This window comes from Ranitomeya variabilis, chromosome 4 (assembly GCF_051348905.1).
Source record: "Ranitomeya variabilis isolate aRanVar5 chromosome 4, aRanVar5.hap1, whole genome shotgun sequence".
Taxonomy (NCBI): Eukaryota; Metazoa; Chordata; class Amphibia; order Anura; family Dendrobatidae; genus Ranitomeya; species Ranitomeya variabilis.
In genome coordinates, this window is record NC_135235.1 from 681,932,308 (window position 1) to 682,076,486 (window position 144,179).

General features: G+C 45.4%; 1 protein-coding gene across 1 annotated transcript; it reads left to right on the plus strand.

Moving 5' to 3' along the window:
- Nucleotides 1–1,896: 1,896 nt before the first annotated feature.
- Nucleotides 1,897–111,665, plus strand: LOC143766384 (uncharacterized). The gene is made up of 11 exons (XM_077254033.1): nt 1,897–1,956; nt 33,981–34,135; nt 34,265–34,444; nt 34,528–34,651; nt 35,134–35,231; nt 80,114–80,263; nt 80,393–80,572; nt 80,656–80,779; nt 80,863–80,960; nt 81,159–81,249; nt 110,579–111,665. Exons 2-11 carry the CDS (start codon nt 34,064–34,066, stop codon nt 111,514–111,516), a joined length of 2,055 nt encoding a protein of 684 aa, XP_077110148.1. The 5' UTR covers nt 1,897–1,956; nt 33,981–34,063; the 3' UTR covers nt 111,517–111,665.
- Nucleotides 111,666–144,179: the final 32,514 nt, after the last annotated feature.

Consider the following 144,179-nt stretch of genomic DNA (forward strand, 5'->3'; position numbering starts at 1 on the left):
GAGGGGCTGTTACCTCCCTGCTCCATACCTTTCCCACTGGCACTACCACCCCTTGCTCTTGCTCGCGTGTGCGTGCCTCACTCCCGACCTCAGAGAAAGTCATATCTAGCTTTACGCGCATGCGCTCTCGCAGGGCCTGTTTCACTAACACATCTCGCAAGCCTGTCACCAGTTGGTCTCGCAACACAACGTCAACTGACCCCACACCTACGCCGTCCTTCCGTATAATGGCAGTATGAATCTCCTGCAGTGCGTTCATATATTGCGTCACGGTCTCCCCCTCTCTTTGTACACGGCAGAACAGTCGCATGTGCAGCTCCCCTACGTCAGTGGGGTCCCCATGCGTCTCCTCAAGTATACGTAATACTTTGTCCAGGGTATCTCTCGCCTGGGGGGGTCTGAGCATAACAGAGTCCCGTGCATCCCCCTCTAGGGCCATCACAGCTATTTCCGCCTGCAGAGCCGGTGTCATAGGATACATCCGCATCATCCCTCGGATGCGCTCCGTCCAACCCCACAACATGACATTACTCCCTGAAAATCTTGGCAGGTTAGCTAACATGGCTCCCAGGGAGATGCTAGACCTGGGACCTCCATCAACTGCTTGGTCTGCCCCTTCCGCGCTACCGTGTGACATCCTGCCGACTACGCCAAGTGTAATAGAGTGCAGGGTTGCGTATGTCACCACGGAACAGACAGACCAACTGTTGAGGGGAATTTATTAACAGGAGTAGATTCTCCTCGCAGGGAGTAAACGGGGGGTTAATAGAGGTAAAACAATAGTAAACAGTTAAACGGAAACTAAAGGGTTAACGAGTGTTCTTGTAACTTATCAGTCCAGGGAGGTCCTGACTGAAGGGTCCTTATTCCAATGTGGGTACCGTCACCAGCAACACTTGAAGAGTCTGAAGTCTTTCCTGTCTTCTGAGAACTGGAGACTCCTGGAGACTCCGGGGTTAAACTTTTGCAGTCTGTTCTTCTCAAAGTGAAACTGGAACCAGGAAATAGCACCGTCTCCGTTGCTGCTGCAAGAGCCTCTGTGTACCAGGAAGACAGTCTCTCTGTAATAACGCTGTCACACACACACTGGGCAGTTACTTATCACACTCAGGGATCTTTGCTTGTCACTGCGGTCATCAGGGCAGCACGGTCACTGTCTCTGATTCAGAAGGCTTCCAAATCTACACCCCCACATCCAGCCTTCACTCTGGTGGGTATCTCAGCCTCAGTGCCCTCACGGGGAGCACTACTTTTAGGGGAGCACGGCGCTGCAGCCTGCCCTCTCTTTGGCGCGCTGCCTTCTCTCTGCTCTCCCTCTCTTTTCTGACCACTCCCCTCTCTTTTCCCAGCAGTCACCACGTCCCCTCTGTCCAGGGCAGAAAGTCTTCCCCCCAGCAACCCAGCTGTCTGGCTAAGTGGTTCCAGGCAAGGAGCAGGGAAAGCAACCTCCTTACACACCCACGGCTCCGTACACCTCGTACACACATGGCTCTGCTCCGTACACCTCGTACACACACGGCTCCGCTCCGTACACCTCGTACACACACGGCTCCGCTCCGTACACCTCGTACACACACGGCTCCGCTCTGTACACCTCGGACACACACGGCTCCACTCCGTACACCTCATATACACGCGGCCACGCTCTGTACACACACCGCTCCACTCCGTACACCTCGTACACACGCGGCTTCACTCCGTACATCTCGTATACACACGGCTCTGCTCTGTACACCTCGTACACTCACGGTTCTGCTACATCCACACTGTAAACCCCTCCTGACCCCACACATAAACTTCCCCTCATCCAGCACCATGACAACCAGCACAGCAGAGTCCTGCATACACTGAGGCCCCTGATCATGTGACCCCTGACTCCTCCCCTCCTGTGACCTCATCACAGGTCCTGTGCACACAGAGCAGCCATATATGTGGAGTGCGGCTCTGAGGGTGGAGGTAGGTGCTGGAGATTCCCCATCACTTAGCGGGGGTGGGACAGACATTAACCCCTTCAGTACTGAGGAGGCTCTTTTGGGTCCCCTGTGTGGTGTGTACAGTGACATAGCAGCTGCGGACAGAGGGGTCAGGCTGGTTACAGATACGCCGTCGTCTGTTGGAGCTTTCTGGTAAGCAGCGTTTCCCGTTTCCCCTCATATATGGAGATTTTGGGGTCTCCGCCCTTGAACAAGCAGTGTTCCCCATGTGACGGCTCCTGTCAGTGATTGACCTTGTGCTTTGTTTCTGCTCATAGTAAATACAGGTCGGAGCAGCAGACGCCTATAATGGGGGATGTGTCGCTTGGTAACGAGGGGGGAGACGTGGTAATGGAAACATTTCCCCCTTAGTTTCCTATAAGAATAGTGGCCCCAGTAACGCCGGGCTGAGCCGCGGACACACGACATTGCGCCGTTACATAATTTGTGGTGAAGGTTCCTCAGTAACATTATCGGAGCTCCTATCCTTATAGTGAGCCCCTGCGGGGACACCCAGGAGACCCCACAGAATTCAGAAACTCCAATGGGGACATTCCAGGTCTTCACTCCGCATGGCTGAAGCAATGGACGTGTACAGGTGCTTCTCACAAAATTAGAATATAATCAAAACGTGAATTTATTTCAGTTCTTCAATACAGAAAGTGAAACTCATATATAGTGATTACAAACGGAGTGATCTATTTCACATGTTTATTTCTGTTAATGTTGATGATTATGGTTACAGCCAATGAAAACCCAAAAGTTGTTATCTTAGTAAATTAGAATACTTTATAACACCAGCTTCAAAAATGATTTTAAAATCCGAAATGTTGGCCTTCTGAAATGTGTGTTCAGTAAATGTGCTCAATACTTGGTCGGGACTCCTTTGGCATCAATTACTGCATCAATGCAGCGTGGCATGGAGGCGATCAGCCTGTGGCCCTGCTGAGGTGTTATGGAAGCCCAGGTTGCTTTGATAGCAGTCTTCATCTCCTCTGCTTTGTTGGGTCTGGTGTTGTCTATTTCTGGGCTCCCTCTAGTGGTCACAAGCGGTACTGTGTAGTGTTGTCTTTCTGCAGGTTGGCTTCATCAGCTGGTTCGTTATCCTTGGTTGGTTTCCTATTTAGCTCACCTGGATACTCAGTTCCTTGCCTGCTATCAATGTATTCAGTGCTCTTCAGATTCCGTGTGTCTACCTTGCTCCCAGTCTCTCCAAGACAAGCTAAGTTTTTGTTTGATCATTTTTTGATTATCAGTGTTCATTATGTTTTTAGTCCAGCTCGCTAAAATGTGATTTCTTTGCTTGCTGGTTGCTCTAGGGGACTGAGTTTCTCCCCCCACACCGTTAGTTGGTGTGGGGGTTCTTGAAATCTCAGAGTGGATATTTTGTAAGGGTTTTTTACTGACCGCATAGATTCCCTTTTCTATTTTCTGCTATCTAGTATTAGTGGGCCTCATTTGCTTAATCTGCTTTCACCCCTGTGTATGTGCCTTCCTCTTACCTCACCGTTATTATTTGTTGGGGGCTTCTATATCTTTGGGGATTATTTCTCTGGAGGCAAGACAGGTCTTTCTTTCTCTCTTGGGGTAGTTAGTTCCTTAGGCTGGCTCGAGACGTCTAGGAATTCAGGCACGTTCACCGGCTACTTCTAGTGTGTTTGGTTAGGTTCAGATTTGCGGTCAGTCCAGCTTTCCACCTCCCTAGAGCTTGTCCTATGTTTGTTACTTAGCTGGAGTAATTTGTGATCCTCAACCACTAAGGATCATAACAGTATAACAGGCCTAAAGGTGTTTAATGCATCGCAGAAGTGGGATAAAAAGAAGACCTAAGTACATTTTTTTTTTTTTTTTTTCCTTCCTCCCGCTTTTCCTTTGCTGCAGTCTGTTTAGCTTCTTTCATCCCCTTGAACTCTGGGTGGTTTTGAGCTCTGCTGCAGACATGGATGTTCAGACTCTGACTTCTAGTGTGGATCATCTTGCTGCACGGGTGCAAAGTATTCAGGATTTTGTTATTCATAGCCCTATGTCAGAACCAAAGATACCCATTCCTGAGTTGTTTTCTGGAGATAGATCTAGGTTTCAGAATTTTAAGAATAATTGTAAGTTATTTCTATCTCTGAGACCTCGTTCCTCTGGTGATTCTGCTCGGCAAGTAAAGATTGTTATCTCCTTGTTACGTGGCGACCCTCAGGATTGGGCCTTCTCTCTGGCGCCAGGAGATCCTGCATTGCTTAATGTGGATGCGTTTTTTCTGGCTCTTGGACTGCTTTATGAGGAGCCTAATCTTGAGAATCAGGCAGAAAAAGCGTTGCTGGCCATTTCTCAAGGGCAGGATGAAGCAGAGGTGTATTGTCAAAAATGTTGGAAATGGTCAGTGCTTACTCAATGGAATGAGTGTGCCCTGGCTGCAAATTTCAGAGAAGGTCTTTCTGAAGCCATTAAGGATGTTATGGTGGGGTTCCCCACCCCTACAAGTCTGAGTGATTCTATGGCTTTAGCCATTCAGGTTGATCGGCGTTTGCGGGAGCGCAGATCTGCTCATCCTTTGGCAGTATTTTCTGAACAGAGACCTGTCTATGCAATGTGATCGAACTCTGACCAGAATTGAGCGACAAAGTCATAGACGTCAAAATGGGTTGTGCTTTTACTGTGGTGATTCTGCTCATGTTATCTCAGCATGCTCTAAACGCTTAAAAAAGGTCGCTAAACCTGTCACCATTGGTACTATACAGCCTAAGTTTATTTTGTCTGTTACTTTGATTTGTTCTTTGTCGTCCTACTCGGTTATGGCCTTTGTGGATTCGGGTGCTGCCCTGAATCTGATGGATTTGTCATTTGCCAGGCGCTGTGGTTTTGTCCTGGAGCCTTTGGAATTTCCTATTCCTCTGAGGGGAATTGATGCTACGCCATTGGCTGAGAATAAACCTCAGTATTGGACGCAAATGACCATGTGCATGACTCCCGTTCATCAGGAGGTGATTCGCTTTCTTGTTCTGCATAATTTACATGATGTTGTCGTTTTGGGTCTGCCATGGTTGCAGGCTCATAATCCAGTTTTAGATTGGAAAGCTATGTCTGTGTCTAGTTGGGGTTGTCAGGGAATTCATGGCGATACTCCATTGGTGTCTATTGCTTCTTCCACTCCTTCTGAGGTCCCTGAGTTTTTGTCTGACTACCAGGATGTATTTGATGAGCCCAGGTCCGGTGCCCTGCCCCCTCATAGGGATTGTGACTGTGCTATAAATTTAATTCCTGGTAGTAAATTCCCTAAGGGACGACTTTTTAATTTGTCTATACCAGAGCATGCCGCGATGCGGAGTTATATAAAGGAGTCTTTGGAGAAGGGACATATTCGCCCATCCTCTTCCCCTCTTGGTGCAGGATTTTTTTTTGTGGCCAAGAAGGACGGTTCTTTGAGACCGTGTATAGATTATCGCCTTCTGAATAAAATTACAGTCAAATTTCAGTATCCTTTGCCACTATTATCTGATTTGTTTGCTCGGATTAAGGGTGCCAGTTGGTTCACCAAGATAGATCTCCGTGGTGCGTATAATCTTGTGCGCATTAAGCAGGGAGATGAATGGAAAACAGCATTTAATACGCCCGAAGGCCATTTTGAGTACTTGGTGATGCCTTTTGGACTCTCTAATGCTCCTTCTGTGTTTCAGTCCTTCATGCATGACATTTTCCGTGAATATCTGGATAAATTTATGATTGTTTATCTGGATGACATTTTGGTCTTTTCTGATGATTGGGAGTCCCATGTGAAGCAGGTCAGGATGGTGTTTCAGGTCCTGCGTGCCAATGCTTTATTTGTGAAGGGCTCAAAATGCCTCTTCGGAGTACAGAAGGTCTCCTTTTTGGGTTTTATTTTTTCTCCTTCTGCTGTGGAGATGGACCCAGTCAAGGTCCAGGCTATTCATGACTGGACTCGGCCCACGTCTGTTAAGAGTCTTCAGAAGTTCTTGGGTTTTGCTAATTTTTACCGTCGTTTCATCGCTAATTTTTCTAGCGTGGTTAAACCTTTGACGGATTTGACCAGGAAGGGCTCTGATGTGACTAATTGGTCTCCTGCGGCCGTGGAGGCCTTTCGGGAGCTTAAGCACCGGTTTTCTTCAGCTCCAGTCTTATGTCAGCCAGATGTCTCTCTCCCCTTTCAGGTCGAGGTTGATGCTTCCGAGATTGGAGCAGGGGCTGTTTTGTCACAGAGAAGTTCTGAGGGCTCTGTGATGAAGCCGTGTGCTTTCTTTTCAAGAAAGTTTTCGCCTGCCGAGCGAAATTATGATGTTGGTAATCGGAAGTTGTTGGCTATGAAGTGGGCATTTGAGGAGTGGCGTCATTGGCTCGAGGGAGCTAGACATCGTGTGGTGGTCCTGACTGATCACAAAAATCTGATTTACCTCGAGTCGGCCAAGCGCCTTAATCCTAGACAGGCTCGTTGGTCGTTGTTTTTCTCCCGTTTCAACTTCGTGGTCTCATACCTGCCTGGTTCGAAGAACGTGAAAGCTGATGCACTTTCTAGGAGCTTTGTGCCTGACTCTCCGGGAGTTTCTGAGCCGGCTGGTATTCTTAGAGAGGGAGTGATTTTGTCTGCCATTTCTCCAGATTTGCGACGAGTGCTGCAGAAATTTCAGGCGGATAGACCGTTGTCCACCAGAGAGACTGTTTGTCCCGCATAGATGGACCAGCAGAGTTATTTCCGAGGTTCATTCTTCGGTGTTGGCGGGTCATCCTGGGATTTTTGGTACCAGAGATTTGGTGGCTAGGTCCTTCTGGTGGCCTTCCTTGTCGCGGGATGTGCGTTCCTTTGTGCAGTCTTGTGGGATTTGTGCTCGGGCTAAGCCTTGCTGTTCTCGTGCCAGCGGGTTGCTTTTGCCTTTGCCTGTCCCGAAAAGGCCTTGGACGCACATCTCCATGGATTTTATTTCGGATCTGCCAGTATCTCAGAGAATGTTTGTCATCTGGGTGGTGTGTGATCGTTTTTCCAAGATGGTCCATTTGGTGCCCTTGCCTAAGCTGCCTTCCTCCTCCGATTTGGTTCCTCTATTTTTTCAGAATGTGGTTCGCTTGCATGCATTCCTGAAAATATTGTGTCTGATAGAGGATCCCAGTTTGTGTCCAGGTTTTGGCGAACTTTTTGTGCTAAGATGGGCATTGATTTGTCTTTTTCGTCGGCCTTCCATCCTCAGACTAATGGCCAAACCGAGCGAACTAATCAGACGTTGGAGACTTATTTGAGATGTTTTGTTTCTGCTGATCAGGATGATTGGGTGACTTTTTTGCCATTGGCCGAGTTTGCCCTTAATAATCGGGCTAGTTCTGCTACCTTGGTTTTGCCTTTTTTCTGCAATTCTGGTTTCCATCCTCGTTTTTCCTCAGGTCAGGTTGAGTCTTCTGACTGTCCTGGGGTGGATTCTGTGGTGGATAGGTTGCAGCAGATTTGGAGCCATATGGTGGACAATCTGAAATTGTCACAGGAGAGGGCTCAGCGCTTTGCCAACCGCCGCCGCGGTGTGGGTCCCCGACTTCGTGTTGGGGATTTGGTGTGGCTGTCTTCTCGGTATGTTCCTATGAAGGTCTCGTCTCCTAAGTTTAAGCCTCGCTTCATCGGTCCTTATAAGATCTTGGAAATCCTTAACCCGGTGTCTTTTCGTTTGGATCTCCCGGCATCGTTTGCCATCCATAATGTGTTCCACAGGTCTTTGTTGCGGAGGTATGTGGTACCTGTGGTTCCTTCTGTTGAGCCTCCTGCTCCGGTGCTGGTTGAGGGCGAATTGGAGTACGTGGTGGAGAAGATTTTGGATTCTCGTATCTCTAGACGGAGACTTCAGTATCTGGTTAAGTGGATGGGCTATGGTCAGGAGGATAATTCCTGGGTTGTCGCCTCTGATGTTCATGCGGCCGATTTGGTTCGCGCCTTCCACGCAGCTCGTCCTGATCGCCCTGGGGGTCTTGATGAGGGTTCGGTGACCCCTCCTCAAGGGGGGGGTACTGTTGTGAACTCTATTTCTGGGCTCCCTCTAGTGGTCACAAGCGGTACTGTGTAGTGTTGTCTTTCTGCAGGTTGGCTTCATCAGCTGGTTCGTTATCCTTGGTTGGTTTTCTATTTAGCCCACCTGGATACTCAGTTCCTTGCCTGCTATCAATGTATTCAGTGCTCTTCAGATTCCGTGTGTCTACCTTGCTCCCAGTCTCTCCAAGACAAGCTAAGTTTTTGTTTGATCATTTTTTGATTATCAGTGTTCATTATGTTTTTAGTCCAGCTCGCTAAAATGTGATTTCTTTGCTTGCTGGTTGCTCTAGGGGACTGAGTTTCTCCCCCCACACCGTTAGTTGGTGTGGGGGTTCTTGAAATCTCAGAGTGGATATTTTGTAAGGGTTTTTTACTGACCGCATAGATTCCCTTTTCTATTTTCTGCTATCTAGTATTAGTGGGCCTCATTTGCTTAATCTGCTTTCACCCCTGTGTATGTGCCTTCCTCTTACCTCACCGTTATTATTTGTTGGGGGCTTCTATATCGTTGGGGATTATTTCTCTGGAGGCAAGAGAGGTCTTTCTTTCTCTCTTGGGGTAGTTAGTTCCTTAGGCTGGCTCGAGACGTCTAGGAATTCAGGCACGTTCACCGGCTACTTCTAGTGTGTTTGGTTAGGTTCAGATTTGCGGTCAGTCCAGCTTTCCACCTCCCTAGAGCTTGTCCTATGTTTGTTACTTAGCTGGAGTAATTTGTGATCCTCAACCACTAAGGATCATAACAGTCTGGTATCTCTCATCTTCCTCTTGACAATACCCCATAGATTCTCTATGGGGTTAAGGTCAGGTGAGTTTGCTGGCCAATCAAGCACAGTGATACTGTTGCTTTTAAACCAAGTATTGGTACTTTTGGCAGTATGGACAGATACCAAGTCCTGCTGGAGAATGAAATTTCCATCTGCAAAAAGTTTGTTGGCAGAGGAAAGCATGAAGTGCTCTAAAATTTCCTGGTAGACGGCTGTGCTGACTTTGGTCTTAATAAAACACAGTGGACCTACACCAGCAGATGACATGGCTCGCCAAACCATCACTGATTGTGGAGACTTCACACTAGACCTCAAGCAGCTTGGATTGTGGCCTCTCCACTCTTCCTCCAGACTCTGGGACCTTGATTTCCAAATAAAATGCAAAATTTACTTTCATCTGAAAACAACATCTTGGACCACTGAGCAACAGTCCAGTTCTTCTTATCCTTGGCCCAGGTAAGACGCCTCTGGCGTTGTCTATTGGTCATGAGTGGCCTGACACAAGGAATGCGACACTTGTAGCCCATGTCCTGGATACGTCTGTGTGTGGTGACTCTTGAAGCAATGACTCCAGCAGCAGTCCACTCCTTGTGAGTCTCCCCTAAATTTTTGAATGGCCTTTTCTTAACAATCCTTTCAAGGCTGCGGTTATCCAGGTTGCTTGTGCACCTTTTTCTACCTCACTTTTTCCTTCTACTCAACTTTCCATTAATATGCTTGGATACAGCACTCTGTGAACAGCTAGATTCTTCAGCAATGACCTTTTGTGACTTATCCTCCTTGTGGAGTGTGTCAATGACTGCCTTCTGGACATCTGTCAAGTCAGCAGTCTTCCCCATGATTGTGGAGCTGCTGAAACAGACTGAGGGACCTTTTAAAACGTTTAGGAAGCCTTTGCAGGTGTTTTATGTTAATTATTCTAATTTACTGAGATAATGACTTTTGGGGTTTCATTGGCTGTAAGCCATAATCATCAACATTAACAGAAATAAACACGTGAAATAGATCACTCTGTTTGTAACGGCTCTATATAATATATGAGTTTCACTTTTTGTATTGAAGAACTGAAATAAATTAACTTTTTGATGATATTCTAATTTTGTGAGAAGCACCTGTAGGTGACATTACTAATATTTGGGAGCACATAGGTGACATGACAAAAATATTTGTTATTTTATTTTTTTTTTCTTCTTGAGGTTGGGGACACAACGCAAGCTATTGCTGTGGGATCTGTGATTTGTATATACTTCACTGTGTGTAGGATAATAGAGTATAATAAAGTAGTTATGGATGTGACGTGACTAATTGTAGTGACTCTGGTTTCCCTATAGTGATGGATATTTCTGGTTGTTAAAACTGTGTTTTTTTTCCCTTGAAACCTTATTTAAACCCCTCTGATTAGTGTGATCATACATCATACAAGCCTCTGATGGCTCCGGTGATGCGCTGTACTACTGTAGTGCCGTGTATCATCACTGCCTGTCAGTGTAGTACTAACGGCCCCATACACATGAGATAAGTGTTGGCTGAACGGTCATTTGGCAGACGGCCATCTCTCCCGACTCCCCCATACACACAAATATTCCAGCTTTCCTGTGGTCTGTATGAGAGAGTCACCTCCAGACTCCTCTAGAGGAGGATTATCTACAGGAAGAACAAACAGATTAGTCTCTGAAATTCAGGATGCCAGATCCTTCTCTGCCCTGACATCATCTGTCGGGAGGCCCCCAAATACATTTTATAGTCGCCCAAACCCCCCCAAAATCAGTGCTTTCATGTAACTATAGTCTAATGTATATGGGGCGATATAATAACTTATTGGACGCTGCCTCTGGCCCGGCCTAATAGACCTTCGCACATTGCAGGCCCAGACACCATTATTAAGCAGTGTTGTAAGCTGGCACTGCTGGCATGGTGTTCAAGTAGGGTCAAAAAACAAATATTGTGATAAAAAAACTTGGCCCTCAACTTTTGAAGATTTGAGGTAATTTTAATGCTGTCAAAACTTTAGTACAGTATCCAAATGTTTCGGTCAAACAGTGACCTTCATCAGTGTACTAACAATAGAAAGAAAGAATGCAAACAAAATAAATAATGAAATCACACATAATAAAATAAAACCTACCAATATAGAGCATAAGAAAAAATATGTGATCTTGTAAGTCACACGGAGAGTGGTAATCGTTCAAAACCTGAAACATGTCAATAATAGAGTGATAATCATAGAACAATCCTCCATATTTATATCTGGAGAACACACGTTATTCTGAAGAGAAAGTAGTATAGTAAAGAACCTACCTGACGGCTGTTTGGTACGGTGTATTAAATAAGGGGAATGAGACCCCGTGTCTCTTTGTATACCGGTGTAAGTGGCGGATTGATTTTATTAGGAGTAATTATTCTGAGATACCCACCTATGATGTTAACATCATAGTTGGGTATCTCAGAATAATCACTCCTAATAAAATCAATGTGCCACTTACTGTGGAATCGTCTATGTCAGTATGTGACAGTCATATCGGCGAGGGGTGGGGATAACCTCCATGTGGTACCTATCACATAGGGAGGCTAAAATGGAAGTGAGGTAATCCAGAAGAGTCAGTGCGTTCTAATGGGCGGAAGCGCTCAGTTAGCGCGTTGCACTGGTATGGATTCGGCCGCATATGTGTTTCAGAGCCCAATTTGGATGCATGCCACTTGTCAGAAGGTGAGACTGGAGTTGTTTTCCTTAGAGAAGGGTGAAAAAAATCGGGTTACAGCCATGTTCTACTCGGTGGAGGTGTAGCAGTCGAGCAGGAGAGGTGGGAAAATATGGAGATGGGGAAATCCAGCGGGAAAAGGCCATGGAACAGGAGAGTTCATTCCATATAAGTGACTCTGTAAGAAGGAGGACATACAGAATTAGGAAATGCAATGAGCCAGATTCATCAAAAAGAAGAGGTAACATCCATACCTATAACATCATGACATAGGAATAAAAGAGTATGTATTGTGAATATACAGTATAATGGGTACAGAAACACATAATGGCAAATCATATTCCCTAGTCGAACCCTTAGGAGAAAGGGTTTGTAGCTTATGGATCCAAAATGCTTCCTTTTGTTTCAGGATGCGTATCTGATCACCCCCGCGTCTGGGGGGCCGGGTGCGTGCTTTATGCCATGAAATCTTAATTGTGAGACATTGTGCCCTGCAGAGATGAAATGGTGTTTGTGTTTCAAAATTCTATCTTTGACAGGTTGCGTATTTTCTCCTATATATAGTAGGCTGCACGGAATTTAATCAAATAAATCACAAAAGATGTGTAACAGCAAGGGCGGACACTGGCAGCTTGGCACCCTTGTGCAAGAAATGTGTCCGGGCCCCTTTCCTTTTATGGCGACAAAGCTATATATATATATATATATATATATATATATATATATATATATATATATATATATATATATATATATATATATATATATATATTGTAAGATGTAAGCTGAGGCTGGATATATAGATAAAGTAACAAAAATCTTTGTTGATCCAATAACCTAACTTAAATAGCATTGGCATACGGTAACTAGCCACGATACGTAACAAATCAAAATTACAATTACACGACAAAAAGGTTCATAAAGGGTAAGAAACCAGGCAGCACGAATAGAACTGAACCCCTAATGTTGGTGAATAACACAGCATATATTGCACTGAGCACAGAAATAATATTTAGAAATACGCATATCTCCAGGAGATGTGGGCTACATTCCTATACCAATTCTTGTGGATACAGCGACCTATACCCCTCTACATGCTCATAGCCTCCAGAGATTAAAGTGCCGCCCATAGTGCAAACAAGCTATTGCTTACACATGTGGGGAAGGGGGACAGTGAACAGTCGCGCGCACCAGAAGCCCCGACGCCTTTTTCGCATAGTGTTGCTTTCTCGGGGGGCTGTGTGTGGGGACAACCTATTCAATGTGTTACCGAGATGTCAGTACTTGTTAACTATATATATATATATATATATATATATATATATATATATATATATGTATATATATATATCTTGCTTCTCCCCTCTCCCCGTCTGCTTCTCACCTTTTATCTCTAACCTCCTCTTTCGGCCTCTCGCAGCATACTAACTCTCCAACGCATGAAGATGGAAACTCCCTTGACTTGGTCTTCTCCTGACTTTGCTCAGTGGATGATTTCACAAACACCCCTCTCCCGCTCTCTGACCACAACCTTCTTTCATTCTCTATCAAGAACTGCCATCCCACTCAGGTCACCCCCCCACTTTCCACACTTATAGAAACATACAGGCCATTAACACCCAGAAACTTATGAAGAACTTGCAGTCCTCATTGGCCCCAATCTCCTCCATCTCATGTCCTGATTCTGCTCTGAACCATTACAATGAAACCCTGCAAAGTGCCCTGAATGAAGCTGCTCCTCCTATACATAGAGCAACTCGACACAGACGGCGACAACCGTGGCACACGCTGCAAACACGTTTCCTGCAGCGGTACTCCAGGTGCGCCGAACGTCTGTGGAGAAAATCTAATCTACCCGAAGATTTCATCCATTATAAGTTCATGCTAAAAACATACAACTCTGCCCTTCACCTCTCCAAACAAACCTATTTCAACACCCTCATCGCCTCACTGTCCAATAACCCTAAACGTCTCTTCGACACTTTCCAGTCCCTACTCAACCCAAGAGAGCAGGCCCCAACCACAGATCTCCGCGCTGACGATCTGGCCAATTACTTCAAAGAAAAAATTGACCACATTCGACAGGAAATCATCTCCCAATCTCTTCATACCATGCACTGTCCTCCCTCCCCCACTGCATCTAGTTCACTCTCTGACTTTGAACCAGTTACTGAAGAAGAAGTAAGCAGGCTCCTTGCATCTTCTCACCCGACCACTTGCACCAGTGACCCCATTCCGTCACATCTCCTCCAGTCCCTTTCCCCGGCTGTCACCTCTCACCTAACAAAAATATTCAACCTTTCCCTCACTTCCGGTATTTTTCCCTCCTCATTTAAACATGCCATCATACATCCATTACTTAAAAAACCCTCCCTCGACCAAAATTGTGCCGCTAATTATAGACCTGTCTCTAATCTTCCCTTCATCTCTAAACTCCTGGAAGCCTGGTCCACTCCCGTCTTACCCGCTAGCTCTCAGATAACTCTCTTCTCGACCCTCTTCAATCTGGCTTCCGCTCTTTACACTGTACTGAAACTGCCCTCACTAAAGTCTCTAATGACCTACTAACAGCTAAATCTAATGGTCACTACTCCATGCTAATTCTTTTGGATCTCTCCGCAGCATTCGACACTGTGGATCATCAACTCCTCCTCACTATGCTCCGCTCCATCGGCATCAAGGACACCGTTCTCTCTTGGTTCTCCTCCTATCTCTCTGACCGATCCTTCACTGTATGTTTTGCTGGTTCCTCCTCCTCTCACCTTCCCCTTACTGTTGGGGTTCCTCAAGGATCAGTCCTAGGCCCCCTCCTCTTCTCTTTGTATACTGCCCCTATTGGACAAACAATCAGTAGATTTGGGTTCCAGTACCATCTCTATGCTGATGACACCCAATTGTACACCTCTTCTCCTGCTTTCACTCCGACCTTCTTAGAAAACACCAGTGATTGTCTTACCGCTGTCTCTAACATCATGTCCTCCCTCTATCTGAAACTGAACCTGTCAAAAACTGAACTCCTCGTGTTCTCTCCCTCTACTAACCTACCTTTGCCTGACATTGCCATCTCCGTGTGCGGTTCAATCATTACTCCCAAGCAACATGCCCGCTGCCTTGGGGTCATCCTTGATTCTGAGCTTTCATTCACCACCCACATCCGATCACTGGCTCGCTCTTCTTATCTGCATCTCAAAAACATTTCTAGAATTCGCCCTTTTCTTACTTTCGACTCTGCAAAAACTCTTACTGTCTCACTTATTCATTCTCGTCTGGACTATTGTAACTCTCTACTAATCGGCCTCCCTCTTACCAAACTCTCCCCGCTCCAATCTGTCCTGAATGCTGCTGCCAGGATCATATTCCTCACCAACCGTTACACCGATGCCTCTACCTTGTGCCAGTCTTTACACTGGCTACCCATCCACTCCAGAATCCAGTACAAAACTACTACCCTCATTAACAAAGCACTCCATGGCTCAGCACCACCCTACATCTCCTCTCTGGTCTCAGTCTACCACCCTACCCGTGCCCTCCGCTCCGCTAATGACCTCAGGTTAGCATCCTCAATAATCAGAACCTCCCATTCCCGTCTCCAAGACTTTACACGTGCTGCGCCGATTCCTGCGCCGTTAATACGATTAATCCCCACAGTTTTAAGCGTGCCCTAAAAACGCATTTGTTCAGACTGGCCTACCGCCTCAACGCATTAACCTAACTATCCCTGTGTGGCCTATTAAAGAAAAAAAAAAAAAAAACATTATCAGGTTCCTCGCATCATGTTCTCATACACTTTATGCAGTCAATAGCCTCTGTGTCTGTACTGCTACATACTTAGGCTGTTAACTGGTTCATGCAGCTTTACATGAACACCTGAGCCTTACACTATGGCTGGTCCAAATAACTAAAGCAATTGTTACCATCCACCTCTCGTGTCTCCCCTTTTCCTCATAGTTTGTAAGCTTGCGAGCAGGGCCCTCATTCCTCCTGGTATCTATTTTGAACTGTGATTTCTGTTATGCTGTAATGTCTATTGTCTGTACAAATCCCCTCTATAAGTTGTAAAGCGCTGCGGAATATGTTGGCGCTATATAAATAAAAATTATTATTATCTATATATATGAGGCATCGTGATTACTCGCTAATCCCACCCCCTGCACAGTAGCTCCGCCCCCCACCTCATCACCACACAGAATCCCGACCCCCACCCCATTACCACACACAATCCTGCCCCAACCACATTACCACACACAATCCTGCCCCCCCACCACATTACCACACACAATCCTGCCCCCCCACCACATTACCACACACAATCCCGCCCCCCACCACATCACCACACATAATCCCGCCCCCTCACCACATCACCACACATAATCCTGCCTCCCACCACATTACCACACATAATCCCGCCCCCCCACCACATTACCACGCATAATCCCGCCACCCACCACATTACCATAGATAATCCCGCCCCCACCACATTATCACACATAATCCTGCCCCCACCACATTACCACACATAATCCCACCCCTCCACCACATCACCACACATAATCCTGCCCCCCACCACCACATCACCATACATAATCCCGCCCCCCCACCACATTAACACACATAATCCCGCCCCCCCCACCACATTACCACACTACCACACATAATCCCGCCCCCACACCACATTACCACACATAATCCCACTCCCCACCACATCACCACACATAATCCCGCCCCCCCACCACATTACCACACATAATCCCGCCACCCACCACATTACCATAGATAATCCCGCCCCCCACCACATTATCACATAATCCTGTCCCCCACCACATTACCACACATAATCCCACCCCTCCACCACATCACCACACATAATCCTGCCCCCCCCACATCACCATACATAATCCCGCCCCCCCACCACATTAACACACATAATCCCGCCCCCACACCACATTACCACACATAATCCTGCCCCCCACCACATTACAACACGAAGCTCCATCCCCACACATTACCACACGAGGCTCCGTTCCCCTACATTACCACACGAGGCTCCGTCCCCACACAATACCACACGATGCTCCGTCCCCCCCACATTACCACACGAGGCTGCATCCCCACACATTACCACACGAGGCTGCGTCCCCACACATTACCACACGAGGCTGCATCCCCACACATTACCACACGAGGCTCCGTCCCCACACATTACCACACGAGGCTCCGTTCCCCTACATTACCACACAAGGCTCTGTCCCCGCACATTACCACACGATGCTCCGTCCCCCCACATTACCACATGAGGCTGCGTCCCCACATATTACCACACGAGGCTGCGTCCCCACGCATTACCACACGAGGCTGCATCCCCACACATTACCACACGAGGCTGCGTCCCCACACATTACCACACGAGGCTGCGTCCCCACACATTACCACACGAGGCTCCGTCCCCCCACATTACCACACGAGGCTCCGTCCCCCCACATTACCACACAAGGCTCCGTCCCCCCACATTACCACACGAGGCTCCGTCCCCCCACATTACCACACGAAGCTCCGTCCCCCCACATTACCACACGAGGCTCCGTTTCCCCACATTACCACACGAGGTTCTGCACCCACACATTACCACATGAGGCTCCGTCCCCACACATTACCACACGAGACTGCGTCCCCACACATTACCACACGAGGCTGCGTCCCCACACATTACCACACGAGGCTCCGTCCCCACACATTACCACGAGTCTCTGTCCCCCCACATTACCACACGAGGCTCTGTCCCCCCACATTACCACACGAGGCTCCATCCCCCCACATTACCACACGAGGCTCCGTTTCCCCACATTACCACACGAGGTTCTGTACCCACACATTACCACACAATGCTCCGTCCCCACACATTACCACACGAGGCTACGTCCTCACACATTACCACACGAGGCTGCGTCCCCACTCATTACCACACTAGGTTCGGTTCCCACACATTACCACACGAGGCTCTGTCCCCCTACATTACCACACGAGGCTCCATCCCCACACATTACCACACGAGGCTGCGTCCCCACACATTACCACACAAAGCTCCTCCCCCCACATTACCACACGAGGCTCCGTCCCCACACATTACCACACGAGGCTCCGTCCCCACACATTACCACACGAGGCTCCGTCCACACACATTACCACACGAGGCTCTGTCCCCACACATTACCACACGAGGCTCCGTCCCCACACATTACCACACGAGGCTCCGTCCCCACACATTACCACACGAGGCTCCGTCCCCACACATTACCACACGAGGCTCCTTCCACACACATTACCACACGAGGCTCTGTCCCCACACATTACCACACGAGGCTCCGTCCCCACACATTACCACACGCAACACTTCTTTTCTATGTAATTCAACCACTTCAGTCAAGGTAAATGTACATTTAATTGTATCACCAGCAGCGTTAATTAGATAGCAATGAGCATGCCGAGGGTTAGCTGGCTGGAAACAGCTAGTGTATATATATATATATATATATATATATATATATATATATATATATATATATATATATATATATATATATATATCTATCCACACACACACATACATGTGTATATATATATATATTACATAGTCTCCTTTATTATGTATATTGCCGTCCCTTATTATACAGTGCCCTCTCTTGTTATGTACAGCACTGACCCTTACATATTGGATTATATAGAGCCCTGTTTTATTACATACCATCCAGACTTGTTAGCTGTATAATGCAATGACTGCTGATGGAGCATGGGTAAGCTTCCTTTCTAATGGAGGAGCTGATGGACTGGTAGTCTGGTCACCGGCTCCTCCATCAGCAGTCATTTTATATCTAAAAAGAGAGGGGACTATGTAATAAAAGAGGGCACTGTGAATAACAAAATTAACAAGAATACACTATGTAAGAGACAGCACTGTACATAACAGCAGAGGAAGCTATATAATAAGGGATGGTGTGGATGGTGTCATACACTGCTCAAAAAAATAAAGGGAACACAACCCCTTTCTGACCTCGGATGGTATAGTTCGTCTGAGGTCAGATCCCCTGCTTTGATTCGGGCTCCGGTGGTGATCCCGCATCAAAGCAGGGACATGTCACCTGTTTTGAACCGCTGACATGTGCCCGCAATTGTGTCGGTTGGAATCGCGATTCACCCGCCGCTATTAACTAGATAAATGCGGCTGTCAAGCACTGACAGCTGCATTTAACTACCGCTTCCGTCCATCGGGCCGGAAATGAGCGCATCGCTGACCCCGTCACATGATCGGGGGTCAGCAAGGCGTCGGCATAACAACCAGAGGTCTCCTTGAGACCTCTGTGGTTGTTGATGCTGAATTGCTATGAGCGCCACCCTGTGGTCGGCACAGCAATGCAGGAATTCAGCTACATAGAGGCGATCTGATGATCACTGCTATGTAGCTGAGCCGATCTAGTTGTGCCACTGTCTAGCCTCCCAGGGAGGCTATTGAAGCATGGCAAAAGTAAAAAAAAATCTTTTAAAAACTTTGAAAAAAAAAAAAAAAAAAAAAAAAGTTTAATTCACCCCCCTTTCGCCCCATTCAAAATGAAACAATAAAAAAATCAAATATACACATATTTGGTATCACCGCGTTCAGAATCACCCGATCTATCAATAAAAGAAAGGATTAACCTGACCGCTAAACAGCGTAGTGAGAAAAAAAGTAGAAACGCCAGAATTACGTTTTTTTGGTCGCCTCGACATTGCATTAAAATGCAATAACGAGCGATCAAAAGATCATATCTGCACCAAAATGGTATAATTAAAAACGTAAGCTCGGCACGCAAAAAATAAGCCCTCACCCGACTCTAGATCATGAAAAATGGAGACGCTACAGGTATCGGAAAATTGGGCAATTTTTTTTAGCAAAGTTAGGAATTTTTTTTCACTACTTAAATGAAAAAGAACCTAGACATGTTTGGTGTCTATGAACTCGTAATGACCTGGAGAATCAAAATGCTCAGCTCAGTTTTAGCATTTAGTGAACCTAGCAAAAAAGCCAAACAAAAAACAAGTGTGGGAATGCACTTTATTTGCAATTTCACCACACTTGGATTTTTTTTCCCCTTTTCTAGTGCATGACATGCTAAAACCAATGATGTACAGCTTGTCCTCCAAAGAATAAGCCCTCACATGGCCATATTAACAGAAAAATAAAAAAGTTATGTCTGTGCATGGTGCTTGTGTGACGTGTCTGCATGGTGCTTGTGTGACGTGTGTGCATGGTGCTGTGTGATGTGTGTGCATGGTGCTTGTGTGACGTGTGTGCATGGTGCTGTGTGACGTGTGTGCATGGTGCTTGGGTGACGTGTGTGCATGGTGCTGTGTGACGTGTGTGCATGGTTCTTGTGTGACGTGTGTGCATGGTGCTGTGTGATGTGTGTGCATGGTGCTTGTGTGACGTGTGTGCATGGTGCTGTGTGACGTGTACATGTAAATGTACATTTAATTGTATCACCAGCAGCGTTAATTAGATAGCAATGAGCATGCCGAGGGTTAGCTGGCTGGAAACAGCTAGTGTATATATATATATATATATATATATATATATATATATATATATATATATATCTATCCACACACATACATGTGTATATATATATATTACATAGTCTCCTTTATTATGTATATTGCCGTCCCTTATTATACAGTGCCCTCTCTTGTTATGTACAGCACTGACCCTTACATATTGGATTATATAGAGCCCTGTTTTATTACATACCGTCCAGACTTGTTAGCTGTATAATGCAATGACTGCTGATGGAGCATGGGTAAGCTTCCTTTCTAATGGAGGAGCTGATGGACTGGTAGTCTGGTCACCGGCTCCTCCATCAGCAGTCATTTTATATCTAAAAAGAGAGGGGACTATGGTGCTGTGTGACGTGTGTGCATGGTGCTTGGGTGACGTGTGTGCATGGTGCTGTGTGACGTGTGTGCATGGTGCTTGTGTGACGTGTGTGCATGGTGCTGTGTGACGTGTGTGCATGGTGCTTGTGTGACGTGTGTGCATGGTGCTGTGTGACGTGTGTGCATGGTGCTGTGTGACGTGTGTGCATGGTGCTTGTGTGACGTGTGTGCATGGTGCTGTGTGACGTGTGTGCATGGTGCTTGGGTGACGTGTGTGCATGGTGCTGTGTGACGTGTGTGCATGGTGCTTGTGTGATGTGTGTGCATGGTGCTGTGTGACGTGTGTGCATGGTGCTGTGTGACGTGTGTTCAACAGACGGTGGCGGGCACCTGACCTAAAACCCCCAGGACGGGACCTGCATGTGGACAGTCATGTGGATGGATTCTGCCTCAGTGTAGGAGCGCTGTGATGGAGTAGGCCTGCGACGGGGACAAGGGGGCATCCTCCACATCTAGAGCAGTGTTTCCCAAACTCCAGTCATCGTGGTCCTGAACACATCATGTTTTTAGAATCTCCTTAGGATTTCACAGGAGACAGAACCTGCGGCCATTTCTGGTGCCTTAAAGGGACACTGTCACCCCCTCCAGCCGTTATAAACTAAAAGAGCCACCTTGTGCAGCAGTAATGCTGCAGTCTTACAAGGTGACTCTTTTAGTTTTTGTTGGTGTTATTCCCACAATAAAGGTATTTATAAAGTAGCTGAAATACCTAGCTTTGTACCTGGAGGCGGGTCTGAAGCCTCCTCTTTGAAGCGCCCAATCGCCGTCAGTCATCTCTTCTGTGTTGATTTTCGCTGCCCCCTCAGCGCTGTTAGTGTCTGAAATCCTGCGCTCTGCTCTTGCGCAGGCGCATAGAGCATTTGCCGTCCTAGCGCTGGTGCCGGGTTCCTTTCTGCGCCTGTGCGGGCAGTGCGGCCACCCTGTTACTGAATCCCGGGAAGGAGGGGAGCGAAAAACAAAAATACCCCGGGTCATGAAGGGGTTAAACAGAATATAACTCCAAGTAAATCAAACTTCTGTGAAACTAAACTGTCCACAGCAACACTGAATGACAATCAATATCACATGCTGTTGTGCAAATGGAATAGACAACAGATGGAAATTATTGGAAATTATCAAGACACACTCAATAAAGGAGTGGTTCTGCAGGTGGAGACCATAGACCACATCTCAGTACAAATGCTTTCTGGCTGATGTTTTGGACACTTTTGAATGTTGGTTCTGCTTTCACACTCGTGGTAGCATGAGGCGGACTCTACAACCCACACAAGTGGCTCAGGTAGTGCAGCTCATCCAGGATGGCACGTCAATGCGAGCTGTGGCAAGAAGGTTTGTTGTGTCTGTCAGCATAGTGTCCAGAGGCTAGAGGTGCTAGCAGGAGACAGGCCAGTACACCAAGATATGTGGAGGGGGCTGTAGGAGGGCAACAACCCAGCAGCAGGACCACTACCTCCGCCTTTGTGCAAGGAGGAACAGGAGGAGCACTGCCAGAGCCCTGCAAACTGACCTCCAGTAGGCCAAAAATGTGCATGTGACTGCACAAACGGTTATAAACCACCTCCATGAGGATGGTCTGAGTGCCCAACATCCACAGATGGGTGTTGTGCTCACAGCCCAACATCTTGCAGGACGCTTGGCATTTGTCTCAGAACACCAGGATTGGCAAATTCGCCACTGGCGCCCTGTGCTCTTCACAGATGAAAGCAGGTTCACACTGAGCACATGTGACAGACGTGACAGAGTCTGGAGACACCGTGGAGAGAAATCTGCTGCCTACAACATCCTTCAGCATGACCGGTTTGGCAGTGGGTCAGTAATGGTGTAGGGTGGCATTTCTTTGGAGGGCCGCACAGCCCTCCATGTGCTTGCCAGAGGTAGCCTGACTGCCATTAGGTACCGATATGAGATCCTCAGACCCCTTGGCAGACCATATGCTGGTTGGCACTGGATTCCTCCTAATGCAGAACAATGCTAGACCTCATGTGGCTGGAGTGTGTCAGCAGTTCCTGCAAGATGAAGGCATTGAAGCTATGGACTGGCCTGCCCGTTCCCCAGACCTGAATCCGATTGAACACATCTGGAACATCATGTCTCGCTCCATCCACCAACGTCACGTTGCACCACAGACTGTCCAGGAGTTGGTGGATGCTTTAGTCCAGGTCTGGGAGGAGATCCCTCAGGAGACCATCCTACACCTCATCAGGAGCATGCCCATGCATTGTATGGAGGTCATACAGGCACGTGTAGGCCACACACACGCTGCTGAACTTGTTTTGATACACTTCCACTGAAGTTGGATCAGCCTGTTATTTGATTTTCCACTTTGATTTTGCTTATCGTTCCAAATCCAGGCTTCTATTGGTTAATAAATTTGATTTCCATTGATTATTTTTGTGTGATTTTGTTGTTAGCACATTCAACTTTGTACAGAACAAAGTATTCAATGAGAATATTTTATTCAGATCTAGGATGTGTTATTTGAGTGTTCCCTTTATTTTTTTGAGCAGTGTATATAACTAAAGAGGATGATGCGTAATAAGGGACGGTGTTAAACATAATAAAAGAGGATACTATGTAACTAAGGATGGTGTTATACAGAATTAGTGAGTACACTATATACTAAGGGACTGTGTTAGACATAATAAGCGATAATGTCTTCCTCCACCTCCCCCTTTTCCTAAGTCCATTATAAGTTCCCCTTCTTCCCATCCCAATCTCCCATATGCCTCATTGTCCTCCCCACAGCATCCCATTAGTGTCCTCTCCCCCACCCCATCATTGTCCTCTTCACCTCCATCATGGCCTCTTCCCCCACCACTATCATTGCTTTCTCCCCGCCACCCCATCATTGCCCATTCCTCCACCTCCATCATTTCTTCCTCCCCAACCACCCCATCATTGTCTTTTCCCCCACCACTATCATTGCTTTCTCCCCGCCACCCCATCATTGCCCTTTCCACCACCTTCATCATTTCCTCCTCCCCCACCATCCCCTTCCTTGCCCATTCCACCACCTCCATCATTGTCTTTTCCACCACTACCATCATTGCATTTTCCCCTACCACCCCATCATTGTTCTTTCCACCACCTCTATCATTGCTTTTTCCCTTACCACCCCATCATTGCCCTCTCCATCACCTCCATCATTTCCCTTTCCACCACCTCCATCATTGCCTTCTCCACCACCACCCACATCATTGCCTCCTTCCCCACCGCTCCCCATCGTCTTTTCCACTACTACCATCATTGGCTTCTCCCCTACCTCCATCATTGCCTTCTCCACCACCTCCATCATTGCCTTCTCCCCCACCACCCCCCTCATTGCCCATTCCACCACCTCCATAATTTCCTTCACCCCCACCATCCCCATCATTGCCCTTTTCACCACCATTCTTGCCCATCCCACCACCTCCATCATTTCCTCCCCCACCCTCATTATTGCCCTTTCCAAATCCTCCATCATTGCCTTCTCCCCACCCCCATCATTGCCCTTTCCACCACCTCCATCATTGCCTTTTCACCTACCACCCCCATCATTGCCCATTCCACCACCTCCATAATTTCCTCCTCCCCCACCATCTCCTTCCTTGTCTATTCCACCACTTCCATCATTTCCTCCTCCACCATCCCCATCATTGACCTCTCCTCCACATACACACTATTCACCTCTCTGCACATTCCTCCGCAGTGCTATGCATGCACGCACACACGCGCGCACATACACACACCACCACTCATCTCTACAAACACACACACCACACGTACATACAACAAACACATTCACAGCACCTCTCACTGTGACATTATTCTAATAACTGCACCTTCATGGTGCTCAAAACCACATTCAAGATGTTTATTAACCCTTCAGGTGCTTCACAGGAATTTTTGGAATATTTATTTTACCGTATTTATTTACAGCGTAAGAGCAGCAGATGAATACTCCCATCCGTCCCTCCTGCTGTCACTGTTATTAGCAGCAGCAGGGGTAGGCTGATGGGAGTAATAGTCCCCTCATCCGCCGCCTGTTGTCTCTTTTATTACTTAAATGTAACTCTCATCATTCTCTCCTGCTTGTGCCGATCGGCGGCAGAGCAGGGGAGAATGATAAGAGCCGTGTTCAGCACCCAGCCCCGGGGAACAGCGCTTACTGTAACGTATCTTCCCTGGTGCCCATCCTTGTGGTACTGATGCGGCACATGCATGCCACACGTGTGCCGCAAGTATTACACACACAGACACAGACATCTCCGGTACTGGAAATATCAGGACATGTGAAAGAGGCCTTATAGCTGGTTTTTATGTTTGGCTGCTGTCACACACTAAAAAACGCTTTTTATTGCAAAAAATAGTTTTTGCATCACTACATTTTGAGAGCTATAATTTTTCCATATTTTGGCCCACAGAGTCCTGTGAGGTCTTGTTTTTTGTGGAACGAGTTGACGTTTTTATTGGTCCCATTTTCGGGCACATGACACGGAGGCTCAGTGGACAGCACTACAGCCTTGCAGCGCTGGGGTCCTGGGTTCAAATCCCACCAAGGACAACATCTGCAAGGAGTTTGTATGTTCTCCCCGTGTTTGCGTGGGTTTCCTCCAGTTTCCTCCCACATTCCAAAGACATACTGATAGGGAATTTAGATTGTGAGGCCCATTGGGGACAGCGCTGATAACGTGTGCAAACTGTAAAGCGATGCAGAATATGTTAGCGCTATATAAAAATAAAGATTGTTATTTTTTGATTGTTTTCTATTCTGATTTTTGGGAGGCAGAATGAACCAAAACCAGCAATTCAAGAATTTATTTTGGATGGAGAGATTATACCGTTCCATGTGTGGTACAGCGATACCTCAATTATATCTTTTTTTTTTATGTTTTGGAGCTTTTATACAATAGACACTTTTATATAAAAATAATTATTTTTGCATCACTTTATTCTGTGGATTTTTTTATTTTTCCTGTGATGGAGCTGTTTGAGGGCTTGTTTTTTGCGGAACAAGATGAAGTTTTCAGCGGTACAATTTTTATTTATATCTGTGTTTTTCATTGCGCGTTATTCCACTTTTTGTTTGGCGGTATGATGAAACCCCCGATCTTTTCTTTCATGAATTGAATACCAGCCTACTATATATAGGAGAAACTACTCAACCTGTCAAAGATAGAATTTCAAACACAAACACCATTTCATCTCTGCAGGGCACAATGTCTCACAAATAAGATTTCAGGTCATCGAGCACGTACCCCATGCCCCAGACTCGGGTTGATCGCGTACGCATCCTGGAATAAAAGGAAGCATTCTGGATCCATGAGCTACAAACCCTTTCTCCTAAGGGTTCGAATAGGGAATATGATTAACTTTATGATTTGCCATTGTGTTTCTGTACCCATTATACTGTATATTCACTATACATACTCTTTTATTCCTATGTTATGATGTTATAGGTATGGATGTATAGGATTTTACCCCTTCTGAGTTACCTCTATTCTTTGATGAATCTGGCTCATTGCATTTACTAATTCTGTATGTCATCCTTCTTACAGAGTTGCTTATATTGAAAGAAATCTCCTGTTCATGGCCTTTTCCCTCTGGATTTCCCCATCTCCATATTTTCCCACCTCTCCTGGTCGACTGACAGACCTCCACCGAATAGAACATGCCTGTAACCCGTCTTTTTCACCCTTCTCTAAGGAAAGCAACTCCGGTCTCACTTTCTGACAAGTGGCACGCATACCCGTGCAAAGCGCTAACTGAGCACTTCCGCCCACTGTAACGCACTGACAGATTACCTCACTTCTGTTTTAGCTTCCCTACGCGATACGTTCCACATGGAGGTTTTCCCTGCCGCTCGCCGATATAACTGTCACATCCTGACATACATGCGTCCACAACAAGCGGCGGATACCGCGTTAGACCACGCACCAGGCTCCAATCTACTAAAACCGGTATGTTCTGAACCTCTGACACCAGCACTACATCTTTAATGCGGACACGTCAGTTACTTACCTTATCGTTATATCACAGATACAACTTGTAACAGGGAGCACAGCGGATGCTCCATGGCACACAGCGCCTCTCTGAATTTAAAATCTCACAGAAAAACAATAATCAATGGAGTAAATAAAGCATTAGTTTCACAGAAACCCCCACATATATTAAAAATCTCTTTATTAACAATAAATTAAAAATCTAGTGTATACAAAACCATCACCAGATAAACGACACTTGAAAAATAGAAAAAGAACCTAGGGAGGTGCCTATCCCTATTACCTATCACTTGATCAAGTGATAGGTTATAGGAATAGGCACCTCCCTAGGTTCTTTTTCTATCTCTCTGAATTTAAGGTACGGACACACTTTTTTTTTTAAGATCACACAATCAACCTCAACTCATACCTCTGTCTTAGCCACATCGGTCACTCGCTCTATCTGTGCATTACAGATACAATTTACCATAGGAAATACGGCAGGTACCCCACTGCATACAGTGCCTCTCTGGCTTAAAGGTATGGTCATATTCCTTACCTAACATGTAATGACATCATATCATTAATTCTCTCTATATCGTAGACCACATCCTTTTTTCAAAAAACCCAAATGGTCACCAAATTCTGCGAAACCAGTAATAACATCATAGGTGGGTGTCTCAGAATAATTACTCCTAATAAAATCAATCCGCCACTTACACCGGTATACAAAGAGACACGGTGTCTCATTCCCCTTAATTAATACACCGTACCAAAGAGCAGTCGGGTAGGTTCTTTACCATACTACTTCCTCTTCAGAATAACGTGTTCTCCAGATATAAATATGGAGGATTATTTTATGTTTATCACTTTGTTATTGACATGTTTCAGGTTTTGAGGGATTACCACTCTCCGTGTGACTTACAAGATCACACATTTTTCTTATGCTCTTTATTGTTATGTTTTATTTTATTATGCGTGATTTCATTATTTATTTTGTTTGCGTTATTTCTTTCCATTGTTAGTACACTGATGAAGGTCACTGTTTGACCGAAACGTCTGGATACTGTACTACAGTTTTGACTGCATTAAAATTACCTCTGCATTAAAATTACCTCATATCTTCAAAAGTTGAGTGCCAAGTTTCTATATTATATACAGTATTATTAGGCATGTAAGTATCGTAGTAACTAGGCCGCCCCATACTATCAAGTACTTGGGAGCGGAGTGCATTTAGCTGAACTGTCTCACCTTCTTAGATGCCATGTTTGCAGCATGGGGTTAAAGGGAATCTGTCACCTACTTTTTCGTATATAAGCTGCGGCCACCGATAAGGCCCCGATGTAACCTGAAAGATAAGAAAAACAAGTTATATTATACTCACCTGAGGGGGCGGTCCGGTCCGATTGGCTTCGCGGTCAGGCTCCTCCCATCTTCATGCGATGACTTCCTCTTCTTTGCTTCCTGTCACGGCTCCTGCACAGGCGTACTGATTTTCCCTGTTGAGAGCAGAGTAAAGTACTGCAGTGCGCAGGCGCCGGTCTTCTCTGACCTTTCCCGGCACCTGCGCTCTGCAGTACTGCAGGGTTTTTGTTGCAGCCAGCCCCTGTGCCGTCCCTGCGGTGTACATCTATGTTCTGGGGCCCAAATGAGTTAATTTTTTTTGAGTATGACAAGTTAAAACATGTATTACTCATAATAGGACATTTTACTCCGGTAACAGTTTTTAATGTAAAGTATCCCTCCCCCCTTCCCTCCCTTAAAGATCATGCCGTAAGCAAACAAAATTCCTCACATTGTACACATAATCAAATAACGAATTATCACAACCCCTGGACACATCTTTTAGCATCACATCATTCCCACCGCACTAATTCCAGTCAATCCACGGTTGCCATAACTTGTGGAAAAGATCCAGCTTGTTTCTCTTGGTGTAGATGCTTTTTTCCAGAAGAAGTATATAGTCCTTTTGTGTAATAAAGTCTCTTCTAGTCAGAGGTTCCTCTCTAATCCAGAATTTTGTTATCAGTTTTCTTGTCGATTAATAACAATCGTGCAATTACTATTTTGGTTGAGTTGTCCATTATTATTTCTTCCACGTATCCCAATATGCATACCAATGGGTTTTTAGGGAGAGTGCACCTATACACCAATTCATTACGATTCAATACCACTATCCAGAAGAAAGACAGCCTAGCACAATGCCACAGCATGTGCAGTATACCTGCCTGGGATTGCGAGCACCTTGGGCAATCAGAGTTAGACCTCAGTCCAGCCTTGATTAATATTTCAAGGGTTCTATAGGCCCTATGAATTACAAATAGCTGCGATAACCTCCCGGGTTCACTCATAGAAATCTTTTTCACGTACTCCAAGATTGATTCCCATCTATCATCGTCAATTTCTCCCAGCTGAGCTTCCCATTTCCCTCTAGCCTTAATAGGATGTTTAATGAGAAAGGTAAATAGAAGATCCCCGTATACCTCCGAAATCGCCCCCCTCGTACCCGGATCTTTAAGGATAAATTCCAGCATAAGATCTACTTGCATCGCTATAAGCCTCTTTCTACCTTGTGTCTGGTATGCATGACGAATCCGGTTATATTGGTACAGCTCTGAACCCGGTAACTGAAATTCTTCCTGTAGCTTCTCAAACGGCTTAAGAGTACCCTGGCTAACTAACTGGCCTATCAGTCTAATACCTGCCTCCTTCCCGATCCGAAAGCCCTTCATTTGCCTAAATTCCTGCAAATATGTTTTGCCCCATATCGGATCAAACCTAGTAAACCCATTCACTCCCCTGATATGCTTCACTTTTTCCCAAACCTTGTAGATTAGGTTAATAATACAGTATTGAGAACCCGCCTTCATAAAATGACCTCCCTCCAAACTTTCACTCAGAGACCTCGTTTTTAGTAAGTACCTCAAGCTAATAGGAAAATGTCCCCCCCGTCTCCAACCCCCAGCCTTTAAGATGTTGACACTGTGCCGATAAGAAACATAACCAAGGATTAGGAGCGCCAAACCACCCTCCGTTTGGGCCTCTGTAGTATCTCCTGTTTGAACCTAGGGCTCTTTCCCCCCCAAATTAGTTCACCGAACAAGGATTTAATCCTACGAAACCTACACTGCGGGATCCAGACGGGAGAATTGTGCAGCACATAAAGCAGTTGCGGCATCACAAGAATTTTTAACAGATACACCCTGCCAACTACCGACAGGTATGATTTATTCCACTCTGAAATTTTTGTACGTATTTTTTGCAATAGCGGGTTTAAATTGAAATCCTCAAATCTTGTTAGAGGAAGGGCAACATGTATCCCCAAGTATTTAAATTTTTGAACCATTTTTAATTTTGTAGAAGTTTCCACCTCCCCTCGACCTTCATTATCCCCATCTATTGGCAGAACACATGATTTGTCCCAATTGATCGTAAGTCCCGAAAATTGCCCAAATTCCTCAATTAGAGCCACCGCACTACTCAGGGTCACCTCCGAATCCTCCAAGAAAAGCAAAATGTCATCAGCATATAAGGCCACTTTTTTCCCCTTCATTCCATAGACAAAACCCTTTATCTCTTGTGCTCCTCGTATTTTAGCCGCCAAAGGCTCCACAGCCAGAGCGAAAAGCAGCGGGGATAACGGACACCCCTGTCTAGTACCTCTAGACAATGAAAAGGCCTCTGACAATTTGTTGTTTACTCTAATTTTCGCCATTGGAGCGGAGTATAGCAGCCTCACCCAAGAGATAAATTTAGGCCCAAACCTCAGGCGTTCCAGCACCGACCACAAGTAAATCCACTCTACACAGTCAAAGGCTTTATGGGTATCCAAATACACCACTACTCTTTTACTTGCATTATTAGCTGGAATTTGCATATTTAGATATAGCCTCCTTAAATTGATTGCCGTAGATTTATTGGGCATAAAGCCAGATTGATCCGGATGAATCACCTTATCAATCACATGGGTCAGTCTGTTCGCCAAGGCTTTTGCCAATATCTTTATATCTGTCGTTGAAAGTGAAATTGGTCTATATGACTCTGGAAGCTGTGGATCCTTATCAGCCTTAGGGATGACCACTACAATGGCCTCTCTCATAGATGGAGGCAGCACCCCTCTCTCCAACGACTCATTAAAAACTCCTTCCATTTTAGTTATTAATTATGCATGAAGAATTTTATAAACCTCCGCCGGGATGCCGTCTGCCCCGGAGCCCTGCCCCCGCCATATCTGCCAGAGCCGCCTTCAATTCTTCCTCTCCAAGTGGCTTATCCATCCATTCACTATCTTCCTTGCTTAATCTGGGTAAATTAACCTCTTCCATATATTTATCTCTTCTTTTCCCTTTTGTACCCTAGAGGAATAGAGCTCACTATAAAATTTCCGGAAGACTTCTAAGATTTGTTCACCCTGAGTAACCACACTACCCCCCTCCGATTTTATGGCATATACATGAGAAGAATCCCGCTGCGCAAATGCCACCACTGATAGCAAATGCCCCACTTTCTCCCCCTCTGCATAAAATGTCTCCTTTTGAAATGCTCGCCTGCGCCGCCTTCATCCTACTTTGCGTATCCCTTGTGCGTTGGGAGCTTAGCGCTACCTCAGCTGCCTTCAACTTCTCCATCACCTCTTTATCTTTGTTTTTAGACCTATTCTTGTGCCTTGAAATATCTCGGAATAAAATCCCTCTCAGATACACCTTCATAGTATCCCAAACTACATGACTCGTTTATCCTAAAAAATTCCGCTAGTTCCTCCCCAATCTTTTCCATGTCCAAGAGCTGTAGCCAAAAAGGGTGAATTTTCCATCCCATCCCAACCCCCCCATCCCCGATCTACCAAATTTAATGACACAAATACTGGACTATGATCAGATAGGACCCTGGGCAAATACACTACCTCCTGCACTAAATCATCCATCCCTTCATTCCCCAAAGCAACATCAATATGAAACAGAGCCATACGTCGCCGAATAGCATGAGTAAATGCGTTTATCTACATTACGTACCTTCCTTAAATCTATCCATCCTATTTCCCTTAGATAATTACCAAAAGGCGTCACATTCCCTTCCCCTCCCATCAAAGCATGTCTCCCCTTATCCCAGTAGTCGTTAGCTATGTTATTCACATCTCCCATCATAAGCAAAGGTATTCTCACCCATCTACCTGATATTTCCAGAATCTCTTGTAACTTTTTCTTAGAATATGGCGGAGGAATATATAAAGACACTATACACATTAATCTATTAAACAACTTACATACTATAAACACATATTGACCATCTTTGTCTATTATAACCTTTATTTCTTCAAACGGAACGCTTGAATGTACCAGTATTGACACACCTCTGGCGTAGGTTGAGAACGTCGAGTGATACGCCTTTCTTACCCATCTCTTTTGCAACATATCCACTTTTTCCTCCACCAGGTGAGTTTCCTGAAGGCATATAACTGAGGGTCTCTGTTTCAGCAAATAATGGAATATTGCTGCACGCTTAGTAGCATTTGCAAGGCCCCTGACATTCCAACTTAAAATTTTTATTTCACTTCCCATTATGATTAATAAAGGCACCAATTTGAGTCAAGTCATACCCGCTATGGCCTCTCCCACCAACCCATATCGAATTAAAATGTCCGTTGCGCCGCTGAACACAACCACCTCAAAACAATTACATAACGAGTCATATCAAGGATAACCCATGACAGTCACTTTTTAGAAAATGGCTTAATAACATTCAGGGATTATAACTGTCCCAGGAACTCTCAACACCAGCTTCAGCTGGTCCACTCCGCTCCAATGTGCTTAGCATTAAGATCCAGCCTTTGTGTCGCCTCCTCCGGATTTTGAAAAAAATGCACCCGGTCCAAAGCCACCACCCCCTGAGTTTAGCCAGATAGATCATTGAGTAGCTCAAGCCCAGGTCTCGCAGTCTCCTCTTGACCTCCTCAAACTTCATCCTAAGCTTTTGGACCATTGTGGAATAGTCAGGGTAAATGGATATCCGGTTCCCATCAATAGTTAGGCCATCACAATTCCTGGCCTTCCTCAGCAGGATATCATGGTCACGATAGTTCAAAATCTTGGCCAGAATAGCTCTCGGGGGCGACCCCAGAGGTAGTGGTCTAGTAGGGACCCTCTGCGCTCTTTCACCCGCAAATAATTTGGTGAGGCTATCGCCTCCCACAGTATTTTTCAGCCATGGCTCAATATACTTAGTGGGATTACTCCCTTCCACTTTTTCTGGCACACCTATTATTCTTAAATTGTTCCTATGGGAACGGTTTTCAAGATCATCAGTCTTAAACTCCAACTCTGCAATCCGCTGGATGTACTTTTTTCCCTTTTTAACAGTTCATTAGCCTGATCTTCAACACTCCCCACACGCTCCTCCACCACCTCCACTCTCTTCTCAACTTTGCGCATAGCGGAGTTAAGTGACACCATCTCTTCCTTTAAATTATCCACACGTAGGTTGAGAGCAGCAAGAGCAGATTTACAGTACATCACCACTGAAAATATGTCTTTTAGCATCAGTTCCTCCATTGCAGCCATCTCCACATTCACAGACAAGTCAGCTTGTGGGGCTAGATCAGAAAATGATGTGGTTTCCTTCTCAGGCCCTGTATGGGCTCTCTCCAGGGACCCCCGCTCCACCATACTGCTCTGTGCACCGTCACCTCCATCCAGCAAATCCCCAGAGTCACTTATTCCTCCAGCTCCCTCACCATGCCTCTGAGTGCAGTTTCTCAGCCTCCTCCGACCGTGCAGATCTCTCCAGCTTGGCAATCACCTCCAACTTCTTGCGGTATTCGTCGCTTGCCTTTGCCGCCTCCTCTGCAGACTCGGCGCCAACTTGGATCCGCAAGCCTCCCGGCATTGCCGGCTCCTTCTGCTTCCTTCGCGTCATTCTGGAGCCTGGACGCCTCTCCACCGATCACCGCTAATTCCCCTCAGGTCTCCGGGCACTCCTGGGCGCTCTATAGGCATTCGGCGGCGCCTCCAAAATGTATTGTTGCAATAGGTGCAGCGGGAGAGATCCGGAACAAGTCCTCTCACATCGCGTGCTAGGCCACGCCCCCGGGATCAGATCATTTCTGTCCGCGATGTTTGTGGAAACAAAAACACTTTTATAAAAGCCTCAAACTTCTGTGTGTGAATCAGACATGAGATCTAACGTGATAGAAGATTACAATGCGGGGAAAACGGGAAACATTCATATAGACGGCGTGGAGTCAGTGATATATATTTCTAGAGCCGTAGTAGAAGATGAAGATGTCGTCCTCATCATGAAGTAGTTATTTCTCCTGTCACGTGTAATGAATATCTCCTGCAGTATTGGTAATGCCTATGCCAGTGTCGGTAAATGAGACGAGAATTAGCGTTATGGAAGATGAGTCTATGAGAAATGTATTCAGCTGCCGACTCCGAGGAAGAAACTGCTTGTTGTCTGTGGCCTAAATATATAGGTTTTATTAGTAGATGTAAAGAAGAGAACTAAATACTGTAGAATAATAAATCTCCTCATATGTTTCCCTCATTATCTCCAGTAATTGTATTATTACACAGGATTTTTATGATGTTACATCGGCTCATCTTCTCATTCAGGTCTCTAAAATATCTGATCCTCTTAGTGAAGATCTTCTACAAAAGAAAATACGGTATTCCTAATTTACCCATCAAGGCTGGATATGGACAGAGACAAGATGGCGGAGAGGATAATACACCTCACCCTAGAGATTCTCTTCCGTCTTACTAGAGAGGTGAGAGATTCTGATGACGTCACATTACATCTTTCTTATCTATGGGAATAACAGATGGACAGAACTGGAGAGGTGAGGACTCTGGAAATGTTTGTAGTGAGACTTATTATTGTGTCTTTCCATAACCAGGATTACACAGTAGTGAAGAAGACCTCCATTGAGCGCTGTCAGGACCCTGTGTCTAAGGGATGGGGAGGACCCCTGAGCCCAATCACGGGGCCTCCACCTCACCCCCTGATGCATGAGGACATCAATCACCAGAAGATCCTTGAACTAATCTACAGGATGATTGTGCTACTGACTGGAGAGGTAACACTGCTAGTAATGTTGGAACATTACACTGTAACACTATGAAAAGATCGATGGGATGACGATATCATTGTGTTTGTCAGGTTTCTATAAGGTGTCAGGATGTCGCTGTCTATTTCTCCATGGAGGAGTGGGAGTATTTAGAAGGACACAGAGATCTGTACAAGAACGTCAAGATGGAGGTTCCCCAGCCCCTCACATCACCAGGTAATAGACTGCCTATAATTGTGCCTATAATTATCTGTTTGTAAAGTATGAATTCAGTCCCTGTATGTGTTTCCAAAAAGAGAAATGATCCAGCTGGAGGTGGAGGCAGTTCAGACTTTGTGAGACTTTATTAGACAACTAAAGCGATAAATAGTTCTTCAAAAAGAAAAATGATCATAAGATCATGAGTAAGACTTCATAGTTGAAACGCGTTGATCCTCCTCACTGGTGTGCCAGGTGTTTGCTATGTAAAGATTTTTCTTTTTGAAGAACTATTTATCGCTTTAGTTGTCTAATAAAGTCTCACAAAGTCTGAACTGCCTCCACCTCCAGCTGGATCATTTCTCTTTTTGTCTTCATTTGCTGTGGGCGCTCACCCCGAACCGTGCTGGGCATTGGCAGGTCTGGGGATTTCATCTAAGACCGGTAAGCTGACTATATTCCTTTTTTCTTTTGTTATTCCCTGTATGTGTTTCCTCCAGTTCTCTCCAGTAAGATGACAGCACCAGAGAGATGTCCCCGTCCTCTTCTTCCACAGGACTGTAAACAAGAAGGTTCCAATGCTTCTCAGGATCATCAGGTAGATGTCGAAAAAGTGACATGAGATCTCCCCTATGATGTCTAGATGTTGTGAAGATCTTGTGCTCAGTCTTATTTTATTCTCCTGTATTGCCGTATTTTTCCGATTATAAGACACACTTTTTCCTCCCAAAATTCGGGGGGGGAAATGGGGGTGTGTCTTATAATGCAGATATACTTTACCAGCTGCCGTGGAGCTGGGTCCCAGGGTCACGGCTGGAGGAGGAAAGAGTGGAGCGTTGCTGCAGGCCGCAGAAGGTGTTTGTATGTGTGGCATGCCGCTGTGAGTGGTGTCCGGTGCTGTGGGTGGTGTCCGCTGCTGCTGGGGCTCTGCTGACATTTTGTGAAAGTCCAGAGCCCCCGCAGTTCCATGGTTTCCTATACGGTGGACTCCAGGAAAATGGCTGCCGGGGCCAGCACATGCGCACGTCAGGAAATATGAGTCATTTCATAATGTTCTAAGTCCACCACTGGCACTGCTTGATGCCCTACACCCAGTTGGCTTTTGCATTGTACTTCTGTATGTGAACCTGCAGAGACACCGCTGCAAAACTTCCAACTTTCTCTTCTTCTACACTGTGTAATTCTATCCACTCTTTCCCCTCCCTTCCTCCAGCAGCTGGTCTTTACCCAGATCAGTTCAAAGCGGATTCTCCCTCCAAAATTTAAAATTTCTTTTGCCTATTCAAACCTGAATTGAGTAACACACAATGATTATATAGAAAAAAAGAAAGTGAAAAAGCAGCATAAAAAATAATTACAGGGTTCAAAAGCTTCCCAGGCCTGTACCAATCCTAGTAAATATAACCACAAAAATTGGAAGCAACACACCATAGTAGAATCAATTCACGTGCAGTTTAATTGCCCATCTGGCGATGTTTCATTCCCAAAGAACAGGGGACTTGAAAAAGGTCCCCTGTTCTTTGGGACCGAAACATTGCCAGATTTGCAATTAAACTGCACGTGAATTGATTCTACTATGGTATGCTGCTTCCAATTTTTGTGGTTACACAATAATTATAGAGACAGGAAAAATATATTTCCAGAATCGGTAGAATTTAGGCTACACACAGCAACGTTTTGCAGCCTGGAAGCCCATGAGAAGCCAGAAAAATGGTTTCTGCCCCTGAGTGACACGCAGACGTGTCATGTTTGGTCTCAAACGAAAGATAATTTCGTAAGAGCAAATATAATACCCCTGTTATCACTCAGTGAGCTTCCCATCCAGAGTTATGGCAAGTAGAAGTTTTTAATAACTGTTCAAAAAGAGGTGTACATTTTCTAACTCAGCCCACCAAGTGAGGTCAGCAAGAGAAAAGCATAAAGCCCAGACGCTCAATCAGGGAGGTCAGATGCCTGGAGAGCCAGCTACACAATGCTGTGCTGAAAGACCCTTTGCCAATGGAAGGTTCTCCTCCCCTTTATCAAAAACTCGGCACTCAACTTGATATGATCGATAACACTATTTAATGTTGTTCACGAGGTAGTAAACAGAAAATGTTTCCGTCAAAATTAGACCTTCATCAGTTACTACAAATTACACAGGTCTGCAAAAAAATTTTTTCAAGAGCTGTTTTGGTTATTCCACGTAAGCTTTATGTTTTTTAAGTGCGCTGAATCCGAAAATGACCTCCGTTTTGTCATAGGACATCACGTTTTCTGACAATTTATCTAACTATGTTAAATAAGACAATACCTCAAAATAAATGAAAATAGACTCATAAAATTATTTTTTTATTACAAATGTTTCATGAAAATCATTTTTTAACTGCAATGAGCTCACTAACACGCACTAAAATCGATTCTTCTTCCCTGTGAGGATTCTCTTGGTACATTTACGCTTGTGAGTAGCATCTGGAATGTCTATCTGAAGCGTCCAACAGTAGTCTGCCATCATTGTAATGCTCCATCTTCCCTAGTATCTTCTTTCCATCTCTTTAATGTCCTGGTGGAATCATTCACCTTGCTCTTCACTCACAGCTCCCAAATTTTCAGGAAAGTTGTCAAGGTGGGAATGGAGGAAATGCACTTTTAAACTCATCAGGCAACCTAAAGCTTGAAATGCTTTCAGCATTCGTCCGACGATTTTTTTGTAGTAAGGGTCTTCGTTATTGCCTAAAAATTTCTCTACGACCTCTTTAAATGCAAACCACCCTTCTTTTTGAGGATGCGTAATGGTATTGATAAACTCTTGATCAGCTATAAGCCTTCTAATGTCTGGTCCGATGAACACACCTTCCTTCAATTTTGCCTCCGAGAGGCCTGGAAACTTGGTGACCAAGTATTTGAAGCATTCTCCATCTTTTGGAAGTGATTTTACGAATTGCTTCATCAATCCCAATTTTATGTGGAGAGGTGGTAGAAGAACTTTATGGGGAGGAACCAAAGTTTCTCGGAGGACATTTTTTTTCACCAACTGTGAGCACCCTCGGCTGCCAATTCTTCTTGGTCCAGTGATTTTGTCGGTCTCGACTCTCCCATAGACACAGAAAACAAGGGTATTTGGTATACCCAGCTTGTTGCCCGAGCAGCATGCACAAGACTTTTAAATCTCCGCACACTTGCCAACCGTGTGTTAGGGCTAGCGGAACGCACCGAGTAAATATAGATGTTTATTATTATTGGTGCTTTCGCAGCCCAGGGTCCACCGTGCAGGAGGAACCTGCTGCTAGTGAATGGTGGCACTATTTGTCGGTATAAGCTAACTCTGTTACTTCACAGAGTAGCCGTGAAAGGAAAGCACTGTACCCTGTTAGACTCACAGGAGCACAAGCTAACTGCCGAACTGATAGCAGTCAGTGGTCACGCAAGCACATAATCTCCTCACTGGAGGTCCCGGTATTCTAGGTGCTTATTTCAGCCGGGTCCCTAAATACAATCACACAATCTCCTCACCGGAGGAGTCGGTATTCTAGGGGCTTATTTCAGCCGGGTCCCTGAATACAATCACACATAACCACACTGGCGCAAAGCACATAACTTGGATTGATATTAGCGCATGGCCGTGTGGTCATGCAAAACTTTTATAGCTGCAGCAAGTACAGGACCTTCCCAGAAGGACCAATGGGAGGCTGCCACAGAAGTTGAGCACCTTCGGGACCTTCCTAGAGGACCAATAGGATTAGCTGCAGTATCTAAGCATGTGACCCTTGATCTCCAACGAGAGATCTTACCCTGGGCATGCTCAGAAGGGGAAAAGCAGGACTTGGTCCCAAAAACGTCTGCTCGCCACTGCCCAGTACTGGCTACAATGGCAGAAGCTGGAAAGGCAGCAGTAACCCTTTGCACAGAGTCAGACTGAGCGAGACACTGGGACCGACGTCTTCGCTGAGCAGACTTCACTGCGGCAGGAGAATGGGAGACCGCAGCGAAGATGGCCCGAGATTCCCCCTGTGCAGAGGTGGGAACTTAACCCCTAACATTACCCCCCTCCTAGGGCCCCCCTCCTTGGACCTCGCTACGCTCGAAGGCAGCAATGAGCTGCGGAGCCTGAATGTGCTCAGCAGGCTCCCAGGACCTGTCCTCAGGACCATAACCCTTCCAGTCCGCCAAATACATTTTTTTGCCAAGTACCACCTTGAACCCCAAAATAGTGTTCACCTCGTAATCGTCCAGAGACGAACCCGATGTCCCGGCAGATGACTCGGAAAACCGGGACACGTATACGGGTTTCAAGAGGGACACATGAAAGGTGTCGGTGATACCCAGGCGTGGCGGAAAGGCTAAATGGTAGACCACAGGGTTAACCTGTTCGAGGACCTTGAAAGGGCCCAAGTAGCGAGGTTCAAACTTAGTGGACTCAACTCGCAGCCTGATGTTACGGGCGGAGAGCCACACTAAGTCGCCAGGAGCAAAGGTCGGAGCGGGGCGCCGATGTGCATTGGCGGAGGACCTCATTCTCTCCTTGGAGGCCCGAATGGCATCCTGAGTGCGGTCCCAAATGTCCCATGCCTCCACAGCCCAGTCTGCCACCCTGGAGTAAGCAGAAGACGCGGGCACAGGTACCCGCCGATGCTGACCATAGTTAAGGAGGAATGGGGTCTGTCCAGTGGAGTCGGCTACGGCGTTGTTCAGCGCAAAGTCCGCCCACGATAGCAAGGATGCTCAGTCATCCTGCCTGGCTGAGACAAAATGTCGCAGATATGTGACCAAGGTCTGGTTGGCCCTCTCTACCAACCCATTTGTCTCAGGATGATATGCAGAAGAGAGATTCAACTCAATTCTGAGAAAATGACAAAGCTCTCTCCAGAGCCAAGACGCAAACTGGGGACCCCGGTCACTGACAATTTTGTGCGGCATACCGTGTAGGCGGAAGATGTGTTTTATAAACAACGCTGCCAAGGCCCATGCAGAAAGTAGCCGTGGAAGCGGCACCAAGTTCACCATTTTAGAAAAATGATCGGTGATAACCCAAATGATGGTACAGCCATGAGACTTGGGCAAGCCCACCACAAAGTCCATCCCGACCATCTCCCAGGACCTGTCTGCCACCGGCAAGGGATAGAGTAACCCAGCTGGCCATTGTCGAGGAGACTTATTTTTGGCGCAGGAGACACACGCCCGAATATAATCTCCGATGTCACGGACCATATGCGACCACAGTACGTCCTCGCCAGCAGCTCAGATGTCCTCTTTGTCCCAAAATGTCCACCCACCCTGGACGAATGAGCCCAAGAGAAAACCTCCGTTCTCAAATTAATAGGTACAAAAGTCTTGCCCGGAGGCACTGACTCTAGCAAAACCGTAGCTACGGTTCTTAGGCTCTCAGAAGGGACAATAAGCTGAGGCTCCCCTTCCTCCTCCTCAGAAGACACAACGGAGCGAGAGAGGGCGTCAGCACGAATGTTCTTCTCCCCAGCGAGATAATGGAGGGTGACATGGAACCGGGAGAAGAAAAAGGACCATCTGGCCTGACGAGAATTTAGCCGCTGGGCTGTTTGCAAATATACCAGATTTTTGTGGTCCGTGAAGACTTGAAAGGGAAAGCGAGCCCCCTCCAAAAGATGTCTCCCCCTCCAAAAGATGTCTCCGCTGGTGTGAAGGACTTGGAGAAGAAGAAGCAAGGATGCTTCCGACCTTGAGCATCCTTTTGGAAGAGGACTGCTCCTGCACCAACGGATGAGGCATCCACCTCCATTATAAACGGCTTATCAACATCGGGACGATGTAGGATGGGAGCGCTAGCAAAATGAGACTTAATAGAAGAGAAAGCCTTGGAGACCTCCTCAGACCACAATTTGGGATTTGCTCCCTTCTTGGTGAGGGCTACCAAGGAAGCTACCAAAGTTGAGAAGTGGGGAATGAACTGGCGATAGTAATTAATGAACCCCATAAAGCGCTGCACCGTTTTAAGAGAATGGGGTTCTTGCCAGTCCATCACAGCCTGTAGTTTGGCAGGATCCATAGCCAATCCCTGGGCGGAGATGATATAGCCCAGGAAAGGTAAAGACTCCTGCTCAAACATACACTTCTCCAACTTTGCATAGAGGGAATTTGCCCGTAAGACGTCGAAGACTCTGCCAACATCTCTCCGGTGGGAGTCAATATCTGGAGAGAAGATGAGAATATCATCCAGATAGACTACGACCGAGGTGGAGAGCATGTCCCAGAAGATATCATTAACAAAGTCTTGGAAAACGGCTGGGACATTACAGAGCCCAAGTGCATCACAAGATACTCATAGTGCCCATTCCTGGTATTAAAAGCCGTCTTCCATTCGTCCCCCTCACGGATGCGAATCAGGTTATAAGCACCCCGCAGATCTAATTTGGTAAATACCCTTGCTCCCTGTAGCCTATCAAAGAGCTCAGAAGTCAGGGGCAACGGGTACTTATTCTTAACGGTGATGGCGTTAAGACCCCTGTAATCTATGCATGGACGTAATTCTCCGTTCTTCTTCTACACGAAGAAGAACCCCGCCCCTGCAGGTTACACTGACTTCCTAATGAACCCTCTTGCCAAAGAGAGGGGATAGACCCGTGCCCGAGGAGGTTCTGCTCCAGGCATGAGATTGATAGGACAGTCATAGGGGCGGTGAGGCGGAAGGGTCTCCGCCTCCTTTCTGGAGAACAGGTCTGCATAGGACCAATCGCACTTGGGAAGGGAAGAAAGATCTGCGGGTATCTCGGTAGTGGAAACCTGAACGCACTCCCTCACACATCTGCCCTTACATAATTCACTCCAACCCAATATCCTCCCAGAGGTCCATTCAATATGTGGGGAGTGGAAACGGAGTCAGGGTATTCCCAGCAGAATCTCGTCCATTCCCTCGGGAAGGACAAGAAGGGAAATAATCTCCTGATGGGAAGGGGACATGGATAACGTGAAAGGGACAGTCTGGTGTGTGATTTGTGAACGAAGTGTCGACCCATTCACTACTCTAATAGTCTCCGGTTTGGTGAGCATCACCAGAGGTATTGCATGGTGCAGAGCAAAAGCAGAGGACATGAAATTCCCCTCTGCTCCAGAGTCCACACAAAGCTCGACTGTTAGAGTGGATGAGTCTAACATGATTGTCCCTTTAAAGGACAGCTTGGAGGAAAATGCTGCTGTGTCTAGTGAACGTCCTCCAATAGTTACTAGACGCAATCGTTTTCCCGACCGCCATGGACATTTATTGGCATAATGTCCTAGCTGTTGGCAATTTTTACAAACCACGGGTACTCGAGCGGTCCGAGACTTTGGTCCTGCTCGAGAAACCTCCATGGCCTCATGGGAGTCGGACGCCTGAACGGAAGATTCTAGAGGTCTGGCGAAGGTGGGAGCCAGCCGAAACCTCTGCCTACACTGGGTCCGCTCTAACCTCCGCTCGTTAAAATGGAGGTCGATGCGGGTAGATATTGTAATGAGCTCCTCCAGTGTGGCCGGAATCTCCCTGGTGGCCAAGGCGTCCTTCACATGGTCTGCCAGTCCTTTCCAGAACACCGGAATAAGGACTTTATCCGGCCACTCCAGCTCAAAGACCAGAGTCCGGAATTGGACGGCGAACTGGCTGACCATGGAGGAACCCTGTGTAATTGCCAACAATTGGAGCTCAGTATCGTGGGTGACACGAGGTACTAAAAATACATGTTTCAGAGGGTCCAGGAAGAGAGGAGCACTCTGCACCACACGATCATCACCCTCCCCCAGCGGCGTTGCCCACTCCAGCGCCATGCCCGACAAAAGGGATAAAATAAATCCCACTTTCGCCCGTTCCGTAGGAAAACATGCAGCCAGGAGCTCTAGATGTATAAAGCACTGACTCACGAATCCCCGACATAGCTTACTGTCACCAGCAAACTTGTCTGGAAGCGAGAGACGAGATAAAGTCGGAGCAGGGGTGGCTGAGGAAAAACTGGCTGCAGCTACACTCGCAGCTTGAACAGCGACTGCGGTAACATCCACAGCTGAGGTTGTGCGTTCTAGGGCCGGCAACCTACCCTCCAGCTGCTGAATGTACCGCTGTAGACACTGATCGTCCGCCATTTACTAGCCAGACCCTGGCGCTAGTATTCTGTTAGGGTTAGCGGAACGCACCGAGTAAATATAGATGTTTATTATTATTGGTGAGTTCGCTGTTGTGAATTCTGCTCTTGGGCTCCCTCCGGTGGTTATAAGTGGTAGCGCTGCTGTCTTTGGATCGCAGCATTCATCAGGTGTGTCCACTTATTGCAATTCTGACTGGGCTATTTAGTCTTGCTTGACCCTTTAGTTAGTGACAGTTGTCCATTGTTTCCTGGAGGATTCACTTCCCTGCCTGGTCTCTCTTGCTTGCTGTTCATTTCAACAAGATAAGTTCTGGCTTTGTTTTTTGCAGTCCACATGCTGTGGGCCTGATCGTTCAAGTTATTTTCCATGTTTTGTCTTGTCCAGCTTGGTCTGTATAAGGATTTGTTCAGCCAAGCTGGTGTCTCTGGAGATGCAGATATACCCTCCATGTCTTTAGTTAGATGTGGAGATTTTGTATTTTCTGTGGTGGATATTTTCTAGTGTTTTAATACTGACCGCATAGTACTCTGTCCTATCCTTTCTATTTAGCTAGAAGTGGCCTCCTTTGCTAAATTCTGATTTCAGTCTGCGTATGTTATTTCCCTCTCCTCTCACAGTCAATATTTGTGGGGGGCTGTCTATCCTTTGGGGATTTTCTCGGAGGCAAGATAGTTTTCCCTTTTCTATCTCTAGGGGTAATTAGTCCTCCGGCTGTGTCGAGATGTCTAGGGAGTGATAGGTACATTCCACGGCTACTTCTAGTTGCGGTGTTAAGTTCAGGGTCTGCGGTCAGTACAGGTACCACCTTCTCCAGAGTATGTCTCATGCTGCTCCTAGGCCACCAGATCATAACAGAGGTGCCTATGTCAGCTCTGACTATTGAGTCTCTGATGTTGGGGGCTCGTTTAAAGCAAGGTTAAAAATTGGGTGTTGGAATTTTGCCACATCAGGGTAAGCGGTGCATAATATGCCCCAATGTTTCTTAATGGTTTGGTGCATAACATATGAAAAGGGGTGATAGGTACAGCCAGACACCAACTGTGCAAGTTCTCCCACTTAAAAGATGAGAGAGGCCTGTAATTGACATCATAAGTAGACTACAACTATGAGAGACAAAATGGGAAAAAAAATCAATCTATTGTCTGATTTGGCAAGATTTATTTTGCAAATTATGGTGGAAAATAAGTATTTGGTCACCTAAAAACATGCAAGATTTCTGGCTCTCACAGACCTCTAACTTCTGTTTTAAGAGGCTCTTCTGTCCTCCACTCATTACCTGTAGTAATGGCACCTGTTTGAACTTATCAGTCTAAAAAAATATATATAAATAATAATAATAAAAGACACCTGTCTACAACTTTAAACAGTCACACTCCAAACTCCACTATGGTGAAGACAAATGAGCTGTCGAAGGACACCAGAAACAAAATCGTAGCCCTGCACCAGGCTGGGAAGACTGAATCTGCAATAGGCAAGCAGCTTGGTGTGGTTAAATCAACTTGGGAGCAATAATAAGAAAATGGAAGACATATAAGACCACTGATAATATCCCTCTATCTGGAGCTCCACACAAGATCTCACCCCGTGGGGTCAAAATGATCACAAAAACAGTGAGCAAAAATCCCAGAACCACACAGGGGGACCTAGTGAATGACCTGCATAGAGCTAGGACCACCGTAACAAAGGATACCATCAGTAATACACTACGCCGCCAGGGTCTCAGATCCTGCAGTGCCAGACGTGTCCCCCTGCTTAAGCCAGTACATGTCCGGACCTGTCTGAAGTTTGCTGGAGAGCATTTGGTTTATATAGAAGAGTATTGGGAGAATGTCAAATGGTCTGATGAAACCAAAGTAAAACTGTTTGGTAGAAATAAAACTCATCATGTTTGGAGGAGACAATGCTGAGTTGCATCCAAAGAACACCATACCTACTGTGAAGCATGGCGGTGGCAAAATCATACTTTGGAGCTGTTTCTCTGCAAAGTGACCAGGGTGACTGATCCGTGTACATGAAAGAATGAATGGGGCCATGTATCGTGAGATTTTGAGTGCAAACCTCCTTCCATCAGCAAGGGCATTGAAGATGAAATATGGATGGGTCTTTCAGCATAATAATGCTCCCAAGCTCACCCCCAGGGCAATGAAGAACTGGCTTCATAAGAACCATATAAAGGTCCTGGAGTGGCCTAGCCAGTCTCTAGATCTCAACCCCATAGAAAATCTTTGGAGGGATTTGAAAGTCTGTGTTGCCCAGCAACAGGCCCAAAACATCACTGCTCTAGAGGGGATCTGTCATGAATCCCCAATGGCTAGGGATAGCACAGGACAAGCAAAGTACAAATAAATAACGGACGAGCTCTAGGGTGATGGAACCTGGGCTGACCGCTGCCCTACGCCTGACAAACGCAACTAGAGATAGCCAGGGAGCGTGCCTACGTTGGTTCTAGACGCCACGCACCAGCCTAAGAGCTAACTAGTACTGCAGAGAAAATAAGACCTCACTTGCCTCCAGGGGAATGAACCCCAAAAGATATAGTTGCCCCCTCACATGTATTGACGGTGAAATGAGAGGAAGGCACACACATAGAGATGATATATATAGCTTTAGCAAATTGAGGCCCGCTGTAAACTAGAAAGCAGAAAGATACAAAAGGGGACTGAGCGGTCAGCAAAAAACCCTAATCAAAAAAACCATCCTGAGATTACAAGAACCCATGTGCCAACTCATGGCACATGGGGAGAACCTCAGTCCACTAGAGCTACCAGCTAGCATAGAGACATAATAAGCAAGCTGGACAAAAAACCAAACAACTGAAAATCAGCACTTAGCTTATCCTGAAAGATCTGGGAGCAGGTAGGCAGGAACCAAACAGAGCACATCTGAATACATTGATAGCCGGCCAGGGAATGACAGAAAGGCCAGGTAAAATAGGAAACACCCAGCCTCTGATGGACAGGTGGAAACCAAAGGCCGCAACCCACCAAAGTCACCCAGTACCAGCAGTAACCACCAGAGGGAGCCCACAAACAGAATCCACAACAGGCATCTGCATGGAGGAATGGGCCAACATACCACCAACAGTGTGTTCCAACCTTGTGAAGACTTACTGAAAACCTTTTGACCTCTGTCATGGCCAACAAAGGATGTATAACAAAATATTGAGATGAACTTTTGTTAATGACCAAATACTTATTTTCCACCATAATTTCCAAGTGCATTTTGCCATATCAGACAAGGTGATTTTCTGGATTTCTCATTTTGTCTCTCATATCTGTGGTCTACCTATGATGTCAATTACAGGCCTCTCTCATCTTTTTTAGGTGGGAAAACGTGCACAATTGATGGCTGACTAACTACTTTTTTTCCCCACTGTATGTTCAAATGATACACGATACAATCTTTTGAACACGTTAGAACTGTGATTTTGGAATTGATCTTTTGACAGATGGTAGATAAAAACTCTGAAAATGCATTAAGATATTCCTTTCAATTTGTTTGGTGTATAGGTCTGTGTATAGTGAACCATTTTGGTCTTTAAGGATCATAATGTCCAAGAAATTGACTTGATGTTCATCTCTAGTCATTGTGAAATTTAGGCCAGGCCAGAGTGTATTCAATTCATGAAAGAAACGATCGAGGGTTTCTGATGTACTGTTCCAAATGCAGAAAATGTTGTCTATGTACCTTTTCCAGACAATGACATGTGATTGAAATAGTGAGTTAGGATAGGCACATTTAGTCTCAAATTCTGCCATGTAGCAATTTGCATAATAAGGTGCTACATTTGAGCCCATTGGTGTTTCTTTAATTTCTAAGTAGAACAAGCCTTGGAATATAAAATGATTCTTTGTTGGGATTAAAGTGAGTAGTTCCAAGCATAAGCCTATTTTATTTGGATTCATCATTGATGATGTAAGAAGCTGTTGTGCACACTCTATGACGGACTGATGTGGAATAGAGGTGTAGAGATCCTTTACATCAAAGGAGACCTTCTTGGGTACTGAGCCCAAATCTTGGATAGTTCGTAGAAAATCTCCAGTGTCGAGTTTGAGCAAGGCAGTTTTTTGCATGAGTGGAGTGAGGATTTTATCAAGCAAGATCGATAATGGAGAAATTATGGATTCTTTGGAAGTGCATTTGAACAGCAAGGTGGCTTGCTGTTGACGGGAAATAGAGAGAAAAAAAATTCTATAAATCTTCAGCATAGCGAGTGTGAACGAGCTGAGTGTGACCTGAGTGTAAGTGTGAACGGCGGTAAGTGTGACTTGTGATTCAGTGACTTTGGAATCAGGGAGTTTCCAAGGGAGGAATTGCTGTCTGTATTTTATTAATACTTTGTATTTATTTTTTAGTTAACATTGGTGTGGTGCAATCCCCATTAGGAAATGTGCTCCACTATTGTTAATGCCATCCAGTGCACATCTTGCCACATGTATGCAGTCCTTGATCAGCCGGTTGAGGGTGCATACTGCTGTGCGAGATGTGAGCACGTTGTGCATTTGGAAACCCAGATTCTGAATCTAAATGTGCAGCTGGCAACACTGAGATCCATAGACAATATGGAGAGGAGTCTTCTGCTCACTGATCAGACGCTCAATGGGATAGATGGGGGGGGGATGGTAGGATGGAGCTGCAGGACAGTGAGGCAGTTAGCTGGGTGACAGTTAGGAAGCAGGGTAGAGGGAAGAGTGCCAGGGAGGCTAGTCCTAATCGGGCACACCCCAATAAGTTTGCTAAGTTGGCAGATGAGGGCGGTGCCAGTACAGGGGTAGCACTGCTGCAGCCAGGCATGACCTCTGAAAGACGGAGAAGTGACTGCTCCAGTAAGGAGGGAAATAGGAGAGCAGGGCAGGCCAGACAGGTGCTGGTAGTGGGGGACTCAATTATTAGGGGAACAGATAGGGCAATCTGTCACAAAGACAGGGATCGTCAAACGGTATGCTGCCTACCTGGCGCTCGAGTCAGACACATCGCTGATTGGGTGGAAAGATTACTGGGAGGGGCTGGTGAGGACCCAGCGGTTATGGTGCACATTGGCACAAATGACAAAGTTAGAGGTAGGTGGAAGGTCCTTAAAGATGATTTCAGGGAATTAGGCTGCAAGCTGAAAGCAAGGACCTCCAACGTGGTATTTTCCGAAATACTGCCTGTACCACGTGCCACTCCAGAGAGGCAACGGGAGATTAGGGAGGTTAATAAGTGGCTCAAGAATTGGTGTAGGAAGGAGGGGTTTGGGTTCCTGCAGAACTGGGCCGACTTCTCAGTGGGCTACAGGTTCTACGCTAAGGACGGGCTGCACCTCAATGGGGAAGGTGCAGCTGTGCTGGGGGAGAAAATGGCTAGAAGGTTGGAGGAGTGTTTAAACTAGGGATTGGGGGGGAGGGTATTCATTTTATAGGAGGGGAAGATAGTGCAGATAGAGACCTGGGCACAAATAAGGAAGTTGGGGGTGGCGGTGGCATGGGGGGTGGGGTTAGAACAGTTAATAATTTAAGAAAGAATAGAGGTACAGAGAGGAACATCAAGTGCATGTATACTAATGCCAGAAACCTTGCCAACAAAATGGACGAATTAGAATTAATGTTGTTGGAGCATAATTATGACATGGTGGGGATACCTGAAACATGGCTGGATGAGAGCCATGACTGGGCTGTTAACTTGCAGGGTTATAGCCTGTTCAGAAATGACCGTACAGATAAGCGAGGGGGTGGGGTGTGTCTATATGTAAAATCGTCCTTAAAACCCATCCGGCGTGATAATATAGGTGAATTTAATGAAAATGTAGAGTCCCTGTGGGTGGAGATAAGGGGAGGGGGAAAAAATAATAAACTACTGATAGGGGTTTGTTATAAATCTCCAAAAATAATGGAAGCAACAGAGAATATCCTTGTAAAGCAAATAGATGAAGCTGCGACTCAAGGAGAAGTCATTATTATGGGGGGACTTCAACTACCCTGAAATAGATTGGGGAACAGAAACCTGCAGTTCCAGCAAAGGTACCGTATATACTCGAGTATAAGCCGACCCGAGTATAAGCCGACCCCCCTAATTTTGCCACAAAAAACTGGGAACACTTATTGACTCGAGTATAAGCCTGGGTGGAAAATGCAGCAGCTACCGGTGAATTTCAAAACTAAAAATAGATGCTCCATACCATTGATTATTGCCCCATATATTATCCATATATAGCTGTGCCATATAGAATGCTCTGCACCGTTCATTATGGCCCCATAGATGCTCCATATAAAGCTGTGCCACATATACAATGCTCTGCACAGTTCATTATGGCCCTATAGATGCTCCATATAAAGCTGTGCCATATATGCTCTGCACCGTTCATTATGGCCCCATAGATGCTCCTTATAAAGCTGTGCCATATATGCTCTGCACCGTTCATTATGGCCCCATAGATGCTCCTTATAAAGCTGTGCCATATATGCTCTGCAGCGTTCAGTATGGCCCCATAGATGCTCATTATATAGCTGTGCCCTATATGCTCTGCAGCGTTCAGTATGGCCCCATAGATGCTCCTTATATAGCTGTGCCCTATATGCTCTGCACCGTTCATTATGGCCCCATAGATGCTCCTTATATAGCTGTGCCCTATATGCTCTGCAGCGTTCAGTATGGCCCTATAGATGCTCCTTATATAGCTGTGCCCTATATGCTCTGCACCGTTTAGTTTGGCCCCATAGATGCTCCTTATATAGCTGTGCCCTATATGCTCTGCAGCGTTCAGTTTGGCCCCATAGATGCTCCTTATATAGCTGTGCCCTATATGCTCTGCACCGTTCAGTTTGGCCCCATAGATGCTCCTTATAAATCTGTGCCCTATATGCTCTGCACTGTTCAGTTTGGCCCCATAGATGCTCCTTATATAGCTGTGCCCTATATGCTCTGCAGCGTTCAGTTTGGCCCCATAGATGCTCCTTATATAGCTGTGCCCTATATGCTCTGCACCGTTCAGTTTGGCCCCATAGATGCTCCTTATATAGCTGTGCCCTATATGCTCTGCACCGTTCAGTTTGGCCCCATAGATGCTCATTATAAAGCTGTGCCCTATATGCTCTGCAGCGTTCAGTTTGGCCCCATAGATGCTCCTTATATAGCTGTGCCCTATATGCTCTGCACCGTTCAGTTTAGCCCCATAGATGCTCATTATAAAGCTGTGCCCTATATGCTCTGCAGCGTTCAGTTTGGCCCCATAGATGCTCCTTATATAGCTGTGCCCTATATGCTCTGCACCGTTCAGTTTGGCCCCATAGATGCTCCTTATATAGCTGTGCCCTATATACTCTGCAGCGTTCAGTTTGGCCCCATAGATGCTCCTTATATAGCTGTGCCCTATATGCTCTGCAGCGTTCAGTTTGGCCCCATAGATGCTCCTTATATAGCTGTGCCCTATATGCTCTGCAGCGTTTAGTTTGGCCCCATAGATGCTCCTTATATAGCTTTGCCCTATATGCTCTGCAGCGTTCAGTTTGGCCCCATAGATGCTCCTTATAAATCTGTGCCCTATATGCTCTGCACTGTTCAGTTTGGCCCCATAGATGCTTCTTATATAGCTGTGCCCTATATGCTCTGCAGCGTTCAGTTTGGCCCCATAGATGCTCCTTATATAGCTGTGCCCTATATGCTCTGCACCGTTCAGTTTGGCCCCATAGATGCTCCTTATATAGCTGTGCCCTATATCCTCTGCAGCGTTCAGTTTGGCCCCATAGATGCTCCTTATATAGCTGTGCCCTATATGCTCTGCAGCGTTTAGTTTGGCCCCATAGATGCTCCTTATATAGCTGTGCCCTATATGCTCTGCAGCGTTCAGTTTGGCCCCATAGATGCTCCACATAAATCTGTGCCATATATAACGCTGGTGCTGCTGCTGCAATAAAAAAAAAACCACATACTCACCTCTCTTGCTTGCAGCTCCTCAGCGTCCGGTCCCGGCGTCTCTCTGCACTGACTGATCAGGCAGAGGGCGGCGCGCACACTATATGCGTCATCGCGCCCTCTGACCTGCACAGTCAGTGCGGAGAGACGCCGGGAAGACGGAGCGGCGCCCGGCGTGTGGATCGTGGACAGGTAAATATGCGATACTTACCTGCTCCCGGCGTCCCGCTCCTTCCCCCGGACAGCTGGTCTCCGGGTGCCGCAGCCTCTTCCTCTATCAGCGGTCACCGGCACCGCTGATTAGAGAAATGACTATGCGGCTCCACCCCTATGGGAGTGGAGTCCATATTCATAAGTTTAATGAGCGGTCCCACGTGACCGCTGTACAGGGGAAGAGCTGCGGCACCCGAAGACAGTGTGACGGGCAGGGGGAGCGTCAGGATCGCCGGGACTAGGTAAGTATGCCTCAGCGCCCTCTCCCCCGCACCCGCCGACCCTGCCACAGACCGTGACTCGAGTATAAGCCGAGAGGGGCACTTTCAGCCCAAAAATTTGGGCTGAACATCTCGGCTTATACTCGAGTATATACGGTAATCGGTTTTTGACAACTATGAGAGACAATTACCTTTCACAATTGGTTCAGGACCCAACAAGGAGGGGGGCACTGCTAGACCTAATATTAACCAACAGGCCAGACCGCATAGCAAATATAAGGGTTGGGGGTCACTTGGGGAATAGTGATCACAAAATAATAAGTTTTCATGTCTCCTTTAATAAGATGTGTAGTAGAGGGGTTACAAGGACACTAAACTTCAGGAGGGCAAATTTCCAACGGATGAGAGAGGATCTTGGTGCAATTAACTGGGACGATATCCTGAGACATAAAAGTAAACAAAGAAAATGGGAGACGTTTATTAGCATCCTGGATAGGACCTGTGCACAATATATACTGTATGGGAACAAACATACTAGAAATAGGAGGAAACCAATATGGCTAAATAGAGCTGTAAGGGGCGCAATAAGGGACAAAAAGAAAGCATTTAGAGAATTAAAGGAAGTAGGTAGTGAGGAGGCATTAAATAAATACAAAAAATTAAATAAATTCTGTAAAAAGCAAATCAAGGCAGCAAAGATTGAGACAGAGAGACTCATTGCCAGAGAGAGTAAAAATAATCCCAAAATATTCTTTAACTACATAAATAGTAAGAAACTAAAAAATGATAGTGTTGGACCCCTTAAAAATAGTCTGGGTGAAATAGTGGATGAGGATGAGGAAAAAGCCAATATGCTAAATGACTTTTTTTCATCAGTATTTACAAAAGAAAATCCCATGGCAGACAATATGATCTGTGATAACAAAAATTCCCCATTAAGTGTCACCTGCTTAACCCAGCAGGAAGTACGGCGGCATCTAAAAATCACTAAAATTGACAAATCTCCGGGCCCGGATGGGATACACCCCCGAGTACTGCAGGAACTAAGTACAGTCATTGACAGACCGTTATTTTTAATCTTTAAAGACTCCATAATAACAGGGTCTGTACCACAGGACTGGCGTATTGCAAATGTGGTGCCAATATTCAAAAAGGGGACAAAAACTGAACTCGGTAATTATAGGCCAGTAAGCTTAACCTCTACTGTGGGTAAAATCCTGGAGGGCACTCTAAGGGATGCTATACTGGAGTATCTGAAGAGGAATAACCTCATGACCCAGTATCAGCACGGGTTTACTAGGGACCGTTCCTGTCAGACTAATCTGATCAGTTTCTATATAGAGGTAAGTTCCGGACTGGACCAAGGGAGCCCAGTGGATGTAGTGTATATGGACTTTGCCACACAAAAGGTTGTTACATAAAATGAGAATAATGGGGATAGGGGAAAATATGTGTAAGTGGATTGAGAGCTGGCTCAGGGATAGGAAACAAAGGGTGGTTATTAATGGAGCACACTCGAACTGGGTCGCGGTTAGCAGTGGGGTACCACAGGGGTCAGTATTGGGCCCTCTTCTTTTTAACATATTTATTAATGACCTTGTAGGGGGCATACAGAGTAGAATTTCAATATTTGCAGATGACACTAAACTCTGCAGGGTAATCAATACAGGGGAGGACAATTTTATATTACAGGATGATTTATGTAAACTAGAAGCTTGGGCTGATAAGTGGCAAAGGAGCTTTAATGGGGATAAATGTAAGGTCATGCACTTGGGTAGAAGTAATAAGATGTATAACTATGTGCTTAATTCTAAAACTCTGGGTAAAACCGTCAATGAAAAAGACCTGGGAGTATGGGTGGATGACAAACTCATATTCAGTGGCCGGTGTCAGGCAGCTGCTACAAAGGCAAATAAAATAATGGGATGCATTAAAAGAGGCATAGATGCTCATGAGGAGAACATAATTTTACCTCTATACAAGTCACTAGTTCGACCACACTTAGAATACTGTGCACAGTTCTGGTCTCTGGTGTATAAGAAAGACGTAGCTGAACTGGAGCGGGTGCAGAGAAGAGCGACCAAGGTTATTAGAGGACGGGGGGTCTGCAATACCAAGATAGGTTATTACACTTGGGGCTATTTAGTTTGGAAAAACGAAGACTAAGGGGTGATCTTATTTTAATGTATAAATATATGAGAGGACAGTACAAAGACCTTTCTGATGATCTTTTTAATCATAGACCGGTGACAGGGACAAGGGGGCATCCTCTACGTCTGGAGGAAAAAAGGTTTAAGCATAATAACAGACGCGGGTTCTTTACTGTAAGAGCAGTGAGACTATGGAACTCTCTGCCGTATGATGTTGTAATGAGTGATTCATTACTTACATTTAAGAGGGGACTGGATGCCTTTCTGGAAAAATATAATGTTACAGGGTATATACACTAGATTCCTTGATAGGACGTTGATCCAGGGAACTAGTCTGACTGCCGTATGTGGGGTCGGGAAGGAATTTTTTTCCCCAAGGTGGAGCTTACTCTTTGCCACATGGGTTTTTTTTTGCCTTCCTCTGGATCAATATGTTAGGGCATGTTAGGCTATGGGTTGAACTAGGTGGACTTAACGTCTTCCTTCAACCTTAATAACTATGTATCTATGTAACCATGGTGGGTGTTGCGGACTCTTATGTATTTTTGACAGAATATAGAAAACTGGTATAATGGGATGGTTTTTCGTGAGGTATTAGCAGGTTTGTGAATTCAAGACACCCAGGTCGGTGAATCTTGTTATCACCTCTGTATTCAGGCCCTTAATGGGATGTGTTGGGTCCCTAGGTAATTTTGATATTCCTCCAGCTGTCTGTAGACCTCCAGTAAATAATCAGTTCGGTTCATGACCACTAGGGCGCCCCCTTTGTCAGCCAGTGTGATAAGATCTTTATCATTTTTTAATGACTCTAAGGGTATGTGCACACGTCCGGATTTCTTGCAGAAATTTCCTGAAGAAAACCGGAAATTTTCTGCAAGAAATCCGCAATTTTTTTTTGCGTTTTTTTTCCGTTTTTTTCGCGGTTTTTTTTTAGCATTCTGCAAGCGTAATTAGCTTGCAAAATGCTAAAGTTTTCCAAGCGATCTGTAGCATCGTTTGGAAAACTGACTGACAGGTTGGTCACACTTGTCAAACATACTGTTTGACAAGTGTGACCAACTTTTTACTATAGATGCTGCTTATGCAGCATCTATAGTAAAAGATAGAATGTTTAAAAATAATTAAAAAAAAAACAAAACCAGCCCCGTGCGGGAAGTAAGCAGATCAATGGACTCCTAGGTGTGCGGAATCCCCGCAATTCCGCATTTTTAATGAACATGTTGCTTTTTTTTCCGCGATGCGATTTTTTCGCGGAAAAAATCGCAACATTTGCACAAAAAATGCGGAATACACTGTAAATAATAGGAGGCATAGGTTAGCGTTTTTTTCGCGTTTTTATCACGTTTTTATAGCGAAAAAACGCGAAAAAAAAGCGAAAAATCCTGAACGTGTGCACATGGCCTAAGGCCTGTCCTTCTGTGGGGGTGAGATTAGATGGAAAGTGCAATTTACCCATATCAATGTCACGTCTGAGTTTCTGAAAAGATTTGTCAACGAAGCTGATGAATGTTTCTAATGCATGAGAGTTGTTAGGAGGTCTGTATGTACTTTTATTCCACAGGCCCAGACCAGCAACTGATAGTAGGTTGGGGTTTTCTGCCACACAAGGGGATGTGTCATGATTCCCCAATGGCATGGGAACATCAGAAACACAAAATAACAGACTAGCCCTCGGGTGATGGAAACTCAAGCTGACCGTGACCTAAATCTACCACACAACTAACAGTAGCCAGGAAGCATTCCTACGGCTGCCTAGATGCCATGCGCCAGCCGGAGAACTAACTACACCTGGAAGAGGAAGGAACAGACCTGGCTTACCTCTAGTGAAATTCCCCAAAGATGATAGTAGCCCCCACATATATTAACGGTGAGTTCAGAGGAAAAGACATACACAGTATGAAGGTAGATTTAGCAAAGCGAGGTCCACTTACTAGATAGAGGAAGGATACAAAAGAGGACTTCACGGTCAGCTGAAAAACCCTTTCAAAAACCCATCCTGAAATTACTTTAAGACTCCTGTGTCAACTCATGACACAGGAGTGGCAATTTCAGTCCACAAGAGCTTCCAGTAACAGGAAATGACAAACTGTAAACTGGACAAAAAATACAAAACAAAAAGGACAAGAGTCCACTTAGCTGATCAGCAGACTGGTAGCAGGAACATGCAACTGAAAGACTCAGGTTACAATGATGACCGGCAAGGAAGTGACTGGAGAGCAAGGCTAAATAGGGAACTCCCAAAACTGATGGAAGCAGGTGAGCTGAGGCAGAAAAGAACACACAAGTCTCCAGTACCACCAGCCACCACTAGGGGAGCCCAAAAAGCGGATCACAACAGTACCCCCCCCTTAAGGAGGGGGCACCGAACCCTCACAAGAACCGCCAGGGCGACCTGGATGAGCCCTATGAAAGGCACGAACCAAATCCGAGGCATGAACATCAGAGGCAGTTACCCAAGAATTAACTTCCTGACCATAGCCCTTCCATTTAACCAGATACTGGAGTCTCCGCCTGGAAATACGGGAGTCCAAGATCTTCTCTATAACGTACTCCAATTCACCCTCAACCAGCACAGGAGCAGGAGGCTCAGCAGAAGGAACCACCGGCACCTCGTATCTCCGCAACAACGACCGATGGAACACATTATGGATAGCGAAAGATGCCGGGAGGTCCAAACGAAAGGAAACAGGGTTAATAATCTCCAAAATCCTATAGGGACCGATGAACCGAGGCTTAAATTTAGGAGAAGAAACCCTCATTGGGACAAAACGGGAAGACAACCACACCAAGTCCCCAACACGAAGGCGAGGACCAACCCGACGCTGGCGGTTAGCAAACCGCTGAGTCCTCTCCTGGGACAAATTCAAATTGTCCACCACTTGTTCCCAAATCCGATACAACCGATCCACCACAGCATCTACTCCAGGACAATCCGAAGACTCCGCCTGACCAGAAGAAAAACGGGGATGAAACCCCGAATTGCAAAAGAAAGGGGAAACCAAAGTGGCCGAACTATCCCGATTATTAAGAGCAAACTCCGCCAACGGCAAAAAGGCAACCCAATCATCCTGATCCGCAGACACAAAACACCTCAAATACGTCTCCAAAGTCTGATTAGTTCACTCCGTCTGGCCATTAGTCTGAGGATGGAAGGCAGACGAAAAAGACAAATCAATGCCCAACCTGGCACAGAATGCCCGCCAAAATCTAGAAACGAACTGGGTACCCCTATCAGAAACGATATTTTCAGGAATACCATGCAAGCGAACCACATTTTGAAAAAACAAAGGAACCAACTCAGACGAGGAAGGCAACTTCGGCAATGGCACCAAATGAACCATCTTAGAAAAACGGTCACACACCACCCAGATAACAGACATCCTCTGAGAGACAGGAAGATCAGAAATAAAGTCCATCGAGATGTGCGTCCAAGGCCTCTTCGGAATAGGCAAGGGCAACAACAACCCGCTAGCCCTAGAACAACAAGGCTTGGCCCGAGCACACACATCACAAGACTGCACAAAAACACGCACATCTCGAGACAGAGATGGCCACCAGAAGGATCTAGCCACCAAATCCCTGGTACCAAAAATTCCAGGATGACCCGCCAGCGTAGAAGAATGAACCTCCGAGATGACTCTACTGGTCCAATCATCAGGAACAAACAGTCTACCAGGTGGACAGCGATCAGGTCTATCCGCCTGAAACTCTTGCAAAGCACGTCGCAGATCTGGGGAAATAGCGGATAATCTCACCCCATCCTTAAGGATACCTGTAGGTTCCGAATCACCAGGGGAATCAGGCTCAAAACTCCTAGAAAGGGCATCTGCCTTCACATTCTTAGAACCTGGTAGATATGAGACCACAAAATTAAACCGAGAGAAAAACAACGACCAGCGCGCCTGTCTAGGATTCAGGCGCCTGGCAGACTCAAGATAAATCAGATTCTTGTGATCAGTCAAAACCACCACCTGATGTCTAGCACCCTCAAGCCAATGACGCCACTCCTCAAATGCCCACTTCATGGCCAAAAGCTCCCGATTACCGACATCATAATTTCTTTCGGCGGCAGAAAATTTTCGAGAAAAGAACGCACAAGGTCTCATCACTGAGCAATCGGAACTTTTCTGCGACAAAACCGCCCCCGCTCCGATCTCGGAAGCATCGACCTCAACCTGAAAGGGGAGAGAGACATCAGGCTGGCGCAACACAGGGGCAGGCGAAAAGCGGCGCTTAAGTTCCCGAAAGGCCTCCACAGCAGCAGAGGACCAATTGGCAACATCAGCACCCTTCTTAGTCAAATCCGTAAGAGGCTTAGCAACACCAGAAAAACCAGTTATAAATCGACGATAAAAATTAGCAAAGCCCAAGAACTTCTGAAGACCCTTTAGAGAAGTAGGCTGCGTCCAGTCACAAATAGCCCGAACCTTGACAGGGTCCATCTCAACAGAAGAAGGGGAAAAAATGTACCCCAAAAAGGAAATCTTTTGAACCCCAAAAACACACTTAGAACCCTTTACACACAGAGAATTCTCCCGCAAGACCTGAAAAACCCTCCTAACCTGCTGAACATGAGACTCCCAGTCCTCAGAAAAAATCAAAATATCGTCCAAATACACAATCATAAATTTATCCAGATATTCACGGAAAATATCATGCATAAAGGACTGAAAAACTGAAGGTGCATTAGAAAGGCCGAAAGGCATTACTAAATACTCAACGTGGCCCTCAGGCGTATTAAATGCGGTTTTCCACTCATCCCCTTGCTTAATTCGCACCAAATTATACGCCCCACGGAGATCAATCTTGGAGAACCACTTAGCCCCCCTTATGCGAGCAAACAAATCAGTAAGCAGCGGCAACGGATACTGATATTTGACAATAATTTTATTCAGGAGTCGATAATCAATACAAGGCCTCAGCGAGCCATCCTTTTTAGAGACAAAGAAAAACCCAGCTCCTAAAGGTGATGAAGAAGGACGAATATGTCCCTTTTCCAGGGACTCCTTAACATACTCTCGCATGGCAGCATGCTCAGGTACAGATAGGTTAAACAAACGACCCTTTGGAAATTTACTACCTGGAATCAGATCTATGGCGCAATCACACTCTCTGTGGGGAGGGAGAGAACCAATTTTAGGCTCTTCAAAAATATCCCCAAAATCCGACAAAAATGCCGGAACCTCAGAGGGAATAGTGTTATGACCCCAATGGCGAGGGTCTCAGAGGTACGTGGAAGTCTGCAGAATACAAAAATCCAGCTCATAGGGCAGTGGTAACTGGGTTGACCATATATCTACTCCTAACACCAACACTAGAAGTAGCCGGGGATAATTCCTACGTTGATTCTAGATGACACGCTCCAGCCGGAGAATCTAGCTACCCCTAGTAGAGGAAAACAAAAGACCTTTCTTGCCTCCAGAGAAGGGGACCCCAAAGCTGGATAGAAGCCCCCCACAAATAATAACGGTGAGGTGAGAGGAAATGACAAACACAGAAATGAACCAGGTTTAGCACAGAGAGGCCCGCTTACTGATAGCAGAATAAAGAAAGGTAACTTATATGGTCAACAAAAACCCTATCAAAATCCACACTGGAAATTCAAGAACCCCCGAACCGTCTAACGGTCCGGGGGGAGAACACCAGCCCCCTAGAGCTTCCAGCAAAGGTCAGGATATAGATTTGGAACAAGCTGGACAAAAATACAAAACCAAAACAAATAGCAAAAAGCAAAAGGCAGACTTAGCTGATATAACTGGAACCAGGATCAGTAGACAAGAGCACAGCAGACTAGCTCTGATAACTACGTTGCCAGGCATTGAACTGAAGGTCTAGGGAGCTTATGTAGCAACACCCCTAACTAACGACCCAGGTGCGGATAAAAGGAATGACAGAAAAACCAGAGTCAAAAAACTAGTAACCACTAGAGGGAGCAAAAAGCAAATTCACAACAGTACCCCCCCCTTAGTGAGGGGTCACCGAACCCTCACCACGACCACCAGGGCGATCAGGATGAGCGGCATGAAAGGCACGAACTAAATCGGCCGCATGAACATCAGAGGCGACCACCCAGGAATTATCCTCCTGACCATAGCCCTTCCACTTGACCAGGTACTGAAGCCTCCGCCTGGAGAGGCGAGAATCCAAGATCTTCTCCACCACGTACTCCAACTCGCCCTCAACCAACACCGGAGCAGGAGGCTCAGCAGAAGGAACTACAGGCACAATGTACCGCCGCAACAAGGACCTATGAAATACATTGTGAATAGCAAACGACACAGGAAGATCCAGACGAAAAGATACAGGATTAAGGATTTCCAATATCTTGTAAGGCCCAATAAAACGAGGTTTAAATTTGGGAGAGGAGACCTTCATAGGAACAAAGCGGGAAGAAAGCCATACCAAATCCCCAACGCGTAGTCGGGGACCCACACCGCGGCGGCGGTTGGCAAAGCGCTGAGCCCTCTCCTGTGACAACTTCAAGTTGTCCACCACATGATTCCAGATCCGCTGCAACCTATCTACCACAGAATCCACCCCAGGACAGTCAGAAGGCTCCACATGACCCGAAGAAAAGCGAGGATGGAAACCAGAGTTGCAGAAAAAAGGCGAAACCAAGGTGGCGGAACTAGCCCGATTATTAAGGGCAAACTCAGCCAACGGCAAGAATGTCACCCAATCGTCCTGATCAGCAGAGACAAAACACCTCAAATAAGCCTCCAAAGTCTGATTGGTTCGCTCCGTCTGTCCATTAGTCTGAGGATGGAAAGCAGACGAAAACGACAAATCAATGCCCATCCTACTACAAAAGGATCGCCAGAACCTAAAAACGAACTGGGATCCTCTGTCTGACACAATATTCTCAGGGATGCCGTGCAAACGAACCACGTTCTGGAAAAACACAGGAACCAGATCGGAAGAGGAAGGCAGCTTAGGCAAAGGAACCAAATGGACCATCTTGGAGAAGCGATCACATATCACCCAGATAACGGACATGCCCTGAGATAGCGGAAGATCAGAAATGAAATCCATGGAGATATGTGTCCAAGGTCTCTTCGGGACAGGCAAGGGCAAGAGCAAACCGCTGGCACGAGAACAGCAAGGCTTAGCTCGAGCACAAGTCCCACAGGACTGCACAAATGACCGCACATCCCTTGACAAGGAAGGCCACCAAAAGGACCTGGCCACCAGATCTCTGGTGCCAAAAATTCCCGGGTGACCTGCCAACACCGAGGAATGAACCTCGGAAATGACTCTGCTGGTCCATTTATCCGGGACAAACAGTCTGTCAGGTGGACAAGACTCAGGCCTATCAGCCTGAAATCTCTGCAACACACGTCGCAGATCCGGAGAAATAGCTGACAAGATAACTCCATCTTTAAGAATACCAACAGGATCAGCGACTCCAGGAGCATCAGGCACAAAGCTCCTAGAAAGAGCATCGGCCTTCACATTCTTTGAACCTGGTAAATACGAGACAACAAAATCAAAGCGGGAGAAAAACAATGACCAGCGGGCCTGTCTCGGATTAAGGCGTTTAGCAGACTCGAGATACATCAGATTTTTGTGATCAGTCAAGACCACCACACGATGCTTAGCACCCTCGAGCCAATGACGCCACTCCTCAAATGCCCATTTCATGGCCAACAACTCCCGATTGCCCACATCATAATTTCGCTCGGCAGGCGAAAACTTCCTGGAGAAAAAGGCACAAGGTTTCATAACAGAGCAACCAGGGCCTCTCTGCGACAAAACGGCCCCTGCTCCAATCTCTGAAGCATCCACCTCAACCTGAAAGGGAAGTGAGACATCGGGCTGGCACAAAACAGGCGCCGAAGTAAACCGGCGCTTCAACTCCTGGAAAGCCTCCACGGCAGCAGGAGCCCAGTTAGCTACATCGGAGCCCTTCTTGGTCATATCCGTCAACGGTTTCACAATGCTAGAAAAATTAGCGATAAAACGACGGTAGAAGTTAGCGAAACCCAAGAACTTCTGAAGACTCTTAACCGACGAGGGCTGAGTCCAATCAAGAATAGCTCGGACCTTGACTGGGTCCATCTCCACAGCAGAAGGGGAAAAAATGAACCCCAAAAAGGGAACCTTCTGTACACCAAAGAGACACTTTGAGCCCTTGACAAACAAAGAATTTTCACGCAAAATTTTAAAGACCAACCTGACCTGCTCCACATGCGAATCCCAATCATCAGAAAAAAACAAAATATCATCCAGATAAACAATCAAAAATTTATCCAGATACTTCCGGAAAATGTCATGCATAAAGGACTGAAAAACTGAAGGCGCATTGGAGAGCCCAAAAGGCATCACCAAGTACTCAAAATGACCTTCGGGCGTATTGAATGCGGTTTTCCATTCATCACCTTGCTTAATGCGCACAAGGTTGTACGCACCACGAAGGTCTATCTTGGTGAACCACTTGGCACCTTTAATCCGGGCAAACAAGTCAGACAACAGCGGTAAAGGATACTGAAATTTGACAGTGATCTTATTTAAAAGCCGATAATCAATACAAGGTCTCAAAGATCCGTCCTTTTTTGCCACAAAAAAGAATCCCGCACCAAGGGGGGAAGAAGACGGACGAATATGTCCTTTCTCCAGAGACTCCCTGATATATGAACGCATAGCGGTATGTTCAGGTACCGACAGATTAAACAGTCTTCCCTTAGGAAACTTACTGCCTGGGATCAAATCTATAGCACAGTCACAGTCCCTATGAGGAGGCAGTGCACTGGACTCAGACTCACTGAAGACATCCTGATAATCAGACAAATACTCCGGAACTTCCGAAGGCGTAGAAGAAGCAATAGACACAGGCAGGGAATCCCCATGAATACCACGACAGCCCCAACTTGAGACTGACATAGCCTTCCAGTCCAGGACTGGATTATGGGTCTGTAACCATGGCAGCCCTAAAACAACCAAATCATGCATTTTATGTAAAACCAGGAAACGTATCACCTCGCGGTGTTCAGGAGTCATGCACATGATAACCTGTGTCCAATACTGCGGTTTATTTGCTGCCAATGGCGTAGCATCAATACCCCTAAGAGGAATAGGATTTTCTAATGGTTCAAGAGTAAAACCACAGTGCTTAGCAAATGACAGATCCATAAGACTCAGGGCAGCACCTGAATCTACAAACGCCATGACAGGATAAGACGACAGTGAGCAAATCAAAGTTACAGACAGAATAAATTTAGGTTGCAAATTACCAACGGTGACAGGACTAACAACCTTAGCTATACGTTTAGAGCATGCTGAGATAACATGTGTAGAATCACCACAGTAGTAGCACAAGCCATTCCGGCGTCTATGAATTTTCCGCTCATTTCTAGTCAGGATTCTATCACATTGCATTAAATCAGGTGTCTGTTCAGACAACACCATGAGGGAATTTGCGGTTTTTCTATCACATTGCACCGAATTAGGTGTCTGTTCAGACAACACCATGAGGGAATTTGCGGTTTTGCGCTCCCGCAACCGCCGGTCAATTTGAATAGCCAGTGCCATAGTATCATTGAGACCTGTGGGAATGGGAAAACCCACCATAACATTCTTAATGGCTTCAGATAGGCCATTTCTAAAATTAGCGGCCAGTGCACACTCGTTCCAATGTGTCAGCACGGACCATTTCCGAAATTTTTGGCAATACACTTCAGCCTCGTCCTGCCCCTGAGACATAGCCAGCAAGGCCTTTTCTGCCTGAATCTCAAGATTGGGTTCCTCATAAAGTAAACCGAGCGCCAGAAAAAACGCATCAATATCAGCCAATGCCGGATCTCCTGGTGCCAGCGAAAAAGCCCAATCCTGAGGGTCGCCCCGTAAGAACGAAATAACTATTTTTACTTGCTGAGCAGAGTCTCCAGATGAACAGGGTCTCAGGGAAAAAAACAATTTACAATTATTCACAAAATTCCTAAACTTAAACCTGTCTCCGGAAAACAGTTCAGGAATCGGTATTTTAGGTTCTGACCTAGGATTTCTGATAACATAGTCTTGTATGCCCTGCACACGAGTAGCCAGCTGGTCCACACTTGTAATCAAGGTCTGGACATTCATGTCTGCAGCAAGCATAGCCACTCTGAGGTAAAGGGGAAGAAGAAAGGAAAAAAAAAAAAACAAAACTCAGAATCTTCTTTCTTATAATCCCTCTTCTGCAACGCATTAAACATTTAATACTGGCCTGGCAAACTGTTATGACCCCAATGGCGAGGGTCTCAGAGGTACGTGGAAGTCTGCAGAATACAAAAATCCAGCTCATAGGGCAGTGGTAACTGGGTTGACCATATATCTACTCCTAACACCAACACTAGAAGTAGCCGGGGATAATTCCTACGTTGATTCTAGATGACACGCTCCAGCCGGAGAATCTAGCTACCCCTAGTAGAGGAAAACAAAAGACCTTTCTTGCCTCCAGAGAAGGGGACCCCAAAGCTGGATAGAAGCCCCCCACAAATAATAACGGTGAGGTGAGAGGAAATGACAAACACAGAAATGAACCAGGTTTAGCACAGAGAGGCCCGCTTACTGATAGCAGAATAAAGAAAGGTAACTTATATGGTCAACAAAAACCCTATCAAAATCCACACTGGAAATTCAAGAACCCCCGAACCGTCTAACGGTCCGGGGGGGAGAACACCAGCCCCCTAGAGCTTCCAGCAAAGGTCAGGATATAGATTTGGAACAAGCTGGACAAAAATACAAAACCAAAACAAATAGCAAAAAGCAAAAGGCAGACTTAGCTGATATAACTGGAACCAGGATCAGTAGACAAGAGCACAGCAGACTAGCTCTGATAACTACGTTGCCAGGCATTGAACTGAAGGTCTAGGGAGCTTATATAGCAACACCCCTAACTAACGACCCAGGTGCGGATAAAAGGAATGACAGAAAAACCAGAGTCAAAAAACTAGTAACCACTAGAGGGAGCAAAAAGCAAATTCACAACAGAATAGATGACGAGATAGAAACCAAAGGTATGTCCCCATGAGCCCCCCGACATCCCCAGCTTAACACAGACATAGTTTTCCAGTCCAGTACTGGGTTATGAGATTGTAACCATGGTAATCCAAGCACTAAGACATCATGTAAATTATGCAACACGAGGAAGCGAATCATCTCCTGATGGTCTGGAGTCATACGCATAGTCACTTGCGTCCAGAACTGTGGTCTATTACAAGCCAGAGGTGTAGAATCAATACCCTTCAGAGGTATAGGAACTTCCAGAGGCTCCAAATCAAACCCACAGCGCCTGGCGAAGGACCAATCCATGAGACTCAGAGCGGCGCCAGAGTCCATATAGGCATCCACGGTAATAACTGATAATGAACAAATCAGAGTTACAGACAGAAGAAATTTAGACTGTAAAGTGCCAATAGAAACAGACTTGTCAACCTTCCTAGTACGTTTAGAGCATGCTGATATAACATGCGCGGAATCACCACAGTAGAAGCACAAGCCATTTTTGCGCCTATAATTCTGCCGCTCGCTTCTTGACAGAATTCTGTCACATTGCATTTTCTCTGGCGTCCCTTCAGAAGATACCGCCAAATGGTGCACGGGTTTGCGCTCCCGCAAACGCCGATCAATCTGAATCGCCATTGTGATGGACTCATTCAGACCTGTGGGCGTAGGAAACCCCACCATGACATCCTTAACGGCATCAGAAAGGCCTTCTCTGAAAATTGCCGCTAGGGCACACTCATTCCACTGAGTAAGCACAGACCATTTACGAAATTTTTGGCAGTATATCTCAGCTTCATCTTGCCCTTGAGACAGGGCTATTAAAGCTTTTTCAGCTTGAATTTCCAAATTAGGTTCCTCATACAGCAACCCTAAAGCCAGAAAAAACGCATCCACATTGAGCAACGCAGGATCCCCTGGTGTCAATGAAAATGCCCAATTTTGAGGGTCACCTCGCAGCAAAGAAATCACAATCTTAACCTGCTGAACAGGATCTCCAGAGGAGTGAGGTCTGAGAGAAAGGAATAATTTACAATTACATTTGAAATTCTGAAACCGAGATCTATCTCCGGAAAATACCTCTGGTGTAGGAATCTTAGGTTCAGAAATAGGAGTACGTATAACATAATCTTGTAAATTCTGAACCTTCGTAGCAAGATTATTTAAACCTGCAGCCAAACTCTGAGAGTCCATCCTTAAACCGGAGAGATCAGAGCCATTCAAGGATTAGAAGGAGAGAAAGGCAAGGCTGTAAATAGAGCAGAAATACAACTGAGCCAACTAAGTAGCAAACATGTGAGGAAAAAAAAATAAAAAAAAAATCTACAGACTTCTTTTACTCTCCTATCTTCTGCCAATTACTTTAACAGCGGCCGGTCATACTGTCATGATTCCCCAATGGCATGGGAACATCAGAAACACAAAATAACAGACTAGCCCTCGGGTGATGGAAACTCAAGCTGACCGTGACCTAAATCTACCACACAACTAACAGTAGCCAGGAAGCATTCCTACGGCTGCCTAGATGCCATGCGCCAGCCGGAGAACTAACTACACCTGGAAGAGGAAGGAACAGACCTGGCTTACCTCTAGTGAAATTCCCCAAAGATGATAGTAGCCCCCACATATATTAACGGTGAGTTCAGAGGAAAAGACATACACAGTATGAAGGTAGATTTAGCAAAGCGAGGTCCACTTACTAGATAGAGGAAGGATACAAAAGAGGACTTCACGGTCAGCTGAAAAACCCTTTCAAAAACCCATCCTGAAATTACTTTAAGACTCCTGTGTCAACTCATGACACAGGAGTGGCAATTTCAGTCCACAAGAGCTTCCAGTAACAGGAAATGACAAACTGTAAACTGGACAAAAAATACAAAACAAAAAGGACAAGAGTCCACTTAGCTGATCAGCAGACTGGTAGCAGGAACATGCAACTGAAAGACTCAGGTTACAATGATGACTGGCAAGGAAGTGACTGGAGAGCAAGGCTAAATAGGGAACTCCCAAAACTGATGGAAGCAGGTGAGCTGAGGCAGAAAAGAACACACAAGTCTCCAGTACCACCAGCCACCACTAGGGGAGCCCAAAAAGCGGATCACAGCAGGGATGGAACTGTTGCAGCAACTACTCATTTTAGTCCTAACAAAGAATCATTCTATATTCCAAGACTCGTTCTATTTACAAGTTAAAGGAACAGCAATGGGCTCAAATGTAGCACCTCCTTACACAAATTGCTACATGGCGGAATTTGATACTAAATGTGTCTATCCTAACTCAATATCTAAGTATTTCGCTGTGTTCCGGGACATAGTGTGCCGGCGCATGCGAACTAATGCTTTTCGGCTTTGCCCGCAGTTGGGCAAAGCATACTGCACGTGCGCAAGGCAAGATTGCCTTGCACAGGCGTGTACTACGGAGGACACAGCATGAACTTCAATCCAATATTGCGACCAGCATGCAACCAACGGGTAAGGAAAGGGTGAATCAAACACCCGAAAACCCCACCCATATGACCGCAAACCTGTCCCGCCAAATTCAGGTGACAGGTTCCCTTTAAGGGTAATGTCATTCACTATCCACACTCTGGCAAGAGATAACCCATTAAAGAATTCTCTACCTGTGACACGTCTTTGTGATTTATTTGATTAAATGTCCATGCGGCCTACTATATATAGGAGAAACTAGACAACCTGTCAAAGATAGAATTTCAAAACACAAGTCCACAAACACCCATCCTCCCCCCAGACGCGGGGGTGATCGCATACGCATCCTGAAACAAAAGGAGGCATTCTGGATCCATGAGCTTCAAACCCTTTCTCCTAAAGGTTTGAATAGGTAATATGATTAACTTTCCTTTATATGATTTGCCATGATGTGTTTCTGTACCCATTATACTGTATATTCACTATACATACTCTTTTATTCCTATGTTATGATGTTATAGGTATGGATGTATTGATTTTTACCCCTTCTGAGTTACCTCTTCATTTTGATGAATCTGGCTCATTGCATTTACTAATTGTGTATGTCCTCCTTCTTACAGAGTCGCTTATATTAAACAAAATGTCTTGTTCCATTGCATTTTCCTTCTGGATTTCCATATCTCCATATTTTCTCACCTCTCCAGCTTGACTTCCACACTTCGACCAAATAGAACATGCCTGTAACCCGGTTTTTCCAGGACGTCCCTCCTGACAGCACCATGGAGGACGTCCTCCTCCTCCTTGCAGGGACAGGAAGCACACAAGGGGTTAAAAAGCCCCTCCCCACCCTCATTACCTCAAGTATTTTTCCTGTCCCTGCATGGAGGGACACACAAGAGGATTATCTTACCGGATGGGGCCCTGGGGGATCGGGCGGCTGGTCCAATCCTTCCCCCGGCCAAGAAGCCCTGGGCTGAAACCCTCCTGGGTGGGGGTCCTTCAGCCGCAGAGACCAGGGTGCGGACGATGCCCCTGGGTAGAGCCGCTTCTTCCCGCAGTGGAGGCTCTCTGCTCTGACGCTGGCCGGTATACAGTGCGGGAAACGGAAGTCAGGGGGAATCCCAACGCACTTCCGTTGACAGTACAAGAGATGTGGTGCACTCCGCATGGAAAAAAGGTGCAGGCTGAACACAAAGTCACAGTGTCTATAGAAAAAACAGCCGCACACTCAAGACTTGCAGATTTTTACGTGAAAGTTGTATTTTTTATTATTAGTACAGGCATCACCAAATGCTTATTATTGTTCAGAGAAAATGACGGATACTTTAAGTTACGGTTAACGTTTCGACCAAGGCTGGTCTTTGTCAAAACCACACTTCTAATGGAGGGTAGAAAAGGTGCAGAAGCAGTCCGGAGTGGGCAGAGTCTGCAGGGGTCCTGTAGCACTGAGTCCGTCTCATTGGTGATGCAGTGGACTCAGTGCTACAGGACCCCTGCAGACTCTGCCCACTCCGGACTGCTTCTGCACCTTTTCTACCCTCCATTAGAAGTGTGGTTTTGACAAAGACCAGCCTTGGTCGAAACGTTAACCGTAACTTAAAGTATCCGTCATTTTCTCTGAACACTAATAAGCATTTGGTGATGCCTGTACTAATAATAAAAAATACAACTTTCACGTAAAAATCTGCAAGTCTTGAGTGTGCGGCTGTTTTTTCTATAGACACTGTGACTTTGTGTTCAGCCTGCAACTTTTTTCCATGCGGAGTGCACCACATCTCTTGTACTGTCAACGGAAGTGCGTTGGGATTCCCCCTGACTTCCGTTGACAGTACAAGAGATGTGGTGCACTCCGCATGGAAAAAGGTGCAGGCTGAACACAAAGTCACAGTGTCTATAGAAAAAACAGCCGCACACTCAAGACTTGCAGATTTTTACGTGAAAGTTGTATTTTTTATTATTAGTACAGGCATCACCAAATGCTTATTAGTGTTCAGAGAAAATGACGGATACTTTAAGTTACAGTTAACGTTTCGACCAAGGCTGTTCTTTGTCAAAACCACACTTCTAATGGAGGGTAGAAAAGGTGCAGAAGCAGTCCGGAGTGGGCAGAGTCTGCAAGGGTCCTGTAGCACTGAGTCCACTGCATCACCAATGAGACGGACTCAGTGCTACAGGACCCCTGCAGACTCTGCCCACTCCGGACTGCTTCTGCACCTTTTCTACCCTCCATTAGAAGTGTGGTTTTGACAAAGACCAGCCTTGGTCGAAACGTTAACCGTAACTTAAAGTATCCGTCATTTTCTCTGAACACTAATAAGCATTTGGTGATGCCTGTACTAATAATAAAAAATACAACTTTCAAGTAAAAATCTGCAAGTCTTGAGTGTGCGGCTGTTTTTTCTATAGGCACTTCCATTGACGTCAGAGCGCCGGACTCTTACTTGCGGTGGATACCGCGTCCTTCACTGTCCAGGACACGCAGGCTCCATTCCACAGAAGGCAATACCGCCCGATTTGGCCATCCCACTAAGACACTGGCTGTGTCCACTTATATATATGACCTTGCGGTGTCACACTGACTTGCGGTGGATACCGCGTCCTTCACTGATCAGGACACGCAGGCTCCATTCCACAGAAGGCAATACCGCCGGATTTGGCCATCCCCCTGAGACACTGACACATCTCTTGTACTGTCCACCTATATATATGACCTTAATGAAAACCCACCATCCTTCGGGTCCACTAACTTCCGTTCACGATCGAATATTGTGACTGATGAAGGTCCGGCTATAGGACCGAAACATTTCTTCTGTTACTTACCGTGGACACCATTAAATCACTGTATCTGATTAAGTTAAGTCTGAGTGCCGAGTTTTTTGCTATTATTCACAGCCCTATAGTCCTGGCCCTAGTGCTAAAAGAGCCAGATGGGAAATGGAACTAAGCTCGGATGAGGATTCCTATCTTCGGGGATCTGACCAGGAGGAGGGTGAAGTAATTTCAGAGGAACAGGAGCGAGGCCGAAGATATTTGTTCCTGTCGGAAGATACAGACTGTATCGGGGTCTACCGTGCTGGAGTACCTCTTTCAGTACCACCCCGTGTTTCAGGAGGTCCACTCTGCTTTGGCTGGAGTCTGAATGAAGGACGCTGGCTGGAATTGCTTGGTTACATGAGCGCATATTAAAGATCACTGCTTCTCCACGTATTTCCAGTGTGACAACGCTTTACTCACAGGACACAGAATATATATCACACAGATACAGAGGGCAGGCCAATTAAAAAGCGGCAGGCCAGACATACATTACAATAGCCGCAGGTGGTCGGAGCCTGCCGATATTTACTGAGGGAATTACAAAGGTGGGGGAGGTCAGAAGGGGGATATCTTGTCCCCTCTGCCCAGGGCGCAGCCTGTGGGCTGATGCATCTCACATGGAACCTATTATACATACATATAACTGCACAACATATTCTGAGTGCTGGGGGGTTCCGTAACACAGACGACCTAGTCCGAGCTGTAAGGAACACAATGCAGGTCGAGGAGGCTCCAGAACCACAGTCTGGACAGGACTTAATGTTTGGGGGCCTTAGGGCACAAAAGCAACGGGTGGGATATGGGAAGAGTGGCCCAAAATTGATGTACCAGTGGCTAAGGTGGCCAGAAAGACTTCCATTCCCTTTGAGGATTCTTCTAGTTTAAAAGACTCTATGAATAGGAAGGCGGTTAATCTGCTAAGAAGAGCTTGGGAGTCATCAGAGGTCTTAATCAAGACAAATGTAGCCGCTACTTCAGTTGCTAGATCTATGTTTTTATGGATGGGGAAACTGGAGTAACACTTGTCTAACAAAACCCCAAGGGAGGATATCTTAGCTTCCATTCCTCTCATGAAGTCGGCTACAGCTGTTTTGACCGATGCATCTGCTGAGTCAGTAAGATTCTCTCCCAGAAATAGCTCACTTTCCAATGCGGCTCGCAGAGCTAACTGGTTAAAGATATGGTCCAGGAATGGTGCTTCAAAAAACAAGCTCTGCTCTCTTCCCATCTCAGGGTTAAGAGTATTCGGCCCTGCTCTAGATGATATTCTAGAAAATGCGGCCTACAAAAAGAAGGGGTTCCCGGAAGACAAAGGTAGACGGGAGTAGCCCTTTCGTAGGCCGGGCGACTATAGAAAACAGAGTACAGAAACCAGGCAAAGTCTTATAGGGGTCCCTACAGTCGTTCCCACTCTAGAGGTGGAAAGAGTAGAGGTTCCCTGTTCAGATCAGGTACAAGGTCCAGGAAACAATGACACTGTCCGTATCAGAGGGCTACTCAAGCAGTTCTCAGAAATGTGGTTTCAGGTGACTCAGAATCAATGGGTCTTAAAGACAATATCAGACGGCTATCAAATAGAATTTGCTTCCCCTTCCCGAGTGAGTCATCGCTCCCCTTACAGTAAAATCAGACTCCCAATTATAGGCAGACTTGGTAGATCTAGTAAACTCAGTGGTTATAGTGCCAGTCCCCTGAGCAGAAGTAGGCTTGGGGCACTACTCCTCTCTGTTTTTTATCATAAAACCATCAGGAGAGTTTTGCTCAATTATAAACTTAAAACCCCTAGCGCCTGGGTCTCTTACAAAAGATTCCAGATGGAGTCAGACCACGGTCCACCTAATAAACAAAAACGCCCTAATGTGCACAATACACTTGAAAAATGCCTACTATCAGGTTCCTGTCCACCCAGTATCCCAAAGGTTCCTGAGATTTGCAGTGAGACTGCCAGATCAGACCTGCCACTTTCAGTTCCAGTGTCTTCCATTTGGCCTAGCGTCAGGTCCTCGAGTATTCACCAAGCTAGTCTCAGAGATAGTAGCTCTTCTAAGAAACCTGGGAATAATCATCATACCATACCTGGACGACTTCCTCTTAGTGGCGATTTCGGCGGAAAAGCTCCAACAACACAGAGAAAAATCCATAGCAGTTATGGAATCCCTCGGCTGGATTATAAACGGGAACAAATCAGACCTAACTCCGGCAAGAAAGAAAGTTTTCTTAGGAGTCCCGCTGGATTCCAGTCGCAGAACTTCCTTTTTGCCCCTGGAGAAACAAAGGACCGTGTGGAGCAGAGTAAAGGAGCTTATGATTGGTCGTATTTCTATCAGGACTGTGATGCGAGTTTTGGGCCTTATGATTGCCTGTATCCCCTGCATTCACTGGGCTCAGTTTCATTCGAGCGTTTTACAGCGGGAGATCCTGGCTGTCTGGGATAGTCGCCAATCCTCCCTGGACGAGAAAATATTTTTATCCCCATCAGGCAAGAAGTCACTACTATGGTGGATTCAATAAAGGAACCTAAAGGAGGGTGTTCCTTGGATTACTTGTCCATGCGTCACAATCACCACAGATGCCAACAAGTGGGGATGGGGGGAGCACATGGAGGGAAGAATTCTCCAAGGAGAGTGGCCAGTAAACATACAATCCAGCTCCTCCAATTACAGGGAACTTTACGCCATATGGGAAGCTCTAAGACAAAGTCAGGCCCAGCTGAGAGGTAGACACATCAAAATCCTGACGGACAATATGGCGGCGGTATCCTTCTTGCGCCATCAGGGAGGTACCAGGCACCAAAAACTCCAGGAACTATCAGGGAAGATATTTTCCTGGGTGGAAAGAACAGTCTTATCGATAACAGCCATCCATCTACAGGGATCCCGGAACGTCGTCGCAGACGAAAGATCTGGCTAACTGAATGGGAGCTAAGCAGGGAGGTGTTCCAGGATTTGTGCCATCGCTGAGTCAGAATTTGGGAAGATCCCTCTCTTATGTTTTTCCACCGATATATCTCATTCCAACCTTCCTCAGGAAGATACAGGAAGATCAAGCAAGAGTACTTCTTATTGTGCCCTATTGACCAAGAAGGAGTTGGTTTCCGCTTCTGGGGATTATGGCAGAGGAACACCCGATGCTGCTGCCACCTAGGGAAGATCTTATCTACCAAGGTCCAGTCTTCCATCAGAATTTGGGGAGTCTTCATCTATCGGCTTGGATCCTGAGCAGGACATCCTCCTGAGGGTTCGAGGATTACTTGACCAGATTATATCCACAATCCAATCCAGCCGAAAACCAGTTACGTCCGCAATCTACTTTAAAATCTGGAAGAGGTTCTGTCTGGAGGGTGGCAGGTCAGACCTTTCCGGAAGAAAGCCTGATATCCCAAGGGCCTTAGATTTTCTGCAGGTGGGCATTAATAAGGGACTTAGACCCAGTACCCTAAAAGTCCAGATCTCAGCCTTAAGAGCCTTCCTCGACTATTCCCTGGCTTCTCATCCATGGGTAATAAGATTCTTCAGGGCAATTCAGCATTTGCGCCCCACGATCAGGCATTCAGTTCCCCCTTGAGACCTAGATCTAGTTCTTCGTTTCCTAAGCTCAGACCCTGTAATTTCTGGGAATCAGATATCCATCTCGCATCTCACAATGAAGGTGGCATTCTTAGTGGCTATCACCACAGCAAAACGGATAGGGGAAATTCAGTCCATTCGAGACCCATACCTAAAAATTTGGGAGGACCAGATAATCATGAAGTTAGACCCCTCCTTCCTACCAAAAGTTGTGTCCTGTTATAATTTAAATCAGGCGATTGTACTTCCTTCATTCTAATTTAGATGTTAGACAAGCGGTCATTGACTACATTGAGGCCACACGCAGGTGGAGGAAGGATCAGAGTTTATTCATTCTGTTTGGGGGGAAAAATAAAGGAAAAAAGCCTCCAAGTCCACCATCGCAAGGTGGATTACTTCATTGATCTCCCTAGCATAACAGTCGCAGGGCATTAGTTCCCCTGTAGGATTAACAGCCCACTCAACTCGAGCGTTATCAACTTCTTGGGCAAAGACAGCTGGTGCGTCAGTAAGCCAAATTTGTAGGGCCTCAAGCTGGTCAGGCTGGACACGTTTTGTAAACACTACAAACTAGATGTATTATCTAACCAACAAACAGCCTTCGGGGGAATTGTTCTCCAGGCTGTAATCCCACCCTGAAAAGTTTCTTTGGTATTCTCCATGGTGCTGTCAGGAGGAACTTACCGGTAATTGTGTTTCCAGGAGTCCATCCTGACAGCACGTTTAGTTCCCTCCCTGATTATTGTTAGGGCTAGTTGAACGCACCAAATAATTAGAAAAATAGAGTAAGGTGCGTTCGCAGCCCGGGGTCCACCGTGCAGAGATGGAACCTGCTGCTAATTATTGACGAACTATATGGCGGCACAGTATGGATTCACACACGGGTTAACTTCACCCAGTATGAAGAAAGCGAACCCTGTTGCGTCACAGGGCTGCGATACCGCACAAAGAGCGAGGAGTCACAGAACTCTACCCCTAGACTTGGGATTAGAGTACAACTAGACCTCTTGCGCTCGACACCGCAACTGGGGTATCAGCGTAACCGAAATAATAATTTAGATGCATGGGAGTGCATGCGGTGCCGCTCGGGCGGATGCCACTAACCACCCAGGCTTGGGTAGGGAAAGCACTGTTATAGCGCACAGCGCCGCACTGGCGGTCACAGCAAATAGACGCTGTTTTGTGTGTTCAAGTCTTGATAACAAAGTCGGGCGCTAGATAGCAATCATCCTCCTTTCGCGAGCAGTCAATCACAAGGGAGGGGATAATTAAAGGGCGACTTTCTCTCATCAACACACACACGTTCACAAGTGTACACTAGCGCATGGCCGAGCGGCCATGCGAACCTTTTATAGCGGCAGTGCTACAAGACCTTCCAGATGGACCAATAGGAGCCGCAACAGGACCTGAGCATGTGACCCCTGACCTCCAATGGGAGGTTGTCCCGTGGGCATGCTCAGTAAGGGAAAAGCAGGACTTAGTCCCAGAAAGACCTGCTCGCTACTGAACATTGCTGGATACAAGGACAGAGCCTGGAAGGGCAGTAGTAACCAGTCGTCCAGTATCAGCCTGAGCTAGATGCTGGGACTGACATCTCTGCTGAGCAGACTCCACTGCGGCTGGAGAAGAATGGGTGACCGCAGTGGAGATGGTTCGAGATTCACCCTGTGCAGAGGTGGGAACTCGACACCTAACAATTATGTATGTCATATATTGTAATATGATATTTTAATAAATGTGTTAAGTTGCATAATCCATGGTGTGGTACTTGTTAAAACACTGAGGGAATAAGGGTGGGGAGGGGCCTTTTAACCTCTTGTGTGCTTCCTGTCCCTGCAAGGAGGAGGAGGACATCCTCCATGGTGCTGTCATGATGGACTCCTGGAAACACAATTACCGGTAGGTCTAATTCCTATTTTTTCACCCTTCTCTTATGAAAACAACTCCGGTCTCACTTTCTGATAAGGGGCACGCATCAAAATTGGGCTCTAGAACACATGCGGCCGAATCCATACCTATGCAACGCGCTAACTGAGCACTTCCGCCCATTAGAACGCACTGACGCTTCCTGATTGCCTCACTTCCATACTTCCATTTTAGCCTCCCTACGCATTAGGTACCACATGGAGGTTATCCCTGACCCTTGCCGATATAACTGTCACATCCTGACATACAGGTGTCCACAACAAGCAGCGGATACCACGTTAGACCACGCACCAGGCTCCAATCTACTAAAACCGGTATGTTCTGAAACCAGCACTTCATCTTTAATGGTGACGCGTCAGTTACTTACCTTATCGTTATATCACAGATACAACTTGTAACAGGGAGCACAGCGGATGCTCCATGGCACACAGCGCCTCTCTGAATTTAAGGTACAGACACACTTTTTTTAAGATCATACAATCAACCTCAACTCATACCTCTGTCTTAGCCACATCGGTCACTCACTCTATCTGTGCATTACAGATACAATTTACCATAGGAAATACGGTGGGTACCCCACTGCATACAGTGCCTCTCTGACTTAAAGGTATAGTCATATTCTTTACCTAACATATAATGAGATCACATCATTAATTCTCGCTATTATATCGTAGACCACATCCTTTTTTAAAAAAAACCCAGTCACCTAATTCTGCGAAGCCAGTAATAACATCATAGGTGGGTGTCTCAGAATAATTACTCCTAATAAAATCAGTCTGCCACTTACACCACCTTATTTAACGGGATGCAAAGAGACACGGTGTCTCATTCCCCTTAATTAATACACCGTACCAAACCGCAGTCGGGTAGGTTCTTTACTTTACTATACTACTTCCGTTTCAGAATAACGTCTTCTCCAGATATAAATATGGAGGATTATTCTATGATTATTACACTATTCTTGAGAGGTTTCCGGTTTTGTGGAATTACCACTCTCCGTATGACTTACAAGATCACACATTTTTTCTTCTGGTCTTTATTGGTATGTTTTATTTTATTATGTTTGATTTCATTATTTATTTTGTTTGCATTCTTTGTTTCCATTGTTAGTTTGACTGCATTCAAATTACCTCATATTATCAAAAATTGAGTGCCAAGTTTCTTTATCACATACACTATTATTAGGCATGTACCGTATATACTCGAGTATAAGCCGACCCGAGTATAAGCCGACCCCCCTAATTTTGCCACAAAAAACTGGGAAAACTTATTGACTCGAGTATAAGCCTAGGGTGGAAAATGCAGCAGCTACAGGTAAATTTCAAAAATAAAAATAGATACCAATAAAAGTAAAATTAATTGAGTAATTCAGTAATTAAGTGTTTTTGAATATCCATATTGAATCAGGAGCCCCATATAATGCTCCATAAAGTTCATGATGAGCCCCATTAGATGCTCCATATTAAAATATGCCCCATATAATGCTGCATAAAAGGTTATTGATGGCCCCAAAAGATGCTCCATAGAATATTATGCCCCATATATTGCTGCACAAAGGTTGATGGCCCCATTAGATGCTGCATTGAATATTATGCCCCGTATGGTGCTGGTGCGATTAAAAAAAAAATTAAAAATGACATACTCACCTTGTCGCTGGGAGCCAGGTGCCCGAGTCGCCGCGGGCTCAGGCCCCCGGCACTTGCGATATTCACCTGTCCCCACTCCACCGCCGCGCGCCGTTGTGTCTTCCGGGTCTCTGACCTGAACGTCACAGCCAGAGGACGTAGAAGGCACAGCCCGGCGGTGGAACGGGGGCAGGTGAATGTTGCATGGCTTGCCTTCCTGGCGCGGTCCCTGCTTCTCCGATGGTCTCCAGCGCCGGCAGCTTTTTCCTGTGTTCGGTGGTCACATGGTACCATGTGACCGCTGAACATAGGAAAAGCTGCGGGCGCCAGAGACCATCGGAGAAGCAGGGAAGTGCAGAGACCGCGCCCGGAGCGGGTGAGTATGATGTGACAGCCGCCACTCCTGCCGCTCCCCCACCGACCCCGTGGGACAATGACTCAAGTATAAGCTGAGAGGGGCAGATTTAGCCTAAAAAAATTATACTCGGGTATATACGGTAAGTATCGTAGTAGCTAGGCCGCCCCATACTATCGAATACTTGGGGGCAGAGGGCATTCAACCAAACTCTGTCACACCTTCGATGCCATGTTTGCAGCAACTGGTTACACTGCCAGGGTTTATGTTACAGCGCCCCTGTGCTGTCCCTGCGGTGTACAGCTATGTTCTGGGGCCCAAATGAGTTAATTTTTTTAAAGCAATTGTTTATTGTGTGAAAAAACAAAATCTGTCTTCTGCATTTTCCATGTTTTTTTTTCTTTTTACAAGAATTGTTGGAGCCAAATTTCTTTAGAAACATTTTAATATCCGTTTTTTTTTTCTGGTGGTTTTCTTGTAATATGGGAAAGCCTAAGGCTAGGAATCAACCCCATAAATCACTGTACATGGAGACTTTGGGATGAGATAATTTCTGTCCCTTGAGTTTGTGGAACCAAAAAAGCTTTTATAAAAGCCTCAAACTTCTGTGTGTGAATCGGACATCAGATCTAACGTGATAAAAGATTACAGTGCGGGGAAGACTGGAAACCTTCATATAGACGGACGGGTGGTGATGGAGTCAGTGACGGACTCTGGACAAATATGTTTCTAGAGCCGTAGTAGAAGATGAAGATGTCGTCCTCATTATGAAGTACCGTATTTTTCAGACTATAAGACTCACCATACCTTAAGACGCACCCCAAATTTGGGGGTGAAAATTGCAGAAAAAAAGATTTTTTTTATAAGATGGGGGTCCATCTTATTGTCCGAATTTAAGATATCTTGCCTGAGGGCAGGTGGTGGCAGAGCAGGGTTACAGGAGGCATGGTGTCAGCAGAGGTGCGGTGATGCTGAGGCGCGGTGGGCGGTACGGAGTTCACCTGAGCAGGGTCCCTTCCTGCTTAGGTTGGCGACGCTATGGCCTGGTTTCCGTGGGGGGGTTGCGGCAGTACTGTGGCGGCGGCAGATGTGCGGTCACTTCCTCAGGTGTGGTGACGCCATGGCCCGGTATCCAAGGTGAGCAGCAGAGCTGTGTTAATCACCAGTTTCTCGGTGGCGGTGGCCATCTTCCTGAGGCCGCTCGTGTGCAGATTGTGTACTCTGCTTCCCAGGTCTTCAGGAAAATGGCCACGGGAGGCTGCGCGTGCGCAGGTGGAGATCGCGCGACGGCCATTTTCCTGAAGCTGAGATCTCAATCTGTGAACTCTGCTTCAGGAAAATGTCTGCCGCGATCTCAATCTGCACACGCGCGGCCTCCCGCGGCCATTTTCCTGAAGCCTCGGAAAGCAGAAAACTCAATCTGCGCACGCGCGACCTCAGGAAGATGGCCGCCGCCACCGAGAAAGCCATGATTCACCCAGCTCTGCTGCTCGCCTTGGATACCGGGCCGCGGCGTCACCTCACCTGTGGAAGGGACCCTTCTCACGCCATACAGCTCACCGCGCCTCATCATCCCCGCACCTCTGCTGCTGCCACACTGCCGGTAAGCCTGCATTCCACCTATAAGACGCACCCCCCATTTTCCTCACAATTTTTTTGGGGAAAAAGTGCTTCTTATAGTCCGAAAAATACGGCAGTTATTTCTCCTGTCACGTGTAATGAATATCTCCTGTAATATCGCTAATGCCGATTCCAGTGTCGGTAAATGAGACGAGAATTAGCGTTATGGAAGATGAGTCTGAGAAACGTATTCAGCTGCCAACTCCGAAGAAGAAACTGCTTGTTGTCTGTGGCCTAAAATATATAGGTTTTATTAGTAGATGTAAAGAAGAAAACTAAATACTGTAAAATAATAAATTTCCTCATATTTCCCTTATTATCTCCAGTATAGTTGTATTATTAGGCCATGTGCACACGTTCAGTATTTTTCGCGTTTTTTTCGCTATAAAAACGTGATAAAAACGCGAAAAAAACGCTAACATATGCCTCCCATTATTTTCAGTGTATTCCGCATTTTTTGTGCAAATGTAGCCTTTTTTTCCGCGAAAAAATCGCATCACGGAAAAAAAAGCAACATGTTCATTAAAATGCGGAATTGCAGGGGATTCCGCACACCTAGGAGTGCATTGATCTGCTTACTTCCCGCACGGGGCTGTGCACACCATGCGGGAAGTAAGCAGATTATGTGCGGTTGGTACCCAGGGTGGAGGAGAGGAGACTCTCCTCCACGGACTGGGCACCATATAATTGGTCAAAAAAAAAGAATTAAAATAAAAAATAGTCCTATACTCACCTTCGATGTCTTCCCGCCTCTCCGCTGCATGCTGCCGCTTCGGTTTCTATAGCTGGTGTGCGGTGAAGGACCTGCGATGACGTCACGGTCTTGTGATTGGCCGAGACCGGTCATGTGACCGCGACGTCATGGAAGGTCCTGAACCACACCGGCATCTATAGGAACGGACGCCTGCAGGTGAGTATAACCTTTTTTTTATTTTTTTTATTATTTTTAAACATTCTATCTTTTACTATAGATGCTGCATAGGCAGCATCTATAGTAAAAAGATGGTCACACTTGTCAAACGCTATGTTTGACAAGTGTGACCAACCTGTCAGTCAGTTTTCCAAGCGATGCTACAGATCGCTTGGAAAACTTTAGCATTCTGCAAGCTAATTACGCTTGCAGAATGCTAAAAAAACGTGAAAAAAACGCAAAAAAAAAATGTGGATTTCATGCAGAAAATTTCCGGTTTTCTTCAGGAAATTTCTGCAAGAAATCCGGACGTGTGCACATACCCTTAGGCTAGGTTCACATTGCGTTAATGTGTGCACGCTAACGGACAGCGTTGCACGGCGAAAATGTCGCAATTAACGCCGTGCAACAGGTCCGTTAGCGCACCCATTGACAGCAATGTAAATTTCGCCTGTAGCGCATCGCTAGCGCGTGCCTTTTTCGGCTCGCGCTAGCGATGTGCCATTCTTTTGTGATGCTTCGCAGACGCTGCAAGCAGCATCCGCGGCGCGCCTGAGGTCCGTTCCCCGCTCTCGCAGATCGGGGATTTGCGAGAGCGGGGACGTTAACGCGACCCCTAAACGCGGCTCTGAAAAATGGATTGCCCTAACGCAATGTGAACCTAGCCTTACACAGGATTTTTATGATGTTACATCGGCTCATCTTCTTCTCATTCAGGTCTCTACAATATCGGATCCTCTCAGTGAAGATCTTCTATATAAGAGAATTTTCTTGATTTACCCATCAAAGATGGATATGGACAGAGACAAGATGGCAGAGAGGATATTACACCTCACCCTAGAGATCCTCTTCCGACTTACTGGAGAGGTGAGAAATTCTGATGACGTCACATTACATCATTCTTATGTATGGGAATAACAGATGGACAGAACTGGAGAGGTGAGGACTCTGGAAATGTCTCTAGTGAGATTTATTAATGTGTCTCTCCATAACCAGGATTACACGGTAGTGAAGAAGACCTTTAGTGAGCGCTGTCAGGACCCTGTGTCTGAGGGGTGGGGAAGACTCCTGAGCCCAATCACGGGGCCTCCACCTCACCCCCTGATACATAAAGAGATCAATGACCAGAAAATCCTAGACCTCATCTACAAGATGATTGAGCTGCTGACTGGAGAGGTGACACTGCTGGGAATGCTGGGACATTATACAGTAACACTATGAAGGGATCGGGGGGATGACGGTATCATTGTATTTGGCAGGTTCCTGTAAGGTGTCAGGATGTCACCATCTATTTCTCCATGGAAGAGTGGGAGTATTTAGAAGGACACAGAGATCTGTACAAGAAAGTCAAAATGGAGGTTCCCCAGCCCCTCACATCACCAGGTAATAGACAGGACTAAATACACATGACCTTTAATTATCTGTATGCAGATTATGTATTCAGTCCCTGTATGTGTTTTCTCCAGATCTATCCAGTAAGAGAACAATACCAGAGAAATGTCCCCGTCCTCTTCTTCCACAGGACTGTAAACAAGAAGTTCCTAATGTTCCTCAGGATCATCAGGTAGATGGAGAGAAGGTGTCATGAGATCTCCCCTATGATGTGTAGGCGGCTGTGAAGGTCTTGTGCTCAGTCTTGTTTTATCCACCAGTATTATATGATTTATACTTGTGTAATGAGAACGGTGGAGATGGCAGGATTAGAGCTGATCATAGATGTGACTTCTCCATCTGTCTGTGACTTTTACAATATTTGTTTCAGGGTGAAGATCTAACCCATATTAATACTACAGAGACATATGTGAGGGGTGATGAGTGGTGTAAAGACGAGATTCCCACATATGACTACCCAGGTGAGTAGTAACCACTAAATGCAGAGAAGTCACAGATTCTTCTCGGTCACCAGCTGTGGATGCTTTATCGGTGGTGTAGTCTGGCCGTATTACCATGATCACCATTTTGCCTCTAGACCACAACATTCTCCTCCACCCAGAACTGTTCAAATGACTTTGGGCATTGAAAGTTTTTTTATATACAACTTGCCACTTGGAAGATTCACCTACCCCCTGGGATTAGAAGACGCTGACCCTTACCTGCCCAGATCTGTAAACTACAAAGCCAAATGGCAGAGTATGTATAATCTGCTGATAAGTTCGAAAATCACTTGAAGAAGTGATTATCATGGGCCTGTAAGAGAAAGCGGAGGGTAATGATGCTATTAGCTTCCTAGAACCCTGATATCTTATTGGATGAATCTTCCTTCTCCCCCTTCTGTGCTGCTGAATGTGCTCATATGGTCCCTACAAGACCAGGTTCAGTCTTTCTGGCCAAACTTCGCTTTTATGATTGACAACATTAAATGTGCAGTGAGGCCAAGTGTGAATTTCTGTACAATAACAAGAGAATTTCCCTTTATCCTGACTTTTCAATTTGTATTAAAACTAACTTATTTCAAGGAGGATTGTGATAAACTACAGAAAAACATTAAACCTGTGCCATGATATATCTCTAAGCTGTGCGTGGTTGATGGCTGTAATATACTGTATTTTCTGGCGTATAAGACTACTTTTTAACCCCTGAAAATCTTCTTAAAAGTCGGGGGTCGTCTTATACGCCGGGTGCCCTCTTGTACGCCGAGTGCAGACACCAATGTGTATATGGTGGGTGTGGGGGAGTGGTCCTGATGACGAAGAGGGGGCGTCTCACAGGAAAGTGTGAGTGGAGTATCCCCCATTACCTCATTGTAGCTGCAGCATGGGGTCTCTGTGCTGGGGAGAGGCGGCAGCTGCTGCTCCTCTTTGTGCCGCATGGGTGCTGTGCTGTGGGGCGGTGGCCGCCGCCGCTCCCCAGCACCCCACACTGCAGCTACAATGAGGTAATGGGGGATACTCCACTCACACTTTCCTGTGAGATGCCCCCTCTTCGTCATCAGGACCACTCCCCCCAAAAGGCACATTAGTCACCGGCCCTATAAGACGACATACGGCGTATAAGAAGACCCCCGACTTTTAAGAAGATTTTATATTTTAACTGGAAAAGTTGGGGGGTCGTCTTATACGCCCAGTCGTCTTATATGCCGGAAAATACGGTACATTTACTCACGCTTGCAGGAGATGTGTTGGCATGGCTCGAGCCCTGGTTTCATGGATTCACTCCACGTCATAAATTACATTGTTTTCGGTCCTAAGAAATTCAGATTACTGCACAATCTCTCCTGAAATGGGGAGCAATATTATTTTCTCTAATCTTCTGGTCAGGACTCATAGTAGCTCCAATGGTCCACCATAAATGAATGCAACTCTGGTTTAATTTTAAAGTTCTCCCCTCGTAGATACGTTTTTGTTGGGGATGTAACATTTTTTTTATTCTATGTCTTTTTTTTTACCTGTTTATTCTGTGGGATAGTTTGATTGTAGTGGGATTGTCCTGCCTCACTTTTGTGAGTCTGTAGCTCCCTGATAGTCCTAGTGATGAATTCCGTCTTGTGGTTGTTGTTTAATCTGTATTTGTAGTTTTAAGTTGATGAGATTCTCGTGCTCTTGGGCGTGGCTTTGTACCAGGGCTGTGGGCGGGTCTTTATGTGGTGTTCTGCTTACATATTCATCTGTATTGGCTTATGACAGGTTACTGATCCTTCAGTGACCTGCCCCATATTTTACATAATGCATATAATAGTGTTGTTATTATTGTTAATACCTATAATATTGTGGCTATTGTGAGGCTTAGAAAAAAAAAATTACATCCAGCAAAATGACATCGGCAGCACCTGTCTAGTATCATCTATCTCTTACTTATAGATGCTACTGCGCTGGCGCCGCCATCGCCAGTGACATTTTTCTGGATGTATTTTTTTCCTAAGATTCATATTAGCCACAGTTTTATTGTCACGAACCCCGGGAGTACCTGCTGCAGGGAGGGCGCTTCGCCGCAGTAAGGGATACAAGGGCAGAGCAGTGAAGAAGCCACTGAGAATCGAGCAGGACCTGAACCACGTGACTAAGGGGCAATGACTGAGGGCCAGAGAGTGGGTGAGCCAACCGGCGCCGGAGAGGAGTATAATGTGCCCAGGTCAGAACTAGGAGGACAACGAGGTACAGAAGAATAGTCAGGAGGAAGCCAAAGGTCGGAAGCAAAGACCAAAAGAGACACGAGGTAGCGGAGTCAAACAAACTGGCCAGATCATACACGGAATGTCAAACCAAAAAAGCACAGTAGGCACACGCACACCTGGGGATCAGGAATACAGACCAAACGAGAGTACAACTGACAGAGAATCCAGGTTCAGTGTGGGTATAAATATCCCTCCCCGATCCAAAAAGAGGCTACCTATAATTAACCCTGAGAAGGCAGGGCATGAACCCTGTCCAAACCATGACAGTACCCCCCTCTTAATGGGGGGCCACTGGACCCCCAGGCTTCTCTGGGTACCTGGCATGGAAGGCCGCACCAGTCAATCGGTGTACACCGAACTGGCCGAGACCCATGAACGATCCTCAAGAGAAAACCCTTTCCAGTGTATAAGATACTGGAGCTCCTGGCGCACCCACCAGGAGTCAATGATGTGCCCTACCTAGTACTCCAACTGTCCCTCTACTAATACTGACGAAGCATTGGACGAGGAATCCTCCCTCACCATCCCAGGGACCTGTGGAAGACATCAGAAATTTTAAAGAAGGCGGGCAGCAGTAGTCTGTAGGCCACCGGATTGGCAGCCTCCACAAATTTGTATGGGCCAATAAACCTGGGACCCAGCTTCATATAGGGTAATTAAGCTTGATATTGCGGGTGGATAACCAGAACTTCTCCCCCACTACAAACGCCGGCTCTGACCCCCTCCTCCTGTCTGCAAACCGTTTGTACCTCTTCTGGGCCTCAGAGATGTTCTTCTGAACCTCTCTCCAAAGAGTTTCCAAACATTGTACCACACATTTGGCTGCAGGACAATCTGAATCCATGCGGGAGAACTCTCCAAAATGTGGGTTAAACCCATAGTTGACCTGAAAGGGAGACCCAGTAGACTGGCTCACACAACCATTGAACGCAAATTCTCCCACGGGCTATACCTCACAATAGTCCTCCTGTCTAGAAGAGGCCAGACATCTTAGAATTTGCTCCATTGATTGGTTTGTGCATTCACTCTGTCCATTAGACTCCGGGTGATAGGCAGAGGAAAAGGACAACGTAATCCCCATCTTCCTACAAAAATCCCTCCAAAACCTGGCCACAAACTGTACCCCTCTGTCCGACACCACATTCACAGGCACTCCATGCAACCCAACTATATGTTGAATAAATAAGCGGGTCAAGGTTTCAGCTGATGGTAACGCTTGTAAAGTGGGCTTGTTTGGAGAACCTATCCACCACCACCCATACCACTAAGTTGCCCCTGGAAGGAGGAAGATTTGTGATAAAGTCCATGGCCAAATGTGTCCATGGTCTATCCGGAATTGGCAAAGGCACCAATTCCCCGGCCGGCAATTAGAAATTATAGAACGGGCTCACACCCCACATGCAGTCACAAACTTTTTGACATTTGTTACCATAGAGGGCTGCCAAAAGCCCCTCGCAACTGCTCCCCAGTTAGCTGCAATCCCAGGATGAGCACTCAATACAGAATCATAGAACTCCTGCAGGAGTCTGTGATGGAAACTTTCTGGTACAAACAATTTACCTGAGGTTTTATTACCAGGAGCCCGCACTTGGGCCTCCAAAATTTCTTTCTGTAAATCGGATGAGATTTCGGCCACCACTGCTCCTGGCTGAAGAATGGAGGAGGGGACACAGAATCAAAGCTTCGGGATAACGCATCAGCCTTAATATTCTTAGATCCTGGGCGGAATGTGATAGTGAAATGAAATCGAGAAAAAAAAAGTGCCCACCAAGCCTGTCTGGGGGTCAATCTCTTGGCAGACTCGATATAGGCCAAATTTTTATCAGTATTAACTGAAATATATTGCATGGCCCTCTCCAGGAAATGCCTCCACTCTTCAAAAGCCAACTTAACCGCTAACAACTCCCTATTGCCGACATCACAATTCCTCTCTGCAGAAGAAAATATCTTAAAAAAGAAGGCACACGGCTTAAGATTAGTAAGGGTAGAAGGGCCCTGAGACAAAACTGCCCCCACACCTACCTCCGAAGCGTCAACCTCTATGATAAAAGGTCTTGACGAATCGGGTTGTACCAACACAGGGGCTGAAGTAAAACATTTTTTCAATGTCAGAAAATAATTTTTCGTAACCACAGACCAATTTTTCACATCAGCCCCCTTGAGAGTGAGGTCCATCAAAGGTTTTACCACCTGCGAAAAACCCTTAATAAACTTCCCATAGAAGTTAGCAAAACCCAAAAATTGCTGCAACCCCTTTAAGTCATGAGGCTGCACCCAATCCGTAATGCTTGGACCTTCTTAGGATCCATGCGAAACCCCTCCCCTGACACAATTAAACCTAGAAAGGACAGTTCCTGTAAAAAAAATAAAAAAATTGCTACCTTCCATTAGACGCCACTAGAGTTCAAGTTCTTTTCCTCTCTGAAGAGACAATTTGCAGAATTAGCCTATTTCCCAGAGGAGCATTGCGGCTTAAAGTCTCCTCATCTCGGCATGCTTAGCATGTCAATATCTGCATGGAAAAACAATATTTCTTGGATATTGGTCGAACGCCTCTCACACAGCCAAACTAGATCTCCACTTTGCAGTGACGAGGGGCAGTATCCCGAAACACAGTGTCTGCAAATTGAGATTCTGGTTTGGCTATTATCCTAGGTCATGTGACAAGGCTCATTAAAGGGTCGACATTGACATTGACTTGTAGGATTGGTACCTTCCATTAGGTTGGCACTAGAGTTCTAGTTCTCTTCCTCTCTGAATAGACAATTTGCATAATTAGCATATTTCCCAGAGGAGCATTGAGGCTTTAAGTCTCCTCATCTCGGCATGCTTAGCATGTCAATCTCCGGAAGGATAAACAATACTTCTTGTAAAAAAAAAAATGCACATTTCTCCAATTTGGCATACAAATGATTCTCCCTGAATTTCATGAGAACCATATGTGGATGGTGCAAGTGAGATTGACTGTCTGCTGAGTACACCAAAATGTCATCCAAGTAGATAACCACATAACGCCCAATTATGTCAGAGAAAATTACATTCTGAAAAACAGCAGGGGCGTTAGTGAGACCAAAAGGCATAACCAAGTTTACAAACAGCCCTTCAGTCATCAAAAACGCTGTTTTCCATTCGTCCCCTTCCCGAACCCTTATCAGGTTATATGCCCCTCGCAGATCAAGCTTAGAGAACCATTTGGCCCCGGTGAGTTGGTTACATAGATCGGGAATCAGGGGAAGAGGGTACATGTTTTTCACCGTAATTTTGTTCAGTTCCTGACAGGGCTGCGGAGTCGGTAAGTCACAGTTGCGACTCCGACTCCTGGATTTTATCAGGTTCCGACTCCGGCTCCGACTCCTTCATAAATGGCCAATTCGTAACAATAAATTTACTGTTGTAAAATATTAACATCATGCTTATTCAGTTTCTCACCATCATATAAGTAATCAGACCACTTAGAGCAAAAACTATATTTATTAGAATACAATTAGAATATAGCAAATAACTTTCATAAACTTTTCTAAACTCTTGTAAGTAAATATGCAATAAACACTGTTATGCAGTTAATAAGAAGAAATCTATAAATTTGTCCTCAGAAAAAGTATTGCCTCTGTCAGATCCTCCTTCATGGATGCCCTCAAATCTGACCTAATTATTTTGAGAGCAGAGAACAACCTCTCTACACTAACTTGGGTTGGTGGTAAAGCAGTAACCACTCGGGCAACATCTCTGACAATGTCAGGATGCAGAGGAATCGCTTGTTGCACTGTTATTTTTGATGAACGGTCAAATTTCTCAATTTCTTTTAGTGCACATGAAAAATTCTGCTGAAATGTACTGGCTGTGTTCTTTGATGGGGATGACTCTTCTTCTATGCGGGAATGCTTTGCACGGTCCTTGTGATCCAAATATTTTTTTAAATTAAATTCTTCATCAGTTGATGAGGGTGAAGATGTGGCAGGACGACCAAATTCTTCTTGTTCCTCCTGACTGTTCTGCAACCCTTTCATCCTTACTGCTATTTCAAACAGAGCTTCTTTTCCTTTAGTTAGCTGTTGATCATCTAGAAGAATCTGATGCATTGGGTCTACATAAGGTCATTCCACATCAAGTAGACTAGTTTTAAAAATCATCCCCACTCGACCTTCTTCGATTTTGCTGAAAATTTATAAGGATGTACATGTATGTTTGAAAAGAGGTTGTGTTTTAGGGCCAGATCTCAATTACATTGGGCACTGTTGACCTTTCACTGGAGGTTCCACCAAGCCTGCGGCTTCAGCTAAGAGGATTTTGCAAACTGGCACATAGCCATTAGAGTTCTATACTGGCTATGATGCTGAAATTTGGCATACTAGCTCAACTTTTGCTGCTAAACACGATAAAATTATTACCGGCTATGACAAAACAATATTTCGGCAGCAATTTTGTGTCAAAGTAGCTTGAAAAACGCGTCGCATAAAATTTATGCCAAAGTTTGTCCATATATAACTCAAGACCAAAAACCAATAGTAACTGGTGCTTTGCCCTGTACACCAAACATGTACATGACTTTGCATTGCTGCAATATCATGGTCAAAGCATATGTATTTGTGGAAATATTCACCCACATATGATGAAAACATTTTAAAAAAAACAAATTTTACCTACGGTATTTTTAGGTCAAATTTCTCAAAAAGGGTACCCCTAAAATATATTAATTCTGATATCATTAGAAAGAGCACATTTTTCTCTACAAGGATCATTGTTTTTTTTGTTGGAGTCTCTCAGTTTAAGAAATGAAAAATGACACTGAACATGGTGTTATTTATTAATACGCAATGAATGGTAACTGCACTATTCAAACCCTTGCGTTGGTCCATGGTGGTTATACCACAACCAATTCCCTAAGAATTGGTATTATAATCCTATTAAGAATTGCAATAATGCTGTCTTTCGAGAATTGGCAGCCCCATCGCCTAGGAGCCATGGCCGATAGCCGTGCAAGGCGAGCCTCAGGCGGTCTCTTTATCGCAGGTTCTGAAGCCTGAGGGTGGGTGTCTTTGCCTAGGATCCCAAGCCTAATATTGGGTATCTTTTGTTGGTTCCCAAGCCATAATGTTCAGTCTAAGTGGTCTGGAATTGTTGCTGAATTTGCAACATAATCGGTTCAGAGAAGCTGTATTGTCGGCCCATTTCTGTTGCAGCTGGTGCTGGAATTATTGCAATGATTGACTGCTCGGGAATCCAGCGTGTATCATTTCTCACAGGCCAGTGAAAGAAGCTAGCTGGTCCATGAGGATGCATAAAATTTATTAATGCATCATGCTCGTCGACTGAAATTTTAGAAATATTTCCAATCCACCAGTTTCTATCGTAAATGCAGGCAATGTATTGCCCTGGCTGGAGGTTTGCAATTGGCACAAAAGGCATTTCTGATCTGACAGATCTATCTACATGAGCAATGAAAGATGATGGGTCATTTGACACCCTTGAAATGTGAATCTTTTTGTCATCAATTGGCACAAACTGGTGATTTTCTCTTGTTCCAGCAATTGTATGTCCATCTTTGAACCTTTCCTCTTGAACTACCCGTATTTCGTCAATTTTTTCTTTTGGAACAAAAAAAACTTGATTCCATGCAGTTGCTCGTTGCAAAAGTTGAATAAATCCATCGGGGTCAGTATTTGGTTCTCAGTTGTGCATTGAAGACTGGCACGAGCTGCCAACCTCTTTGCTGTCCCTCCAATCCCATCACAGGGTGACTTTCAATGACTGGTACCAAAAAAATTCCATTCAGCGCTTATATTGAAATCAGCATTGTGGTGGCACAAGTTGAGAAAATTTTTGAAATTTTTGTACTGGGCTGCAGATCCATCGCTGAAGTAGTGGATATGACAAATCCCATAGATGAGAGTCTTGAGATACTCCACAATTACTGTTAAGAAAGTGTGGACTGCAACTGTGTCATGTCGTGAGCAATCACTGATTATGCACAAGCTGATGTTCTGCGCAGCTTCACCATTTAACTCCTTGAAGTAAATTACAAATGGGTGTACTGCAGCTTGACTATTTTCCCAGTGGAAACCTTGAATGGCATCTTGAACAATAAATGAGTAATTTTCAGCAAAGTCCATAAGGATCACAAGCTCTCCAGGTCTCAGATTTTCCTTCAACGATTTCAGATAGCAACTTTGATGCTTGGCGATGTAGTGATGGCTACAAAGTTTAGAAATTTTCAAAACCAATTCGTCAATGAAATCTTCTATAGTCAGTTGTTTGGTATCAAGCGTGTCTCGATCAGTGTGAATCCATTGTTTGAACTCGATAATATCTTCAGGGTCACTGTTGATAAACACATTGACTAGAAATTCTTTTAAAACTTCAGGACCCGGGCATTTATCACAACGGCCAAGCATACAGTCCTTGGATTCAATTCCACAGACCATTTTGCATATGAGCTTTTTGTAGTCATCATTGATTGGGCATGCTGCAAGCATTAGTTTGACATTATGGTGAATGGTACACACACAAACGGAATGTGTTCCAGCAGATCCAACGGTTACGCACCACTTTGGCCGAAGCGCACAAAACTTGGAAAATTCAATTTCAGGGCCATTCCGATCCCGATAGGCAACAAACATTTCCCTCATATTGCTCAGTAATAGTCGCTTTTGCATCTGCTTTTTTTCTCTGCTATTTGCACTGATACATAGTCTTATTTACCAGGGCACATTGACTGAATTCATCATCCTCAAAAAATGCCTGCACCTTTTTCTTCACTTCCTCAGAAACTTTCTTGCCACAGTTGATTCTAGGTAAGGCTAAGATCCCATGTTCACTTTTAAGCTTTCAAGCTTGTTTGACCATTCGTTCAGAGACACCGAATTCGTCTGATATAGCCTTAATGGACCAACTTTTAGGTGCCAATGTCAAGATTTGGACCTTTTCTGCCTGACTGGACACCTGCAGCTTTTGCTTCAAATCTGCCAAAAGGTTATTGTAATCCAGACACATTTTGCACGGTGCTGTTTTTGTTTGCTCCATGTCTTTCGGCTCAAGCCCTCCAATTGAAGCAATCTTGCTAGAAAATGCATTTTGTACCTGGCTTCTCTTTCTCCTTGCATATCCAAGTGAATCCCGCTGGCTTACCCGTGGATATTTCAGAGGAGAGATGCCAATGGATGTTAAGCTTGAATTTAGACTTTCAGGAGAACATTCCATTCCATCTGGATCTGATTCAAAGGAAACTGGATCAGCTGATTTTTTCCTGGTAGCAAATTCTTTTCGACATGATGCACATATCTTCTGGCCAGGCTTCACATCATTCTTTGTAAATTCGTTCAACTGGTCAGCTGCTAACAAATTGATAGCTCGCAAATTCTTTTTGGTGTTATGACCTTTCTTCCCAAAAGGATTGCAACACGTTTTTTGCAAATGCTCATATTTGGTCAAGAATGAAGCTTCATGGTGTAAACAGATTTGTGATTGTTCGTCAAAATTTAGTCCCACTCGTCGACGCAGCAATTTCGGTTCATCCAATCCAAAGCTTGTAAACAATTTCAACTCATCCTTGCTATGGGTGAATGTCTTAAGGTGGCACTTCGAATTGTTCGCAAGGCCGATAGAGCACTGGGCCGATTCTTCATCAATTTCATTCTCCATCGCTAAAAAATAAATAATATATGCATTAAAATGTAACAATAGTCAATAACTTTTCATAACTAAAAAGGTTTATAGGTTTTTAATTATAATAGACATTGCTAGCAACAATACAACTCTGTAACATGTGATAAGAATCTGAAAATCAAACACAAAATCAATGCATTACGCGCATAAATAACACCATGTTAACACGATCGTCAGTAAATATATAAACATAAGGCGACTCAAAATCATATTATTAATTTTTGGAGAACAAAAGAGTCAAAAAATGGCCCAAAAGGTAATATTAAAACATGTTTATTAATAATCAACTTGGCATAAAAGCACATACGTATAGAGAAGACTTCATATAGTGTAATAGTGAATTGTGACTGTGTCCTATGGTGCAACCAACACACCGGGTTCACAGATCAGGGCACAATTGTAATCATAGTGTAAATTCTATGTTGCAGCAATAAATAACAATGAACTCCATATAGGTAAAGGGAGTTACATCATATGCATGGTATCCAAGACAAGTATTAACAGCTAGCAATGGTGCTGACCATGTGAGCATACCTACATATATGCCTTGCAACATAAAGATCATAACAGTATAAAGGCTATTTACCCATGAATGTTCAGGTGAGCCCGTCTGGATCCTGGATGTGTACACATCCAGGATCCAGACGGGCTCACCTGAACATTGCATACATTGCAAGGCATATATGTAGGTATGCTCACATGGTCAGCACCATTGCTAGCTGTTAATACTTGTCTTGGATACCATGCATATGATGTAACTCCCTTTACCTATATGGAGTTCATTGTTATTTATTGCTGCAACATAGAATTTACACTATGATTACAATTGTGCCCTGATCTGTGAACCCGGTGTGTTGGTTGCACCATAGGACACAGTCACAATTCACTATTACACTATATGAAGTCTTCTCTATACGTATGTGCTTTTATGCCAAGTTGATTATTAATAAACATGTTTTAATATTACCTTTTGGGCCATTTTTTGACTCTTTTGTTCTCCAAAAATTAATAAATAACACCATGTTCAGTGGCATTTTTCATTTCTTAAACTGAGAGACTCCAAAAAAAAAACACAATGATCCTTGTAAAGAAAAATGTTCTCTTTTTAACGATATCAGTATTAATATATTTTAGGGGTACCCTTTTTGAGAAATTTGACCTAAAAATAGGTAAAATTCGTTTTTTTTAAGTTTTTCATCATATGTGGGTGTGAATACTTCCACAAATACATATGCTTTGACTGTGATATTGCAGCAATGCAAAGTCATGTAGATGTTTGGTGTACAGGGCAAAGCACCAGTTACTATTGGTTTTTGGTCTTGAGTTATATATGGGCAAACTTTGGCATAAATTTTATGCGACGCGTTTTTCAAGCTACTTTGACACAAAATTGCGGCCGAAATATTGTTTTGTCATAGCCGGTAATAATTTTATCGTGTTTAGCAGCAAAAGTTGAGCTAGTATGCCAAATTTCAGCATCATAGCCAGTATAGAACTCTAATGGCTATGTGCCAAAGTTTGCAAAATCCTCTTAGCTGAAGCCGCAGGCTTGGTGGAACCTCCAGTGAAAGGTCAACAGTGCCCAAAGTATTTGAGATCTGGCCCTAAAAATTTACAGAACCTCTTTTCAAACACACATGTACATCCTTATAAATTTTCTGCAAAATCGGAGAAGGTCGAGTGGGGACCACTGGTCCACTTGACATGGAATGACCCATAAACAGCTGCCAAAAGAATGTTATTTTGTAACAGTAGCTCCTCTCTCCATTTCATTGATGTAGGAATGCCACTTGCAATTAACCCTCCTCTCCGGGACAGGCAAAACATCAGATTCTTCCACTCCTTTAAGAAAATACCTGGAGTTAAGTGCTCTGCTTGTCATTTTTTAGTCACTGTAAATGGGTGCTCTAGCAATTTTTCCAGCTCAGTCACCTGATTCCACTGACTTTCATTTAGCATCAGTTGAGGGTTAGCCATGTCTACAAGAAAGGTTTTCAGTTCAACCAAGCGCTGAATCATTAATTAAGTACTGCCCCATCGTGTGGCTTGATCAATAATTGCCCCTTTTCCAGCACGTCTCTTCAAAATTGAGTCAACTTTAGGGGTTCTGGCAACAGTAGCCAATTTTCTCACCTTGCCAATCAGTGCAGCAGCATGTCCTTCTTGCAGACTGTCTCTTATAGCCAGCTGTAGCGTATGCACAACACAGCTCATGTGATGAATGAAGGAACGTATTGACACAGTTTCAACAAGATCATCTAAACTATCATGTTGCTGTTCATCTGAAGCAACTTCAGTTTAATCCTCAGTTACAATACTGTGTTCCTCTATTTCAAACATTTCCGTGTCTGTGGACCCAGAATGTTCTTCTAGCTGCTGGTCACCATCATTACTCTCATTCATTAGCTTAATAGTACTTATCATATTTGAAGCATTGTCAGTTACGACAGCAAGAACTTGCTCTTTTTTAAGTTCATAGTCATGCAGAACCTTTTCCACCAAGACCTGGAGAAACTCGCTGGTGTGATGAGCTTTGGTGTCTTTTACTGCCAATGTCTTGGTAACTATTTCATTTTTGTCACAAACAAACCGGACATTGATGGCAAAATAGTTAACTCTGTGACGTGTGCAGGCATCCATTTTAAGAAAGAGAAAGCGTCCCTTGAGAGTTTTTTTTAAGTTCTTCCTTTTGTTTTTTATAAGCTTCTTCGATTACTAATTTTCTAATACTCTCTCTCTCCAGAGAAACACCAAGCTTGCGGGCCATTTCCCCATTCAGACACATAAAAGCTGGTCGTGAAAATAATGAAATAGGCACACTATCCTTTACAACAAGCTGTATGATCTGTTTTTTAAATGTATCTACTGTCATTGTCACAGTAACTTTGTCACTGACAAAATATCTTGCAACTGATGGCTGCAAAGTTCTCTGCTCCTTTGTTTGGCTGGAAGAGCTGGGCACTGGTTCATTGGTTTGGATGCAGTCTTTCTCATCCACTGCTGTCAGTACTTCTGGATGAAAGCACTGTTAATGTCTCTTTAGATTAGAAGCTCTGGTAGGAGCATTTTTATCTTTGCCTGAATATGCACTGATCTTGGCTTCACAGCATTTGTTTTCGTCTGGATCATTTGTCATACACTGACAGACATAATATCAGGGGCCCCCTGAGGAAGCGACATAATTTATACGCGAAACGCGCGTTGGGGTTCCTGACACAGGTTGGAGTCGGACATTGGACCTTATCATGGGTAAATACAGTTGTTACTTTTGTATACTGATGAGGGATTAGCTAACCGCAGCATATGGTGTATAAGTTATATGTGAAAAACAGGAGGGATTGCATTGGCAACCGGCGATTCACTTACTTTAGTTATTTGCAACATATGGTGTGAATACTGTGGTATGAGTAGGAGGGAGTGCAATCACAATTAGTGATGCACTTTTTCAGTGGACTCATTGGCACCCAGCAAAAAGCATAAATGATCCCTCATTATTTATGTAGTAACCCTAGTCTGGCATGTTCCACCCTGTGTCACATCTAACACTTTGGTGTGATTCACATAATTTTCTATTAAGACCTATGTATTTATTTTGAATGTAAACAAGTTTGTTATTAAATAAAAATAATTGTTATACTTGAATCATTTGCTTTTGGTATTTACTCATTGTCCTCCTGATAAATGATATATTTATGAGTTTTTGTACCTACATGGGTCCGTAATAATTTCTGGTGCCGTATAGACATTTTCACTTTCAGTTTCATACATTGTAAGTAGGGGGGTTGGGGCAGCATGAGGTTAACCAAGTATAAGATTAGATAAGGGCAGTGGAGAACAGTGACACACAAGAAGTAAGAAATGTCTCTATCTCCAGCAGAACTGTTTATCACTGTTGTTCATCGTTTGATTGAACATATTTATTTGAGTAACATTTATAAAATTCATATGAAAGTTAAATTCTGAAATATTAATACATTTTTTTAAAGTCGGAGTCGGTACATTTATTCCGACTCCAACCAAAACTAACTACGACTCCACGACTCCAACTCCACAGCCCTGGTTCCTGAAAGTCGAGGCAGGGCCGCAAACCACATCTTTTTCTTTTTTTTTACAAAAAAGAACCTCGCTGCCACAGGTGAGACAGAAGGCCGAATATGCCCCTTGCAGAGACTCTCAGCGATGTACTCCTACATGGCTTGACGTTCGGGCCCAGATAAATTAACCCCTGGACCTTTTTTCAGTTTTGCGTTTTCGTTTTTCGCTCCCCTCCTTCCCAGAGCCATAACTTTTTTATTTTTCCATCAATATGGCCATGTGAGGGCTTATTTTTTGCAGGACGAGTTGTACTTTTGAAGGACACCATTGGTTTTACCATGTCGTGTACTAGAAAACTGGAAAAAAATTCCAAGTGCGGTGAAATTGCAAAAAAAAGTGCACTCCCACTCAAGTTTTGTGTTTGGCTTTTTTGCTAGGTTCAATGCTAAAACTGACCTGCCGCTATGATTCTCCAGATCATTGCGAGTTCATAGACACCAAACATGTCTAGGTTCTTTTTTATCTACCGTATATGCTCGAGTATAAGCCGAGATTTTCAGCCCAAATTTTTGGGCTGAAAGTGCCCCTTTCGGCTTATACTCGAGTTACGGTCGGCGGTGGGGTCGGCGGGTGAGGGGGAGAGAGCGTATCGCATACTCACCTAGTCCCGGCGCTCCTGGAGGTCTTTGGTGCCGCAGCTCTTCCCCTATTCAGCGGTCACATGGTACCGCTCATTAAAGTTATGAATATGGACTCCACTCCCATAGGGGTGGAGCCGCATATTCATTTCTCTAATGAGCGGTAACGGTGACCGCTGACAGAGGAAGAGGCTGCGGCACCCGGAGACCAGCTGTCCGGGATAAGGAGCCAGGGACGCCGGGAGCAGGTAAGTATCTCATAGTCACCTGTCCGCGTTCCACACGCCGGGCGCCGCTTTGTCTTCCCGTCCTCTTGCTCTGACTGTTCAGGTCAGAGGGCGCGATGACGTACTAGTGTGCGCTGCGCCCTCTGCCTGAACAGTCAGTGCGGAGAGACGCCGAGACGGGACGCTGAGGAGCTGCAAGCAAGAGAGGTGAGTATGTCGGGTTTTTTTTATTGCAGCAGCAGCATTATATATTGCACAGATTTATGTGGAGCATCTATGGGGCAATAATCAACGGTGCAGAGCATTGTATATGGCACAGCTTTCTATGGGGCAATAATCAACGGTGCAGAGCATTGTATATGGCACAGCTTTCTATGGGGCAATAATCAACGGTGCAGAGCATTGTATATGGCACAGCTTTCTATGGAGCATCTATGGGGCAATAATCAACGGTGCAGAGCATTGTATATGGCACAGCTTTATGTGGAGCATCTATGGGGCCATACTGAATGATGCAGAGCATTCTATATGGCACAGCATTCTATGGAGCATCTATGGGGCCATAATGAACTGTGCAGAGCATTATATATGGCACAGCTTTATGTGGAGCATCTATGGGTCCATACTGAACGGTGCAGAGCATTCTATATGGGGCACAGCTTTATGTGGAGCATCTATGGGGCCATAATGAACGGTGCAGAGAATTATATATGGCACAGCTTTATGTGGAGCATCTATGGGTCCATACTGAACGGTGCAGAGCATTCTATATGGGGCACAGCTTTATGTGGAGCATCTATGAGGCCATAATGAATGGTGCAGAGCATTCTATATGGCACAGCTTTATAAGGAGCATCTATGGGGCCATAATGAACGGTGCAGAGCATTATATGTGTCACAGCTTTATATGGAGCATCTATGGGGCCATAATGAACGGTGTATGGAGCATCTATTTTTAATTTTGAAATTCACCGGTAGCTGCTGCATTTTCCACCCTAGGCTTATACTCGAGTCAATAAGTTTTCCCAGTTTTTTGTGGCAAAATTAGGGGGGTCGGCTTATACTCGGGTCGGCTTATACTCGAGTATATACGGTAAGTGGTGAAAAAAATTCCAATATTTGCTTTAAAAAAAAAATGTGCAATTTTCCGAGACCCGTAGCTTCTCCATTTTTCGGGATCCTGGGTCGGATCAGGGCTTATTTCTTGCACGCCGAGCTGACATTTTTAATGATACCATTTCAGTGCAGATACGTTCTTTTGATCTCCCATTATTGTATTTTAATGCAATGTCGCAGCGATCAAAAAAACATACCGTATTTTTCTGACTATAAGACGCACTTTTTTTCCTCCAAATTTGGGAGGAAAGTGTGGGTGCGTCTTATAGTACGGATATAGCATGTGGGGAGGGGGGCAGCAGCGAGTGGGATCACAATGATATCCCACTTCAGGATGTCCCCGCTGCCGGAATCAGCTGCTGGGGAAACCACATGGCCCCGCTGATTAAGTGCAGTGAATATTCATTAGCGGCTCCCCGCCCACCGATCAGCTGAGCAGTGAGTGGGGAGCAGCAAATGAATGCTGCACTTAAGCAGCGACACACAGTTTCCCCAGCACTGATTCTGGGGAGAATCTGTGTGTCCGGGGGGGGAGGCAGCAGCAGCAGGGGCCAGGAGATCGCTGCATACCTGCCTGTGCTGGACGCTGAGCTGTCTGTGGTGCACAAGGAGGACCTGTGTGATGACAGAAGTGGGCGGGCTGGAGCATCACATGGCAGCTCAGAGCCCTCCCTCTTCTGACATCATCATAGGTCCTTCAGACTCCCACCTAGAATCTGCAGCTTCCTCTTATGTCCTGCGCGTGCGCTGTGGAAAGGCAACAAGAGAGAGGGCTCTGTGTGTGCAGCCATGGGATGCTCCAGCTTTTACCTCACCACAGGCTGGCTCCCACAATTAAGAGGTTAGTCTTTACAAAACACAATAAAGCACTCTGCCACTCCTTTGGTGAACTATAACTCCCAGCATGTCATAGGATCTGCAGGACATGCTGGGAGTTATAGTTCTCCCATGGGATTTTAAAGCAGCACTCCAGTGTTATTTTGCAGTGCTGGAGTGGTGCTTTCACTATAAGCCCTGTGCCCCCATTCTTATACTCACCCTCCAGCATCTTCATATAGTACTTCACAGACACCACACTGGTCCCGCAGCTTCCAACATAATAACATACTATTATATGTAATAACACCACATATAATAGTATGTTATTTATGTTATTAAATATTTTACCACATTTTTTTTGCTTCAAATATTTTTTTCCCTATTTTCCACCTCTAAAACCTGGGTGCGCCTTATAGTCCGGTGCGTCCTATAGTCTGAAAAATACGGTAATTCTGGCATTTTCAATTTTTTTTTCGTTACGTCGTTTAGTGATCAGGTTAATTTTTTTTTTTATCGATAGATTGAGCGATTCTGAACGCGCGATACAAAATGTGTACAGTACAGACCAAAAGCTTGGGCGCACCTTCTCATTTAAAGATTTTTCTGTATTTTCATGACTATGAAAATTGTATATTCACACTGAAGGCATCAAAACTATGAATTAACACATGTGGAATTATATACTTAACAAAAAAGTGTGAAACAACTGAAAATATGTCTTATAGTCTAGGTTCTTCAAAGTAGCCACCTTTTGCTTCGATGACTGCTTTGCACACTCTTGGCATTCTCTTGATGAGCTTCAAGAGGTAGTCACCGCAAATGGTTTTCACTTCACAGGTGTGCCCTGTCAGGTTTAATAAGTGGGATTTCTTGCCTTATAAATGGGGTTGGGACCATCAGTTGTGTTGTGCAGAAGTCTGATGGATACATAGCTGATAGTCCTACTGAATAGACTGTTTGTATTATGGCAAGAAAAAAGTAGCTAAGTAAAGAAAAATGAGTGGCAATCATTACTTTAAGAAATTAAGGTCAGTCAGTCCGAAAAATTGGGAAAACTTTGAAAGTGTCCCCAAGTACAGTGGCAAAAACCATCAAGCGCTACAAAGAAACTGGCTCACATGAGGACCGCCCCTTGAAAGGAAGACCAAGAGTCACCTCTGCTTCTGAGGATAAGTTTATCCGAGTTGCCAGCCTCAGAAATCGCAGGTTAACAGCAGCTCAGATTAGAGACCAGGTCAATGCCACACAGAGTTCTAGCAGCAGACACATCTCTACAACAACTGTTAAGAGGAAACTTTGTGCAGCAGGCCTTCATGGTAAAATAGCTGCTAGGAAACCACTGCTAAGGACAGTGTTGTGAATTCTGCTCTTGGGTTCCCTCCGCTGGTTGTTGGTGGTAATACAGTGTTCCCTGGGTTGCAATCCTGGGCAGGTGTCCCTGCTGATTGCAGTGCTGACTGGGGTATTTAAGGTTGCAGGATTCATTAGTCCTTGCCAGTTGTCCATTGTTCTAGGACGTTTTGGATCTCAGTCTGGTTCCTCCTGCCCTGCTACCAAATCAGCAAAGATAAGTGTCTGGTTTTTGTTTCTGCAGCACACCTGCTGTGTGCTTTACAGATCAGTGCTATTCATTGTTTTTTCTTGTCCAGCTTAGACTGTGTCAGGATTTTTCCAGTCAAGTTGGATTCTCAGGAGATGCAGATATACGTTCCATGTCTTTAGTTAGATGGTGGAATTTTTGTATTATCTGCTGTGGATATTTTCAGGGTTTTAATACTGACCGCTTAGCATTCTGTCCTATCCTTTTCTATTTAGCTAGAGTGGCCTCTTTTGCTAAACCCTGTTTTCTGCCTGCGTGTCTTTCCTCTAATACTCACAGTCAATATTTGTGGGGGGCTGCCTATCCTTTGGGGTTCTGCTCTGAGGCAAGATAGGATTCCCATTTCCATCTATAGGGGTATTTAGTCCTCCGGCTGTGTCGAGGTGTCTAGGATTGTTAGGTACACCCCACGGCTACTTCTAGTTGCGGTGTCAGTTTAGGGTTTGCGGTCATTATAGGTTCCACCTACTCCTGAGAAAGTCTCATGCGGCTCCAAGGTCACCGGATCATAACAGGACAGGCAACAAGCAGTAGAGACTGGTTAGGGCTAAAGAACAAAAGGAATGGACATTAGACCAGTGGAAATCTGTGCTTTGGTATGATGAGTCCTAATTTGAGATTTTCGTTTCCAACCACCGTGTCTTTGTGCGACGCAGAAAAGGTGAACGGATGGACTCTGCATGCCTGATTCCCACCATGAAGCATGGAGGAGGAGGTGTGATGGTGTGTTGGTGCTTTGCTGGTGACACTGTTGGGGATTTATTCAAAATTGAAGGCATACTGGACCAGTATGGCTACCAAAGCATCTTGCAGCGGCATGCTATTCCATCCGGTTTGCATTTAGTTGGACCATCATTTATTTTTCAACAGGACAATGACCCCAAACACACCTCCACGCTGTGTAAGGACCATTTGACCAAGTAGGAGAGTGATGGGGTGCTACGCAAGATGACCTGGCCTCCAGTCACCAGACCTGAACCCAATCGAGATGGTTTGGGGTGAGCTCGACCGCAGAGTGAAGGCAAAAGGGCCAACAAGTGCTAAGCATCTCTGGGAACTCCTTCAAGATTGTTGGAAGACTATTCCTGGTGACTACGTCTTGAAGCTCATCAAGAGAATGCCAAGAGTGTGCAAAGCAGTCATCAAAGCTGACTTTGAAGAAGCTAGAATATAAGACATAATTTCAGTTGTTTCACACTTTTTTTGTTAAGTATAAAATTCCACATGTGTTAATTCAGTTTTGATGCCTTCAGTGTGAATGTACAGTTTTCATAGTCATGAAAATACAGAAAAATCTTTAAATGAGAAGGTGTGTCCAAACTTTTGGTCTGTACAGTATGTTTGACTTTTTTATTGTTTTATTTTGAATGGGGCGAAAGGGGGGTGAAACTTTTATATTTTGTTTATTTTTTTCATAATTTTCAAAACTTTTTTTTTCTCTTTTGCCATGCTTCAATAGCCTCCGAGCTCCTATGTAGTAGAATTGCTGCATTGCTATGAGCGCCGACCACAAGGTGACGCTCACAGCAATCCGGCATCAACAATTATAGAGGTTTTCAGGAGACCTCTGGTTATGCCAACACACCTCTGACCCTTGATCACGTGACTGGGGTCAGCGGTGCGTGCATTTCCGGCCCGATGGCCGGAAGCGCTTGTTAAATGGGGCATTTAACTAGTTAATAGCAGCGGGTTGATGTACAAAACAGCTGACATGTCCCGGCTTTGATGCGGGCTCACCGCGGGAGCCCGCATCAAAGCAATGAATCTGCCATCGAACATACCGTATATACTCGAGTATAAGCCGACCCGAGTATAAGCCGACCCCCCTAATTTTGCCACAAAAAACTGGGAAAACTTATTGACTCGAGTATAAGCCTAGGGTGGAAAATGCAGCAGCTACCGGTGAATTTCAAAAATAAAAATAGATGCTCCATACCGTTCATTATTGCCCCATAGCTGTACCATAGAAAGCTGTGCCATATAGTGCTCTGCACCGTTCATTATGGCCCCATAGCTGTGCCATATAGTGCTCTGCACCATTATTGCCCCATAGCTGTGCCATACAGTGCTCTGCACCATTATTGCCCCATAGCTGTGCCATATAGTGCTCTGCACCGTCCATTATTGCCCCATAGCTGTGCCATACAGTGCTCTGCACCATTATTGCCCCATAGCTGTGCCATATAGTGCTCTGCACCGTCCATTATTGCCCCATAGCTGTGCCATACAGTGCTCTGCACCATTATTGCCCCATAGCTGTGCCATACAGTGCTCTGCACCATTATTGCCCCATAGCTGTGCCATATAGTGCTCTGCACCATTATTGCCCCATAGCTGTGCCATATAGTGCTCTGCACCATTATTGCCCCATAGCTGTGCCATACAGTGCTCTGCACCATTATTGCCCCATAGCTGTGCCATATAGTGCTCTGCACCGTCCATTATTGCCCCATAGCTGTGCCATACAGTGCTCTGCACCATTATTGCCCCATAGCTGTGCCATATAGTGCTCTGCACCATTATTGCCCCATAGCTGTGCCATATAGTGCTCTGCACCGTCCATTATTGCCCCATAGCTGTGCCATATAGTGCTCTGCACCATTATTGCCCCATAGCTGTGCCATATAGTGCTCTGCACCGTCCATTATTGCCCCATAGCTGTGCCATACAGTGCTCTGCACCATTATTGCCCCATAGCTGTGCCATACAGTGCTCTGCACCATTATTGCCCCATAGCTGTGCCATATAGTGCTCTGCACCATTATTGCCCCATAGCTGTGCCATATAGTGCTCTGCACCGTCCATTATTGCCCCATAGCTGTGCTGCTGCAATAAAAATAATAAAACACATACTCACCTCTCTTGCTTGCAGCTCCTCGGCGCCATCTTTCCTGCGTCTCTCCGCACTGACTGATCAGGCAGAGGGCGGCGCGCACACTATCTGCGTCATCGCGCCCTCTGACCTGCACAGTCAGTGCGGAGAGAGAGAGACGCCGGGAAGATGGAGACAGCGCCCGGCGGGTGGAACGCAGACAGGTGAATATGCGATACTTACCTGCTCCCGGCGTCCCGCTCCTTCCCCCGGACAGCTGGTCTTCGGTGCCGCAGCCTCTTCCTCTGTCAGCGGTCACCGGCACCGCTGATTAGAGAAATGAATTATGCGGCTCCGCCCCTATGGGAGGTGGAGCAGCCTATTCATTTCTCTAATGAGCGGTCCCACGTGACCGCTGAACAGGGGAAGAGCTGCGGCACCCGGAGACCGTGGGACGGGCAGGGGGAGCGACAGGAGCGGCGGGACTAGGTAAGTATGCCTCGGGCGCCCTCTCCCCCTCACCCGCCGACCGTGACTCGAGTATAAGCCGAGGGGGCACTTTCAGCCCAAAAATTTGGGCTGAAAATCTCGGCTTATACTCGAGTATATACGGTAATATTCCATCCGATGGCAGAAAGGAGTTAAACAGACAAGCCTTGGGTAACTTGGCTCCTGGGACTAAATCAATGGTGCAATCAAAAGGTCTATGTGGTGGTAACGCCTCAGCCTCACTTTCGGAAAACTCAGCCTCAAAGTCCTTCAGGTACTCCGGAATACTCCCAGACCGACAGACACTGACACAGATTTTACAGGAGTGACAAGAGCTGCCAAGTTACAACACAGACCGTTAGCCTTACATCCCCATTGAATGATCTCCCCCTTAACCCAATGAATGATAGGATAGGATTGTGGCGTTGAAGCCAAGGCATCCCCAGTACCAGACCTGCAGGCAAATTATTCAGAACAAAACAACTTTTTCCACATGAGTGGGACTTTCAGCGAAAAAACTTCAGACATAAAACAAATTCCATCCTGGGTGAGAGGAGAGGAGTCATTCACCACGATTTTAACAGGATCTTTAAGCCTGACTGTCCCTATCTTATTAAGAGTCACCACCTGGGCATCGATCAGGTTAATAGAACCACAGTCAACAAAGGCGGTGGTCACAATGGGACCGCCAGCAAGTTCCAACTCCACCTGGAGAAGAATTTTAGGAAGTGAGGAAAAATGTACCTAATAGTCTGGTCAACCTCCTCGATTGTTAGACTTAGGCGTTTACCGACGGCTTAGCTGAAGAAAGACAAGAAGGACAGTCTTTTTCAATGCATGTAGAAAAGCCGCGGAGACACCATCACGTGTTTCTCAACGCAAGCAATGAATAGCCAGATCTTTCACCGGGAAGGAACAACCACGGGAAGGGCAGCATCCAATAAAGGAAAACCACCTATGCCAAAACATGGTATCCATCCACAGACAGCTGTTTCGGGGTATTTGCCCCTCTTCATTGTGGAGTAGGAAACTGGCTATTAGGAGCAGTGCCTAGTTAAAAGGCTATAAACATAAGGGTGAATGACCTCGGGGAGATCAAAACATCCAACACCGCGGAGACACCATCAAGTGTTTCTCAACGCAGTGATCCAAAACACTGCCCCCATCCCTAAAGGGAAATATGCAAATGCATGTAGAAAAGCCGCGGAGACACCATCACATGTTTCTCAACGCAAGCAATGAATAGCCAGGTCTTTCACCGGGACGGAACAACCACAAGAAGGGCATCATCCAATAAAGGAAAACCACCTATGCCAAAACATGGTATCCATCCACAGATACTACTTTTTTCCATCTATACCCTTGGCCTAGGACAACTCATAAAGTCCCATGGCTTCCAGTACCACCTGTATGCGGACGACACTCAGATCTACCTCTCTGGCTCAGATGTCGCATCTCTTCTGTCCAGAATCCCGAAGTGTCTGTCAGCCATATCCTCCTTCTTCACCTCTCGCTTCCTAAAACTCAATGTAGACAAAACCGAACTCATCATCTTTCCCCCACCTCACGTATCCCCCCTACCTGACCTATCTATTATGGTAAACGGCATCACGCTCTCTCCCGCACCTGAAATCCGCTGCCTCGGGGTAACTCGACTCTGCCCTGTCCTTCAAACCGCACGTCCAAACTCTTGCCACCTCCTGTCACCTTCAACTCAAAAATATTGCCAGAATCCGTCCCTTCCTCAGCCCACAATCTACCAAAACTCTTGTGCATGCCCTCATCATCTCCCGCCTCGACTACTGCAACACCCTCCTCTGTGGCCTCCCCGCTAACTTTCTTGCACCACTCCAGTCTGTCCTCAACTCTGCTGCCCGGCTAATCCACCTCTCTCCTCGCTACTCCCCTGTTTCTCCCCTCTGCAAATTTCTCCACTGGCTCCCAATTCCCCAACGAATCCAGTTCAAACTACTAACACTGATCTACAAAGCCATCCACAACCTGTCCCCTCCCTATATCTCTGAACTAATCTCCCAATATCTTCCCTCACGTAATCTCTGATCCTCCCAAGACCTCCTACTCTCCTCCACACTTATTCGTACCTCACACAACCGCCTCCAAGATTTCTCCCGAATATCCCCCATCCTCTGGAATTCCATGCCTCAACACGTCCGACTATCCACCACCCTCGGATCCTTCAGACGGAACCTGAAAACCCATCTCTTCAAGAAAGCCTACAGCCTGCAATAACCATTCTGCCGCCTTGCCATCACCAGAGCTGCCGCCTCACCATCGCCAGAGCCAGTGCATCGCCATCGCCTCGCCCCCTACCTTCTGTCTCTTCCCCACTATCCCATAGAATGTAAGTCCGCAAGGACAGGGTCCTCTCCCCTCTGTACCAGTCTGTCACTGTAAACGTGTTTACTGTAAACTATATCTGTAACTCTGTATGTAACCCCTTTCTCATGTACAGCACCATGGAACTAATGGTGCTATATAAATAAATAATAATAATAATAATTTCCCTTTAGGGATGGGGGCAGTGTTCTGGATCACTGCGTTGAGAAACACGTGATGGTGTCTCCGCGGTGTTGGATGTTTTGATCTCCCGAGGTCATTCACCCTTATGTTTATAGTCTTTTTTTCAATGTCCAGAGGCTCCACAGTAAAAACACGGTTGTCTGTATGACGTCTGTGTTTTTCCTTCAACGAGATGGCTCCTACCTCCATGGGCTCAGGGTCTGACGCAGAATCACTCAGATTGGGGTATAAATATCCCTCCCAGATCCAAAAGGAGGTACCATCATTTCTGTCCAGGCGTATTTCATGAGCTTTATTTTTTTTTTTAAATTCAGTGGAAGCATGGTTGAAAAGCAATGTCTGACTTTCATTTGTTCATAGATTTTTATTTATTATTACTTTTGTCAGAGTCAAGTTATTTCTTTGACCATTGTGGGATTTTCTGTTATTAAACGAGGGGTACCAACCAGGGCTGTGGAGTCGGAGTCGGTAGAAATGTCGGAGTTAGTTTTGGTTGGAGTCTGAATCGGTAGAAATGTACCGACTCCGACCCCAGCTTTGCAAAAAATGTATTAATATTTCATAATTGAACTTTCATATGAATTTTATAAATGTTACTCAAATATATATGTTCTATCAAACTATGAACAACAGTGATAAGCAGTTCTGCTGGAGTTAGAGACATTTCTTACTTCTTGTGTGTCACTGTTCTCCACTGCCCTTATCTAATCTTACAGCAGAAGTAAAGAGGAATGCGGCAACACTCACCGGATCTGTGATGAAGACTTTTCCTTTTATTAAAGCAAACGTGAACACATCTTCACGGCACGGGGGAGACAAAAGCTTTAATAAAAGGAAAAGTCTTCATCACAGATCCGGTGAGTGTTGCCGCATTCCTCTTTACTTCTGCTGCAAGGTTTTTTCTTCATTCTGGATGCGAGCACCTCCCGAGAGTGTCGGGGTTAAATATCTATTCCTGAATCTACACCAGATCTCGCTGTGGGGCTGTGCTGCCATCTTTTTCTTTGGCTGTCATGGACGCCTTATCTAATCTTATACTTGGTTAACCTCATGGTGCCCCAACCCCCCTACTTACTATGTATGAAACTGAAAGTGAAAATGTGTTGCAAATTCTTAGTAGTAAAGCTCCTCCTCTAGACTAGATGTTTACTAGGTGTGCGTCTTCCAAGCATCTCACAGCTGCTACTCAGAAGAGGAAGACTGTAAGAAGTATTATCCTTTCAACAAACTTTGCATCAGTTAACTGTGAGTACATGAGGAATAACAGTATTACTGACCACTATATCAGTTGTACGACCTGGCAATAATTTTGTACAATTGTTTTTAGGAAAAACAATTGTCATTTGGATTGTGAATGCAGAATTAAAAACCCGAGAATGTCAAAGAAGCGTCACATTAAATCAGCTGTATTTCAACATTTCACCATCACTCAAGATAGAAAACATTATGTCTGTCAGTGTATGACAAATGATCCAGACGAAAACAAATGCTGTGAAGCCAAGATCAGTGCATATTCAGGCAAAGATAAAAATGCTCCTACCAGAGCTTCTAATCTAAAGAGACATTTACAGCGCTTTCATCCAGAAGTACTGAAAGCAGTGGATGAGAAAGACTGAATCCAAACCAATGAACCAGTGCCCAGCTCTTCCAGCCAAACAAAGGAGCAGAGAACTTTGCAGCCATCAGTTGCAAGATATTTTGTCAGTGACAAAGTTACTGTGACAATGACAGTAGATACATTTAAAAAACAGATCATAGAGCTTGTTGTAAAGGATAGTGTGCCTATTTCATTATTTTCACGACCAGCTTTTATGTGTCTGAATGGGGAAATGGCCCGCAACTTGGTGTTTCTCTGGAGAGAGAGTATTAGAAAATTAGTAATCGAAGAAGCTTTTAAACAAAAGGAAGAACTTAAAAAAACTCTCAAGGGACGCTTTCTCTTTCTTAAAATGGATGCCTGCACACGTCACAGAGTGAACTATTTTGCCATCAATGTCCGATTTGTTTGTAACAAAAATGAAATAGTTACCAAGACATTGGCAGTAAAAGACACCAAAGCTCATCACAGCAGTGAGTTTCTCCAGGTCTTGGGGGAAAAGGTTCTGCAAGACTATGAACTTAAAAAAAAGCAAGTTATTTCTGTCGTAACTGACAATGCTTCAAATATGATAAGTACTATTAAGCTAATGAATGAGAGTAATGATGGTGACCAGCAGCTAGAAGAACATTCTGGGTCCACAGACACAGAAATGTTTGAAATAGAGGAACACAGTATTGTAACTGAGGAGCAAACTGAAGTTGCTTCAGATGAACAGCAACATGATTGTTTAGATGATCTTGTTGAAACTGTGTCAATACGTTCCTTCATTCATCACATGCGCTGTGTTGTGCATACGCTACAGCTGGCTATAAGAGACAGTCTGCAAGAAGGACATGCTGCTGCACTGATTGGCAAGGTGAGAAAATTGGCTACTGTTGCCAGAACCCCTAAAGTTGACTCAATTTTGAAGAGACGTGCTGGAAAAGGGGCAATTATTGATCAAGCCACACAATGGGGCAGTACTTAATTAATGATTCAGCGCTTGGTTGAACTGAAAATCTTTCTTGTAGACATGGCTAACCCTCAACTGACGCTAAATGAAAGTCAGTGGAATCAGGTGACAGAGCTGGAAAAATTGCTAGAGCACCCATGACTAAAAAATTACAAGCAGAGGACTTAACTCCAGGTATTTTCTTAAAGGAGTGGAAGAACCTGATGTTTCGCCTGTCCCAAAGAGGAGGGTTAATTGCAAGTGGCATTGCTACATCAATGAAACGGAGAGAGGAGCTACTATTACAAAATAACATTCTTTTGGCAGCTGTTTATGTAGACCCAATGCCTCGGATTCTTCTAGATGATCAACAGCAAACTAAAGGAAAACAAGCTCTGTTTGAAATAGCAGTAAGGATGAAAGGGTTGCAGAACAGTCAGGAGGAACAAGAAGAATTTGGTCATCCTGCCACATCTTCACCCTCATCAACTGATGAAGAATTTAATTTCGAAAAATATTTGGATCACAACGACCGTGCAAAGCGTTCCCGCATAGAAGAAGAGTCATCCCCATCAAAGAACACAGCCAGTACATTTCAGCAGAATTTTTCATGTGCACTAAAAGAAATTGAGAAATTTGACCGTTCATCAAAAATAACAGTGCAACAAGCGATTCCTCTGTATCCTGACATTGTCAGAGATATTGCCCGAGTGGTTACTGCTTTGCCACCAACCCAAGTTAGTGTAGAGAGGTCGTTCTCTGCTCTCAAAATAATTAGACCAGATTTGAGAGCATCCATGAAGGAGGATCTGACAGGCAATACTTTTTCCGAGGACAAATTTATAGATTTCTTCTTATTAACTGCATAACAGTGTTTATTGCATATTTACTGTTGTGAACTCTGTTTTCAGGCTCCCTCTTGTGGTCACAGGTGGTATTGTGTGACTTTTGTTTTGGGCTCCCCCTGGTGGCTTTGTTTGTTATCCTGCGGGTCTATGGCTGATCAGCTGCCTCGTTATTCACTTGGGAGTTTCCTATTTAGCTCTGTTCCACTTCCACTTGTTGCCGGCTGTCAATGTACTCAGTGCTATTCTGATTACTCCTGATTATCTTCGGTTTCAGTCTCTTCAGGAGAAGCTAAGTTCTGTTTAATTATTTTTTGCTCATCAGTCTGCAATATGATTTCTGTGTATGATGAGTTTAGTCCAGCTTGCTAATATGTGATTTCTTCTGCTGGTTTGCTCTGGGGTACAGAGTTGCTTCCCCCGCACCATTAGTTGGTGCGGGGGCTCGAGCGATCTCTGCGTGGATATTTTGAATAGGGTTTTTTAATTGACCGCACAGTTCCCTTTCTATTTTCTGCTTTCTAGTGTTAGCGGGCCTCATTTGCTAAATCTAATTTCATCTCTGCGTTTGTGCTTTCCCCTTAACTCACCGTTAATATTTGTGGGGGGCTATTCTATATCTTTGGGGTCATTTCACTGAGGCAAGTGAGGACTTTCGTTCCCTCTAGGAATAGTCAGTTTCTCAGGCCGTGAAGAGACGTCTAGGATTTTCAGGTAACGTTCCACGGCTGCCTATAGTTGTTTGCGGATAGGATCAGGTTGCGGTCAATTCAGTTACCACTTCCCCAGAGTTTGTAGTCGGTTTAGTTACTTAGCTAGTCCTACTTGCGATCCTTGCCACTAGGATCATAACAATTTACTTACAAGAGTTTAGAAAAGTTTATAAAAGTTATTTCCTGTTTCTAATTGCATTCTAATAAATATAGTTTTTGCTCTAAGTGGTCTGATTACTTATACGATGGTGAGAAACTGAATAAGCACGATGTTAATATTTTACAACAGTAAATTTATTGTTACGAATTGGCCATTTATGAAGGAGTCGGAGCCGGAGTTGGAGTTGGAGTCGGAGCCGGAGTCGGAACCTGATAAAATCCAGGAGTCGGAGTAGCAACTGTGGCTTACTGACTCCACAGCCCTGGTACCAACAATTTTGACCAAGTGTTTAGGAGGATTGAATATTTTGACTCCATGGCCACTTTCCAGAAATTAATACGCAGTGGATGTTGGAGAGTGAAAATTACACATTTGCCATTTTATTACCTAACAAATAGTGCCCAGATTGGGCTCCAGGAGACACACACTGCAAATTTAGTGGATTATTCTCACTAAAATATTGCTAAATACAGGGATCCTAAATGTTATTTGAGCACACTGCAAGACTCAGAGGTGAGAGCGGATTTTGCTGGATTGGTTTATAGAACCTCTGTTACTATTCAACAGCCTTTGAGCCACTAATATTGTGGGAACCTCTGTTTTTGTTGTGAGATGTTAATTGGTATTATTTTCACGTACATTACTTTCATTGTTTTCTTTTTATTCGATATTTGGGAGGCAGAATGAACAAAGAGTTGAACAGCACACACTACTGGTTCATCCAGCAAGGTTTTCTATTATACTGTGAACTGTCATTGTCTTGGTAAATAATTAAAGTTTTTTACATAGCTTTCCATTTTTATGGACAGTTTAAGTAGAAATGTTCAAAAATATAAAACTCAAGGATATTTTATTAAAAAATAATTGTTTTTTATCTTAGCAGATGACTGTACCAGGAGATCAAAGGGACATCTAACATCTTCAATTTTTAAATCTGATGATCCTGAGATCCTACAAGATACAAATGAAGTGAATGCTATTATTGCAGATATACCATCATCCCTTCACGGCAAAGATCTATCATCTGATCCTATGAAACAGGTCCTGTCTTCTGATTCATTACCGACTACTAAGGAAAATCAAAGTCACAAAATAAGCATTCAAAAACAAACTGCTCTGAAAGCAAAGAAGACTTTTTCCTGTTTAGAATGTGGGAAATGTTTTAACAATAATTCAGATTGTGTTAAGCACCAGAGAATCCACACAGGGGAAAAGCCTTTTTCATGTTCAGAATGTGAGAAATGTTTTAACCGGAAAACACATCTTGTTAGTCACCAGAGAATTCACACAGGGGAGAAGCCTTTTTCATGTTCAGAATGTGGGAAATGTTTTGCACATAAAGTACATTTTGTTACTCACCAGAGAATTCACACAGGAGTGAAACCTTTTTCCTGTTCAGAATGTGGGAAATGTTTTAAACAGAGACTGCATCTTGATAGCCACCAGAGAACCCACACAGGGGAGAAGCCTTTTTCATGTTCAGAATGTGGGAAATGTTTTACACAGAAATCAGGTTGTGATTCTCACCGGAGAACGCACACAGGAGAGAAGCCTTTTTCATGTTCAGAATGTGGGAAATGTTTTTCACATAAATCAGGTTGTAATTCTCACCAGAGAACTCACACAGGGGAGAAGCCTTTTTCATGTTCAGAATGTGGAAAATGTTTTAATCGGAAAATGCATCTTGTTAGACATCAGCACAGTCACACAGGGGAGAAGCCTTTTTCCTGTTCAGAATGTGAGAAATGTTTTAACCGGAAAGAGCTTCTTGTTAAACATCAGAGCAGTCACACAGGGGAGAAGCCTTTTTCAGTTTCTTAATGTGGGAAATATTTAACTTGAAAATCAGCTGTTAATAAACATCAGAGATGTCACATAGGGAAGAAGCCTTTTTTATGTTCATAATGTTGGAATAGTTTTAAGCAAAATTGGATCTTCTTAAAGGGGTTGTCTCTTGTCATTCCTCATGTTTGCTGACAAAAGGATGAAACTAAACTTTATTAATTCCAAATATAAAACTATACCCATAGTTCACCCCCTGAAGGTTAGTCAGAAGGTGATTAATAGAAAAAACATGTAACCCACTTTTCAGTATATAGGGTGAGGTGACGTATACACACTCACTCTCCAAGCCTCTTATATCTACGGGTTTCATCGGCCTCACCAAAGACGACTGATCAGGAAACCTTTTTTTATATTACCCTATATTCAAGCGAGACTAGACAAAAAATAATTGAAATCATGTTTCATGTTATCCGAAACAGTCAGAAAACTAGCCACATATAGGCAGATCCCAGACTTAAAACTATATACCGTATATACTCGTATATAAGCCGAGATTTTCAGCACATTTTTTGTGTGCTGATAATACCCCCCTCGGCTTATACACAAGTTATTGTCCAGAAATCCGGCGAGGAAGGGGAGCAGCGGCAGGAGACAGCGGCTGGGACATCATACTCACCCTCCTTGAGCCGTCACTGCTTCTCCATCCCTGCATTTCCGTCCGATGCCGGCAGTTCTTCCTGTGATGAGCAGTCACGTGATACCACTCATTCATGTAATGAATATTCGCGCATCCCCGCTCCCATAGGCGTGAAGCGCATATTCATTACCTTACTGAGCGGTACCATGTGACCGCTCAGCACAAGAAGAGCTGCTGGCGCCAGGACTGAGATGCAGCGACTGCACAAGGAGGGGGAGTAGGACGGGGGGAGGGTGAGCCATGCATACAACATTGGGACAGGGGGTGAGCCAAGCATACAATGACAGGATGGAGGAGTGAGCTATGCATACAATGGGACAGTGGGTGAGCCATGCATGCAACAACCAGACAGGGGGTGAGCCATGCATACAGCGACGGGACCAGGGGAGCCATGCATACAACAGGGGGAGCCACACATACAAGGACAGGATTGGGGGAGCTACATATAGCAGGACAGAAGGAACCACACATGCCAGGACAGGGATTAGGGGACAATGCATACCCGACTTATACTTGAGTCAGTAAGCTTACCCTGTTTTCCGTGGCAAAATTAGGTGCCTCGGCTTATACTTGGGTCAGCTTATACTTGAGCATATACGGTACTTCGTGGCCTGATATGCGTGGCTCCCCCCATCCCGTCGTTGTATGCATGGCTCCCCCATCCTGTCGTATGCATGGCTGTCCTGGTCCCATCGTTGTATGCATGGCTCCCCTTGCCCCTTTGTATGCATTGCTCCCCTGTTTCCGTTGTTGTATGTATGGATCCCCCTGTCCCATCATTGTATGCATGGCTTCCTCCAACACATCGTATGCACGGCTCCCCTGGTCCCATTGTTGTATGCATGGCCCCCCAGTCCCGTCAATGAATGCATGGCTCCCCCGCTCTCGTCGTTGTATGCATGGCTCCCCCGGTCCTGTCGTTGTATGCATGGCTCCCTCAGTCCCGTTGTTGTATCCATGGATCTCCCCATCCCATCATTGTATGCATGGCTCCCCCGGTACTGTCATTGTATGCATGGGCTCCCCCGGTCCTATGTTGCATGTATGGCTCCCCCATCCCATCATTGTATGCATGGCTCCCACCCATCCAGGTATGCATGCTTCCTATTACAATAAAAAAAATCCTACTCGCCCTCCTCCAGCGTGCCCTCGCAGGCGCATCATCTCTTTCTGGCTTCCAGCAGCTATTCCTGTGCTGACCAATCACGCAGCACCGCTCATTAAGGTATTGAATATGCGCTCCACGCCTATGGGAGTGGAGACATGTGCATATTCATCACCTTAATGAGCGGTGCCACGTGATCGCTCAGCACAGGAAGAGCTGCCGGCGCCGGGACCAATGGAGAGGCAGCGACCGCATGTAGGAGGGTGAGTATGATGTCTTCTGGAAGCCGGCGACTGCAGCTGTCACTGTGCGCTATAAGAGAAATGAATATTCATTTATCGTTAGCAGCGGCACAGTTACAGCCACTGCCACCGACTCCTGCCGCTGCTCCGCCGCTCCCCTCCCCAGGAGGCTTTCTTGGCAATGACTCGTGTATAAGCCATGGGGGGGGGGGCATTTTCAGAACAAAAAAATGTGCTGAAAATCTCAGCTTACACATAAGTATATGTGGTAAATAGTTTGAAGTCCGGGGTCTGCCAATATGTGGATAGTTTTCTGTTTCGGATAACATGATACATGATTTTAGGGTTTTCTTCATCTAGTCTCACTTGAATGTAGGTCAATATTAAATAGTCTCTTGATAAGTCGCCTTTAGTGAGGACGATGAACCTCGTAGAAATGGGAGGCTTGGAGAGTGAGTGTGTATACGTCGCCTCACCCTACAGCTCTGGAAAAAATTAAGAAACCACTGCACAATATCCTTCAGTTTAGGGAAAACAGTCAGTGCACTACTTTATATATATATACTCTACTTTATATATATACTCTATTGTCATATACAAATTGGAGTAGATAGAAATCACAGATCCCACAGCAATAGCTGTAATTGGGCCCCAACCTTAAGAGAAAAAAATAAAATAAAAAATATATTTGTATAGTATATTGTATAGTGTATATACTGAGACATGGGGTATATGTTTTTTTCTATTAGTCACCTTGTGACTAACCCTTAGGGACGGAATTATGGGTATAGCTTTACATTTGGAATTAATGAAGTTTAGATTTATCCTTTTGTCAGTGAATCTTCTAATCAAAGGAGATATATATATATATATTTCTCTGTGGCTTGAGAAAGGCTCAGTGTGAGCCGAGACGTCGCACAGAGATGTGGGTTTGAATAAACTACACACTTTTTCACCCTGGAAAGGATTTGGAGTGCTGCCTTTTTTCTATTTTGGTATACATTTTGGGTAGATGAGTGGACCATACTATCCAGGAGGCCAGGCACCCATCGGTGAGCATTGTGCTGTTCCAGTTTTTCTGTATATATATATACAGTGGGGCAAAAAAGTATTTAGTCAGTCAGCAATAGTGCAAGTTCCACCACTTAAAAAGATGAGAGGCGTCTGTAATTTACATCATAGTTAGACCTCAACTATGGGAGACAAACTGAGAAAAAAAAATCCAGAAAATCACATTGTCTGTTTTTTTATCATTTTATTTGCATATTATGGTGGAAAATAAGTATTTGGTCAGAAACAAACAATCAAGATTTCTGGCTCTCACAGACCTGTAACTTCTTCTTTAAGAGTCTCCTCTTTCCTCCACTCATTACCTGTAGTAATGGCACCTGTTTAAACTTGTTATCAGTATAAAAAGACACCTGTGCACACCCTCAAACAGTCTGACTCCAAACTCCACTACGGTGAAGACCAAAGAGCTGTCAAAGGACACCAGAAACAAAATTGTAGCCCTGCACCAGGCTGGGAAGACTGAATCTGCAATAGCCAACCAGCTTGGAGTGAAGAAATCAACAGTGGGAGCAATAATTAGAAAATGGAAGACATTCAAGGCCACTGATAATCTCCCTCGATCTGGGGCTCCACGCAAAATCCCACCCCGTGGGGTCAGAATGATCACAAGAACGGTGAGCAAAAATCCCAGAACCACGCGGGGGGACCTAGTGAATGAACTGCAGAGAGCTGGGACCAATGTAACAAGGCCTACCATAAGTAACACACTACGCCACCATGGACTCAGATCCTGCAGTGCCAGACGTGTCCCACTGCTTAAGCCAGTACATGTCCGGGCCCGTCTGAAGTTTGCTAGAGAGCATTTGGATGATCCAGAGGAGTTTTGGGAGAATGTCCTATGGTCTGATGAAACCAAACTGGAACTGTTTGGTAGAAACACAACTTGTCGTGTTTGGAGGAAAAAGAATACTGAGTTGCATCCATCAAACACCATACCTACTGTAAAGCATGGTGGTGGAAACATCATGCTTTGGGGCTGTTTCTCTGCAAAGGGGCCAGGACGACTGATCCGGGTACATGAAAGAATGAATGGGGCCATGTATCGTGAGATTTTGAGTGCAAACTTCCTTCCATCAGCAAGGGCATTGAAGATGAAACGTGGCTGGGTCTTTCAACATGACAATGATCCAAAGCACACTGCCAGGGCAACGAAGGAGTGGCTTCGTAAGAAGCATTTCAAGGTCCTGGAGTGGCCTAGCCAGTCTCCAGATCTCAACCCTATAGAAAACCTTTGGAGGGAGTTGAAAGTCCGTGTTGCCAAGCGAAAAGCCAAAAACATCACTGCTCTAGAGGAGATCTGCATGGAGGAATGGGCAAACATACCAACAACAGTGTGTGGCAACCTTGTGAAGACTTACAGAAAACGTTTGACCTCTGTCATTGCCAACAAAGGATATATTACAAAGTATTGAGATGAAATTTTGTTTCTGACCAAATACTTATTTTCCACCATAATATGCAAATAAAATGATAAAAAAAACAGACAATGTGATTTTCTGGATTTTTTTTTCTCAGTTTGTCTCCCATGGTTGAGGTCTACCTTTGATGTAAATTACAGACGCCTCTCATCTTTTTAAATGGTGGAACTTGCACTATTGCTTACTGACTAACTACTTTTTTGCCCCACTGTGTATATATATATATATATATATATATATATATATATATATATATATATATATATATATATATATATAATTTCTCAGTGAACTCATTCTTCATGTTTGGCCTCATTAAAATAAAAACACTCATACTCCGCTGGCGTATCGGCTCCACCTCAGCGGTGTCGAGACTTGCTTTCCCGGGGCTTATGTGAGTTTGGTACATCACACGAGCCCTGCGCCCAATCAGCGGCAGCTTCACTGTCCCCACCTTTGGATGTATTGAACATCAACAGGAAGCCAGGGCCGCAGCTGCTCTCTGACTTCCTCATGATGCTCAATTTGTCTGAAGGTGGGGATAGTGACACCAGCGCAGATTGGGCACAAGGCTCACATGACGTAAAAACCTCAAAAGAGAACCAAGAACACAAGTGCCGACACTGCTGGATCGGTGTCAGCATGGGAGGTTTGTATAAGTGTTTTTATTTTAACAGGACCAAACATGAGGAATGAGATGGGGTTGTCCAAGTTGTGGACAACCTCTTTAAACATCAAAGATCCCATACAGAGAGAATTCATTATCATACCTAGAGTGTGAGACATTAATTACAGGAAAATCGTATTTTGTTGACCATCAAAAGTAACTCAGACGGGGAGAGCCTATATATATATTATTGACAAATTGTACAAAAACGTGATGCGCCCGGCGTGCATTCAAGGATACAATATTATATGGGAGTTTTAGAAGATAAACCTGTTTCGTAACCGATTCAAAAGGTTGTAATTAGTGATGAGCGAACGTGCTCACCACTACTCGTTACTCGCCCGAGTAGTACTATGCTCGGTATTCTTGGCGAGCAGCGAGCATTTCCGGGATTATTTGGCGGTAACTGGTGTCTCCACCCAGCGTTTTTGGCAGACTTTAGAGACCCAATCACGGTGCAGGGATTGTCTGCCAGGCCATGAAATGCCGCAGCCATCTTTGTTGTGGTCGTGCAGTGATTGGCTTGGCCGCATCCTGAGTATAAGAGACCTGGCGCAGCCCTGCTCGCCGCATTCTGTTCCTGTTTCAGCGACAGTAGGGAGAGCTGGTGCCGAGATATGGTCAGAATCGTGGTTTTCAGAGGTAATGTAGGTCTGCAACTCTTACATCCACAATTCCTGAGAAACCAACAGTCCTTTTTAGGGCTAGTTTGTGAGTCCCGATATTGCAGCACTAGGCAGGCAGGGCACAGCATATCCACATCAGTGCAAGGCCTGCAGGCACTGTATGTGCGTCCATTGCTCCCACTGCATCCCTCCCAAAGCTCCATAACTGTCTGCTGCTGCTGCAGCTTCCTTACTATATACTTTTTTCTCCAAAAATTCACCCCCAAAAAACAAAAATATACAGTCTGTTTTGTCAGAAGCAAAAATATTCAGTCTGTTTTGTCAGACTGAGGCCTGTTGAAAAATCCTAGTTTGTCAGGCATACGTAGCATAGTTGTGTGTTCTAGCCTTGTGCCACTTTTTTTTTGTGTTTTAAATTCACTGTAAAAGGCCTCCTATATCTGTGTGCTCCAACTCTTTGGGCATTGTAGGCCGGTGTACCTCTTTTTGTGCTGTCTGATACTCTAATTCTATACAGCAGTATTTTGCATCTTAAAAAAAAAGGCCACATATTCGCCAGTGTGGTATTTCCGTGACGGCCCTCATATATCTGTGTGCTCCAAGTTTGGTCATTGTAGGCCAGTGTACCTGTTTTTTTGCTGTCTGATACTCTAATTCTATAAAGCACTATTTTGCATCTTAAAAAAAAAAGGCCACATATTCGCCAGTGTGGTATTTCCGTGACGGCCCTCATATATCTGTGTGCTCCAAGTTTGGGCATTGCAGGCCGGTGTACCTATTTTTTTTGCTGTTTTATACTTAAATTAAATACAGCACTATTTAGTATCTAAAAAAAAATGGCCACATATTTTACAGTGTGGTATTTCCGTGACAGCCCTCATATATCTGTGTGCTCCAAGTTTGGGCATTGTAGGCCGGTGTACCTCTTTTTGTGCTGTCTGATACTCTAATTCTATACAGCAGTATTTTGCATCTTAAAAAAAAGGCCACATATTTGCCAGTGTGGTATTTCCGTGACATCCCTCATATACAGTACAGACCAAAAGTTTGGACACATCTTCTCATTTAAACATTTTTCTGTATTTTCATGACTATGAAAATTGTACATTCACACTGAAGGCATAAAAACTATGAATTAACAAAGAAACTGGCTCACATGAGGACCGCCCCAGGAAAGGAAGACCAAGAGTCTCCTCTGCTTCTGATGATAAGTTTATCCGACTCACCAGCCTCAGAAATCACAGGTTAACAGCAGCTCAGATTAGAGACCAGGTCAGTGCCACACAGAGTTCTAGCAGCAGACACATCTCTACAACAACTGTTAAGAGGAGACTTTGTGCAGCAGGCCTTCATGGTAAAATCGCTTCTAGGAAACTACTGCTAAGGACAGGCAACAAGCAGAAGAGACTTGTTTGAGCTAAAGAACACAAGGAATGGATATTAGACCAGTGGAAATCTGTACTTTGCTTGCTCTGATGAGTCCAAATTTGAGATCTTTGGTTCCAACCACTGTGTCTTTGTGCGACGCAGAAAATGTGAACGGATGGACTCTACATGCCTGGTTCCCACCGTGAAGCATGTAGGAGGAGGTGTGATGGTGTGGGGGTGCTTTGCTGGTGACACTGTTGGGGATTTATTCAAAATTGAAGGCATACTGAACCAGCATGGCTACCAAAGGATCTTGCAGCGGCATGCTATTCCATTCGATTTGCATTTAGTTGGACCATCATTTATTTTTCAACAGGACAATGACCCCAAATACACTTCCAGGCTGCGTAAGGGCTATTTGACCAAGAAGGAGAGTGGTGGGGTGCTACGCCAGATGACCTGGCCTCCACAGTCACCAGACCTGAACCCAATCGAGATGGTTTGGGGTGAGCTGGACCCCAGAGTGCAGGCAAAAGGGCCAACAAGTGCTAAGCATCTCTGGGAACTCTGTCATGATTCCCCAATGGCATGGGAACATCAGAAACACAAAATAACAGACTAGCCCTCGGGTGATGGAAACTCATGCTGACCGTGACCTAAATCTACCACACAACTAACAGTAGCCAGGAAGCATTCCTACGGCTGCCTAGATGCCATGTGCCAGCCGGAGAACTAACTACGCCTGGAAGAGGAAGGAACAGACCTGGCTTACCTCTAGTGAAATTCCCCAAAGATGATAGTAGCCCCCACATATATTAACGGTGAGTTCAGAGGAAAAGACATACACAGTATGAAGGTAGATTTAGCAAAGCGAGGTCCACTTACTAGATAGAGGAAGGATACAAAAGAGGACTTCACGGTCAGCTGAAAAACCCTTTCAAAAACCCATCCTGAAATTACTTTAAGACTCCTGTGTCAACTCATGACACAGGAGTGGCAATTTCAGTCCACAAGAGCTTCCAGTAACAGAAAATGACAAACTGTAAACTGGACAAAAAATACAAAACAAAAAGGACAAGAGTCCACTTAGCTGATCAGCAGACTGGTAGCAGGAACATGCAACTGAAAGACTCAGGTTACAATGATGACCGGCAAGGAAGTGACTGGAGAGCAAGGCTAAATAGGGAACTCCCAAAATTGATGGAAGCAGGTGAGCTGAGGCAGAAAAGAACACACAAGTCTCCAGTACCACCAGCCACCACTAGGGGAGCCCAAAAAGCGGATCACAACAGTACCCCCCCCTTAAGGAGGGGGCACCGAACCCTCACAAGAACCGCCAGGGCGACCTGGATGAGCCCTATGAAAGGCACGAACCAAATCCGAGGCATGAACATCAGAGGCAGTTACCCAAGAATTATCTTCCTGACCATAGCCCTTCCATTTAACCAGATACTGGAGTCTCCGCCTGGAAATACGGGAGTCCAAGATCTTCTCTATAACGTACTCCAATTCACCCTCAACCAGCACAGGAGCAGGAGGCTCAGCAGAAGGAACCACCGGCACCTCGTATCTCCGCAACAACGACCGATGGAACACATTATGGATAGCGAAAGATGCCGGGAGGTCCAAACGAAAGGAAACAGGGTTAATAATCTCCAAAATCCTATAGGGACCGATGAACCGAGGCTTAAATTTAGGAGAAGAAACTCTCATTGGGACAAAACGGGAAGACAACCACACCAAGTCCCCAACACGAAGGCGAGGACCAACCCGACGCTGGCGGTTAGCAAACCGCTGAGTCCTCTCCTGGGACAAATTCAAATTGTCCACCACTTGTTCCCAAATCCGATACAACCGATCCACCACAGCATCTACTCCAGGACAATCCGAAGACTCCGCCTGACCAGAAGAAAAACGGGGATGAAACCCCGAATTGCAAAAGAAAGGGGAAACCAAAGTGGCCGAACTAGCCCGATTATTAAGAGCAAACTCCGCCAACGGCAAAAAGGCCACCCAATCATCCTGATCCGCAGACACAAAACACCTCAAATACGTCTCCAAAGTCTGATTTGTTCGCTCCGTCTGGCCATTAGTCTGAGGATGGAAGGCAGACGAAAAAGATAAATCAATGCCCAACCTGGCACAGAATGCCCGCCAAAATCTAGAAACGAACTGGGTACCCCTATCAGAAACGATATTTTCAGGAATACCATGCAAGCGAACCACATTCTGAAAAAACAAAGGAACCAACTCAGACGAGGAAGGCAACTTCGGCAATGGCACCAAATGAACCATCTTAGAAAAACGGTCACACACCACCCAGATAACAGACATCCTCTGAGAGACAGGAAGATCAGAAATAAAGTCCATCGAGATGTGCGTCCAAGGCCTCTTCGGAATAGGCAAGGGCAACAACAACCCGCTAGCCCTAGAACAACAAGGCTTGGCCCGAGCACACACATCACAAGACTGCACAAAAACACGCACATCTCGAGACAGAGATGGCCACCAGAAGGATCTAGCCACCAAATCCCTGGTACCAAAAATTCCAGGATGACCCGCCAGCGTAGAAGAATGAACCTCCGAGATGACTCTACTGGTCCAATCATCAGGAACAAACAATCTACCAGGTGGGCAGCGATCAGGTCTATCCGCCTGAAACTCTTGCAAAGCACGTCGCAGATCTGGGGAAATAGCGGATAATATCACCCCATCCTTAAGGATACCTGTAGGTTCTGAATCACCAGGGGAATCAGGCTCAAAACTCCTAGAAAGGGCATCTGCCTTCACATTCTTAGAACCTGGTAGATACGAGACCACAAAATTAAACCGAGAGAAAAACAACGACCAGCGCGCCTGTCTAGGATTCAGGCGCCTGGCAGACTCAAGATCAGATTCTTGTGATCAGTCAAAACCACCACCTGATGTCTAGCACCCTCAAGCCAATGACGCCACTCCTCAAATGCCCACTTCATGGCCAAAAGCTCCCGATTACCGACATCATAATTTCTTTCGGCGGCAGAAAATTTTCGAGAAAAGAACGCACAAGGTCTCATCACTGAGCAATCGGAACTTTTCTGCGACAAAACCGCCCCCGCTCCGATCTCGGAAGCATCGACCTCAACCTGAAAGGGGAGAGAGACATCAGGCTGGCGCAACACAGCGGCAGACGAAAAGCGGCGCTTAAGTTCCCGAAAGGCCTCCACAGCGGCAGAGGACCAATTGGCAACATCAGCACCCTTCTTAGTCAAATCCGTAAGAGGCTTAGCAACACCAGAAAAACCAGTTATAAATCGACGATAAAAATTAGCAAAGCCCAAGAACTTCTGAAGACCCTTTAGAGAAGTAGGCTGTGTCCAGTCACAAATAGCCCGAACCTTGACAGGGTCCATCTCAACAGAAGAAGGGGAAAAAATGTACCCTAAAAAGGAAATCTTTTGAACCCCAAAAACACACTTAGAATCCTTTACACACAGAGAATTCTCCCGCAAGACCTGAAAAACCCTCCTGACCTGCTGAACATGAGACTCCCAGTCCTCAGAAAAAATCAAAATATCGTCCAAATACACAATCATAAATTTATCCAGATATTCACGGAAAATATCATGCATAAAGGACTGAAAAACTGAAGGTGCATTAGAAAGGCCGAAAGGCATTACTAAATACTCAAAGTGGCCCTCAGGCGTATTAAATGCGGTTTTCCACTCATCCACTTGCTTAATTCGCACCAAATTATACGCCCCACGGAGATCAATCTTGGAGAACCAATTAGCCCCCCTTATGCGAGCAAACAAATCAGTAAGCAGCGGCAACGGATACTGATATTTGACAGTAATTTTATTCAGGAGTCGATAATCAATACAAGGCCTCAGCGAGCCATCCTTTTTAGAGACAAAGAAAAACCCAGCTCCTAAAGGTGATGAAGAAGGACGAATATGTCCCTTTTCCAGGGACTCCTTAACATACTCTCGCATGGCAGCATGCTCAGGTACAGATAGGTTAAACAAACGACCCTTTGGAAATTTACTGCCTGGAATCAGATCTATGGCGCAATCACACTCTCTGTGGGGAGGGAGAGAACCAATTTTAGGCTCTTCAAAAATATCCCCAAAATCCGACAAAAATGCCGGAACCTCAGAGGGAATAGATGACGAGATAGAAACCAAAGGTATGTCCCCATGAGCCCCCCGACATCCCCAGCTTAACACAGACATAGTTTTCCAGTCCAGTACTGGGTTATGAGATTGCAACCATGGTAATCCAAGCACTAACACATCATGTAAATTATGCAACACGAGGAAGCGAATCATCTCTTGATGGTCTGGAGTCATACGCATAGTCACTTGCGTCCAGAACTGTGGTCTATTACAAGCCAGAGGTGTAGAATCAATACCCTTCAGAGGTATAGGAACTTCCAGAGGCTCCAAATCAAACCCACAGCGCCTGGCGAAGGACCAATCCATGAGACTCAGAGCGGCGCCAGAGTCCACATAGGCATCCACGGTAATAACTGATAATGAACAAATCAGAGTTACAGACAGAAGAAATTTAGACTGTAAAGTGCCAATAGAAACAGACTTGTCAACCTTCCTAGTACGTTTAGAGCATGCTGATATAACATGCGCGGAATCACCACAGTAGAAGCACAAGCCATTTTTGCGCCTATAATTCTGCCGCTCGCTTCTTGACAGAATTCTGTCACATTGCATTTTCTCTGGCGTCCCTTCAGAAGATACCGCCACATGGTGCACGGGTTTGCGCTCCCGCAAACGCCGATCAATCTGAATCGCCATTGTGATGGACTCATTCAGACCTGTGGGCGTAGGAAACCCCACCATGACATCCTTAACGGCATCAGAAAGGCCTTCTCTGAAAATTGCCGCTAGGGCACACTCATTCCACTGAGTAAGCACAGACCATTTACGAAATTTTTGGCAGTATATCTCAGCTTCATCTTGCCCTTGAGACAGGGCTATTAAAGCTTTTTCAGCTTGAATCTCCAAATTAGGTTCCTCATACAGCAACCCTAAAGCCAGAAAAAACGCATCCACATTGAGCAACGCAGGATCCCCTGGTGTCAATGAAAATGCCCAATTTTGAGGGTCACCTCGCAGCAAAGAAATCACAATCTTAACCTGCTGAACAGGATCTCCAGAGGAGTGAGGTCTGAGAGAAAGGAATGATTTACAATTACATTTGAAATTCTGAAACCGAGATCTATCTCCGGAAAATACCTCTGGTGTAGGAATCTTAGGTTCAGAAATAGGGGTACATACAACATAATCTTGTAAATTCTGAACCTTCATAGCAAGATTATTTAAACCTGCAGCCAAACTCTGAGAGTCCATCCTTAAACCGGAGAGATCAGAGCCATTCAAGGATTAGAAGGAGAGAAAGGCAAGGCTGTAAATAGAGCAGAAATACAACTGAGCCAACTAAGTAGCAAACATGTGAGGAAAAAAAAAAAAAAAATCTACAGACTTCTTTTACTCTCCTTTCTTCTGCCAATTACTTTAACAGTGGCCGGTCATACTGTCATGATTCCCCAATGGCATGGGAACATCAGAAACACAAAATAACAGACTAGCCCTCGGGTGATGGAAACTCAAGCTGACCGTGACCTAAATCTACCACACAACTAACAGTAGCCAGGAAGCATTCCTACGGCTGCCTAGATGCCATGCGCCAGCCGGAGAACTAACTACGCCTGGAAGAGGAAGGAACAGACCTGGCTTACCTCTAGTGAAATTCCCCAAAGATGATAGTAGCCCCCACATATATTAACGGTGAGTTCAGAGGAAAAGACATACACAGTATGAAGGTAGATTTAGCAAAGCGAGGTCCACTTACTAGATAGAGGAAGGATACAAAAGAGGACTTCACGGTCAGCTGAAAAACCCTTTCAAAAACCCATCCTGAAATTACTTTAAGACTCCTGTGTCAACTCATGACACAGGAGTGGCAATTTCAGTCCACAAGAGCTTCCAGTAACAGAAAATGACAAACTGTAAACTGGACAAAAAATACAAAACAAAAAGGACAAGAGTCCACTTAGCTGATCAGCAGACTGGTAGCAGGAACATGCAACTGAAAGACTCAGGTTACAATGATGACCGGCAAGGAAGTGACTGGAGAGCAAGGCTAAATAGGGAACTCCCAAAACTGATGGAAGCAGGTGAGCTGAGGCAGAAAAGAACACACAAGTCTCCAGTACCACCAGCCACCACTAGGGGAGCCCAAAAAGCGGATCACAACAGAACTCCTTCAAGATTGTTGGAAGACCATTCCCGGTGACTACGTCTTGAAGCTCATCAAGAGAATGCCAAGAGTGTGCAAAGCAGTCATCAAAGCAAAAGGTGGCTACTTTGAAGAACCTAGAATATAAACCATATTTTCAGTTGTTTCACACTTTTTTGTTAAGTATATAATTCCACATGTGTTAATTCATAGTTTTGATGCTTTCAGTGTGAATGTACAATTTTCATAGTCATGAAAATACAGAAAAATCTTTAAATGAGAAGGTGTATCCAAACTTTTGGTCTGTACTGTATCTGCGTGCTCCAAGTTTGGGCATTGTAGGCCGGTGTACCTCTTTTTTTTGCTGTCTGATACTCTAATTCTATACAGCACTATTTAGCATACATTTACTTTACCAAAAAAAAAAAAAAAATTGAATACAGTCTGTTAGATAAGGCTGAGGCCTGCCTGGTGTTTAGGTTAGAAAAATCGTAGATTTGCAGGCATACTGATCAGATATTATTTCGCTACTAATAAATATATTTTTGTTGAGCATTTGAAATAGTGCAGTAGTCCATTTAAAATGGTCAAGGCAAGGGATGGGGAAGTGGACGTGATGATGGTGCATGCAGAGGATGAGGCCATGAGCAAGGTGAAAGTGGGCAACAACAAAGACCCACATCTTCTTGCTCGACCTTCCTGTCCCAGTTTCTAGGGGACCGGAGCACACCACTATTGAAGCCAGAGCAATGTGAAACGGTTGTTGGTTGGATAGCGGATAATGCTTCCAGTCACTTAGCCACCACCACCAACACCATGTCTTCCACACAGTCAAGTCTGAGTAGCCGTGAGTGTGGCCCGGATATTCCTCACCCTGATCCTCCTTCTTCCCACCAGGCCGAGTGCCCTGAGGCAACTGATCCCACTCTTGGAAAACTGAACAGCTCTTCAGAGTGTCCATTTCAAGATTCCGGACTCTCTGCCAGTCAACCTCAAGTGGGGACAGATGATATCACATGTAGAGCTGCCCAAAGCTTTGACCAGCCCCGGTCACACGAAGGCGATGGTGGGAAAGTGTCACAAGAGGTGGATGATGATGAGACACAATTGCCAGAAAGTCAGGAGGAGGAGCAGAGTGCGGATGTAGAAGACGAGGTGCTGGATGACATAGTGAGTGACCCAGCCTGGCTAGAGGACATGCATAGCGAGGACAGCAGCACAAAGGGGAAGGAGGCATATCCCCCCAACAGGCAGGAAGAAGCAGTGTGGTGGCCACAGACAGAAGACGTGCATCCGTTCCCCGTAACACCAACATTAGTGAAGTTGCCATTCCAGCTGTGAGATCTTCCCGAGTCTGACTATTTTTTAAAGACTCTGCCGATAACCCCAAACAGGCCATTTGCAGCACCTGCCATGCGCGCATCAGCAGGGGTAGCAAAACAACCAGCCTGACCGCCACCAGCATGATAGGCACATGGCAGCAAAGCACCCAACTTTGTGGGCCGAACCCAAGGCTCCAGGACCACTGCCTGCAGGTCACACCACTGCTTCTTCCACTGTTTTGTGGAGAAGCCAATCCCCAGTACACCATGCATGTGAAGATGCCTCTACCCCTGCATTTGTTGTGGCCCACAGTCAAGCAGCACCATCATCAAGCCCGTCCTCGTCCTTGTCCCAGCACAGCCTTCAATTGTCTATAACCGAGTCTTTGGATCGCAAGCGGAAATACCCCGCCAACGCCCCACAGGCCACAGTCCTAAATTCAAATATTTCTCTTCTGCTTGCGCTAGAAATGCTGCCTTTTGGGCTCATTGAGATGGAAGCTTTCTGTAAACCTGATGGCGGAGTCGCCACTGTTTCTCCCGGTGTGCCTTACCGGTATTACACCAGCATGTGTCCCACAACATTACCGGTGCCTTCAACAATGCTGTTACAGGGAAAGTCCACCTAACCACGGACACGTGGACAAGTGCTTGTGGGCAGGGACGGTACATCTCACTGACAGCACACTGCATTAACCTAGTGGAAGCCGGGACCCAGTCAGACCTTGGGATGGAACACATCCTCCCCACGCCGGCCCTACGTCAATCAGGGTTGCCCCCACAGTCTACGGCTCCTGCACCTCCTCCTCCTCTTTATCCTCCATCTCTGAAATCAACACATCAGTCCGAAGTTGGAAGCACTGCAGCACTGCCTCAGCCAAGTGGCAACAGGCTGTGCTGAAGCTAATCTGCGTAGGTGACAAACCGCACAATGCAGAAGAGTTGTGGACAGCTCTGAAAGAGCAGTCAGATGTTTGGATGACACTGCTGAACCTACAGCCAGGCATGGTCCTGTGTGACAATGGCTGTAACCTTGTGGTGGCTTTGAGGCAAGGTGAGCTCACACACGTACCTTGCTTGGCCCATGTGCTTAACCTCATGGTTCAACATTTTTTCAAAAAGCTACCCGGAGCTGCCTGATCTGCTAGTGAAAGTACGCTGTCTGTCTGCCCATTTTAGAAAGTCAGCTCCAGCTTCAGCTGCCCTTGCTCTGCTTCAGCAGCATATTTAGCTTCCAGATCCCCAACTGTTGTGTGATGTCCCCACTCGCTGGAACTCTACGCTGCATATGTTGGAGAGGATTTGTGAGCAGAAGAGGGCAGTTGTTGACTACCATCATCAACAAGGCCATCGAATTTCAGGTCAGACTCCACACATAAGACCTCAGGAGTGAACATGGATGTCAGACATATGTATTTTTTAAAAAGGTACCTCACATTGGTGAAACCACATCCTTGTTGGCAAACACTTCATAACATTGGTGTACCTTAAAGAGCTCACTTGAAAAGCTCCTTTTTGTGTTGCCTGGTTGCTAACATTGGACACAATACACTTCACATAAATTTGATAAAGCAATGCTGTTAGTTTGGCTCAGTAGTTTATTAAAATTAATTCTTTGTCCGCTATATTAGTTTATCTACTTGAGAGCCTTAACTTTGGCTTCCTCAAATGTACAAATGGCGATTTGTAAACAAGATTGACATACTGTATACTGAATGCATTCAGACAATCACATAGCTGCATTTCTTGTAAAACATTTACAGATGTGACAGACAATGCTCATAGTGACACAATCTTGATAAATGTTTGTTTATTCACTTCACAAACAGTTCTAAGCCTCTATATGTTTGCTGTTTGTCATTGTAAAACATTAAAGTTTACTGAAACTATGCCTGTGGTGGTTTCATCTAAATCTTTTATATATTCAGTCGCCATGACAGCACTAACGAGAGAGGGGATCCACCCTTCAGGGACAGGAAACCTACAGAGATAAAAGGGCGGCACCTCTCTCCCGCATCAGTTGCTTTCCTGTCCCTGACAGGGAACCCTACAGACTTGCCTTAAGAAGAAAGGTGAAGACTGAAGATAATACCCAGGCTCGGCAGGCCGGTTCCGGAAGCGGGGGTCCCCTTCCTCGGTCGTGTCCGGTGTGCTGGAGGTGCCACACCACAGAGGGCTGTGGGGGTAGGCAGCAGCAGAGGAAAGCAGCCTTCAGGGGGAGTGCTGGCTTTAGAGTGTCCCATCGCCGCTGGTACAGGTATGTATGGTGGGAGGCCTGTCCCCAAAGTCCTGCGACGGAGCTGGCGGCGGTTGGAGCACGGGGTGCAGCGTAGTCAGCGTACCAATTAGAGTGTCCGCGCCATGTGTACGCTGTGTAAAGCGGTAGTGGCCAGCGAGCGCTGATAAGGTCAGCGCATGCGCAGTAGGGCCGCGGCGGTGATGATGGCAGCGTCAGGTGACCGGTGAGCGCTGATGACGCGCGGTGCATGCGCAGTAGGGCTGCAGCGGTGATGATGGCGGCGTCAGGTGACCAGCGGGGACCAATGACGCGCGGCACATGCGCGGTTGAGCCAGGGCAAGGAAGATGGTGGCGCCTTGCAGCACACATCGGAGAAATGCAGTGCGGGGTGGTTCAGAAGGCAGGTGAGGCCGTTAAACACATATGGCTCAGCTGTGTATATTCCGATATGCGGGCGGGCTTCTGGGGGAGGGGCCTCCCATATACCTGGATTAATCTGCTGACCCCATCCGGGGGAGGTACCTAGAGGGGCCGGCTATTTCAAGATTTTGTATGGGCTACCACATGCTGCCTATTATTATTATTATTATTATTATTTATTGTTATAGCGCCATCCGTTGTTACAATGGAATCTCAGGAACAGGAACCGTTGCAATCTGAGCAACAGTATCAATCCCTGGAGAAGCCCCAAACAGTGAGCACCCAGCGGCGATCTAGTGGCAGTAGTCGTACTGGAGGTGATAGAGCCGGAAAAACCTCAAGTCGTAAAGATGTTACAACGGTTGAGAGGGTCCCCCCGCAATCTACGGTACCATTCAGTCATTATAGGGGTAAGTGATCGCCGAGAAAGTTCACTTAGTGATGTATATCTCCCCTTATATTCCCTCTCTCCATATCTATCAGGGAAAAAAAGCGATCCTCTAAATCTAAACACAAAGAATGTGCAGAATGTTGGATTCCTCTTCCAGATGACTACATAAGGAAATTATGTGCACCGTGTATTCAATGGTTAATAGCAGAGGAGACGCCAGATTTCGCTACCAGCCTAAGGCAGATGGTCAGGCAAGAGATCAGGGGTTCGGCAAAATCCCTATCTCAAACTAGGGGATCCAGAGAAATAGATCCTAGATCCCCAAGTTCATTTGAGGACCGTGATTCAGGGGAACTGAAGTTTCTCATACGTCATCATCTTCCTCAGAGACTGAATACGGTCATTCATGTTTTTCCTTTGACCGGATAGACCGCCTCGTCAAGGCAGTAAATAACACCATAGGAATTGAAGAAACTTCATTGAATTGAAGAAACTCCATCAGAAAAGTCTATGCAGGATGTTATGTTTAAAGGACTAGACCGTAAATCCCGCAGATGCTTTCCGGTAGTAGATAAAGTAAGCTCCCTCATTTCACGCGAGTGGAAGAAACCGGAAAGGAAAGGCTCTCTTCCTCCATCTTTTAAGAGGAAGTATCCGTTCGAGGAGACAGCATCTGCAACGTGGGATAAAGCCCCAAAACTTGATGCAGCCATGGCTAAGGCTTCCAAGAAATCCTCACTGCCGTTTGAGGATTTGGGTACTTTAAAGGACCCACTAGACAGGAGAGCCGATGTGTTTCTTAAGGGGGCTTGGGAAACATCAGCAGGGGCTCTCAGACCGTCAAGTGCTGCCACTTGTAGAGCACGCTCTATGATGGTATGGCTGCACAGCCTAGAGGATCAGCTGAAAAATAAGACCCCGAAGAATGAACTCTTATCCTCCCTCTCTATGATTCAGGGGGCTGCAGCTTATCTTGCTGATGCATCGGCAGATTCTGTGAAATTGGCAGCCAGATCAGCTGCACTTTCTAATTCAGCCCGTAGAGCCATCTGGCTGAAATGTTGGCAGGGGGACATGCAGGCCAGATCGTGTGAAGGGGCGCACCTATTCAGTCCAGTTTTGGATGAATTATTAGAAAAAGCAGGGGATAGTAAAAAACGACTCCCCTACATTGGAAGACCCTCCTACAGACGGGGCACTAACAGAAGGTGGTTTGACCGTACAAGGTCAAATAGAGAGAAGCCCAGACGCAAATAAAAAGAAAGGTAGAGGCTACATGTTTAACTCCTTTCGGGATAACAGGAAGCCACAATGACTGCCGGCCCGGGTGGGAGGCAGGCTTTTGGCCTTCTATCCGGCTTGGCTTAACATTTCCAGCAGCCCATGGATTCTGAACATAATTAAATCAGGTCTTAAATTTGAGTTTCAGAACATTCCTAATGACAAATTTCTGGTAACTCCTGTACGTTCTTCATCTGCAGAACAACTGGCGTTAGAATCTGAGGTCCAGGAAATTCAGCAAAAGGGCATATTGGTGGAGGTTCCAGAAGCACAAAGGGGTAAAGGATTTTATTCCCCCCTCTTTCTGATCAAAAAGCCAGACAATTCCTTTCGTAGCATCATCAACCTCAAAGGCCTGAACAGATGCTTATGGGTACAATCATTTAAAATGGAGTCCGTCAAAACAGCAATAAAGCTATTGTTTGACAGGTGTTTTATGGTTGTCCTAGATCTTAAAGACGCCTACTACCATGTCTCTATACACGCAGACCACCAGCGGTATTTAAGAGTAGCAGTCCTACTGGACTGGATGGTTAAACACTTCCAATACAGGGCACTCCCCTTTGGTGTTGCAGTTGCTCCTCGTGTGTTCACAAAGATAATGGTGGAGGTCATGGGTGACTTACAAGCCCTCTCTAGGCAGCCTCCATACATTCAATTTAGAGAAGATAGGGTAGTATTAAGAACTGATCCCCTTTATCTTCCGAAGGTAGCGTCAAAGTTCCACAGACTACAGGAAATAAATCTCCCGACTTTTTGTCGTAATCCTAAAAATCAAAAAGAAGTTAAACTCCATTCGTTAGATGTCAAAAGATGTCTACTTAGGTATATATCTCTAACAGACCCCTGGAAAAAAGATAATTCTTTATTCATATCCTTTCAGGGAGTCAGGAAGGGGTTTAGGGTGTCTAAAAACACCTTAGGTAGATGGATTAGAGATACGATTTCTTTGGCTTATTCAGCAGGTGGCCTAGAAGTCCCGAAGGCGTAAGAGCTCATTCCACTCGGGCCATGGCAACTTCCTGGGCAGAGAGATCGGAGGTGTCGATTGAGGATATTTGTAAGGCGGCCACATGGTCATCTCCATCTACTTTCTTTAAACATTATAGATTAGATCTGGGTGGCTCCAACGATCTCACGTTTGGTAGAAGGGTGCTGGAAGCTGTAGTCCCTCCCTAATACTCTTTTCTCTGTAATTCTCTCGTTAGTGCTGTCATGGCGACTGAATAAATACTCAAGCTACTTACCAGGTAGTGGTGTTTTTCAGGAGCCCATGACAGCACGCCTATATTCCCTCCCTTTATGCTGACATGGCTTATCACCACTTATTTATATAAATTTTCTAAGTTTAGTCACAAGGTGAAATGTGTTAATTATTTATGTGCTACTAACCAAGGAGGTCCTCTCATGCTCTGTAATCCAACTGATGCGGGAGAGAGGTGCCGCCCTTTTATCTCTGTAGGTTTCCTGTCCCTGAAGGGCGGATCCCCTCTCTCATTAGTGCTGTCATGGGCTCCTGAAAAACACCGCTACCTGGTAAGTAGCTTGAGTATTTTCTAGGGGTTTATGGCCCCTCGTCTGATGACTCCATGATATCTCAGTTTCATCAACCTTGAAAAGTGGCCACTTGAAGGTCTGGGTGAAACTAGAGTGACTGCATAGTGTAAATCACTATATAAGACATGACTAAGACAGATGCCAAAACTGGGGTACCTGTACATGTAGAGTGTGCCCATACCTGTATAATTGGGGACGCCCATGCAGTGTAGGTAATCTCCCAGGAGTTCTCTGTCTTGGTGTTGCTTCTTTGATATTCCAGATGGATGATGTTTAAAAGCCTCTTGGTGATGATCTAAGTATACTGTATGTAGTTAATCTTCATATATACGTAATCACTATATGTATTTGACCCCTTAACGACCGCCGATACGCCTTTTAACGGCAGCAGGTAAGGGTACTTAAACCACAGCGCCGTTAATTAACGGCGCTGTGGAAAAAGTGTATAGCGCCCCCCAGGGTCGGATTTTCTCTGGGGTCTCTGTTGCCGGGGTAGCTGAGACACCAGAGAACATGATTTGGGTCGGTTTTTACCGACCCCCGGGTTGCGATCGCCAGTAATTTACCGTTTACCGGCGGCCGCAAAAAAACCCAAAAAAACGCGATTTCCCATTTAATTTCTCTGTCCTCCGATGTGATCACACACAAGAGGACAGAGAAATGGGGTCTCCGATCGCCCCCGATACTCACCCGTCTCCCCGATGCTCCTCGTGGCTCCCGATGGGCACCGCCATCTTTTTCCAGGAACAAAATGGGCGCAGTGCGCCGGCCGGCACCCAGCAGATCTTTGGGGTCTCGGCTGCCGGGAGTAGCTGAGACCCGAAAAAACATGATCGGGGTCGGTTTTTACCGACCCCTGTTTTGCGATTGACGGTAATTGACCGTTTACCGGCGACCGCAAAAAAAAGCGTGTCATTCTCTGTCCTCTGATGTGATCGCACATCAGAGGACAGAGAAATAGGGGGATCGGGGACCCTATTATACTTACCGGTGTCCCTGGGTCCTCCTGCGTCCCCTCCTACCCACCGGCTTCGTCCTCTGGGAAGAAAATGGCGGGCTCATGCGCAGTGCGCCCACCGTGATGTGCCGGCCGGCAGAGGAAGATTCTTCCTCTAGTTTTATTTCGGTCATTGTGAGATCCTATCACAGTGCTCAAAACAGAAAAAATAATAAATACCCCCCCTTTATCACCCCTTAGTTAGGAAAAAACAATAAAAAAAGTATGTATTTCCATTTTCCGGTTAGGGTTAGGGCTAGGGTTAGGGTTGGTGCTAAAGTTAGGGTTAGGGCTAGGGTTAGAGTTGGTGCTAAAGTTAGGGTTAGGGTTGGGGCTAAAGTTAGGGTTAGGGCTAGGGTTAGGGTTCGGGCTAAAGTTAGGGTTAGGGCTAGGGTTGGTGCTAAAATTAGGGTTAGGATTGGGGCTAAAGTTAGGGTTAGGGTTGGTGCTAAAGTTAGGATTGGTATTAGGGTTTGGGTTGGCATTAGAATTAGGGTTGGCATTAGGGTTACGTTTGGGATTAGGGTTAGGTTTGGGATTAGGGTTAAGATTAGGGTTAGGGGTATATTGGGATTAGGGTTAGGTTTGAGGATAGGGTTGAGATTATGATTAGGGGTGTTTGGGCTTAGGGATTTGATTAGGATTAGGGTTGGGATTAGGGTTAGGGGTGTTTTGGCGTTAGGGTTCTAATTAGGGTTATGGTTAGGGTTGGGATTAGGGTTAGGGGTGTTTTGGGGTTAGGGTTTTGATTAGGGTTATGGATTGGGTTGGGATTAGGGTTAGGGGTGTGTTGGGGTTAGGGTTGGAGTTAGAATTGGGGGGTCCACTGTTTACATACATCAGGGGGTCTCCAAACGCGACAGCCAATTTTGCGCTCAAAAAGTCAAATGGTGCTCCCTCCCTTCTGAGCTCTGCTGTGCTCCCAAAAAGTGGTTTACCCCCACATATGGGGTATCAGCGTACTCAGGACTAATTGGACAACAACTTTTGGGGTCCAGTTTCTTCTGTTACCCTTGCGAAAATAAAAAATATTGGGGGCTAAAATATAATTTTTTTAAATAAAAATGTTTTTTTTTATTTTCACGGCTTTGCGTCAAACTTCTGTGAAGCAATTGGGCGTTCAAATTGCTCACCATATATCTTGATAAGTTCCTTGGGGGGTCTAGTTTTCAAAATAGGGTCACTTGTGGGGGGTTTCTACTGTTTAGGTACATCAGGGGCTCTGAAAATGCAACATGAGCCCGCAGACCATTCCATCAAAGTCTGCATTTTAAAACTTCACTACTTCCCTTCCTAGCCCTGATGTGTGCCCAAACAGTGGTCCCCCCCACATATGGGGTATCAGCGTGCTCAGGACAAATTGGACAACACATTTTGTGGTCCAATTTCTCCTGGTACCCTTGGGAAAATAAAAAATTGGGTACTAAAAAAATAATTTTTGCGGAAAAAAAAAACTATTTTCACGACTCTGCATTATAAACTTCTGTGAAGCACTTGGGCATTCAAAGTGCTCACCACACATCTAGATAAGTTCCTTGGGGGGTCTAGTTTCCAAAATGGGGTCACTTGTGGGGGGTTTCTACTGTTTAGGTACATCAGGGACTCTGCAAACGCAACATAACGCCCTCAGACCATTCTATCAAAGTCTGCATGCCAAAACGGCGCTCCTTCCCTTCCAAGGTCTGCTATGCGCCCAAACAGTGGTCCCCCCGCATATGGGGCATCAGCGTACTCAGGACAAACTGAACAACAAATTTTGGGGTCCAATTTCTCCTGTCACCCTTGAGAAATAAAAAATTGCCAGCTAAAAAAAATCATTTTTGAGGGAAAAAAATGATTTTTATTTTCACGGCTCTACGTTATAAATTTCTGTGAAGCACTTGGGGGTTCAAAGTGCTCACCACACATCTAGATAAGTTCCGTAATGGGTCTAGTTTCCAAAATGGGGTCATTTGTGGGGGGGTTCTACTGTTTAGGTACATCAGGGGCTCTGCAAATGCAACATGATGCCCGCAGACCATTCCATCAAAGTCTGCATTTTAAAACGTCACTACTTCACTTCCGAGCCCAGATGTGTGCCCAAATAGTGGTCCCCCCCACATATGGGGTATCTGCGTACTCAGGACAAACTGAACAACAAATTTTGGGGTCCAATTTCTCCTGTTACCCTTGAGAAAATAAAAAAATGCGAGCTAAAAAATCATTTTTGAGGGAAAAAAAAAAGGATTTTTATTTTCACGGCTCTACGTTATAAATTTCTGTGAAGCACTTGGGGGTTCAAAGTGCTCACCAGACATCTAGATAAGTTTCGTAATGGGTTTAGTTTCCAAAATGGGGTCATTTGTGGGGGGTTTCTACTGTTTAGGCACATCAAGACCTCTCCAAACGCGACATGGCGTCTGATCTCAATTCCAGCCCATTCTGCATTGAAAAAGTCAAACGGTGCTCCTTCTCTTCCAAGCTGTGCCGTGCACCCAAACAGCGGTTTACCCCCACATATGGGGTATCGACGTACTTAGGAGACATTGCACAACAACGTTCGTGGTCTAATTTCTCCTGCTACCCTTGTGAAAATAAGAATTTGTGGGCGAAAAGATCATTTTTGTGTAAAAAAAAATTAGATTTTTTTATTTTCACGGCTCTACGTTATAAACTTCTGTGAAGCACTTGGGGGTTCAAAGTGCTCACCACAGATCTAGATAAGTTCCTTAAGGGGTCTAGTTTCCAAAATGGTGTCACTTGTGGGGGATTTCCACTGTTTAGGCACATCAGGGGCTCTCCAAACGTGACATGGCGTCCGATCTCAATTCCAGCCAGTTCTGCATTGAAAAAGTCAAACGGTGCTCCTTCTCTTCCAAGCCCTGCCGTGCGCCCAAACAGTGGTTTACCCCCACATATGGGGTATCGGCGTATTCAGAATAAGTTGCACAGCATATTTTGTGGTTCATTTTCTCTTTTTACTCTTGTGAAAATAAAAAAAATTGGTTCTGAAGTAAAATGTTTGCAAAAAAAAGTTAAATATTCATTTTTTCCTTCCACATTGTTTCAGTGTATATGAAGCACGTAAAGGGTTAATAAACTTCTTGAATGTGGGTTTGAGCACCTTGAGGGGTGTAGTTTTTAGAATGGTGTCAAGTTTGGGTATTTTCTGTCATGTACACCCCGTCAAAGTGGCTTTAAGGCCGGTTTCACACGTCAGTGGCTCCGGTACGTGAGGTGACAGTTTCCTCACGTACCGGAGCCACTGACACACGTAGACCCATTAAAATCAATGCATCTGTGCAGATGTCATTGATTTTTTGCGGATCGTGTCTCCGTGTGCCAAACACGGAGACATGTCAGTGTTCGTGGGAGCGCACGTATTACACGGACCCATTAGAGTCAATGGGTCCGTGTAAAACACGGACCACACACGGACCTTCTCCGTGTGCAGTCCGTGTGGCGTGCAGGAGACAGCGCTACAGTAAGCGCTGTCCCCCCCACATGGTGCTGAAGCCGCCATTCATATCTTCTCTGCAGCAGCGTTTGCTGCATAGAAGATATGACTAATAGTGTTTAAAAGAAAGATCTATGTGTCCGCCGCCCTCCCACCCCCTGTGCGCCCCCCCGCTGTTCTGAAAATACTCACCCGCCTCCCTCGCAGTGTTCTGTCCTGGCGGCACCTTCTACTGTATGCGGTCACGTGGGGCCGCCGATTAGAGTCATGAATAGGTGGCTCCACCTCCCATAGGGGTGGAGCCGCCTATTCATGACTGTAAATGAGCGGCCCCACGTGACCGCATACAGTAGAAGGCGCGGTCAGACCAGGAAGCATCGACAGCCAAGGAGGGAAGCGGGTGAGTATTTTCAGAACAGCGGGCGGGCGCACAGGGGGTGGGGGGGCGGCGGACACATAGATCTTTCTTTTAAACACTATTATTCATATCTTCTATGCAGCAAACGCTGCTGCACAGAAGATATGAATCGCGGCTTCAGCACGATGCAGTGTACCACACGCGTGGGTACCACACGCTCCGTGTGGTACCCACTCGGCACACGGGCGGCACACGTGTGCCGCACGTATGGCCTACGTGAGCTCACGGGCACACGGACACGGATAACTCCGGTACCGATTTTTTCCGGTACCGGAATTATCTGGACGTGTGGGACAGCCCTAAATGTGATGTGGTCCCTTAAAAAAATGGTTTTGTAAATTTTGTTGTGAAAATGAGAAATCACTGGTCAATTTTTAACCCTTACAACTTCCTAACAAAAAAAATAAAATTGTTTCCAAAATTGTGCTGATGTAAAGTAGACATGTGGGAAATGTTATTTATTAACTATTTTGTGTGACATATCACTCTGATTTAAGGGCATAAAAATTCAAAGTTTGAAAATTGCAAAATTGTAAACATTTTCGCCATATTTCCTTTTTTCATAAATAATTGCAATTAATATCCAAGAAGTGTTACCACTAACATGAAGTACAATATGTCACGAAAAAACATTCTCAGAATCAGCGGGATCCGTTAAAACGTTCCAGAGTTATAATTTCATAAAATGACAGTGGTCAGAATTGTAAAAATTGGCTCTGTCATTAAGTACCAAATTGGCTCTGTCACTAAGGGTTAATCCTTATATGTACTTATTAACCTTTGTATGTTAACATATACAAAAGTACGCACTCACACTATTCAATCATACTATTCCTTGAATTTTGTAGTTTTCAATAAAATTGCGTTGTATTGCAAGTATTAGCCTTTTTTGAAGCCGTTTCTGAACTTTACTGTTAAAAAAATGGCAAATAAAATTGCCAAATTCGCCTGCAAATAATTGTGCAAAGAGGGAACCATCATACCATTAAAAAATACAAGTGGATTTTCATGGCCCATCCAGTATGTGGGTTCAGTGGCGTAATGGGGTGCATATGACTATGCAGCAGGGTTGGCCTTGCTGCTAATGTGTAAAACAAAGGAGTATGGAGTACATAATGCATATTGTGAAGTGGATTTTCAAGTATGTGGGTTCAAAGGCTTATTGGGGTGCGTCCAGGAGTTCTCCCTGGACATCTTATGACATGGGTATTGTGGTGCGTGGTAATTCTTGGCAGCCCATCCACTCACAGCGTAGGCTACAACAGCTTAGGAGACCCACTGTTTCATAATGGCCCTTTAAGAAGATTAATGCCGTCTGATGCACCAGTAAAAATAGGCTCTGTGACTTTAAGGGCTTGTGCACACGCTGCGGATTCCATTGCGGAATTTTCCGCAGCAGTTTTGATAAATCCGCAGTGCAAAACCGCTGCAGTTTTTACTGTGGATTTATCGTGGTTTCTATTGCGGTTTCCGCTGCGGGTTTACACCTGCAGTTTTCTATTGGAGCAGGTGTAAACCCACAGCGGTATCCGCACAAAGAATTGACATGCTGCGGAATATAAACCGCTGCGTTTCCGCGTGTTTTTTTCCGCAGCATGTGCACTGCAGATTTCGTTTCCCATAGGTTTATATTGTACTGTAAACTCATGGGAAACCGCTGCGGACCCGCAGCTGCGGAAACGCTGCGGTTCCACAGAAAAATCCGCAGCGTGTGCACATACCCTAAGAGTCCCTCCTTCATAAATGAAACAAGATGGGCCTGCTTTTGTGTCACACACCACATGGCCAGCTAGGGTTGTTACATGTTACAATGACATTTCCCAGTGAATGCATTTGTAGTGTTTGAAAGCAATGTTAAAGTTGAAAAACGCTTCAAAAACACTGCGTCTGAACTAAGCCTAAGTGGGAGAGGAAATTTTCAGTCTGGCGTTAAATATTTGGCCTTACAGGCAAGTCATTAATCTGCAAAGAATGTGCCTTAACATATTTCAAAGCAAAATCCGTTTTGGTTTCATTATCATGTGTTTTTGTGGCACCGGGAAAAATGGCATGAATCTCGGAAAAATTGGATTAAAGCTGTGAACTAGGAGTCAGGAATGCTTCCAGGGGCGATCCCCATGATGTCCCTGTGTCATTTGAGCAGCGTTTCCATCATTTTCAGATGTTTTTAGACCTTAAAAGGATCCCTGGGGGGGGGGATCGCGCTAAAAATACTCGGGTCTCCCATAGACTTACATTGGGCTCGTTGTTCTGGCCGAGTACCCGAGTATTCCAATCTGCTCGACCCGAGCAACGAGCACCCGAGCATTTTAGTGCTCGCTCATCACTAGTTGTAATGAATAAAAAATGCTCACACAAGAATTGAAGCTACTTAAATTGATTTACTTAATAAATGATAAGATTAAATAATAAACAGTATAAACAATAAATACATGTGCATCAAAACAAGCATTATTCATACATTACATTATTAAGGTAGAAAGTCCATCCATCTGTGTGTGATCATCCAGGAAGCAAGAGAGACCAAAAACCACATCTCTGTCCTCATCTCTCTCTTTGTCACATCTCCAATCTCTCCTCCCTCTGTCAGAGTTCCAGTCCCTCTTTTGTATGTTAATAATTGTGTATTCAAACTTCTCTAAAGGCTTTGATCTCTCATAGTATGTGTCCTAACAACTTAAGGTACCGTCACACTCAGCGACGCTGCAGCGATATAGACAACGAGCCGACCTAACTAGATCGCTGGAGCGTCGCTGTTTAGGTCGCTGTAGAGACGTCAAACACAGCAACTCCAGAACGATGCAGGAGCGATCCAGTGACGTAACGGCGACTCACTTCTCGTTCTCGCTGGTTGTTAGCTCCATGTCAAACAGCCGGAGTGTACCGATCCGACACACATCTAGGGGCCCTATGCTCGTTGCTGGCGTCGTTGCTTTTGATGTCAAACATGACGATACACGCCGACCTGGCGACGAAATAAAGTTCTGGACTTCTAGCTCCGACCAGCGATGGCACAGTGGGATCCAGATCGCTGCTGCGTGTCAAACACAACAAGATCGCTATCCAGGACGCTGCAACATCACGGATTGTTGTCGTTCTCTTTGCAAAGTTGCTGAGTGAGACGGTACCTTTAACAACCTTCAATTAAGATTGTTGATCCAATTTACTGTGCCCAGAACGACCTTTGAAATTTTCTACTGTAGCTAATATTTCTATTCTAGATGATAATTACCGTATATACTCGAGTATAAGCCGACCCGAGTATAAGCCGACCCCCCTAATTTTGCCACAAAAAACTGGGAAAACTTATTGACTCGAGTATAAGCCTAGGGTGGAAAATGCAGCAGCTACCGGTGAATTTCAAAATTAAAAATAGATGCTCCATACTGTTCATTATGGCCCCATAGATGCTCCACATAAAGCTGTGCCATATACAATGCTCTGCACCTTTGATTATGGCCCCATAGAAAGCTGTGCCATATACAATGCTCTGCACCTTTGATTATGGCCCCATAGATAGCTGTGCCATATACAATGCTCTGCACCTTTGATTATGGCCCCATAGATAGCTGTGCCATATATAATGCCCTGCACCTTTGATTATGGCCCCATAGAAAGCTGTGCCATATACAATGCCCTGCACCTTTGATTATGGCCCCATAGATAGCTGTGCCATATACAATGCCCTGCACCTTTGATTATGGCCCCATAGATAGCTGTGCCATATACAATGCCCTGCACCTTTGATTATGGCCCCATAGATAGCTGTGCCATATATAATGCTCTGCACCTTTGATTATGGCCCCATAGATAGCTGTGCCATATATAATGCCCTGCACCTTTGATTATGGCCCCATAGACAGCTGTGCCATATATAATGCTCTGCACCTTTGATTATGGCCCCATAGATGCTCCACATAAAGCTGTGCCATATATATGCTCTGCACCGTTGCCCCATAGATACTCCACATAAATCTGTGCAATATACAATGCTGCTGCTGCAATAAAAAAAAAACACATACTCACCTCTCTTGCTTGCAGCTCCTCAGCGTCCCGTCCCGGCGTCTCTCTGCACTGACTGATCAGGCAGAGGGCGGCGCACACACTAGTATGTCATCGCGCCCTCTGACCTGCACAGTCAGAATAAGAGGACGCGAAGACAAAGCGGCGCCAGGCGTGTGGAACGCGGTCAGGTAACTATGAGATACTTACCTGCTCCCGGCGTCCCTGGCTCCTTCTCCCGGACAGCTGGTCTCTGGGTGCCGCAGCCTCTTCCTCTGTCAGCGGTCACCGTTACCGCGCTGATTAGAGGAATGAATTTGCGGCTCCACCCCTATGGGAGTGGAGTCCATATTCATTTCTCTAATGAGCGGTCCCACGTGACCGCTGAACAGGGGACGAGCTGCGGCACCGAAGACCGTGGGACGGGCAGGGGGAGCGCCGGGACTAGGTGAGTATGCGACACGCTCTCTCCCCCTCACCCACCGACCCCACCGCCGACCGTGACTCGAGTATAAGCCGAGAGGGGCACTTTCAGCCCAAAAATTTGGGCTGAAAATCTCGGCTTATACTCGAGTATATACGGTACTAAATATAATACGTATGGACTTATACACTAAAATAAGTCATAACTCCAGAATATCAAACACCAGTTATCAAACACCTCAAATTCATTTCAATCATATTTGTATACTAATGATGATCATAATTACTAGTATAATCATGAGATTACAAAATAATGATACTAGTAATCAAAATCAGTACAATTACATGTTCCACATTTTTTTCAGGGAAAACCCAAACCAATATGCTATTAACCCAATTCTAGCAAATTAATTTTTAAAATTATAACATACACACAAACACACTCTATCCCTGGCTACACCAATGCATTCATTCAGTAAGTAGAAAAGTTTCTCATTTACATATAAACAAAAACACACTTTGAGTAACCCACACATTTGTATTGCATGCTAATACTGTACTCAAGTGTAGGTGCAAAGCTATACCACGAACAAAAGACTGACATTAAGGCCGGTTTCACACGTCAGTGGCTCCGGTAGGTGTGGTGACAGTTTCCTCACGTACCTGAGACACTGACTCACGTAGACACATTAAAATAAATGTGTCTCTGCAGATGTCAGAGTGTTTTCACGGACCGTGTGTCCGTTTGCAAAACACGGAGACATTTCAGTGTTCATGGGAGCGCACGGATCACACGGACCCATTAAAGTCAATGGGTCCGTGTAAAACACGTACCGCACACGGATGCTGTCCGTGTGCCATCCGTGTGCTGTCCGTGTGCGTTTTTCCTGTCATAGGGTTAAAATTGTAAAAATTGTTGCAATACACGTACAAGGACACACGTACAGCACACGGACAGCACACGGACAGCACACAGACAGCACACGGACCTTAAAGACATACTCACGGATATCACACGGATCCTACACGGATAGTCTACGTGAGCACACGGACACGGATAACTCTGGTACCGATTTCTCCGGTACCGGAATTATCTGGACGTGTGAGACTGGCCTAACAAACAGTTACCGAAATCATTTCTTTAATATACACTCACCGGCCACTTTATTAGGTACACCTGTCCAACTTCTTGTTAACACTTAATTTCTAATCAGCCAATCACATGGCGGCAACTCAGTGCATTTAGGCATGTAGACATGGTCAAGACAATCTCCTGCAGTTCAAACCGAGCATCAGTATGGGGAAGAAAGGTGATTTGAGTGCCTTTGAACGTGGCATGGTTGTTGGTGCCAGAAGGGCTGGTCTGAGTATTTCAGAAACTGCTGATCTACTGGGATTTTCACGCACAACCATCTCTGTTATGACCCCAATGGCGAGGGTCTCAGAGGAACGTGGAAGTCTGCAGAATACAAAAATCCAGCTCATAGGGCAGTGGTAACTGGGTTGACCATATATCTACTCCTAACGCCAACACTAGAAGTAGCCGGGGATCATTCCTACGTTGATTCTAGATGACACGCTCCAGCCGGAGAATCTAGCTACCCCTAGTAGAGGAAAACAAAAGACCTTTCTTGCCTCCAGAGAAGGGGACCCCAAAGCTGGATAGAAGCCCCCCACAAATAATAACGGTGAGGTAAGAGGAAATGACAAACACAGAAATGAACCAGGTTTAGCACAGAGAGGCCCGCTAACTGATAGCAGAATAAAGAAAGGTAACTTATATGGTCAACAAAAACCCTATCAAAATCCACACTGGAAATTCAAGAACCCCCGAACCGTCTAACGGTCCGGGGGGAGAACACCAGCCCCCTAGAGCTTCCAGCAAAGGTCAGGATATATATTTGGAACAAGCTGGACAAAAATACAAAACCAAAACAAAATAGCAAAAAGCAAAAAGCGGACTTAGCTGATATAACTGGAACCAGGATCAGTAGACAAGAGCACAGCAGACTAGCTCTGATAACTACGTTGCCAGGCATTGAACTGAAGGTCCAGGGAGCTTAAATAGCAACACCCTTAACTAACGACCCAGGTGCGGATAAAAGGAATGACAGAAAAACCAGAGTCAAAAAACTAGTAACCACTAGAGGGAGCAAAAAGTAAATTCACAACAGTACCCCCCCCTTAGTGAGGGGTCACCGAACCCTCACCACGACCACCAGGGCGATCAGGATGAGCGGCATGAAAGGCACGAACTAAATCGGCCGCATGAACATCAGAGGCGACCACCCAGGAATTATCCTCCTGACCATAGCCCTTCCACTTGACCAGGTACTGAAGCCTCCGCCTGGAGAGGCGAGAATCCAAGATCTTCTCCACCACGTACTCCAACTCGCCCTCAACCAACACCGGAGCAGGAGGCTCAGCAGAAGGAACTATAGGCACAATGTACCGCCGCAACAAGGACCTATGAAATACATTGTGAATAGCAAACGACACAGGAAGATCCAGACGAAAAGATACAGGATTAAGGATTTCCAATATCTTGTAAGGCCCAATAAAACGAGGTTTAAATTTGGGAGAGGAGACCTTCATAGGAACAAAGCGGGAAGAAAGCCATACCAAATCCCCAACGCGTAGTCGGGGACCCACACCGCGGCGGCGGTTGGCAAAGCGCTGAGCCCTCTCCTGTGACAACTTCAAGTTGTCCACCACATGATTCCAGATCCGCTGCAACCTATCCACCACAGAATCCACCCCAGGACAGTCAGAAGGCTCCACA

Bases quoted from the DNA above. Each gene is read 5' to 3' on its own strand.
- LOC143766384 (XM_077254033.1), top strand. From the start codon at position 34,064: ATGGACAGAGACAAGATGGCGGAGAGGATAATACACCTCACCCTAGAG. The intron at 80,264-80,392 runs GTGAGAAATTCT...CTCCATAACCAG, and splicing joins TCTTCCGACTTACTGGAGAG to GATTACACGGTAGTGAAGAA. The intron at 80,961-81,158 runs GTAGATGGAGAG...TATTTGTTTCAG, and splicing joins ATGTTCCTCAGGATCATCAG to GGTGAAGATCTAACCCATAT.